The following is a 111,307-nucleotide window of genomic DNA, read 5'->3' as shown; positions in this document are numbered from 1 at the left end:
AGAGAGAGAGAATAGGAGATAGGATGAGAGGAATAGAATAGGATAAGGAGAGGGGGATGGAGAGAGAGTTAGAGACAAAGAGAGAAGGGGTTAAGGAGAAGGGGAGGGAGAAAGATTGGGAAAAGGAGAGGGAGATTGGAAAAAGGAGAGAGAGAGAGAGAGAGAGAGAGAGAATAGGATAAGGAGAGGGGGAGGAGAGGTAGAGTGAGGGCAGAGATGGGGAGAATAGGATAGAGAGAGAGAGGGGGGGGAGAGGGAGAGGGAGGGGGGGAGAAAGAGAGAGAAGGGGGAGAGGGTTAGAATAGGATAGGATAATGTGTGTGTGTGTGTGTGAGAGAGAGAGAGAGAGAATGGGACAGGAAGAGAGAGTAGGAGGAGGAGAGGGTGAGAGACATGAGGTAGAGAGAGAACGAGAAGGAGAAAAAGGTGAGAGAATCGAAAAAGAGAGAAGTGCGAGGGGGAGAGAGATGAGATAGAACTCAAGGAAGATAATTAGGGCTTAGAATAGACAAAGACAATGATGGGGGAAGGAAGACAAGAGAGAGGAAAATAAGAGATACATGCATGTATACAAACATATATACATATATCTATATAAATATATGTATATATAACTATAGATGTGCATATATACATACATAAACACATATTATATAGGTATGTCTAAAATATGTGTAGTAAATGCTAAGTTTACAAGCATACCTTCATAACCCGTACAGGTTTTGTGAAACCAAAAAAAAAAAGTTTTTAGTTTTACAAAACCAGTACGGGTTATGTGAAACACAAAATAATGGTTTTAGTTCTACATAACCCGTATGGGTTATTTAGAACTGCAAAAAGTACTTTTTTTTTCAAAACCCATGCAAGTTTTGGCTTGGTAAGAGGGTTGGAAAATGACCCTAAGGCTTGCAAGCTCATTTTCCCCCCTTTTTTGTTCCTTTACACATTTTTTCATCCTCCAACATGATTTCTCGACTTCATCGTCATCAGGTTTATAAATGATCAAGTGGGTATCTCTAAAATTACCACCATAAACTCAAACATCTTCTTAGTTTTCTGACCATATAAATTTTTCTATTTTTGGACAACATTAGCATAGTAAACTTTAATTTTCTTTATCAGTGCCTTGACAGTCCTCACAAACATATGTCTACTATTTTTTTAATAACTTTTGATATACTTTACCAAATTCAAAATAAATTACATATTATTGTTCTACGCTAGATTCTATACACTTTTTTAAAAAAAGTTTGCATTTTTTATTATTTTGATGCAAGTTATGCCCAGTGCACGAACAGGTACCAAATTTTTTAAGATGTGGTCACTTCAAAAAACATAAAAAAGAAAATACTCGAAGGAAAATTACAAAAAAATACACAACTTCTAGATCTCACTCTTACCTATCATCCTACCAAAGGGTTTTGCAAAATACTAAATCTAATTATATATTTTGTGCAGCGCACGAAAACAGCTATGTTATATTTTTTTTTTAAAATCATGAACAATTTTTCGTGCGTGAAAGGTTTGACCCTCTTAATCTTATCCAATTTTTTAAAAAATTAGTAATTTAGAAACTAGATTCAGAGTACTACAATTCTTATTATTTTCTCAACTCCTAGTTTTGAGTGCATGACCTTCAAATATCTCTTTGAAGTTCAATTTTATGGAAATGTGCTTTGATGGTTCATATACACAACATGGATCGGGTGCAGGCATTCTATTCATCACACCACAAGGTCATACAATTCCAAAGGCATACAAATTAAGCTTTCCATGCACCAATAACACAACATAATATGGAGCTTTGGTTACAAGTATCAAAATGGCTATAGAATGGAACATTACACAGCTATAGGTCTTTGGAGACTCTCGGCTCGTCATCAATCAAATCAATGACGATTATCAAACAAAGGATGAAAAGCTAATGCCTTACAAGAATATGGTTGATGATGTCAAGAAATACTTCATCGAAATAACTTTTCAGTAGATTATGAGGAATGACAACAAAGGAGTAGATGTCATGGAAACACTTGCTTCTCTCCTTCAGACACAGGAAAATCAAGAGCGTTACGAATTCTTGGTGGAAGAGTTGTTTAACCCTGTACATAATTGTCCTGATTCCCAAACTATCTGTCACCTTGTTGGGCATGATTCCTCCCACTATGGCCAAACTTATACATACCTGAAAGATAATATCCTCCCTCCTGACTTGTTGAAGAAACAAAAGAGAAACTTTATTCGCCAATCCTCCCATTATACTCTTGTCACAGATACCCTTTTTAAATGAAGTCTAGACGGTACTCTCTTAAGATGTCTCGCGCAAGAAGAATCTGAGAAGGCCTTAAATGAAGTCATAACGACAGTTGTGGAACTCATTCAAGTGGTCTTACCCTTTCGAAAAAACTCATACGATTGCGCTATTTTAGCTATATATGGAACGAGATTCTTTTCAGATAGCTAAAACATGCAAACAATGTAAGATCCATGGAAATTTGATTCATGCACCAGCACAAGAGCTTCATGCGTTGATAACCTCTTGGCCTTTCTACCAATGGGGTCTTGATCTAGTAGAAAAGATACATCCTCCTTCATCCAATGGTCACAAATTCATCCTTGTAACTTCAAAATGGATTGAGGCAATACCTCTCACAAATATCACAGGAAAACAAATTGTTGCATTTATATTGAACTACATCATATGTCGCTATGGCATACCCATGACCATTATCACTGATAATGGGCGACCGTTCAAGAATCAAGATGTACAAGAGCTATGTGAGAAATTCAAGATCCAACACAGATTCTCCACACCCTACTATCCACAAGGAAATGGACAAGAAGAAGCATCAAACAAAACTATTCTAAAAATCCTCAAAAAGACAATGAATGATGTTGGTAGAGATTGGCATATTCAATTGAACCCTTCTCTATGGGCCTACCATACTAGTATCCGCACACCAACATGTGCCACACCTTTCTCTCTTATCTATTGATCAGAAGCAATACTGCTAATAGAAGTAGAGATACCTTCTCTACGTGTATCATTAAAAGGTCTTATCCCAGATGAAGAACAACGACTATCTAGACTGCATGAGTTAGAATTGATCCATGAATGAAGACAAAATGCCTTTGATCATTTGAAGGTGTATCAGCAAAGAATGTGCCATAGTTACATTCACAAGGTCAAACCGAGAGCATTTCAAGTTGGAGAACTAGTACAAAAAGAAAATCCACGCAACCAGGTAGGTCGAGAAAAGAAAGGGAAGTTTGAACCAAACTGGTTAGGTCTGTTTGTGGCACAACAATATTTGGATCAAGAGCCTATCAGCTATCAACACGAGACGGGGATCAACTTGAGGAACCCATCAATAGCATGCATTTGAAGAAGTTTTATATCTGAAAAAGTAGAAAAATAAAAACAATGGAAAATCAAAAAATTCAAAAAATGCAAAAATAGCGACAACAGTGACAAATGAAAAAAAATTAAATATGAGAAAAAGTGCAATAAAAACATATGGTGAAAACCTAGCAACAGGCGCTATTTGTCAGGTAGCTCTTCCATCTATTAGTTCTTGAATCCTTCCGCTTGCATTCATTTCCATCAGCGTTGTCCATATCCACAAATAAGCCTGTGTACATACGCAGGCATCGCGGGTGATTTCTCACCATGGTTTGAATCATTGGGTATATCACAATAAGTTTGTTTCTAGGCTTGGGGCAAAATCATGCACCTAGCTGGGGGCAAAAAAATTTGATCGTTTTGAACTTCATCAAACAGGTAGACTAATAGTTAGGCAACTCTTGTCAAGCGAAACTGAGACACATCCAACGTTGAACACAAGATAAAATTATCAACCATCAAGCAATCACATGTCAGTATAAGCACGGCACACACTTTTCAATGGATGATATCTTTTTCCTAATGATTTTCTCACTTTAATCAATGATCGTTCAACTTTTATATCTTGATTTTTGCTATAATGATTTTTGAGTGACTCCGAGATGTCTTTGACTAGAGGAACAAGGAAGGAACATGATATTTTTCTTGTCTGTTGTCTGTAAATTAATCATTAATATGTGTAAATTTGTCTCAGGACATGATCATTGGAGTATCATCGAAGACATTTCCGATTTGCGTATAGAAATGGTTAATATTGCCTGTTTTACGCAAGCAACACTTGGGTCATCTTGGTTTAATTATACCTTGATGCTTTTGCTAACTTGCAATATCAAAATCCAGGAAAGTAGTGCTTGGGTCATCATGGTTAAATTATACCATCGATGTTTGCACTCATTTCACACATTTTAAAAAGCTCAATGATGACACAAAGTTATAACCCAGTGACTGGTCCGATCGCAGCATTGCTTTTCATTGGCATTTTGTATTTGCATTTAGCTTGCATTTCATTCTTGCATAGGATCCCAAAAGCTCATCTTATCCACGGCCAAATCTATCATAGGAATCATCCATGTATCATCATAGGTGTATACACAATCAGAATGATGACTCATCTCTCTCCATATGTTGTCGACCCAAAGCGAATCTTATGCTACTCCCTCGAATATGCCAACATCAACACATTTGAACTTTCCTGCAACATGATATCAACAAAATGTCAGTTTTTTATCCAATTAATCTTATCAATTCTATCAATCAATCTCATCTGATCTATTCTATCACGTCTTATATAGGATGTATCTTTCTTGGAACCAGCTGTTTTAATCAAGTCTTATACAAGATATTTCGTTCCTGAAACCAAATGCTTTGATCATCTTTGTCTTATACAGGAGGTGCCATTCCTGAAACCAGACTAGATCTTGATCTCATCAATCTAATCAATCTTATTGAATTCAATCAATCTTTATCAATCATCACATCAAGAACCGCATCATAGTGATCAAAGAACTCGCACTTTCATTAATCAATGTTGCAGAAATCAAATCATTTCTAATCGGGAAATCAATTTTGCACGAATCCAAACACTCCCCAGGTTAATTATCTCAATTGATCTCTCGAGGGGGCATCATCGTATCGCAATTTATCAATCAATGTCTGGGGCATCCTATTGAACCAATATCACATCAACATCATCAAAATGAGATTATTCTTTGAATTAACGCATCATCACACCTCGCTTCAAAGAAGGGCAAAATGTATACACCTAAAAATGGTCTGAAGATAATTAATTAAATAAGCAATTCTTTAATTAATCCCTTCCCAATTTAATTGAATTCATTAGCAATTTGATTAAATTCTCCTATTCATCTACTTATTAATAAATCTAAGGATTTATTTAATAGGTTCATTTAAATAATCCCCTTTGATTAATTAATCTTAATTAATTAATCCTCACCCATTTAATTCATTCTTTTAATCCCCTAATTAATTAAAACAAATTAATTTATGAGATGTTGAAAGTTAATTAGCCTTTTCCTATTATTTGAATTTTTAAATTCAAATTACCCACATGCCTCCTAACGTCTAACCACCTAACCCATTCCACCTAATCCTGGGTTTAACTAACGCTATCTTATCTTGCACAACCTAACCTCCTATGGTGTGGATATTCTCTCCTTGAGACACATGGCACTTAGGCCACATGTCTCCTCCCTTGGACACTTGCCCTCTTATGAGCAAGGCTCCTTGACACTTGTCACCATAAAGATGACAAGTGTCCCTCCCTCCAATCTCTTCTCCAACCTCTACCAATTTGACCCTTTATATCTTCAAACTCAATATTGACCATTGATTCCTACCACCTCACCCCTGGCCCTGGAAATCCTATAAATATCCCCCATTTTGGAGCACAAAGGATCCTGTCTCATATCATTTTAGGAATTGTTATTATAGGCACATCTCATCTCATTATCATTTAAGCATTGTTATTATAGGCAATTGCATCTTAGATCTAGCTTAATTTGATCATTTTCTAGCATAATTGTTCAGCATATGGCATAATCAATCTCTCATTGAGCTTAATCATGCATATCATTATCTTAATTAGCTTCTTGGATCAATCTAGCACAATCATACACTTGTCTAGCTTGCATATCATATCCTTTTAAATCCTCCATCTAGGTGTAGTCAAGTCACTGGGGTTGCTCGTCTAGCTCTGAGAGAAAATTCATACTCCCATTTCTTTGGAGGCGATAGGTCGCTTTGTCATGTTTTATCTTTCATTTGATTTCAATTTGCTAACCATGCTTGTAATGATCTATTGAGTGTTTGTGTTGCAGCTGCAGGTACCCTACTTCACACGCACGACAATATGTATGTATGTATGTGTATGTATATGTATGTATGTATTTATGTGTATGTACACACACACACACACACACACACACACACACACACACATATATATATATACATACATATATATATATATACACACACACACACATATATATACACACACACACACACAGATATATATATATATAGATGTATGTATACACATATATGTATATAGATACATATATGTGTATACATACATATACATATATATGTATATATACATATACATATATATGTATACACATATGTATGTGTGTGTGTGTGTGTGTGATATACATATATGTGTATACATGTATACATATGTGTGTGTATATATATGTGTGTGTGTATATGTATATACATATATATGTATATACATATATATGTATAGATATATCTGTGTGTGTATATATATATGTATATGTATATATATTATATTATTATATATATGTATATATACACATATATATACATGTATACATATATATGTATATGCATATGTATATGTATATGTATATATGTATGTGTGTGTGTATACACACACACACATGTGGTTGCAACAACAATTGTTTTCTCCTTCACAAGGTTGCAAAAAAACCCTATTTCCTTTTCACTGTTACAACCACTCCAAACTCCATGTGTTTTTTTCCAAAATGGCACCAACAGGTTCGTTGAAATCCCTAGTGTATTCCACTCGCCGCAAATGTCGGCGACTTAATTCCCTATTGTTTCTCATTTTGCATGAACTCCACTCGGTAAGGGATTCCTTCCATTGCCTGCTCTAGCTATTCTCCACACAAAAAATCAATTCCTGTGCATTGTGTGTGTTTTTATATATATATATATATATATATATATATTGTCCATTGTATGTGTATATATACACACAATAGATAAGAATTGTTTTTTTGTCTGGAAAATAGCTGCTTCCATTTTGAACGCATTTTGACATTGATAATGGACAAGAATTGGTTGGTGGTTTGAATGCGACTGTTTTGAATGTGAATGTCAAAATGTGTTAAAAACAATTACATTCAAGCTACCAATCAATTGCTCCATTGTTATTGTTTTGAATGATGAAAGGTTGTCTTCACAACATAGTGATGTAAGAGTATCTCATATCTCACTCCAAAGTGAAACCAAGGAAGCGTTAGCACAAATAGTTTAATAATCACATAAATAGTTTAATAACCACTCATAATGCTAACTAAGACAAGTCCATTGAAATTGTGTGTCACCATGTAGTGCATGAAGGAGAAGAAACAAAATATAAAAGTGCACAAGAGAGTACCAAAAACAAAAAAAAGGATGTGCACAAATAAGGTACACGTGCATAACAGGAAAATCATAGAGATCCATTGTTTATCATGGAGGGACACTTACTTGAAAAAGGTGTGATTGGAAAATAACAAAGGAGCTACACAACCCCCCCTCCCCCCACCCCGACCTCCTCCAAATGGAACTTTATAATACAATGGGAGTACAAAATACAACACAAAATTTGTATAAAATCTCCAAAAATGCATGTACAAGAGAGGCATTTTATCTCAGTGCATCTACAAAAGTGAAAGTGCTTATAAAATATGTTGAAAGACTCCACAAAGGATAAAATATTATATATGTTGAACACACTCCAAAACTGAGAAGGGGGGGTGTGTATCAGTCCAGACCTTAAAAACAATTTATCTTTAAGCCCTAAAAGTTCAAACCACAATTATCTTGTTTCTTCAATAATGAAACATGAAACCACAAAACACAATACATAAAAGAACACTAGATTTATGTGGGAAAACCTAAGCAAGGAAAAACCACGATGAGAATCACACTCACATTATGAATAATTGATTACAATGTTTTAGGCTTAAGGCCAAGGTAGCTCATTGTTACTGATTTGGAGTTGCAAGACTAACACACACAACCTTAGGTCAACATACAATGGACTTGCATTATTGAAGCTCACTACTCCAGGGCAAGATATAGATCTACACAAGGTACCAAAAGGACACGTTGTCTTTTGGTAGGCATAAGGAAAAGATGGATTGAAAGGAACAAGATCTACTGATCATGAAACTATTGTTAAACCAATATGTCAAGTGAACAATATCATGTAAAACACAACTCCCACATTCATTGTCTCAAAACTCTATCATATTGAAGGATATGATCATCAAAGTTCACTACAAACTGAAGTTTGCACTTCTACTACTCTACATGTGCTTGTATATCATTCACAAAAAATACACATCAATCCATACATCCATTCACACATCCACACATCTTTATATACTAGCTTATTTATTGAAACCGTCAACGAGGTGGACCACAAACAATGTATGCATAAATTACACAAAGTCAGCCATAAAGAGAAACTATACCAAATGTGGTCCACCCAAAGAGATAAAGAGGACCCAGATACATCACAACAAGTCCTCCAAAGTTGATTCCCACGAATCACACACACTAACACAACCCCTAACGTCGTCATCAAACGTAACATGTAGGAAACCAATAAAGCATGTTAACCAGTTAGCCCAAAAATATTGCCCAATACAAATTACTCAATGCAGATCTTCACACACCATGATAAGATCCATAGCAACACTCTAAACTCAACCTCCAATGTATATCAAACCGAAAGAGTATGATCCAAATAAGATAAACCAACTGATTCGGCCAGAGACCAACACAATTGACCACACTAAACAACTGAACAACATAACTTCACTTGTCAAGAGAACCAACACATGAAATTTGAACCGCGACACTACACAAACCATATGAACATGTCCTCCAATCCACAACACTTCAATCATTATAGTAGAGCAATGCGAAGCATTCTCCAAACCAATCCAGACAAACAACCTCATTGTCAACAAAATGCAGTAACTAACTTCAACACTTGAGTAACTGAGAACTTAAAAAAATGATAGTGCAACATCCACATAACATAGACATTAATTCCAAAACGTCAAGCCATCATCTTCAAAAATTGAAGGAATGTGGAGAATTCTTCCATAAGGACTTTTAATACTCTTTCCTACATATTATACTTCCAATATTGTCACCTTCCAGAAACACCTCATACTCACTCAATATCACCTCCAGACAACATAAGAACATCTAAACACTCATTTTTAGACCACACAACTAAACAACTGCAAATTCTTCTTCAGCTTTGTCACCACTACACACAATCACAGACAACACAAACTCCTCTTCACTTGTGATATCAATGACAACACAACCATATTTTCAACAATATATACATATGAAGAAGCCCAAATGAATCCATCCCAAGCAAACAAAACGGTTCCAAGTGCCAAAATAACCAAGTAATCAACCAAAGTGTAAAAACACAAAAAATTGTATTAATTATACATGGGACAAGACTAGGAAAAATTGCATGGATAAATGGAAAGATCATTGAAATACATTTCCAATGTTGCAAAAAACACAAAAAATGGAGGGAGCCAAAAGTTATGAGCTCAAGAGACAAAAATATACTTATGAATTTAATAGGCTATAAAACAAAACAACAAAAAAATACACCTCTAGATAATGCTTGGAACTAGCTTTGCAATGATATCACATTCACAAAAAATCAACACCGAAGGTAGAAGTTATGGTGATTTTCCCAATCTTGTCATGTTGATAAGAAAACCAAAAAAAAAACCTTATACTGGGTATTGATTCCCCATAGGATCAAGGGTAGGTGTTGGGTGCACTCAAGGGCACTAACAGAGTTTAGGTTGTGTAGGGTGGTGCCCACCAACAACACAATTGCAAAGATGGTGGAATTATTTGTAAGGAGGTAGGTCAGGGTATGTGGGAGCACTAAGTGTTAGGTCCACTATCAATTTTGATCAAGTAACAAATTGTCTTTTATATTTGTTCCTTCAAGATAATACTTCATAGTATTGGCGTAATTGATTTGTATGTCCTCATATGTCATACACTCCATGATGTAATATTATTATATTTTCATTGATCTTGATGTGCAAAGACAACAAACCATGTCAACCCATTGCTAGGGTGCTTTCCACCTCTATGTTTCACACCTAATACGGTGTGAGTTGGTTCTTAGTTGGGTTATTACCATTTCATATCTACCCCTATATAATGTTTTTTTTTCTCATAGTTACATGTGGGATTGAATTTTTTAACATAATATTCTTTTTTCTATTTGAGTTGTTTTATCCACATGACTACTTTGACTTTCTCTCTCACATGCTTTCTTGATTTCCACATTTGTGTTTGGACACCCTTGTGTGTTAATTCCACATTTATTCATCCACTTGGTATTTTTCTATATCCATGTGTTATTTCTTCTATTTAAGTAAAATCCATCCACTAATGTTTTGGGTTAGTTAATTCCTTTCATATTCTTTATTATCTTTAATCATCCTAAAAGGTGAATCATTTGTTTTGCTTCAAATAGAATGGCTCTAGCCTCGGCTAAGATAGTCTCGAATAGGATTGTGGCTTTGATTAAATGTCTTTGTATTATTTCTATATGCCTCCATTTCAAGATTGGCATCTACTACCCCAAGCCCTGGAACTATACAACACCATTGGTGTAACAAGAAGCCCAAATAATGTCTTATTTGTTTTACAACCCAATAACTATATTGCTCACATCGGTTTTGAAGTGGTACAAATCTTTCCATCCCCTTTGTATATTTTTTGTCTTGCAAGCGTCCCAATTGAGGTTACCATGAAAATCAAGGCCCAAGTATTGTATTCATTTACCACTTGCAAAACTCAAAATTTATTTGCTTATTTTTTCTTCTCAAAGTAAAGATCATGACCTTGGTTTTGTCAATATTTGCATGAATTCCCACCTCCTAACCAAATAGTTATAGGGCTCTTAGGTATTCTTGCACATAATGTGTCATTTTTCCATTAGGATGAGGTCATCTACATAGAGCATCAACTTTATCACAAATGTGGTCAGGTGAACACTCTCATTTCTTGACTTGTCTATTCACTCCTCTAATTTGTCTATGCATACCACAAAAAAGTGGGGGACAACAAACACCCTTGTTTGACTCTAATATCGCTCTCGAACATGTTGATAGGTCATCATTTGTTTTGATTTTGGCTTGAACATAATCATAAGTCTTATGGACTACTACCTTGTATTTTTCTACTATTCTTAGCTCTTCCATTCTATTTCAAATTTTTCTTCTAAGCACCATGTCAAACACCTTTTTAAAATCAACAAAAAAAAGGCCTCCTCTCCTTGTTCTCCTAAACCTTCTCAATCAAATGTCTAGTGATGTTGTCAATTATAGAGTGTCTTGGCCTCAAACTTGCGTGTCATTTCTACCTATAATCCTTTGGCCAAAGACTATTCCTACTCTCTATTATACTTCCAAATAGTTTTCCAAAGGGATTAATGATTACAGTAAGATAGTTTACCAAGTTACCAACGTCTCCACTTTTGAGGAGATGAATGATAACACTATTTGTCTAATTTCTCGAGAAAACATCTTGAATGACCCCATAAAATATATTCCAGTGGGGTTTTTATTTTGGTCTTCTTTTCATACAACATTTTGGTATAATCTAGCCTTTGGACATCTATGATATTATTATCTTCCTTTGCTCTAACCTATTGCATTTCCCCTTCGAAAAACTTCTAGGATTACTCTTCCTTGGAGAAATTACTTCCTTTCTCCTTACTTTCATGCACTATTCTTTTTTAGATCTTCTCACAAGTTTTTCATACACTTTTTTGTTTTTATCTCTCTTCAAAATTTCAACATTCTTTTTGTTGCCTTACACTCATCATCATAGCACATATTTGTTGGAAAACTATTTTTTATACTTCTAGCTTTGGTTATTTATCATGCCATAAGAACTTTATGGAGTATTATCATTAGGTTATCATTATTTATTAGTCTTTTGCTTTTGTTGGAGCTACTATTGTCTTATTTCCTATAGCTGTTTTTCCTTGGGAACCTGCTTTTTTACTTAACTAAAGACTAGCCCTATATTGGTCACCTTTTTGCATACCAATCTTTATGAATATCAAGATAATCAGATTTCATTTCTATAGGGAAACATCTTAGTTCAACCTTCATTATCTTTGGCATAACACATTGTGGAAAATGACATAGTCCACTACATTTTACCCATTATAGGTTTGGCGTATGCCATGGTGCTTGGTTATTTGTTGTTCTTGCATTAAAATCCCCTATAAGAATGGCCTTGCTTGTGGCACAATACTTTGTTATGTCCCTTTTTAATGCTTCATATGGATCTTCCATTTCTAGATTATTTTTCTTTTAGGTTTTAAAGCCATACAAGACAAAGTAGGCATGTTGCAAGTTAAATAGATTCCTTATATGTTATCCTCATCCATATGCATTGGTTACGAGTCCTTACTTTTCTACTTATATGGTTCTTTGTCATGTTTTTCTTACAAATACCATCACTCCTTGCCACTTTTCCTTAACTAATTCCTAAATGAAACCTTTTTATAACCTTCAAAATTTGGCACCTTGCAGCCCTCATGGTCGCGTGTTTCAAAGAGAACAATGGTGTCCTTGTCCTCTACTATTGGCTCTAAACCAAGACCCCTCCTCCAAGGGTAGTTTGTACAATTCCAACTTACCACTATAAAATGATCTTGCGAGATCTTCCTATGTATTATGAGTTGTGTTGTTGTTAATCTAAGCTTTCCTCCTAAATGACATCATGCCATTTCCAACATTTCTTATTACTATAACTTTCTCACATTCCTTCTTTCTTTCTTTGAACTATGTTGGGGTTAAATATTTGTCTATATAAAACTATGTGCCTTTGAGGGACCTTTTGTTTCTTAATGTTTTATTCTTAACTTCTACATTTTCAAGGTTACTCCTGTGTTTCAACTCATTTCTCCCCTTTCTATTCTTCTCATTTTGTTTGCTTGGAGGATGTGCCCTACCAATTGAAATTCATGTAATAAGAAATCTCTTACTAGCCTACTAGTAATTTCTCCTCCCCATGTTCTTTCATTCCTTTAATTATTATATTCGCCGCTTAATCTTCCAGGGCTTTTTCTGCCCACATTTACAATCTGATTTGTTTCTTTATGAGATTTCTTTGTGTCTTTGTTGACTCTTTTGCCACTCGTGTCCATGACTTGACCTCTTATAATTTCTTCATTATTTGAGTTTCTTTGACCTCCATGCTTACTAGACCAAATAGTAAGTGTCAACCAAAATCTATTTGATAAGTGAAAAAACATTTGAATATTCAAATATAAAAAAAAATTCAATACAATGGTAACAACCATGATCTACAAAGCAATACATTTAATCCTCCCCAAATTACTTCCAAGAATACTCAACAATGAAATCTCAAGCTCCTTTACTCTATTGATCAATAGAGCAATACATTTAATCCTCCCCAAATTACCTCCAAGGTGACCCAAAAATGGAATCTCAGGCGGCTCCACCCATTTTGTGGCGCAATCATCAACAAATTAAAAACAATCATAACAAGGTATGGACTTACCCTTCACAACCGAGAAAACTAGGTCATTGCAACCATACTCCAAAGATGACATAACTACTTGATAGACTCAAGTCTGCAATTTTTGAAATGGGCAATGAAACTAGGTAGAACATTTTATTGACCTGATCATCCGAACTAATCCCAGACGTGAGATTTCACAAACCATATGGGCATATTCTAGCAACGAGATACCTCAACGGATCATCCATTGAGATTTTAACGAGAGGTACTCCTAGTTGTTGGCTTTAAAACATAGTTTGGCAAGTATTTTGAAAGCATACAATGCTTAATTAAAGCAACGTGTACATATTTAATATCTAAATTAAGGATTGACGATTACTTTCCATTCTCAAGATTTTATTTGTATTTTATTTGTATTTGATCACCACAATTAGGTGCTTAACATGTCATTTTGTAGGATAGTTGGGAGAATCAGTAATGTAGAATTTACTATTGCACGAACACGAAGCTAAAACACCACTGCAACTCTCGCACGAGGCTAGACCCGCTTCAACAGTATGAATGCCATCAAGCAATCTATGGGATCCAATTTACCAAAATATTATCAAGATTTGAGAACTCAAACAATATTTGTGTCTTTCAACAACCTACCAATCAATCTACACCCTAAGAGCTTAGTGCTTCATATGTTTGGCATTAATAGTTATGTGAGTCTGATTGAAAAGAAAATAAATACACTACCGATTACAAAGATTTACATGTACATACAAGGTACCTGAATAATCAGTTTTTAAAGATCACATAATTTATTATATATATTTTTTCTCTGTATAAATTTTTAATATTTTTTAATTTTTTTAACTCTTAATATTTAAAGTGAGGGACAATGGGTACAACTTAAACTCCAATAATGGTCCATGTTCAACCATTGGTCCCTTTCTATGTAGTTTTAAGTGATTGTACTTTGTGTAGTTTTGATTGAACTCTCTTCTTATCTTTTTAAGCTACTATTACTATTATTTTTTAGAATTATTATGAATAATTAATTTCAACTCTTCTCAAATCTATTTGATATCACTGTTTTGATTTTACAAAGAAAAATAATAAAGAAAGCGGGGGAGTCCTATACAAAGTCATCATAAGATAGAGGAAAACAAGTCCAAGTTGGCTAGATACATCAAAGAAACAACAATAAGTGAACAAATGAGCTAGAACCACCAAAGATCTAATTAGACAATACTAGGCTTAGATCAAGTTGGCATCTCGCCCAACGCTCGAACGTGAATTTGGAAAAGTGCTATGGGAGGATCTTTCTTCCTCCTTACAACAGTTCAAAAGACATTAGCCTCCAAATCCTCAAAACAACGACGAGCAGGGGGGGATTCCCCTACTAAGCATAAAGAGAGTAAAAGAACAAGAAGAAAGGTGGCCCATCCACCACGAGTAGTTTGGAGCTGGTCCAAAGCCAAGAGCAAATCGATTGTGAGGTCAATGGAAGAGGATCTGCAAAAAGGGATTGAGGGACACGTTGGAGCCACACCAAAAGCAAGAGATTCATCATCATTCTAGGTGAAGTCATCCGACAAAAAATCAAGAATATGAATATTTAAGTTATCTTTGGCATCCTTCTAGCATTTAGCAAAGTCCTTACGATGCAAGAAGGACAATCATTGCCAGGAGAAGCATTCATGACATCCAAATAGGAGGTCAAGAGGTTGAGTCCAAGGCCTACCCAACCACCCAAATCACAAAATATCGAGGCCCAAAAATGTCAATATCCATGAAGATGCTAGCAAAAGTAGACTACCCCATGTAGTAAGTGGGAAGTGGAATTGTCAAATTTCATGAAGCACCCAATAGAGTTGCCTATCATTAAACTTTCCAAAACTAGAGGGAGGTTCAAAAACCTAACTCAAAACAAGAGGATTAAAGAAGGTTGACCAAGGCTTAATGAAGAGGGAGTGCTCCCTCCAAACTCACTACTGACCCAACATCGGAAGAGCCAAAGAAGGCAATAAACCTTTGACATGGGAAAGAGCTCAATCTTACCCCGCCACAAGAGGCCTCCAAGAAACTGGCACCCGTTTGTGAAGATCAAGAAGAGAAAACCAAAGATTGAAGAATCTACACACCAGACCCCGACATTGATACAGGAAATGATTTGGCACAACACCCTCTCAGCAAACTATTACAAGAAATGATTTGGCACAATGAAGTAGATGAGATTCCTCTCTCAAAGGGTGATTGGCACCAAAACCCCAACCGTCTGAGCAAAGCTACGTCATTCAATAGCAGAACTGGTGACCAGAAGGGGGGCAAAATAGACCTCCACGACACCAGGGACAAGGGACGAGTTGACCCCAGGCATTGTTGCAAGTGCATGAGTAGCAGAGCCACGAACATGACTAGCATAAGGATCCCACATCAAAGAATCAACCAACGGAGCTTGAGTACATGGATCTCCTATGCAAGCCAAGGGCACAACGACAGAAGGTGAGGAGATTAAACCTGCAACAGACGGGAGTGCGGATGGCAACGGACGGGAGGGCGGCCATTTGCTACTACTGTTATTTTGTTATTTTATTTATATCACGTTGATATCAAACATTATATGGTTTATCAAACAAGCACAGACTATTAACGGAAAATGTGCTCGCACCAAGGAATGTTGCGATAATTGAAGGGTTACATATCAAAGAGTTTGGCAGTAAGCGTAAGAAACGTGAGAGATATCTTACTTATATTTTCTGAAATACTGGTCTTGTATTTGCATCACCTAAAGTAGCCTTGAAAGAGACAAGCAGCAAGCAATAGAGCTTTTCACAAGGGTACAAACGCTTCAAAAGGATTAGTATTACAGAACACATAATTTAAATAAGGGATATACAGAAAGAAAAATATTAATTAGGAAGGTCAATTGACTTTACCCAGGTTTTATTGAGAAGATTTTAGAAGTATGCTCGTCAAAAGATAGAGTTACATCTTCCTTCACATGTAAAAAGGCAAAGGAATCACACGATTTCAGCTACCAGCCAATGTAAATACGTTAACTGTACATTAAATCGTCACTCGGATGTGAAAAGCTGAGATTCAAAGCTGGTCACTCTAGGTCCTTGAAAACTCCTTAATATTCATGTTCTAACTACTACTACTCTTTTCAGAAAGTTTAATACGTTCCAAACTGAGATGTATGGTTTACTGGCTGATCAGAAGATAAGCATCCTTACTGTTGAAGGATTCTTAGTTTAAGCAGTAAATATGGTATGTAATTCATGCAAATAAGATATAAGTGAAAATGACTGCGCATTTGTCAAGACTTCAACAATTTTGTCAAGAGAAAATATGCAGCAAATAATGGAGGATTAAAAACATATTGATATGATTGGCCAGAGTAATTTATCAGAATGAATGTGTCCCAAGTTAATTGGGACAACCTGAAGACAAGACAAGTGAATTTTTAAGCCATCTAAGAAAGTATTTCAAGCTTTCTGCTTCAAAATCCAAATTATAAAAAATAATAAAAAAATCAGTAACTTTTAAAATTTAAAAAATGAAATTGAATGTTAGCAATTGGATCACTCCACTATTGGAAATATAATTAGAATGCCACGGTCGAAAAATCCTGCTGACAAAATATTGTTGACTGTGAATTCAGCCTTACATTGAAATTAGCTGTTGTTCATTCCACATTCTTTTTTCTAGCTAGTTCTTGATCAATATTCTCAATTTGCACTATAATTTAAGGCCTCTTCTAACATAATGGCCTATCATTACTCACTTCAAATCATACATTGATGGTAGACTATCACCCATATTGCTTTCAGTAGAGCAAAATCCAGGTTTTGTCAAAACCTGTACACTTTACAGTTAAATCATCGACAGCTCCATTGAAAATATGATATAGCAATGCTTGAGGCATAAGCATCTAGAGAACCGGTGAAAAGTTTACAAGTCGAAGACGACACGATAGAGCCACTAGATGCATCTACTGGGATGGGCAATCCGCTGCTCTGTGACCAGCCTGACCACAAACATAGCAGGTCCCACGAAAACTCCTGCAAAGTCATTCAATTCAAAATCAATATAAATGTGGCAGCATGTACATAAAGAACCAATTTCTATCCTCGAAGCAATTGGCATTTAGTATTTGCAAAAGGACAAGGTTGAAAATGCCAATATATAATAATAAAACAGATGTAGCAGATATCAGATCCATCATAGAAAAAACTTATTGGCTTCTTTATTTATCTATTAGCCTTTATGAATTCTGCAAACATACAAGCAAAGTTATAACCTCATGAAAATTCACAGTTACAATACATTTGCTACATTTCTCAAGAAAATGGAATATAAATTATAAAATCTAATAGATATTAGTTTTCTATGTTTGCATATTATGAGATTGAGTCGCCTGAAATCAACATAGCCATAAGTTCTTATAAAATTGAGATTCATATTTCACTTTTCCAACTCTAATATCGATCTTTAAGAGAAATATGCATATTATAATATTAAGTCAGCTGATATCAACACAGATTTAAGTTCTTTTAAAATTAAGATTCATAGCAATAAGTTCTTCTAAAATTGAGATTCACATTTTACTTTTCCAACTATAATATTGATCTTCAAGAGAAATATGCATATTATAAGAGTACGTCTGCCAAAATCAACATAGATGTGAGTTCTTTCAAAAAAGAGATCCATATTTTATTTTTCTAAACTCCAATATCGATCTTGAAGAGAAATATGTACAAGGAGGTGCTTGAGGATTCTAATGAAACATATAACCATCCACTCAAATTACAAGTGAGCATAATCTAACATGAAAAAGAGCACACCTGTTACCATCTCCCATTGGGAATCCTCTGCTTGGGTTTCGACCTATTCTGGGCCATACACTGTCATCAGCAGAGCGTCGTTGAGATCTCCTATCTCCAGACCAATCATCAGCTTCATAACTTCTCTTAGGTTGAGATCTCCGATCTCCAGACCAATCTTCAGTTTCATAACTTCTCTTTCCCCAGCTATTAGAATTCCTGCTATCATTTCTGACTCTCCCATCTCTCTCTCTCCCACCTCTATAACCTCGACTGCTTGAACCCCTGCCTGAGTATCTGCCATATCGGTCACTTGGAGGTTCATCATCTATCAGCGAAGGCAACTACAAAACAAATCACAGAGAACAAATAAACATTATAAAATGTCACAGAGCCTCGTCATCCAAGAAATTGGCAGTAAACAGTACATGAATACAAACATATCTGAGAATATTCCATCTACCATTGCCTATTATTTGTCCAATATTTTAATCATCATACATAGCTAGCAAACAGTGAATAATGAATACAAACTTGTCCCTTCCTAATTATTGCTTTGCTTAGGATGAGTAAGATATAGAGGAATTCGTCAAAAATTATGCTTCTAATCAAAGTTTCAAACTTACAAAATCCCATTGCAAAAAATGTCAGCTGTATCTCTACCTATTATAATTAGAGAAATAACATACCATTAGGAAATGTAATAACATTTTTACGGCACATTAGATTGTAAGAGTTTCTGGCAAAAACTGTGATTTATGTATCACACAGTATTTTCCAGAAGCCCTTACTTCCATGTCATTAGATAGTGAAATAAAAGATGATAATACAGTGCAGTAAAGCAAAAATATCAATTCCAATAATATCTAATGTACTACTCAAGTGGCCACTTCTCGATGCTTTTAACAATAGGCATACAAACAACACCACTGGGAAGGGTATATCTAAAAAACTGTTGTCACGAAGGATTGCACCCGTGATGCTAAGTGTGAAACCAAGCAATCCTATGAAACTTGGAAACACCTTCGAGCCTGTGGGTTGCTCAAGTTGAAGGTGAATCTCCGGGTTATGGGCCGGCTTACCTTCTAAAAATTAAATTACTGATGTGGAAAAGAGTGAGATAATCTGAAAATACTGAAAAAACTGCAACTAAACTAGGAGGTGATACACCAAAATTATAATGATAATAGCCTAAAACTCACAAAAATATGACAAAACTTCCCCCACACAAAATAATTATACTCTTCAACCACATAAACATTTCCCAGGAAGGCTAAGAAAATCATAAACTTGAAAGGAAATAAAGTTTCACAACCATATTGACAATTATCTCTTTTACACAACCTAAAACCTGTGATTATATGAAAAGCAATGATAAATGCACATGAAAGAAACTGAAATTCAAAAGTTTCTTGGATCAAAACACAGTAAATCTCTGTCAAATCTGCAAAATGAACATGCACAATTGCCAAGGCAAACTCATGAAACTCTGTAATATCAAAGGAAATCTGCTATATAAAACTGAAAATAAACTGAAGCGCTGAAAACGCTAAATATCTGTCGACCATTGCACACATAAATCTGTATCTTGAAATTCAATTCAGAATGTCCAAATGGCTGTTCTTAGAAATCAATCAGGTGAACATTAACATCCACTCGCTGAAGAGCGAAATTGCTGACCTTGAAAAAGGTGATGATAAGTCCAGTTCGGAGGAATATGAGAAGAAAGTGCTGGCAATCCTGAAGAATGTGGTGAAGGATGTTAATATTTTTAAGTCTGATTATGAAGGTCGCATTGGTGAGCTCAAGGTGAAGATGAAGAAGATTAATGATAATCTCATCAACCTTGTTAACATGAATTACAGGATCATACATAGCAGTGCTGATAGTATCAAGTTTTTGGTGGATAAGTGCCAGAAGCTTCAGGCTTCTAAGTCTTCTTTATTGATCTTGAGAATACTGATAAAGGTAAGCAGGTGATGGATGATAAGGGTCCTTGTTTTCATACTTGGGGAAACCTTAAAAAATTCGTGGAGCAGGCTAATACTGACTTGAAGCATATGCAAAATCTGGCTCAGAACCTGGATCAACTTGAGGCTGAGGTTGCAGAGGATCTGAAAGGTATGAAAGGTCTTCATTAAAGCCCTGGCTGTTTGTTCCTTGTTTTGTCTTTGATCTGGTCTGGTGTAGTTTCTGCATGTGTATTTTTGTTTTTTTGCTGTTGGTAGGCTGCCGGTTGGCTGTGTGTATCCTTATGGCAGTATTTTGTATATAGGGTTTCAGGTCCCTTCAAAACCTGTTTTACCCTTGATCAAAAAAAATCTCTCTTGAAATGCTTGTGCATGCAAGTGAGATTGCAAACATATGTCTCCATATGCTTAATTACCCTTTCTTTACAAGCATTTGTGCATAAAGGCATATTAATTTTATCTGTTTGAGTTTCTTTGTTAGTGTGTTTGTCTACAAAAATTTTGAAAAGCGTCTGACGTAAAAAGCACCAAACATATGCTTGTCAAGATCCAGATAAGACTGACAGTATAGGAAGAATATTTCCTAGAACTTCTCATAACATTATCATAAAAAGGAAATGAAAAAAATGAAACTTTCCAAAAGATATTCCTGCTCATTATCAAAATAAATGCATAAATGTTACAAAAATTTTAATGAGAAATGACCGTGTTGCAAGATCCACCTTCATACAGGCCAGATCTAGGATCCGGTCCAATCTGGTTGTGGATTTAAACAGGATCCTCTCAAATGCCACTCGGTTTGGATGGGACGAACCCAAGTGAACCTGGGATGAACTTGAGGGAACCCATGCAAACCCGGTGATACCTGCTGCACTTTACTATTTTTTATTTTTATTTTTTAATTTGACTTTGACTTGGGCACCCTAGAACTGATTATTAACCCTAAAAGTCGCTTGTAAAACATATCAAACACCAAAACAAGTTCAATTTAAGCTCATTTCTATTGCTTAAAACAAATATCATTCCACGAGGTTGAACATTCATTTTTGCTTGTTATATCAACAAAGGGAGTTGACTATTGATCTTTAAAAGTTTTATAACAATTGCATTGTAGTTCCTACATATCAATAAGTGTCTGTTTGCTGGCAAGAAGATCATAGAAGGATATTTTAAAAGGTAAGTTTTTTTCTTTTTCCTCCATTTCTTTTTAACAAACATGGAACAGACTCTTTGCCTTTTTTTTTCTAAGTTTTTTTCATTCTTCTATGAATGTATCAAAAGAGATAGGTTGTATATATCTATTGTCCGTTATTAATTTTGAATGTATTGTTTATAAAATTTCTCGCAGTAGGATTCATAGTAACAGCTAGTTCCAGCTCCATAGCACAACCTAAATTCAAAACAGATCTGAGTTCCCTCTAGAAGTATGTTGATATGATACAACTGGTTCCAAGTGGTGAGATTTTATATTTGGATTTTCCAGGGATGTGATGTAAGATATTCAAATTCATATAGTCAAGTGAAAGCCCATTTATTTGAAATACTTGAGCAATGCATCAAAGCTTGCCCTAGAAAGCCCACTCCTAAAAGTGAAGAACCCACTAAAAACAAAAGATCAGTAGGACCTTTAGAAATTGCATTTTAAAATGAGACTCAAGACATTGCCAATTAGCACATAGCAAGATGCATTTATGCAAATGGGTTAGCTTTTAATGTTGTTTGCTCACCATGCTAGACAGAGATGGTGAAAAAAAATTAACAAGGCTCCAAATGGATACAAAGATCTGGGTCATGAGAATGTGTGTAGAACCTTGTTGGTAAAAGAGGTCAAGCTTGTAGAAGATTCATTTAAGCCCGTAAGGGAATCATAGGTACACACAATTATTGAGGAAAGATGAAAACAATGACCACACCACTATGTCTTCTTGCCTTTGCATTGAGTCCTAAATCTAGTGTTGCGATTTTTTCCCTGTCAACAAGGGTTTGCCTCATAAATATTTTGAAGTTGTTGAAAGGTACAAGACAGCATTTTGTAGACTCTTCCTTGATCCTTATTTGCAGGATCTAGTCATGAGTGAATTCGTTGATTTTGTACACACAAATGGTCAAAATATTGAGGCTCTTTTTTATAAGTTTAAGAAGAATGCTTACAATTAGTGGTACTTCCATGGCTAACAATTCCAACACCTACAACCCTTCACAATCTAAGTTTTATCACATGTTTAATAAATCTTGTTTCTTAGTCTTTAAAGTTTCAACTTTCACTTATAGTTTTTAATTTTATTTTATTTTTATAATGTATCTCTATCTCTTTATTTTGACTTAATTGGTTGCTAGTTAATCTGCATTTGAGAGAAATTGGAGCACATATTCTTTCATCCACTCAATAAAGCACAATAGGTTGCACTCAAAAAAAGTTGAGAGAAATTGGAGCACATATTCTTTCATCCACTCAATAAAGCAGAAGAGGTTGCACTCAAAAAAAGTGGAGAACTTAGTATATGTGCATTCCAACTTGCATTTTTGTAAAAACATGACAACAAGGGGACATAAAGTCATGGGATATCGAGCCAAAGCATACTGACTCAGATGCTTCCACTTCCCAACATATTGCACTTGAGGAGTCCAAAGGCCAGCACACTAATGGCACTAGCATTGTTTGTTGTTCACCTAATGTGAATGATGATGATGATATTGATGATTTAGAAAATCCATTTGATGATTGAACTTGATATTATTATTTTAATATTGAACTTGAAGTTTAAACGACGAATATTTTATAATATTTATCATTTATGTTTTAAATGACATTCAAGTTTATGGTGGTTTTGTTGTTTATAGGATGCTATCTGATATTATAATCTTAATTCATGCTTTTAGGATATACGATTTTAACATGTTTTTTGAATGGATGAACCCAAACCCAAAAAAAATTGTCAAATCCACAAACTCAAACCAGGATCTATATTAAAACCAACAACATAGACAAACAATAACAACCTTATAAATATGTTTAGTGAAACAAAACTGTTCTTGAGTTGAAATTTCCAGCGTCGTTTCAATTATTTCTTGCATTACCAGTCCAGCCCCTAAAGAGCCCGAGTTCCGGTCCAGCCCGGGTTCGAGGTCCAGATCTGGTCCCTTGCAAGTTCAATCAAAGTCCCGTTCATTGTCTATGGGTTCGTCACAGGCGAATTTGGGCCAACCCGAGGTGAGTTCTCCAATATTTTCCTCTGTTGCTGCAATAAACCCACAATTTTGCTCTAGAAATTGAGGAGTATTTTCTTTGCAGCTGTAACGAAGACTGGATAATGGATTCTATTGTGGTGAGTCTCAATATCCTACAAACCTACAAGAAATTGCTGTGGTTGAATCTATTTGCAGAAGTTGGTATCGCATAAGTTTTGATGTCGATCTTATAGGGCATTACATGAACATTAAATTTTAAAATATTGATATATTTAATTATTTTTATATATATAAATAATAAATATCAAAGCAGAAAAATTAATATTCATTATGTTAATTAATTTATTATTAATTTTAAATATGTATTTAAATAAAATATTGTATACGGTGAAAAATGATGATGAAAACTATTGCAAAACCACAAAGATTCAACCACAAACAATCTTAGTCCTACAATGAAAAATTCACCACACACCAATGAAGATACCTAAGAACATGCAAATCAACAAATCAAACAATAATACCATTCACATGCCAAGTAGGGTTCGATCTCCATCAATCTTGTTTGATATATTTGCTCTCAGATTTTGTATGTGCATAAGAGCTCAACAAAGAACGGATTGTGGTTGTGAAGTTGCTTGGTCGCAAGAAGGCTTAATAGGCGCATTAGTTAGAATTGTGAAAGGAGGAGAGTATCCTCTTATATAGAAGACACTTTAGAAAATGGAGGGATAAGATTAAGAGGTGAGAAGATAAATGGTCGGCTAGGATTAAAAGGTAGGTAAAAGAAATAATAAAATATGAAGAGGGTAGGTTGAGGAAAAATTAAGAGATGAATGACATGTGTCAAAGAGGAAAAAGCTAATGAATTAATTAAATAAATTAATAGAAGACTTAGGATAAAATAATTAAATAAAATAAAATATTTATTTAATTAAACAGGACAATTTTAGGTGTCTACAAATATTAATAGTACTATTAATTAAAAAAGATTAAGAGTTATGTAAATTATTTTTTAACATTACTTTTAATATTTTTACTATTTTAAATATTTTATAAAACAAATATTAATAAGATTTATTAAAAGATTAATAGTTATGTAAATTATTTTTTAATATTAACTTTAATATTTTACCATATTATATATTATAACTAACTTTATTAAATATTGTATAAAGCTTATAAATATTATTATACATTTTGAGGCTGTAAATATATATATATATTGTTTATTTTTATATGTTTTTGTATCAACAAACCCAGCCCCCCCAAAAATTGACTGAATTGAACCTGAACCCGAACCTGAACCAATACCAGGACCAGTAACTTGGATAATATCTAATACCTTTACAAGTTTGATCAGTTTTAACTTACGTAATTACAAATCAAGTATAAAGGTTATCAAATGAATGGCTTTGTTACTTGGCCATGAAGGACAGCATTGTAGAAGTGATTTATAGAATATAATAAAACAAAGTTAGAATCTACGATTAAAATGACAATTGCCACACGTTCAAGTCATCAACGGCATTGCTTCCTGCATGGTTGGCAGCAATCTAGCTCCGACATTCAGAGATATTAAAAGGTCTTCTTCAACCGATACTTCTAGCATGAATGGGAAAAGTTCTTCTTCAACTGATATTTCAGGCACGAATGGAATATTCAGTCCATACACGAGGTTTTTAATGGGTATAATGAAGATCAATATGATCGTGCTGTTGGTATGTTATTTTATTCATACAAGATATAATCAATGGAGCTAGTTATCCTCAATAATGAGAAGAAAAGAAAACATCTATGCAAATAGTGGTAAATGATGCAAGACTTTTTTAACGGGAGTAATTTTGCACAACCTATTTGGACAAGTAGAATACGAAATTTATATAAAAATATGTGGTTAGATACAAAATAGATGACTACGGAAAGGGTGATCTATTGGTGTGTGTTTAAGGTTGTACACAACTCTCTTTCTTTATTAAAAACTCGTCAGTAGCAAGTAAATTTTAAGATTAAGTATATTTTTGGATCGCAGCTTAGCCAGTGCACCATATTTTGGGCATTAGACCCCCCTTGCAGGTTCAAATCCATTGAAGAGGAGTCGACCAATCTGTCTAGGCGAGAAGCATTTCCACTAGATAAAAAATTTCATATCTTCTTAATATGCAATATTTTAACAATGCTAACAAACTATTTGTTTTAGACAAAAAAAATTAATTTGTAGAACAAAGTATTTCTAAATCCATTAATAGTTGTGTGATACTTGTGAGTCTATGACCATTTCTAAATGAAAGAAACGAAAGCTTATGATAAAATAGTAACACACAAGTACTCAAATGATAATAACACACCCTATTTTTTATATTGTGAAATTTGGCACTCATATTATTAATACATCATAAGGGTATAGACAAATGATGGATTGAAAAAAATCCTCATGGCACTTTATTTGTGACTACTTCAATGCTGTCATTATTTGCCTTCACCCTGATGATGCATCAGTATGAACCAAAATGTCAATGTAAACAATACATATCAGAAAAAATGATATCTCTTAGCACTTTATTTGTGATTGCTCTCCAACCCCGTTATAATTTGCTTCCACCCTGATGATGGATCAGGGAGTGTGATCTGAAATATCTTTGTAAACAAAACATAGACAGTGTTCACAGAAAATCTTCCTATCAATCTAATGGATGATAAAAATATCATGTATACTACTCATATTTGCTTGGTCAGAAATCCTTTGGTTGCACACACACACATATTGGTATGTCAAATGTCAATTGTCTATGATTATCTAGACTCTAGAGACTGGTACCAACTGATTTAATAGCCTTTGTGTTCCACAACTTTAATTATTCACTTGATAGGGTTATATATAATCACACCGCACATCTATGCATGCTTGTGTTTCATCGTGAGCATATATTAATAGATGCCCATCATTTTGTATGTGTGTTCTAGTGAAAAGGATGCAAATGTGTCCACATGCATTTTCTGTCTTCTCAGCCTTTAAGTTTTTAACATAATGTAGAATCATTCTTGGAACCAGTCTAGAAAGCTGAGACTCAGGAGACTAAGAATAATTCACAGTTCACTATTACATGACCCACTCAATTTAATTTAACAATTCTGTAAATATAAACCTACTAGCCATGTGGCCTGAGGCATTAACACATGAATTGAATCCTGTGGGAGAGAAAAAAATAGGAAATCCAAAATTACACAAGGCATATAGCATATCAATTAGTTACTTAAAAATCTCTGGGCTTGTTTCAGTGTAATTCACCCTTTGGCTGACAATTTATCATTCCAAAATATGCTGAAATTAGGTATGGCATGAGTGCAATTTTTTCTATAAGTTGCAGCTACCCACCCTTCAAACTGTTATGTTTGCTTTAAATTTTTTAAATGACTATGTTTGCTTTAAATTTTTAATTTGATATGTATCTACAAGAAAAATTCTAATAGTGCAAGTAGAAACTAATAGTACTGGCAGTGAAACTAATACAAAAAACTGTGCATCTCACAGAACTTCACTTTGAATTGCACCAAAACGTGATAATTTCCAGTTTATTACTTTGTAGCCTTATGCTTTTAGTGAAGTAATGTAATAAACTTGGCTCTATCAATATAAAACAGTAGCTTATATGTAATGCTATTGAAAATTTAAAATATCTCACGGTTCTTAAAATAGAATGTTAAAGTTATAGTGACAACCTTGGTGATTGCTGATATCGTATAACCTGGTTGTGTCTTCTTCAAAAGAAGCTCTTTTGCAACATCATCTGGCAAATCAAAGACTGCTCCTTCAACCTACAAAGATCATTATCAATAGATCAATATACAAAGATCAATACTAATAGTTTCAGCACTCCACTCTTGGACAGAAGCATAATATATAACTTAAAAAATATTCCCTTTAAAGAGACGGTAAGTGCTGAGTATAATTGCAAAAATGACAAAATACGATGCAACCGAGTTTCAATATAAAAAATATGTGATGTTGCTATATGATAGATACATATGAAGAAGAATCCCAACGAGTTAAATGATAAGAACTAGAAAACTAGATTTGTCTATGGACAATTTAAAAATAAAAAATAAAATGGACCATGTACGGTTGCAGTAATGAGAATTCACTGTAGAGGTAGACAAAAAAGAACACACAAAAAATGATACAAACAGAATATTCATTCACAGCATATACAGAAAACATTATAAATTCTATCCATTAAACTGATCTTGGGACATTATACTCACATCTCTATCACTGATCAATTTAATCTTCCCGACTTGACCGGCAGATGGAGGCCATATTTCAGATAAGATACCCATAACGGTTCTTGCAGACATCATTCGTCCTCCATTCAACATTGAAGATTCTTTAGTCATTTGCAAGGTTGTCCATCCCTGAACAGAAAGAATAAAAGTAAAAATACAAATAGAGGCACTGCCTTGTGACTTCCTAAACTGTAAAAGGCCATTTATTTATCAAAATAAATTGTTATCAATTGCATATTTATGATGTGCAGGAAATAACTGAATTTAGCTATGTTATCCCTAAGTGCCTTGTAATAAAGGATCTGGTAAAAATCATAATGTTTTTAATTCTCTCTCTTATAAATAAGATGAAGAGCTTCACTTCGTGTCTCCAAAAATACAGAATTACAAACCCACTTGAATTACTAATAATATAGGGATAAGAATGATATGTATTTGATTTCAAGCTTGGGAGAAATAAATGATCAAGCCAATTGATGGGGCTAAAATTTAGGTGTTACTTTGGTGAAGGAAATGGAGACCAAGAACCAAGAATGCACATTGTTGGATTTCCCAAAAAAGGCCTACTGTACCTTTTGTAATTGTGTAGGGCAATAAAATATACAGATCTTAATTTTAATTTGATACTATGTATCTTTGTGTAACTAAGCATCCTTTGTGCTGCAGCCTCTACCCATGCAAATTTGATATTCTATAAGGGTATTCTATCTTCTATTGATTCAAACTGTGCTCACAACTAAATAAATTGACTTTTTAAGTTAAAATCAATATGTAGCAGGAAAACATGCAACATATCTCCCTCGGTGACTTCAAACTTGGATTGATAAACAGTGAAGGCTTAAGTGAATGCTTTTGCCATATCCCAATTGTCATCTGTATTAATCCAGTATGTGCTAACTTATTAAACTCAATAGTGATTGATCCACCTTACTTCACCTCATACCCCATTTACCTCCAATGTCTTTATGAATCTTCAAATGGGATACTGTATGTTCAATCACTTCAACCCAACCTGATTACGAAAAAAAATTGGCTAATAATACAATAGAAGACTACTATGCACTCTGTAATTAGATAATAATTTCCAGATATTCATGGCACACATGTAGACCAAGTGAGATACCTCTTCATGACTGATGAGAGAGCGAGAAGCTGGAGGTTGACTAAAGCCACTTAAGCGGGCCAATGCAGCTGCAAGAGCGTTTATTCCTTTTTCTTCCATTAATTTGTTTGCAGTTGGAATGAAAATTTCTATCAATTGTGGATGTACTCTCCCAATATCATAGACAACCTGATGTGCTGATGATTCTAAAACATCTTGTACCAAGGGGGCTCCAATAAGCTCAAATTTGCAGCCAACATCATGTTCAAGAGATCGCAGAGTTCTTTTTTGGTTGCTTGTGTACATCAAAATTGCATTGCCTTCTTTTCCAGCACGCCCTGTACGACCAGAGCGATGCACAAAAGTTTCTGGGCCATTTGGGAGTTCATAGTGTATAATCTGAAATAAAACCAATTTAGCATAAATATCCACAATGCATTAGGTAATACACACATCAGTTTCAAAATGACTACAACCTAGGAACTACTAGACCTTTGTAGTTTCTGTAAAGAAATCACAGGACGTAAGCAATGTATTGTAACAACTCAAAATTTCTGACAGTTAATAATAATATCAGAATAGGCTAAATTAAGGAATAAATAAAAACCAAAAATACTAAAAGGCTGTTCCTGAAAAGAACAGTTTAGCTCTATAATTTTAGAGAAAGAAAATGATCCAAGTCCAACAAGCATATAATGAATATAATCATGTTTTTGTGATCAACTCTTACTACCACCCCTCTTCAATTACATGAACAAATACTACTGATTTCTGTTAAACTTGTGACATAATTTCAGTGATGTCATGTTACCCTTATTTAATGTTCATCTACAGACCTTAAAGTTAAATTTCAACTATTTTATAAGTAACCAATACTTATTATCTATCTAAATGTATATTACATATGTTTCCTTGTAGCCAAATGTCTCAGCTTCAAACAAAGTATGACAGATTTGTCAGAATGCTTAGCCATCTTAATGAAGCTTATGCCACGAAGGAGTAATAATGCAAGAATATAGAGGGATGAGGGAAAAATATACAAACCAAAACATCAGCCAACCTTGATGACACTTGAGTGTTCTGTGTACAATGATTAATAGCTCAATAATGTCAAAACACAAGAAACAGTAGAGGCATAGTGTTGATAGTAACACGCCCAATTTCTTCGAGGTCAGTGCAACTAGCTTTTCTTTGAATAATTTGTCTCTAAAATCTCTGTATTCTCAGGTCTCTATGGGTGTTATTTTTCCTGACTAAAGTCTTTGCTTTTAGCAAATTAAACCGGCTATTGTGCTTGGCAATGTTGTTATTTGAAATGTGCTCATTCCAAGAATATTTGTGTGAAATAGATTCTTTTTAACTCACAAGGTTTTCTAAATTCGGCATATTCTTTACCTTATCCAATCTTCTGAGTAAACAAGGTCTCTCCATGTGCATCACTCATTTACTCAGGCCTTGGATGTTTTACCTCTTAATCTTTCTTTGTCCCAATTGTCTTCTGAGTCCCAAGTTTGCAAAATTGTGACATGTTTACCTAACAATTAATTGGGTTTTGCTTTTATTTCTTTATCAGTTCCATCAATTGTGGTAAGCCTCAACTTATATATTTTATCTTGAGTGATAACCTTTAGTCTCTGTGCTTTTAAACTTCTTTACTCAGAATTTTCTTGTTTATGGATGAAAACGTGTTGTTTCACAATCCTCTAAAACTCTAATTAACCAAGGCTTCTCCATGTATCATCCTCTTGGTCCATTAGCCTCTCAAGGAGTTGTAATTCTTGGTTTGTTTTGATTACATGTCTTTCATATTTTTTTCTTGAGCCAACGAGACATTGCCAACTTTTGTAATATCATTGATTAGATTTGTAAAATTGTAATAAACTTATTTTGCAATAAAGACACACACCACCATCTTCTCTTCTCGGGTATTTCAAGTTTTGTGCCCAAGTAATATTAAGTTCTGATAATCGAGAGCCCAAGGTCTATACATGTCTCCTTTTCAAGATATATGAATGAGGTATCAAGTTTAATTTTGTTTTGGAAAGTAGTTTGCTTTTTCTTCCAAATCTCCAAGTCAACAAGGTGGATACAGATGTCCCAGTATTAAATGACTATAATAGATTATAACAGAACATGGATCTTTTAATGCTTTAAGCAATTCATTCAAACCTTGGAGTGATGAGGTATTCGATATGGCTAGCCCTGCATTTGAGAAAAATGCACGAATGAGGTCCTATTAAGAGCACTGGAGAAAAATGATTTCTTTGATTCAACATATGATTTTAACAATAGTCATTCAGAACTTGTGAAGCATTCAAAGAGTTGTTCCTAAGAAGTTTCTCAATCCTTCAAATCTCAAAAATTTGTAAGCTTGCAAGATTTGAAGTTTCTACTAACCAAGAATTCAAGAATACCACTTTCACACCAGTTCTCCTAGGAGTGTTTGAGGACTCTCCAAAACTCTCCAGACTCCCAAGTCCTATCTCTAACCGAGTCCACTTGCCATTGACTCTTGAGGCGAGTACAGAAGAGTTCTAGGGAGTACTCGTCCAAGTCTCCCCAAGACTCTCCAAGTCTGAGACTCGGACTCCCGAATCTTGGGCATGGACTCTCAGGTCCACTTGGGTGTTGCTAGGGAGGTAAAAAAAACACATTAAAAAGTGACTTTTCCTTCACTTTTTTGGTCCAATCTTGACCAAAAGAGGGCTGAACACCAAAATAGGAAAGGAGAGGAGAAGAGGAGCATTTGAGATCCAAAAAAACAATGTTGAAGAAACAATTCATCATCATTTTTATACTGTAGCACCTTTTAGTTCAACGCCTGACAAATTCAGTTACATTAGAAGGGGAAAGAGGAAGATGTAGATTATATTTGGTTGTTTTTCTCATTTTGACATATGATTATATGCAAACATTTATAGATTTATGATGCTGTTATACATTTAAGGTTTGAAACTATGAGTATGAATTATGACATTTCAAATATTGACTGTTTGAAAATCATATGACGTGTAATGTTTGAATTATGACAAATTCATAGTCAAATTGAGCTTTCATGTTCTCTAAATGAATTAGTTTCTTTTTTTATGGTAAAACTACTGTTTTCTTTTTTGCTGAGTCCTAGCCAAGTTTTTTTGCCGAGTTTGCGCCAAGTCCCAAGTCCGAGTCCTACTTTGGGCTGCTGAGCCCGTGCTGAGTCTGACTTTTCAAACTTTGAATTAATAACTTGTACGCTAGTTTCAAGATGCAATGACAACTCCAAATGATGTTAGGCAAGAGATAATAGAACAAGCAGTTCAAGCAGTAAATTCATAAAATCATTTTTGCATTGTATGGCCACTATACCAGAGGTATTTCCTTGCCCAAATAACATTAAGAATATGTGCAAAGCATGCGAAAAATAAGTAATTAGTTCTCCAAGCTGCATGATTAGTAATATCTAGTTCTAAAAATAAAACTATATTTTAATTATTAATGCATGATTAAGAACTCAGAAATAATTTCTACTTAATTAATTTTTATTTTTTTAAATTAAATTACAAATTTGTTAAAGATTTACTTTTTTTTTTTTTTAAATAATTAATTATTAGACCCTCGCATGTCGTCTATATTTTTAGTACATAAGTTTACTCAAACATTGTATTTTTGCATGCCTTGATCATTCATTTAAATTTATTAACTAATATTTTAATTAATTTCTTGAATTAATCTCATAATTTATTTAAATTAGTCCTCTAATTTTAGTATTTATAAGATATTATATCTTAAATAGCTTTTATATATTTTATAATTTAATTATCAAATATATTTTTAATTACTCAGATAATTAATTTATTTACTCTCTTTTAAATAATTATATTATAATTAATTTCTAGCTCGATTGTAATATTAAATACTTGTATATTTAATTATTTATCCTTAATATTATTTTCTTTTTATTTTAATTATTTTATTTTATTTTATCAATTTATATTAGACTCCCTAATTTAATTTACTAATTGCTTATCTAATTGGGTACTTTGCACAGGGTTCCAATACTTAGGTTGCTACTGGCGAGCTAGAAAAACCCCTCCTCAATCATATGATATTTAATGATGTTAATATTTTGCTAGATTTTTATGTAATGCAATCTGACGAATTATTTTGTCAAGTATAAGTTGCAGGGTAATGACAAGGTTGCCAAATCCCAATTTGAGATATAATGATCATGTTAAACAAAAACAAAATATAAAGAAAGGAAGGGCATTTATGAGGTTCTCATAAAATTTGGCATGAGTCTCAAAAACTTACAAAAATAAGCAAGATATTTATCATCATTCCATGAGAGCATTAATCCCAGTAATTAAGGGCACAATGATTCTGATGAATAGTTTGTACAAGGCTTCTAGTACTTGCTCATGTGAATAGAAACTGGATCTTCTTATTATCCATGATATCAATAGTAGTAGTGCTCAACAGATAAGAAATTGTTGCTTACAATCTTGAGAAACAATTTCATGATGCTAAATGGGGAAGCATTTTTTAGGAGTATTTGATTTGTTGTATAATCACATATACCAAAGTCACTATAATAAAAATTGCAGCAATTTTCTGCCAATTGTATATGAAGCTAAGCATGCAACACAAATGCCAAGAATTCCCCTAAAGCTTAAGGATGACATCAAAAAGATCGTGAGTTTGTTTCCTTAAAAATATTTTACTGTGATAAGAATTGAGAAGCAAAGAACTTGAATTTATCCCAAAGCTTCCTCTGGTTTTGGTTGATCACATTTTCTGCACTTTTCCAGCTCTTCAAGCAAAAGCAAAGAAATGTTGGCATATAATATTCCACAAGTTAAATGTAGGCAACGGCAAATTCAAGGGAGGATAAGAAATTGTTTGAAATCTTATGGGGAGTAAAATTAACATAATGGGCATTCATCAATCCCTATGGATACCTATAATGCTGTGTTACATAAGGTCATGTCCCCGGAACTCAAATGACATACTGGTCCCAATGGCATTTCGAGTAAAGCGGGATGGCAGGGGATGTCCCCTAGCCATCCCCATGAATCTTCAACTCTTCAAAATGTTTCCAAAATGTGTTGCAGAAATAGGAAATGTTACAGGGACATGTGGCCATCCCCAATACAGCCAGGACCAACTTAGACATCCCTCAACTGTCCTGGGAACTGGCAGATGCCCCCAACAGCAAAGCATTTTTTTATAATGTTTAAAAACAATTCATTCAGAACATTAAAAAAGACTATAGTAGGTATAAGTTTTCCACAGTCCATATTGTGAGAGTTGCTTCTGGATTAGCTGTGTATGTGTTCCTGATCAACATTTTGGATCACACTCAGTGATTAGAAAAGGCTTTTAAATATATCATGACAGCAATGACAGCAACAACAGTAATATAATGGCAATACATATATCATGATTCAGATTCTTAGGTTAGCTAACGATATAAATTATATAACAGTTAACACTAGCAGCAATAATTTGAATTTCTGTCCAGGGGGTTGTGTTCCATTGGTTAAAGCATTGAGTTCTCATTGTAGAGATCAAAGTTCAAATCCCAAAGGGACATCTAATATGGAATTCAAAGTTGCGACTCTTAGTCTTCCATAGTTGGCTTCTAAGTTGTTTTTAATTAGTGGATTCTAATTTGTGACTCTTGGTCTTCCATAGGTTGATTCTAGTGTGGTTGCTTCGAAATGAGCTAATGGTGGTTTCTAATAAGTGGATTCTAATTTGTGACTCTTGGTCTTGCATAGGTTGATTCTAGTGTGGTTGCTCGAAATGAGCTAATGGTGGTTTCTAATAAGTGGATTCTAATTTGTGACTCTTGGTCTTCCACAGGTTGATTCTAGTGTGGTTGCTCGAAATGAGCTTTAGTATTAGTGTCATGGTTGTGGTTGCTCGATATGAGAAAATATTAGTGTCATGTAATGGTCTCAAGTTGATGCTCCTATGAGCAAAATATTTGTAAACGATCTGAAATATAAAAAAAAGAATAATTTGAATTTCTGATTTCATTGTTAAAATGTCTCAAAAACCAAAATTCTTGATATCGTATAAGAGTCACTTATTTTTGTCAGTTGCTAAAGAGATTAGAAGGGCATTGGCCATGGTCTGGTACAGAGTGGTATTGTGTGAGAAGTGCAGACAAACAATTTATTTTTGGGAATGTGGTTGGCATGCAGGCTTCTGCAAACATCATCCAAAATCATTTTAACACTGTCATGTTATATTGCTGCTATTACACTGCTGTCCATTCTCTCATTCTCTGTGTATATATATAGGGAACGCTACGGAACATAGCTAATGCTGATAGTGATGACAAGGCAATTTCAGGATTGAGAGTAGCTGGTATTTGCCAGAAACCAGAAATCCCAGAGCACAACAACGAAGTATTGAGGAAGAAGCTGTACAGATTTTTTGCGAGTCCAATTCTCAAGGACAGTCTTAATCAAATGCTTACAGAAGAACTTGTGTTAAGACAGATAATTGGATTGGAGATGACCAGTTTGATACCTCCTACCTCTGCAGAGATATCAAGTCAAAAGATTTCCATATGTAAAACTTATTTCTTACCTGAGACTTTTTTAATTTCGGTTTAGTTCAGAATTTCGTTCAGATTCAAGACACCATGAGCTGTTACATCCTCAGAAACTCCCTGATTCTGTGGAAGCATCACATTTTATTTTTGCTTCATGGTTTGAACTTGTGCAATTAGAGATACAAATCCAAAGAAGCTGAATATGGTGTTATGTGAGAACCAGTGATGGAAATAAAGTACAATTAATAAGTTTAGAAAAATTACAATCCAAAAAGGGAGATGAGTGGCCACCGAGTGATTGTAAAAGCAGAGGAAGGGTGTTAGATGTCTTCCAAGAAGAAGCAGAGTTGAACTAGGTTCAGTGGTAAAATCAATGGGTAAGTATGCACAAAAATGATTTTGTGAGAAAGCCCAAGAAGAGAAAAGGTTGGAAGAAAAATTGAAGTAAATTCAAAAGCAGGTTTAAGTGATGAAACTATCCTGAGTTCAACTCCTATAGATGTACAAATGGGTCACAACAAATGTTTACTATTTTTTCTTCTTTTACATTTATTTATTTCTTATCAAGAAGTTGCTACCATGGGGGTAGCTCCTTTATAACATAGCAGGCAGAAAGAAAAGAAGCTTCAAAGTTCAAACCCAAGAGAACAAGAGCATAATGCAAAGATAGAACATAAGGATTTTGAAAAATAGAGAAAGGATCCCCAATGAATGGAAAGCCAAGAAGATCAAAGGAAAACTTCCCCACATATACCTAGGAGGAAACAAAAGGTTTTTTCACCCTGAGGCTAACGACCTTTCTTGTTTTATTTCCGTTTGCTCCTTGTTAGCAAAGCATCCATTGTCCATTGCTTGCCCTCTTCTAATGACTCCCAAGCTTCCATTCTTAGTTTTCCCACTTCAATTATTATGCCATGCCTTTTGCTAGAAGAGCCAATATTTGGTTCCAAAATCAAGCTAGCAGTCTAAGAAATAGTCTGAACATCAATAGTGCCCATCTCATTGTCATCCTTTTTGGCCTTTTCATCAAGCATCTACAGGATATTTTCCTCTTCTTCTATGGTTTGTTCCGATCCACACTGACAACTGATAGCATACTCCAATTATTCTTTTGCAGGGGATGAGTCAATCCCAATAGTTGCTCCCAATAAGAGGAGGGCTAGGGCTGAACCATGAGTTTCCCATGATTGTGCCATACGAATTCCATCTCAAGTCTTTCTACACCCATTTCTTTAGGTTTATAGATCTAAAAGCAGGGGTAAGTTTGGTTTTACATGCTAGAATTTTGTGTCCAAACTGATTACACCTGGAACAATGTTTCGGAAAGCCCTAAAAATTGACACAAACTGATTGCACCTGAAACAACATTTTGGAAGGTCCTCAAAATTCAAAGACTGTCCAAGTGCCCTAAGAAGAGTGAATTTTAATTGTGAGATGAATTTTGAGATATTGATCATAGTGCACGCTCTCGCATATCTTCTTGAAGAATCATGTTTATTTTAATGAACTCTCCCACATCACTGATCAAAGTTTGAATGAGTCCAAGGTCTCCCATCACCAATGTTAAATTATAATTACACAGCCAACAAGGAGAAATAGATACGATCTCCCAGATCAAATCAAAAAAGGGGCCCATTGAGTCATAAACATCCCCAATTTCCCATAAAACCACAGGCCATGATCCAAAACAAACCTGCAGTCACAGATGACCAAAAGGTGACAAGGAAAAAGCCATGGTCTAGCAGCTCCACATATGGAGTTTCCAAATTGCACCAATTCTTGTTAGTCCAAGATAAAAAATCAATCAAAGATGGTCACTTCCTTAAAGTCTGAAAACCAGAGATCTAGTTCCGATACTGTCACACATAGCATTGACACAATAGCCCAGGATGTGCTAGTCAATTGGTTCATCATTGAGGAGCACTGCTGTGTCCCCTAAATGAAGAACTAAGGATTTGGTATGCTGCATCAAAGGTTCAGCAAAGCTCTTCCCATTCAGATTGTTTGGAGGAAGGAAGATCAAACTACAAGCATGGGGAAAACACTAGGTTAAGATTTCAAAATGCTAGATTTGCAGAAGTCATTACAGTTGTGTGCAGTTGTGTTTGTTAGCCCCACAGAAATATCCAGCAAGTTGGGTGTTACATTATCCAATGTCATTTAGTAGCCTACCACTACCACATCCTACACATTTGTTGTTCCTAATCTCCCACTTTTTTCACCATTACATGCACTTCATGCCCTGATTGTCTTATCCCGCTCCTTTGCTACTACACTCCTGCTCCAGTCCTACTCACTGCTCCTTCACTCCATCTCTGATAGTAATAATCTATGACTAATTCCTTCTTTTGCATATTTGTTTGAGTTAAACTCAGGGTATTCAATCAAAATTTCAAGTTTTCTTCAAGAATCAATGCAATTGAAAAAACAGTACTCCATTAACAAAGGAATCTGTGAATGCAAATATTCCCCTGCTCTTCGAAGCTGAAGTGGAGGCAATCAAACTATCAATAAGAGGATATAAAAGTAAAATTGAGGTATCTAAGAAAATTCTGAATATGTGATTAAAGTGTTACAAAAAAAATTGATTAAGGTCAGAACATTGTTTACAGAAGTGGGATTCTCTGTCACAAAATGATCTAACAGAAATTGGTTATCAGAGGCAGAATTAACATTTTGGTTTGGGTGTTTATGGCATATTCAAGAAACATATGGTACACGTGCTGCAGAAAACCAGTAAGGCGATGCAAGAAATTCGTTATCATTTCAGCAAAAAGAGTTGCAAGGATTCAAGTTTTTTTTAGGTAATTACCAAAGTTATCCAAGAGAATCAACAAGATTTAATTGTTAAGGATATAGCTTCATTCGGATGGAAGCAAGTATTATATATATATATATATATATATATATATATATATATATATATATATATTAATTGACATGTTTAAGAATTACTAAAAGCGGAATAATTCTGATACTTATCGGGGTCGAAATAGTTAGTAAGCCGAGCATCATCGTTATTGTTAATAGCGGTGAACATTGTACGAAGGGTCATGTCCCCGTAGGGTCATGACTCTACGTGGCATAAGCCACGTAGAAGTCATGCCCCTACGTGGACATGACTCTCCATCATTTTATTTATAACCATCGACACTTGCTGTGAATTGATTCCAATAAGCGTGGCAGTTTCAAGAAGCAGCAAGCTGTCGATATCATCATAGAAGTTTAATAATTAGAGTTATATATATATACACATCGGAGGTAAAACATATTCATTGCAGTGATCTTATTAAAGTTTGTCCTCACTACATACTACCAGACTATTGTATTCTCTATCTCTGATTTAAATTCCTTAACATAGTATCAGAGCCAGGTTGCTAGAGAAATAATAAAATAGTGACACCTCTTTTCTAAAAAATTCAGACTTGCACTCAGAATCAAAGGAAAGACAATCATGGTGAACAGTGTTAGAGTGGAGGATAGACTCGAAGGCACATCCAACTTCGTCTCATGGAGAATTCGAATAACAGCAATTCTTCAAGAACTCAAACTAGATGCATACATAGAAGAAGATACTAAGATGCCCGAAGACGATCCAGAGAAAACAACTTGGAAAAGACCCAACAAGGCTAAGAAAATCAATCTTCCTCTATTTTTCTTAGCCTTATCAAGCGAACTAAACTCAAACAAACATATGTGGATAATCGACAGTGGAGCATCTCGACACATAACCAGATTTAGAGATCAATTCAAAACCTTTGAAGGCCACTCAACTGAAGAAGTTACAATAGGAGACAATTCTACCTATCCAATGAAAGGAATTGGGACCTGCTCAATTCAATTAAGAACAGGAGTTACATTACAATTGAAAGATGTTCTCTTTGTACCAGGTATCAAAAGGAATTTGGTCTCTATTTCAGGACTAGCTGATCAAGGATATCGTGTCACCTTCCATGAAGATAAAGTCTTACTCTGGCCTAAAAACTCTAACATAAAGAATGTTATTCCTATAGGCTCTAGAGATGGTAGTTTATACAAATTATGTAATACTCAAAAACAAGCACTAAATCATGAAGTATCAAACTCTAATGAAATTTGGCATAGAAGATTAGGACATCTTCGATTTAGTGCCCTACCTTCTATAGGAAAAATTACCACAGGATTACCCAATCTAAAATCTGATCATGTTGGAACTTGTAAAGGATGTGCTCTAGGGAAGAACTCAAAAGGGTCCTTTCCCTCAAGTGAACACAAATCAAAAGTTGTACTAGAACTTGTCCACACTGATTTGTGTGGTCCAATGTCATTACCATCACTAGGGGGATTCTTGTATTACGTGATATTTGTTGATGATTACTCTAGGAAAACTTGGATCTATTTCATAAAACTCAAAGAATCAAATGAAGTGTTATCGAAATTTAAAGAATTTAAGGCCCTAGTGGAAAATCAAACTGGGAAGAAAATAAAAACTCTAAGATCAAAAAATGGGGGTGAATATATCTCCGAAAATTTTAAAGAATTTTGCATTTTTGTTGGGATTAAGAGGGATTGTACCTTATAATCCTCAATAAAATGGAGTTGCAAAAAGAAAAAACAGAACCATCATTGAAGCTACTAAAGCCATGATGCACGATCAAAATCTACATATCTCATTTTGGGTTGAAGCCTCAAATACAGCTGTGTACATTCGAAACAAATGCCCTCATTCAATCCTAGAGAATATAACACCTGAAGAAGCCTTTACAGGAAATAAACTAGATTTAAGCCATCTAAGAATCTTTGGTTGTCACGTGTATATTCACGTTCCTAAAGAAAAGAGAACCAATCTAGAACCCTCCGGGAAGACAGGCATATTTGTTGGCTACAGTAAAACCACTAAAGGATACATAGTCTACATTCCAGGACGAAGATCTATTGAAATCAGTAGAGATGTCAAATTTGAAGAAGATGTTGCTTATAAACTATCTCTAAGTGCAGAAGATGATCTAACCACAGAATCAGATAAAAATCCTACAACTGAAAATCAGAGGGAGAATAGCATAGAAAATCATGAGCTTCAATCACCTAATTTCGAGAATGCTGAAAATCCTAACAAGAAGAAAAGACCACTATGGGCAAGAAAGATGATTGAAGAAAATAATGTGGAACCCAATGAAATCTTCAAAGAGAATAAGAAAACAAGAAGTCAATCATGCTATGTTGCACTCATGACGGAAACTTACAAAATTTGAACCATCAAATGTTGAAGAGGCCTTAACATGTCAAGCTTGGAAAGATGCAATGATTGAGGAATATCAATCTATCTTAAAAAATGATGTCTGTGACATTGTACCTGGACCAAAAGACAAATCAGTTGTCTCATCAAAGTGGTTGTTCAAAATCAAATATGCACCAGATGGTAGTGTTGAAAAACACAAAGCCAGATTAGTTGCCAGGGGGTTCTCTCAAAAGGCTGGAATTGATTACGAAGAGACATTTGCTCCAATTGCCCGATATACTTCTATAAGAACCATCATTGCCATTGCAGCTTCCAAAGGGTGGAAGATACACCAAATGGACGTGAAGACCGCATTTTTGAATGGTGTTATTGAGGAAGAAGTACATATAGAACAACCTGAAGGATTTGCTACACATGATAGAAATCTCTATGTGCGTAGACTAAAAAAAGCTCTCTACGGCCTTAAGCAAGCTCCCAGGGCATGGTACGGAAAGATAGATAGTTATCTCTCCAAACTAGGATATTCCAAAAATGAAGCAGACTCCAACATATACTTCAAAATATCGAATGGTGACATGTTAATACTTGTTCTCTATGTTGATGACTTGTTGATAACAGGAGAAGATCATCTCATTGCAAAATACAAACAAGATCTTGTGGCTGAATTCGATATGAAGGATCTAGGTCTACTGCACTATTTTCTGGGCCTAGAAGTATGGCAAAAAGAGAATTACATTTTCCTAAATCAAGGAAAATACACCACTGATATCCTGACCAGATTTGGTATGATAGATTGTAAGCCTCTATCCATCCCAATGGAAACAAATCTTCATAAGCTCAAAAGTGAAGCAGTAGATTCAGAACCTACAGATCCTACATACTATAGACAAATTATTGGATCTCTTATGTACCTGGTAAACACTCGCCCTGATATTTGTTACGCTACCAATGTGTTAAGTCATTTCACGTGCGAACCTAAGAAGATTCACCTAATGGCTGCTAAGCATATTCTGAGATACTTGCGTGGCACTATTGGACTTGGCCTGAAGTATAAAAACGTTGAGATACAACTCCAAGGGTGTTTTGATTCCGACTGGGCAGGAAGTTCCATTGATCGTAAAAGTACAACGGGGTGTTGCTTTAGTCTTGGATCAGCTATGATATCCTGGTTTAGCAGAAAACAGTCAGCAGTTGCTCAGAGTTCCACTGAAGCCGAATATATGGCTGCCTCCATGGGAGCACGCGAGGCAGTATGGTTAAGGAAATTACTAGTTGGACTATTTGGGAAGCCTCTAAACCCCACTGTGATTCACTATGATAATCAAAGCTGCATCAAAATTTCTATAAATCCATTTTTTCACAATCGATCCAAGCATATAGAAATCCCATGCCATTACATAAGAGATATGGTAGACAGATATGTCATCAAATTGACCTACATCAGCATTGAAGAGCAAAGTGTCGACATATTAACCAAACCTCTCGCAAAGTTGAAAGTGGAGTACTTTAGAGGTAAACTTGGTATGACTAAATTATAATTGAAATTTCTGATATTAATCTTAATCATATGTAATTGATATATTCATGAATATCTTGAATGCAATATTGCATGTATGTGTTATGTCATGGAAGGTGACGATCTTTCATGTGATGTAAGTGTAAGATCGCTATTGTAAGGTGACGACTTTCACAATAGCCTGATTTGTTATCAAGATTGACTACATTAAGTTGCTGTCCCGGAATGTGCCAGAAATCTTGATACTAAAATTGCTATGATGAGTTATTGAATTGTTATCATTAAATGATTGTTCCGAAATATGTCGGAAATTATGATAACAATCATATCATGATTGACTACATTAATTTGTTGTCCCAAAATGTGTCGGATATCATGATACTGAAATTATTTCACCTGTGATAATGACAATGTTACAATTGTCACTAGAATCAAGGTCGTAATCTAATAAGACTTCAAGTAGTTGTTGTCCCAGTGTGCTGGATATCAGATAACCCATATCTCTCTGAGATATGAAGTATTTCACTAGTAAGTGTTACTGAGTGAATGATCATGTCAAATGAATGTGTATATCTAGAATTTTGCTCCTTAAGACTTAATTATAAAATTCAATCCTCTTTTGCTAAGAGGGAGTGTTAAGGATATAGCTTCATTCGGATTGAAGCAAGTATTATATACATACATACATACATACATTATATATATATATATATATATATATATATAGATTCATTATTTTATATATTAATTGACATGTTTAAGAATTTCTGAAAGTGGAATAATTCCAATACTTATCGGTGTCGAAATAGTTAGTAAGCCGAGCATCATCGTTATTGTTAATAGCGGTGAACATTGGACGAAGGGTCATGTCCCCGTAGGGTCATGACTCTACGTGGCATAAGCCACGTAGAAGTCATGCCCCTACGTGGACATGACTCTCCATCATTTTATTTATAACCATCAACACTTGTTGTGAATTGATACCAATAACCGTGGCAGTTTCAAGAACCAGCAAGCTGTCGATATCATCATAGAAGTTTAATAGTTAGAGTTATATATATATACGCATCGGATGTAAAACATATTCATTGCAGTGATCTTATTAAAGTCTGACCTCACTACATACTACCAGACTATTGTATTCTCTATCTCTGATTTAAATTCCTTAACATTAATACCTAAGGGGTAGAATCTAAAGATGCAATCAATTATCAATATTTCCAGGAGAATTAGGATTTCCAAGTGTTCAAGGTAGTTTTTGTTAAATTTTAGTGATCAGATTAGATAGAAATAATTCAAACACAAATGCACAAAATTTACCCTAGGAAAACCCTCCAACATGAGGGAGAAAAACCCAGCTATAAAATCTCTTATATATAATTGATTACAATATGGCCAACACGCATCTAGTTATAAGGCCACTAACAAGGCCAATCTGCAACTATAAAAAATAATTTCGACTATGTATCTACTGCCTTGATGAAGATATAGAACTCGCTTAAGTCTGAATGCAAAGTGGAGGACAGCGATCTGATTTGTGTTTACTCGATGTGCTGTGTATATTCTTCTTTGAACTGTTGTAGATGTGTATTCGATCTGCAGAAGGTATACATAAACTGCTGTAGATATTTTTTGATGATCATGGAGAGAGGGAACCGATCTATGTATATATCCATACGTGGGTGACTCTTCACCAAGGGTCCATTCTATTCCAAGCAACACGTCTTCCACCAAGGGTCGGCTATACTCCAATCAACATGTCTTCCACCAAGAGTCGGCTATACTCCAATCAACGTGACTTTCACCAAGGGTGGCGGGCTAAAAAAGATTGATATAGCCATGAAGGAGATGACCATGTCGGCCATGAAGGAGACGACCGACGATATTACATTAATACTCCCTCTTAGCTAGGGAGGAATCCTGCTTAATTCACATAGCGACGACCACTTTGGCTACTCCCAGAGAGTGGGTCCATCAAGGCTACACCCATGAATGGAAATACAAATGAACACAACCACCATGGCTACTCCCAGGAGGTGAATACACACAAATGCCAAGTCATGGAGTGTCTCACATGACATCCACCATACCTACTCACAGAGGGTGGAACAAGGGTTGGAACCTCAAACTTCTTTCACAGAGAAGAATGCACATCAAGGGTTGATACCTCAAACTTCTCTCACAAAGAAGAATGCATAACAAGGGCTGAAACCTCAAACTTCTCTCACAGAGAAGAATGCATAACAAGGGCTGAAACCTCAAAATTCTCTCACAGAGAAGAATGCATAACAAGGGCTGAAACCTCAAACTTCTCTCACAGAGAAGAATGCATAACAATACATATCAAGTAATTACTGATGCCGATACTCCCTTTCAGCAAGGGCTTCATTCTCCACAACTCCAAGCTTATCTCGAAAATGCACTAACTTCACTTTCGCAAGAGGCTTGGTGAGAATGTCAGTCGTTTGTTCCTCAGTACAAATGTATCTCAACTAAACAGCATTCCTCTGTACCATATCTCTGATATAGTGGTACTGAATCTCAACATGCTTTGTTCTGTCATGGAACACTGGATTGATAGAAAGCTTTACACAACTTTGATTATCACAATGAATGGTAGTAGGCTCCAATGATTGTCCAAACAATCTTGCAAGGAGCTTACCAAGCTACACTGCTTCGCGAGTTGCCACACATGCTGCAATGTATTCTGCCTCTGCAGTGCTCAGAGCTACTGAGGACTGCTTCCTACTACACCAGGAAATCATAGCAGATCTCAAGTTGAAGCAACAACCAGAAGTGCTCTTCCGATCAGTAACACTCCCTGCCCAATCAGAATCAGAATATCCTTCAAGTATCAGGTCCACACTGGAAGAGTATTTCAAGCCATTTCCAACTGTGCCACGCAAGTATCTCACGATATGCTTGACTGCAACTAGATGTATCTGTCTAGGTTCACTCATAAACTGGCTAAGTGCACTTACTGCATAGCAAATATCTAGTCTAGTGTTAACTAGATACATCAAGGACCCAATCAATTGCCTGTACATAGTAGGGTCCACAAGAACCAAACTAGCTGCAGCTTCCCTCAATTTCTTCAAATTAGTTTCCATTGGTGTGGACATAGATTTACAATCTGTCATTCCAAATCTCTTCAAGATATCGATGGTGTATTTTCCTTGACTTAGGATAATCCCATTGGACCTATGCCAAACTTCCAACCCTAGAAAGAAGTGCATGAGTCCTAAGTCCTTCATCTCGACTTCGGAAGTCAACTCCTTCTTACATCTATCAATGAGATGATCTTCTCCGGTAACAAATAGGTCATCAACATAAAGTACCAAGATCAAGATATCACCATTGAATACCTTGAAGTAAAGGTTTGGATCAGCATCATTCTTGCAAAAATCCAAACCCACTAAGTATCTGTCAATTCTTTCATACCAAGCCCGAGGAACCTGTTTAAGACCATATAGGGCTTTCTTCAATCTACACACATGAGACTCTTTCCCATGAATCACGAACCCCTTAGGTTGCTCGATGTAGACTTCTTCAATCACACCATTGAGAAAGTAGTCTTCACATCCATCTAATGCAACTTCCATCCCTTAGCTGCTGCAATGGCAATGATGGTTCCAATGGAAATGTAGTGAGCAACAGGAGCAAATGTTTCTTCGTAGTGTATTCCCTCTTGTTGAGAGAAGCCACGAGCCACAAATCTAGCCTTGTACTTTTCAATGCTGCCATCAACTGCATGTTTTATCTTGTACAACCACTTGGAAGATACAAAAGACTTCCCACTTGGTCTAGGCACAATATCCCACACATTGTTCTTGAGAATGGATTGATACTCCTCATCCATTGCATCTTTCCAAACTTCTTGTTTTGAGACTTCCTCTACGCTAGAAGGTTCAGACTCAATAAGATTACACATTAATGCAACATAACTAGAAAATCTATGTGGTCTTTTGCTTTCTTTGAATGTGCCTTTAGGAGCGGCAAATTGTTCTGCTTCCTGCATAGTGTTTCTCGCTCAAAGAGGTCTCTTTTGAGACAACAATATCTCTAGGCCCATCAATGGGATCCAAAGGTTCAATTGGATCGTTACTCATATCAGGTTCTGTAGTCTCCCTCTGAATCTCAGGATCATGATCAACATCCATGTCTTGAGGAGTCTCATCATCTATCTCCATGCATGAGCCCTTTGATTTCCTAAATGCAACATCTTCCTCAAATGTGACATCCCTGCTAACTTCTATTTGCTTTTGACCAGGAATGCAAATACGGTAGGCTTTGGAGGTTTCACTATAGCCCACAAATATTCCTCTCTTGCCAGAAGGTTCCAACTTGGTTCTCTTGTCCTTGGGAATATGAACATACACAGGACAACCAAATATTCTCAAGTGGCTGATATCAGGCTTGATACCTAAAAAGGCTTCTTCAGGAGTCATATTTTGTAATATCCGATGAGGACATCTATTCTGAACATACACTGATGTTCTAGAGGCTTTTGCCCATAGATAAGTCTGAAGGTCTTGATCATGAATCATAGCTTTTGCAGCTTCAACAATAGATCTGTTTTTCCTTTCAGCAACCCCATTTTGTTGAGGCTTGTAAGGAACACAAAACTCCCTCTTGATCCCTGCCTCAATACAGAAATCATGAAAACTAGCCGAGGTGTACTCACCTCCATTATCAGACCTTAAAATTTTAATTTTTTTTCTAGATAAATTTTCTACAAGAGCTTTAAACTCTTTAAACCTACCTAGGACTTCATCAGACTCTTTAGACCTTAAGAAATAAATCCAAGTCTTCCTAGAGTAGTCATCTATAAAAGTTACATAATACCAACATCCACTTAGGGATGGAACTGACATTGGACCACATAAATCTAAATGTACAAGATCTAGTATTTCTTTAGACCTACTTTCACTGCTATGAAAAGGACTTTTAATATTTTTGCCCATAGCACAACCTTTACAAGTACCATCATGAATAAGTTTAGGAATACCTTTTACCATCTTCTCCAATGATGGAAGAGCCCTGAAGTGAAGATGTCCAAGTCTTTTGTGCCAGAGTTCGCTGGAATTGGAGGAATTATGAATAAGAGCTTGAACAGGGAGGGTGGAGAGTTTGTATAAACTCTCATGTTGATTTCCAATCATACGAGAAATCTTGATGTTGGAGTTCTTACACCAAACAAGAACTCTTCCTTCAGAAAATGCAATTTGATAGCCCTTATCCTCCAAGGCTGAAATAGACACAAGGTTTCTCTTGATCCCTGGTACGAACAATACATCACTTAGGTGTAAAGAAACTCCAAATTCAAGGTTTAGAGATGTAGCACCAACTCCTTTTACAGCATAGCGTGCATCATCCCCAATAATGACTTGGAGATGTGATTCTTTCTCCACTGGATTAGAAAGGTGCTTTCGATAACCTTGATATGTCAAGAGGCTCCACTATCAATTAACCATGTATCACTGCCCGTAGGAACATTGCTTGATAATGCTGATATGAAAAGAAAACCAATGGAGTTATCTTCAACCTCCTTCTGAGATGAGACTTCATTGATGTTTGCTCCTTGATGATTAGGTCTTGTCAAACAATCATTTGCAAAGTGACCAAACTTGTCACACCTAAAACACTGGGTGCAAGAGAGATCTTTCTTCCTCTTCCTAGAATCAGGTGCAGAATCTGATTTGAAATCTCTATTCTTTTTGAAGTTACCCTTCTTCCAATACTTACGTTTCTTGGCAGATTGAGTGGCAAGAACATGAGTATCTTCATTTTGAGAACTCTTGATAATTCCTCTAGCGGTCAATCTTGATTCTTCTTGAATACAATTTGCATAGAGTCGGTCGAACTTAGGTAATTTGGACCTTCCACTTATGCTTTGGATAAATGGCTCCCAAGAATGAGGTAGGCCATTCAAGGCTAGCATGACAAGGTCTTTATCAATCATTTGATCTCCAATTGCGCTTAGTTGATATCTCAATTCTAAAATTTTCATGAAGTAGGTGATGATTGAATCTCTCTTTGCCATCTTTACTTGGATGGAGTTGTTGCCTCAAGGCAAGAGCCCTACTTACATTGTTAATCTCATATAAACCCTCCAAGGTCTTGAACATATCTCTTGCAGTTGTCATCTTGGAGATGAGAGGCACCAAGTGATCCCTCACGGAGTCGATTAATATCTTCTTTGCTTTAATGGCATTTTTCTTAAATTGAAGTTTCTCCTCATGATCTTCAGGTTCGGATAAATCCTTTTCCTCCACGAATTGAAGAAGATCATTTTCTTCAAGTGCAATGAGCACTCTAAACTTCCATGAGGTGAAATTGGATGAGCCTTCAAGCCTATCTTCGACTTTAAGACCGTTCACCATTTTCAAGACTTAGAGATACCACTCGAAGGAAAGAGAGAGGAGAGAATGCTTAGAAGTTGTAGAGAATTTGATCACGATCTTCTTTTACAGTGGCTCTGATACCATGTTAAATTTTGGTGATCAGATTAGATAGAAATAATTCAAACACAAATGCACAAAATTTACCCTGGGAAAACCCTTCAACATGAGGGAGAAAAACCCAGCTATAAAATCTCTTATATATAATTGATTACAATATGGCCAACACACATCCAGTTATAAGGCCACTAACAAGGCCGATCTGCAACTATAAAAAATAATGTCGACTATGTATCTACTGCCTTGATGAAGATATAGAACTCGCTTAAGTCTGAATGCAAAGTGGAGGGGGGCTATCCGATTTGTGTTTACTCGATGTGCTGTGTATATTCTTCTTCGAACTGCTGTAGATATGTATTCGATCTGCAGAAGGTATATATAAACTGCTGTAGATATTTTTCGATGATCATGGAGAGAGGGAACCGAACTATGTATATATCCATACGTGGGTGACTCTTCACCAAGGGTCGGTTCTATTCCAAGCAACACGTCTTCCACCAAGGGTCGGCTATACTCCAATCAACATGTCTTCCACCAAGAATCAGCTATACTCCAATCAACGTGACTTTCACCAAGGGTGGCAGACTAAAAACAAATCGATATAGCCATGAAGGAGATGACCATGTCGGCCATGAAGGAGACGACCGACACTATTACATTAATAGTTTTCAAGGGGAAAGCTCCAACTTTTAATTAAATTCATGATTCTCATTTAATTTTGTACGGTAAAAAAGTGGATTTTATTGTAACTGTTTTTGGTGAGGTTAGGATCCACCTTCAAATAACCTCCTGAGAAGGGGTTCAAAGTTCTTGCAGGTTTGTTCCTTTGGAATCGTTTTTCTTTGTGTGAAGCCAATGATAATAGTGGATGGAGATTGTAGATTGTGTTATGGAGCTTAAAGCTTTTATCTGATATTATCAATGTTTAAAATTGTCCTAGTTAGTTAATTATATGTGAATGTGTTGCACTATTATTTTATGAGATTAAAACCTGATAAACATTTCTTGGGTAAACAAGAAGTTATTTGGAAAATATAGTAACTCTAGAATACTTAATAATTGATCTCTTTGCACTGTCTTACAGATTTGGGCTTATGTTCTTTCTGTCCGACATGATTAATATCTAGAATTAAGTGGTTATCAATATAATTAATCTGTATCGGCACTGTGTCTCAGATGAAAGAATTTCCTCCTACTTTTCCTTCCCTTTTCCTTTTAGAGCTATCCTTTAAATGGATGAACAATGTATATCATGTGTACAACTGAAATTTCAATTTAACTTGACTTAATATTAACAACTAGCATAAACCCTGCGAGGGTGACTGGCAACTGGTGTGTTGGTTACCAAGGTTGGTCCTAAACAAGAAGAATGTATTTCCCTGACCATTGTGTGTCAAAAACATCAAAACATAGCCTTGGAATTTTATCTACCACTGCCCCGATTCCCTCATGAAAAATGATAAAGGCACAATTCCTATGAAATCAAGGTCTTGTATAACCATCTTCATAAAGTTCATTATATTTCAAGATCAAACTATGCATTGCCTTTCTCTCATATATCTAAGGCAATTTCCATAACCTTATGGACTAGAGTCTGGAACACGAACGTCTCAGCTTTGGAATCTCTAATCAAAGCTATGCACAAACATTTCTTTTTTTCATATTTAGGACACTTCCAAGCTTACCCCACAGACTCAAAGCCCTATGTGGCTATCTATAAGTGAGTGAAGTCTTTCCCAGGTATTCCTACTGCTGAAGGTTTCTGAACAAGCTATATAGTTAATTTTGGTCCTAACCACGGAGATCATCTACAAACTAGAGCAATGGCTATCCATATCGAAAACACTTGCAAACTGTGAATAGCATTATTGCACATCCCGGCAATCTTCGACATCGTGTGGCCTTTGGTATCCCCCTTGGCCAGCTACGTTATCTTCTCAACAATTAGAAGTTAGAGACATATTACCATATTTTATGAGGTAAAGGCGGGTACAACTCCTACAAAAGTAAGTGGTGACCTTCAGAATTCAAATTTCATGGAGCTCATCAAGATTCATAGAATGCCTTCTATTTTCAAATCTATTGAGTTCATCCTCCATTGCCTTACGAACTCATGTCTCTGAAACACAAGTATCTTGGCTTTAGAATCTCCAATTAAAAATAACCTAATAGGTTAAACTGTAAAAGTACTTCTTGAAAGTAATGTTTTCCATTTAGATCAATTCTATCTTCCCCACTGCAGCCTCTTAGCCCTAAGATGGCTATCTAGAAGCAAATGAAAAGTTTGTATCACTCGTGGTTTTTGGACTGTGTGCCACCAAGCCCCCTTTTGGAAAGGGTGATCAGGAAACACAGGAAAGGGGTGCCAAAAAGCAACCATCAAAATCCTAGAAAAGATATTTGAAAAGGAATTTAGAATGGAGACAGTCAGATCAGAAACCAAGGTGGGGATATGCAATTGCAAAACATATCTCTGAATGACTTAAGTAGTTATTTGGTCCACACAATTTCATACTGCTCATAGTCTCTCGTTGGGAAAACTACTTATGACATCAGAAACTATGAGCAAAGATTATCAATGCTGAGTAGTCTTGTAGTTCAGGATGACCTGCGTAGTTATTTTTAGTCCAAACAGACTGATAGTGCCATCTACAAACTATGGACAAAGGTTATCAATGCTGAGCATTCTTGCAGATTACAATGGCAGAATTGCATATCCCAACTATCTTCAACATTATTTGTACCGTCCCATTCCTGGTAGTATATGCCATTGCCATATAACCAATCCGAGTCAAATTTTAGGCTTGGAAATGATTTTGGAATTTTAGCATGAATAATATAAAACGAAATGTTAAATAAGATTGATAACTTGATGTAATTTTCTGATGGCAGTGTCATCATGAATTCGACTGGAATGGTTTCAAACGAATTTAATAGAAAGGTGTACATATTGGTCCATTAGCCTTCTCACTATGGTAAAGATGAACTGCTTTACAAAATGTATTATATTGGTGTATCCTAAAAGAAGGTGGCATTGTCTTATTTATTTTAATATTCATGTAACTCCAGCTCCGCGTCCTAACATTGCATACAGACAATGAGCAGGAAGAAACAATATTTGATCTGCTTGCTGGAGGATCTGATCATAATCTAGACTAGGATGGTATGAGTGAATACAGAAAATTGAAAATTGGAACAACTATGAACCATGGACTACAATATGGTGGAACGCCCTCTGATTGAGTTGAGCAGAGAACAAAATAAAACAAGAGCAGAGCTGGTTACAAGAGGCACTAAATAACACAAAAAGTAGAGAAAACAGAGATGACAAAGTTATATTCCAACTGTTATTTTGCACCCTGCTGCAATGTAATTTCCATTTACAGTCAGGATGTACTTACCCATTTTTGCATCCAAATTACATCACCCGTGATGCACATGATGAGATTGCCAAAATACAAAAATTAGCAATGCTCATGCAACTAAATGTTAATCTACATACCAAATTAATTCATTATATTTTAGCACGTTTCATACTCACTAGATCTACATTAGGAATGTCAAGTCCACGAGCTGCAACATCTGTAGCAACCAATACCGTAAATTTCCCTTCACGAAACCCATTCAATGTCTTTTCTCGTTGATATTGAGAAATATCACCATGTAAGGCCTCGCAAGGAATTCTACCACCCAAAGCTACTGAAACATCATCAGCATCTCGCTTTGTTTGTGTGAACACTATAGTCTTACCACCTTTTGCATAAACCTGTATACAAATGTAAACGAAGCACAGTTAAAGACTTTATCAAAACACATACTAGATGATAGCCATTTAGCCCTTTCTTTATATCCTGAATGTGTTATTTCTTCATGCATTGGATCTATTAAAAGTTATAGTGAAAGAGCTTCTAAATGAAAGTGAAGTACAAAGTATTATAACCAAGCAATCTAAGTTCCTAGACACATAATATGTTTCTTTAATGGCATCTTGTTTCGCAAAGTTACTTTGTGCCAGAAAAAATGTTTGTACATGTCTGATACATTCCAGGAGGGTCAAAATGTAAATGAAATGTTTTCCAAATAAAACGAATGAAGCATCTAAACTCATTTCTTCATTCCTTATTAACAAAGCTTATTTAGTAATTTACCCATCTTCACAAAATGAAGCCCTTCGTATATGGTTTCTTGAGATGAGGAGCCATGAGAAGATACACTGGTTTTCAGACACTCAAGATAAAGTAATAAGTGATATACAGAGTTAATGGAGCACAGATATATATATGAGTAATAACATATAATAATACTTTTATATATGTGTGTGCACTATTACTTATATATATGAAAAAGTATCTTCAAAACAATGTAAATAAAATAAAAATAACTTTCAAGTAAATATACCTATCTATCTATACATTACTTATATAGATATGGATGTAATGTATAGATATTCAAGCAATATTACTTTTTATGTATTATATATATTTAACTGAAATTACTCTTTTGTATAAATGAGTCTCATAGTAATGAGGTGGATGTTTACTCTGGTCAAGGACACAGGAGATGATGCTGGCAATGAAGCTACAGACATGGGTGGTACTGAGGCGAAGGTAAGACATGGGCAATAAGGATAGATAGATTCTGGGTATATTAAATTTTGTTATGATGTAATGTCCAATATATGGTATTAGTGGGTAGTATAGGAAGCTATTAGGAGTAGTTGGCAATATGAATAGGATCCTCTGATGCTGTAACTGGCAGAATACAATGCCCATTTCAGGACTGAAGATGAAACACTTTTTTGGTTTTGATATATATGGGTGTGGCCCTGCAGAGCCACATTAATCGATAAAAAAAAAAGGATACATACTTATATTACTAAGTAATATTACTTATATATCTCTCGGTGTACTTCACATAAATTTTTCAATAGAGAGGTATGCTACTTATTTTATATTTATTTAACTTTTAATAGTTTTAATTCATTTATTAAACTTTAATATTTAGATTTTTAAAATCATTAAATATTTTAATAATCCTATTTTCAGGCAAAAATATGTACAATTATATATTTCCAAATTTTTTTGGTATCTGTATGGAAGTACCCAAATATACACAACCTTTTTAAACCATACCATTGTACCCAACCTGGTAACTTAGTTTCAAACATACTAGGATAAAGCTCATACAGGTAAAGAAGCTAGAATTTAAAACATGAAATATACCATGATGAGGTCCCCTAGAATGGACCGCTTAGAGGTGGCAGTTGTTGCTACTGCATAAAGTTTGATTCCTTCTGCCAACTTTTCATCACTATCACCCACCTGCAAGAAAATTATTCCATTTAATATTAAAACATTTGCACCAACCTAAGAAAAACATTGAAGAGTGAAGCTCTTTAAATTAATCTAAAAAGTTTCCAGAACTAATCCCATTGCTTTCCACAGGTCACTTTAATTTTAGAGCTTACCAACGGCTCAAGGATGCCAATTAAACTTAAAGAAAAGAAAAATATAATTAAGAAAAAACAAAGACTCATAATTGCTTAAATACCTTGGACCACTCCATTCTGGTGATAATCACTTGTTGATATAAATTGCTGTGAGTGGACATGTATAACAAGCCAATGAACTCTTACTGGTACCAGACAAGCTATGTTATACAATACCTTAGAGAGCTTACCAAGAGAGAAAAAGAATGCTAGAAAATATTAGGTTCTTCTAACAAACATCAAGTCGAAAACAATCAACACAAGGTCAGTAGATTGAGTTTCTGGCAAAGGCAATAAAACTAGAATTGTAAAGGTTCAAAGAACAATTCCAACATAACTGTCAAAATAGAATCACAGGATGTGATATCAAAATCCTATTTCTGTGAGAAGCGATGAAACTATGATTGCAAAGGTTTAGATAACATTTCCAAAAAGAATTTCAAAATAAAATCAAGAGATGTGATATTGATATTGATATTGAATTTCTGAGACAGGTAATGAAATTGTAAACACAATGGTTCAAGGAGTACATTAAACTGTTAATTCATGTATCTGATAACTTCTAAGCTAAAAAGGAATATAATACTGGCTTCAACTTCATTTAATGGTGAAACATTTTCAGAGATGATGATGAATCAGCAGACTATCTAGTAAATTGTGGGGCTGATCCCTGAGTCATTGGTTACCCAGAAGTAAACTTCTTGGAGAAATTTAGAAGCTATCAATTTAGTTTAGATCCTTGTAGGCTACCTATATATTAAGAGGTGGCTTCTAGTCTCAATGGACTATTATACACTTTACACATCTACCTACCTTCTCATCCATTCATGCACTTACGTGGTTGGATGTTCAAGAGCTCTTATCACTTACGTCTTCCACTGAAAGAAGCTTCGCCTTATTTATGATGCAAACATGACTACTCGCACCAGGATACCTCGACTTCCTGTGATTATTTATATGGACAATTTTTTGCAACTTATTATTTCTTTACCCTCTACAACTGTTGTTTATGCAAACCACATTCAAGTATCAAAAAAGTGGGGCCTTCGTGAATTTCCAACCCACAACCTGCATCGAGCTTTCAATGAGGAAAGCCTCTGCTATTCTTTTCTAGGCAAAGAGGTGTTTGGTCAATAGCACATGGAAAATTTAGGGGACCATCTTGAGCTCCATCCAAATAGATGAATGAAAGACTAGGAAGTGCAAACTTCTGTTACATGTTCTATTCTTTGGTGTGGATGCAGCATTTAGGACTGGTGCCCTATCCTCGATGACAGAACCGCAGTTTTAAAGAGCAAGATTTTAGCATTGAATGCAGAATCAGGCATGGGAAAAAAGACAGCGGTTGATTTTGTTGAGTATGTTCAGCATGTTGATCCTTGGGAATGCATAATGAAAGACACACAGCCAATTCTGAGAGGGGGGGTGGGGGTGAATCAGTATTGGAGAATTTGCTAACTTAAAAACTCATGGAAATACTTAAAACAGATGTATAGCAATGGAAGCAAAACATAAGAATCAGAACACAAAATTTTCTCGTGGAAAACACTTTCGGGTAAAAAACCACAGCACAATGAGCTCTTATTGATCTCAAACAAATGGGCACCAAACCAAGGATACAAAAGTGAGCTTCAACTCACAAAGGGCACCAACCCTTTCAATGTATAGAGTATAAACCTCTCAAAAGTGAAGCACCAACTTCAACCTAACAAGGCACCAACCTTAGACAGAGCACCAACTCAGAAAATACACTTAAACTCAATAAACCTTTGGAGCACACACAACACTACAAATACCATGCAAGAATTATACAGCACTCTTAATCTGATATATACAGTATCAACACACCAGTCTAGAGCCAAACATCACACCATATTTTTTAAAACCCAACACCTGTGATACACTACACCTCTACAACACCACCCATCGATTTCATATAATCTACTCAGTTATCCTCAGAAATAGTTAATACTATCTAATCCCACTCCATGATATGCATAACTCCATTAAAAAAATGCTACACGAAAAGCATGCATATCTCCAAAAACAAAAAGGACACATCAATAATCTGCCCAATCATCGCAGTGAAAAAAACAAACGCACCATCCAAAATAAGAAAACCAATTCAATAAGAATTGACTTTCCATAGTCTACCAAGACGTTACACCATTTTTAAGCTGTCGCACCAATATATAAACCAAGTAAATGATTTAATTTCAAATAAGATTGTCAATCTAAAGCTGTCAGAAAACATTGTCTTTTTCTAAAAAATATCAGCATCAACTTGAACCTTTAACAAAAGACAGAGTATATGCATATAAATTTAGCCATCTCCCAAAGCACTATAAGTTCACATGGCAACCTCCAACGTAAGAATAGAGAGAAATGCCACACATGAATTAATTGAACCATCCCACTCAACACCGACATATACGTAAAGTTACCACAACCGCCAAAAATAGAATAGGTAAATAAAGAGTTTATGCCGCGTAGCTTTAATCTCTTTAACACACCATGACCAAAAAAATATATATTGAAGTCAAAGCCAATTTTGGACTCACTAATTGTAACGGCATCCTCCTTTAAAGGCTTTTGACAAGTCAATAATGACATGGCAACAATTCTGATGTAACAGCTGACATAATGATGAGTATGCACACAACTAGCTGAAGCTGACAGCCAGACACCTCAAGCAGCCAACTAGGCACCTCAACCAACCAAGCAGGCAAGGAGCTGAAGCAGGTCCCTCAAGCACCTCAAGTGCGTCAAGCAGCTCAACCAAAATTGAGAAAAACTAATGAATAAACAGTAGCTCGAAAAACACTTCAAACTCAGTCCAATATTACTTTGAGTAATCCTCTAGCTTGAACAGCACAAGCTTGACAAAAATACTTGACATCAATGACAAAATGTCTAACACATAACACCACCTAGCCAGCATTTGGTCTGTGTAATCAGCAGCTTCTATTTCACTGCCTGCTAAGTGTGAACGTGGATACCCAACTAAGGAATCGGCTTCCTTGTTGAAGACTCAAACCAAGTCCTGATTGATGAGGAGATAACTCCCTGTTTCTGCTAAGGAATAGAATGAACTGCATACAAAAGACAAAGGCCCTCACTGCTGACCCACAGGAATACTGACCTTTCGAGGCAATCATGGTCCTGGTCTATTGGAAGTCTGGGAGGTTTTAGCTTGGTCAGTCTGCCTAAAAAAGTTAACTTTGTGAATTATGTAACTATGCATTTGTATATAGTTTCAGCAGAATATCATCATCGACTTTACTATGTAATCAAAACTGTATGAATCTGGTAGATTTAAAGTTATAAATTTGGCTTTGGTTCAATGTGAAGTTGGGTGATTATTGTCTTTGGCCTCAATCTGCAGATTGCAAAGCTCTTTGAAGCTAAATAAAGAAAGCTTTTGGCAATTTTCAGTGTCAGAAGGGCTCCATCTCAAACCTAATTTATTATAACGAAAAATACAAATTTGCATTAACTATAGAGAAACCAAATAAAAGGCTCATGTATTAGAGAGGGTACATATTTTGATTAGAAGGGATTTTATGGACTGTTGAACTTTTAGTTCAGTAGTACTACAGATCTGTTAATACTTCCATTTATGCAATTAGGTCATTCATTAAGAAAAATTCAAGCCTTTTAAAAACAATAAAAAATAAAAAGCATTGAATTTTAGCTAATATTTTTATTCATACCTAGGATTCCCAACTTTCTGCCCAAGGACTTACAACAGTTATAGCAAATTTCAGTTGGAATCAAAACATGTAAGCTATAATATTGGGTGTATTTATAAATCAACTAAGGTTTTTAAGTCAATACCTTTATATTATTCATTCACAAACCAAGAAAGGGCACTTGGCTAGGTGCATCGTTTGGAAAAGCATACAACTAGCCCTTGGAATATTGGCATTGCAAGCAATAAAATCAATCTGACATTTACAGCAGCAAGGCCCATTCACTATTCAGTAAAAACATAGAGGCAAATAATTATTGAGTACTCACCAGTCACCAAAGCACAAAAGGCATACAGAGCTGGAGCGTGTAATACACACAGAATCATGCTGCTCAGTTGACACAAATCTGTGTCTCCTTTCAAATTTAACCTTTTTGTGAGTGTAATATAAATCATAGTTTCAAAGATTAGGAGAAAGAAGGAAAAGTAGATAAGGAAAAATGCCAGACTTGTTGACATTAATTTCGATTAACCTAATCTTGACAGAGTTTCTAACATATAAATTATACTTTATATAATTATATTGATTGCCTTTGTATAAAGAAGGAAAAGTAGATAAGGAAAAATGCCAGACTTGTTGACATTAATTTCGATTAACCTAATCTTGACAGAGCTTCTAACAAATAAATTATACTTTATATAATTATATCTATTGCCTTTGTATAAAATTCAATTTGTTCGAGATCTTTACTCACAAAGAGAACTTCCCAAGAATAAAGGTTTGGTTAGGGGCCCCTAGGCATGCTAACATGTTTATGTAAACAGAGAAGTGTGCAGTGAAAATAAAAGATACAAAAACGAGAATTCTAGGAGTGTTATAAGGTCATAGTTTCAGAGGTCAGGAAAAACAGAGAAAATTAGATAATGAAATATACTGGATGCATTTCAAATGCAATGTTTGAAATAAAGAGTAAATGAACTAAAAGAAGTAGATTTACTGAAACAAAGATGAGTGAAATTTTAAGCTACATAGTGTACGCTGTATTAGGTAATAGTAGAACATAAGAGTTTGAAGGATGACATTAATTAAGACTAACCAAGACTTTGCTTGAGTTTATTTAATATAATTTACTTCTTTATTTAATTTTTATAAAACGTAACCTGCCAGAGAATTTTATTCATAAAGAAAAGTCATCTAGGTGTCTATCATGCATACTAACATGTTTATGTAAGCAGAGACATATGGAGTGAGAATAAAAGTGTGGTATCTACCAAGTCGATTGTCATTGGCTTATCAAGGTGTTTCCTTGCCAGTTTCTGCACCCATGCTGGCATTGTTGCAGAGAAGAGCATACTTTGTCGTTCATCTGGAATTTTATCCAATATGACTTCTACATCCTCTTCAAATCCAACAGCAAGCATCTGATCAGCTTCGTCCAAAACTAAAAACTGAATTTCATCAAGCTTCAGTGTTCCATTATTGACCAGATCTATTATCCTTCCAGGTGTTCCCACCACAATGTCAACACCACGGAAAAGCGCATTTTGTTGAGCATTATATGAAACACCACCATATATGCAAATAGTTGAGAGGAAAGGTGCCGACTCCTTGAATTCTTTCTCAACCTGGTTTGCCAATTCTCTTGTGGGTGCTAGAACCAAAGCTCGAGGAAGTTTCCCTCTTCTCCTGCAGGATCAGTTGCAAGAAATTAGTTTGCCAAGCAAGTAGGTTAGAATATAGCTTAATAAAAAGTAAAAGTCTTACGATACCATTAAGAATTTAGAGGACTAACCTAAACTGTTTATTTTCTTCATTGTCCTCAGCTAGGCGTTTTATTATTGGAATTCCAAATGCCAATGTCTTCCCAGTTCCAGTCTTTGCTCGGCCTATGATATCACGCCCATCCAATGCAGGAACCAACACAGCTCTCTAAATGGCAGAATACACAACCTACATTAGCAATCTCATCTAAATGGGGCTTTAATCTGCAATAAAGTATATAATGAAAGATTGAAAGCAATAAAACCAAAAAAGAGAAGAATAGGAGTGAACACGAACAAGGTTGCCTGCCTCAACACAAGGCCAACAGTAATTGTGGTTCTCATGGAAACGTGCAAATGTAGTACCGTTTGCCTTCAACCTCATCTAAATTCCTACTTTAACTTAAGGCTACAGCTAAGCTGACAGCATACAGTGTGAATATGAGGATTTATGCAAGATTAATGTGCTAATCTTAAGGACCGAAAGGAGCCGTAACAACCATAAATAAAATATCTAAAAACTAAACGAGATAACTAAACAAGCCCAAAATTGGTGAAACGAGAGGTGCAAGTCTTTGGGTCTTTATGTAAGCATTAGCCATCAACTAACTACTCACCTTTTTTGTATAAGAAAAGTAAGAGTAAGGTCATAGCCTAGCCACTAAATCTAATTGGACTTCGTAGCCTCATTTTAGGAATAGAGAATTTCTCAATTTTATATCGTAGTAGCCATGTTCACTAAGTAGGTCTAGCAGGTGTGACTAGTGGTAAAGGTTGAGCATTACGACAAATACAACCCGTAATGAAATCACAATGGAAACTACCAGACACAAATTTGCATGGCACGTGAATCTGTTATAACCTAGGCCCTAATACACATGGGCAGAAGTATAAAAACCAAAACATTGGGACCGCGCCCCTGTTTGTGTTCCAAGGCTGTTAGATAAAGTGGTTAAAAAGGGAAATACAGAGGTTCAAAATATAACGTACAATAGGAGTGAGCAAAAAAATTGGGAAAAAACAACCTATAGGATTTTTTCAAGCAGGTATGCCAAAGCATGTAGAGCTTCCTCAAATCTTAGCCTACGGTTACTTAACTTAAACTAAAGATAGAGTGGATCTACTTGACCCATCACTCTGTAAAAACAAAGCATGTTCTAAGTAATGTCGAGAAAAACGAAGTTATTATCAATTTGGCTGATTTTGGGCATTTGCTTCTATGAATTGTACATGCATACGTGATAATAGCCATGTTTGTTAAGAAAATGAATTACGACACTTCAATCAAAACTATAAGATATGTCTGCGCGAAAAAAATTAGGAAAAAAGAGCAAAAATAAAATGCTTATAGCAAAGATTCCAAAGAATAACATATATAAATATGTAACCATGTTCAATTAAAAAAAGAACAAAAAAAAAAGTTAACATACTCTTATAGGTAATAAAGACAGTTTTTCCATTGAATTAAGTCTAATTTTGCATCACAATTAAGTATTGATGTAATGACTACACTCCAGAGTAAACAAAACCTTACGAAATCCAAAATACAACATTAATCTACGGCATATTTGAAAAATATGAAACCAACCTGAATAGGAAAAAGGTGTGTAATCCCTCGCTCGTTGAGGGCTTTCACAAGGCTCTCAGGCAAGCCTAGTCGCGAAATTGCTAGATTCTGGTCCTCGTCATCACTCTCAAACTCGCTTATATCCTCTTCTTCGTGACCATCGTCAAGATTCAAACCTCCTCCTGTTGATAACCCCAACCTGCCCAGGGCCTCCTCACTAATAACAGAAGTAGGGGAAGCAACTGCAGAGGGTCTACGAGTTGACGAAGATTGTGAACAAAGTATTCTAAAGACATGACCATGAAGCGAAGAGTCAATTGTTCTTCTTGAATGGATTTTCAAGACTGGAAAGCCGAGCAATTGCGCTCTGTCTCCTAAATTAATAGAAGAAGACGAAGAAATTGCTAATGGTGTATGAAGTCTTCTAGACACGTCTAGTGACAAAGCTTGCAGGTGTGACGAGACACTAAATACGGAAGCCATGGTTTTTTAAGGGGCTTAGAGGGTTTTAGAAAGGGTTTAAAGGTCTTTGAAGTTTTTGCAAGAGTTTCGAATGGTTTTCAAAAGGTTTTAAACGTTGTCCACGAATTTCGAGGGTTTGACGTCCTGCTGGAAACTTTCAGCTGCTAAGTTTCTTCTGAATGAGTGAAAACATAACAATGAATATATTACCTGCATAAAATTAAATGAATAGCTGAATAATTTCGTCTGCGCCATTTAAAGCCGGCATTGTATAAAAAATCAAACCAAATGCCAATGTTCTTCAATATGAAAATGCAGAAAAGTTTTTAAAAAAGAACTTCCTCTGCATTGAACATTGCACTTGAGAGTCGGCAAGAATTTCTTCTAGGCACAATTTTTTTTAAAAAAATCTAGTCGAATTTACTGTAAATACTGACCTCAATAAGAGTGCTAAGGGCGCTCTTGAAGATATAAAAATTAAAAATGCAGAGACCACTGTGGATTCAAGGCTGAGTGAAGAGGAACTACCATGTTCCCTTCACGCTTGAATGGAAGAAAACGAGCTCAAAAAGATAAGATAAAGCGGGGATTTTCACAAGATGGATGTGATGAATGGTATATGGCATTGCCGACATCCACGTCTAAACAACCGAAGTTGAGCGGTCGGAAAATTAAGTGACCTAAATGGGTTTAGAGGATACGACAGAGGTCATGGGGGATTAGGCCGGTAGGGATTAGCCTGATATTATTATATTTTTTGGTTTTTTTTTCCCTTAAAAATCTGTTTTCATTCATCTTTCAGTTGTGGACTGCATTCAACTGCTAATGTGGGGTGATTCACTAGCCCCCAAGTGTAAGTGGGTAGATTTTTTTGGTTTTATATATATAATTTATGTAGTTTATAAATTTATGAAGATCAATGGTTGTTTTTGTTTTTTGGATTGAATTGTGTATAGATTTTTCTAATGTTTCAATCATTCTACATGATTCAATATCTGAATGAAATGCAATTTGATCTGAATGAATCATTGATGAAAAAAATCTATACACAGTTCAATCTAGAAAACTATTATTGAATTTATTGCTTAATCTTTTAATTATTTTTATTATGCATATTCTCATACAATCTATTGTATCTTATTTATTTATCAATACTTCTTTAAATAAATCATATTTATTATATTTGTTACGCACAATTATTCATGTATCTATCGGAAACAATTTATTTTTATGTTGACCAATAATGTGATAGAATAAAAATTGATGTGCAGTTCTATAGTTTTAATATTAGTGCATATTTTAATGATTTAAAAATTTGCTTACTTCTTTTTGTATTGGTTTATTTTCATGAGTCATTGCATAATTCATTATTTCCTTTCTTTGAAGGAAATTAATATTTTCAATGTCTTCACATTTATTCTATTCTATTAGTTGTGTCTACCATATTTATAGTGATTTCAATGCATTCCATATTTATTTTTATTATGCATATTCTCATACAATCTATTGTATCTTATTTATTTATCAATACTTCTTTAAATAAATCATATTTATTATATTTGGTAAGCACAATTATTCATGTATCTATCGGAAACAATTTATTTTTATGTTGACCAATAATGTGATAGAATAAAAATTGATTTAAAAAATTTGCTTACTTCTTTTTATATTGGTTTATTTTTATGAGTCATTGCATAATTCATTATTTCCTTTCTTTGAAGGAAATTAATATTTTCAATGTCTTCACGTTTATTCTATTCTATTAGTTGTGTCTACCATATTTATAGTGATTTCAATGCATTCCAATTTGTCAATTTTAAAAAAAAATTGAAAATCTTCAAACATAAATAAAATCTGTAAAAATCTAAGATCTTCATTAATCTTATCTTCTTGGATGCAATGAAGTATTGAGTCTTAAAAAATCTCATCTTATTCAATGCAAGCAAGTATAAGGGCAGACATACCCAATCAATTGCACACATTTGTTTCACCAATGTCAAAAAATGTGGACAATTCTAATCTTGTTCCTTGCATATTGAATAAGTGTAAGTAAATAATAAAGATCATGTCTCTTATTCGAATATTTGGATTCTCAATTCATACAAGTACTTTAATGAATTTGTTAGCAAGCAACAAATTTAATATCAATCCACAACCTATGCATCTATAAGAAAAACATGTGACCATTGGGCATGTTGATCTTAATAGATTGTGAGTTATATCTTTCTTGTAGCCTTTCATTTAAGATATGTCTTTCTACATCAACTGTGTATAGTTTATTGCTTTCTGAATCCACTCTTTGTTTCTCATGAATTAATTTGTCATTAGTCAATGCCTCTTCTCTAGCTTCAACAGTCTCCTCTGATAAGATGTTGTCAGTAGCCTCCCTTCTATACATCAGATTTCCACTCAAATTCTTCTCGACGTGTAGAGATTTCGTAGATTTTTTCTTTGATGATGATTTAGGAAAACTTTTGTCAGATTTGATACCAATAACTTTACCCACTACAAGGTCTTTCAAGGGAGATTCATTGTTTGACTTGTCTTCTTTTCTTGACACATAACTAGCTTCATCAAGAGTCGCATGTTCTATAAGTAAGAGGGATCAAGTAAATGTATGGATTTTAAAAAAAAAATTGCCAAATATTGGTGGAATTTGTTAGTTTAGAAAAAAAATGATTGAAATCCTTTTGTTTATGAAATATTTTAACATAGTCAGCACACAATCCTAGTATAAGACTAAGGATTATTTCTTATCAAATTTAGTATTTGTGTTCAAAATTTGTTATGAGATCAATGATAAAGGTGAATAGTATAATTACTTATCACAATCTACTAAAATTGTTATTTAGGTAATTATTTCTACAAACTCTCATTGATTACTAAAGCTTTTTAATCTATGACTATATTTTTTATTTTATTTTTATCGGTAATTGGCTAAAGCCTGAATAGCTTTTGACTGGAGCCATGAACCAGTGGGGACACAATAGGGGGCCCCATCCCCATTACATATCTTTGAATTATTATTATTATTATTATTATTATTATTATTATTATTATTATTATTATTATTATTATTATTATGTTTGATTAGATTGACCCCAAGACCTTCCCCATCCTATGGAAGGCCAAGAGTCACAGCTTAGAATTCCACTTCAGATGTCCCTATTGGGAATTGAACTTGGGTCTCCACAGTGAGAACCCAGTGTTTTAACCAGTTAAGCTCAACCCCTTGGACATCTATGACTATATTTTTATTTTCAAGAACATTTCTATAATTAATCTACTACAATGAATAAATGTCTTCTATGAAAAATGAAATTATGCACTTTGGTACTTATTGAAAAAAAAAATCAGTGCTCATTATTAATTGTTTATAGATTCATATTTTATGTTGTTTTAATATATGTTTTCAACTTGAACATTTAATTGCATTTAATAAGATGCATATTTCCATAAAAAATTAATAATTTATTTTTCTATACATTATTGAACAATCAATTTTGTTTTATCTCTATTTCATTAAACTAAATGTTTTTGCTACTAAATTTTTAAACTAGTCCAAATCATCACACCTTCCACAAGAACTTGATGAAATGTGTCTCTTGTTATAGTTAGATATTCAATTTGTATACAAACTTTATTGTTTTGTCATCCTAAGTCATTGTATAGGTGCAGAAGTAATCTTATGTCTACAAAATTTTAACATCAAATGTATATAATTTATTTTCAAATTTTCATCATCTTCTAATCATTTCACTAGTTGTTGTGAGTCAAACAAACACATGTTTGCATGATTTATTGTTATGTATATGTAATTTAAAGACATTCATTTATCATCCTCACATATTGTAAAGACATAAATCGTGCTAACTTCAATAATAGCCGAAATACTCTTTATTCTTAAATAAACTCATAAATCAATTAATAAATCTATTTCATTCCACTTTTCCATCCATAGCTTCATTTGATCATTCCATTTAAATCGTAATAAACACAAAATTTCTATAAAAGATAAAGATTCTTCATTCAATAACTCGATAAAAGCAGTATCTCAATCATACAATACTTAGGCATTTCAAGTTGTCGTAAGTTCAATAACAAAATAATACAAAGTAAAGGGTGAGATGCGTCCGTTGATCTGCAACCCAAGCTATCGTCAATGCAATCTTTAATGTGAAGACGAGAACAAGATTTAGGCACTTTTTCCGCCCAACCTTGAAGTTTACACTTCCCCGGAATTCTTAGTCAATCAAGAATACCTGACCCTGCATGAATTGCTTAGCAAAATAATTTGAAAGGCAAGATGGAATCTGGTGCGTGCCTAGATTATACATGCAATTCATTTTTCTAATTCCATTAAGAAACATGCAAGATCAATCAAGGATGTGGTAGAGTGGATAAATAAAAGAATTCCATCTATTTCAATGGTTATTCAATTGATTACTCGACCGAGTATAATGCCATGCATAGCAAATAATATAGTTTGGAAAAAGCAAACTCTCTTTCTATAATCCACATTCGGCACCCGTCCTGGAAGGTAACTTTCCACAAACACAAGCGTATCTAGCTTTGTTCACATAAATCTTAGAATAAATATATATAGAAGACAATCTTTCTCCTTTCAATTCTGGCTTCCTATTTCTTGCAAGATAAAAATACAATGCTAAAGAAGACAATCTTTCATTGAATAGAAATTGAAAGAATCAATCTTTTATTACAACCAATCCTATCTGACAGGAAGCAATCTTTCATGGTTAAACAAATATACATGTGAAAGAAAACAATCTTTCGCTTCTATCTTTCAAGCAATTTAAAGACAAAAATTAAATATTAAGAAGGTATAACACATGTATGTATCTTTACATAAAAATTGAATAAAATGAGCACACGTTCTTTTATTCAATTATCAAAACATTTAAATAACGTACTCATTAACATGCATTCCATTTCTATGGTTTAGAATTCTAAGTTTATCTCGTCTAAACTCTCTATCTTTCCATGTGTCTTGGTTCATTTACCTCTTTTCTCAAAACATCATATTTAGTTTAATACTAATATGTGACTTTTCATGATTTAAAACTTAACTCACTGATTTCACTAATTTACCATAACAACAATCTAACATGATGAAAATTCATAAAACGCCTATTTATATGGCTTTTTAAATGAGACGCCTGATAATCATCTTTTTACTTCATGCAAGGATCTAATTTGAAAGTGTAAGTCTTTTCTTTATGAAATCAAAATAAACTTCACTATTTAATAAGTCATAATCCTAATATTTCATCTTCTTCGCAGTTCAATTTCAGAGTCTCTCTCTCTAACCTCTTACTCTGTTCCTAGAGGATTTGGTGGTCTAATTTCTATGAATTTCACTTATGTTCATCAACAAATTTTAAGAACATATTTCATTATTGCATCTATATTTACGTGATTGTATTTTAAAACAATTAAAAATGGTTCATATCGCAATTCTAACCCTTCCACTTGAATATTGCATAAATCTAAAACTAGATCATTATTTATCTCTTAAATCTTTACAACAAAACATGCTAGATGTGAGCCTACCTCAAGAAACGTGATCCATGTCTATTATGATCCCTGATAACTTCAAATTGTTTGCAATACGTCTGGATTCCAATGATTTCCACCTCGGTGCTCTTATATCTCATGAGCTCTCTATTCCTTGTTCTTTTCCTTTCTATATTATAAGAATTTATCTAATAATAATAAAGCAACTAACACTCATTCAAGAGCCTAACCCCTAAGTTCGACGCTAAATCGGAGATGATCATCATTGATCTTTTACGACTCGGTCGTAAACACATCAAAATCTCCACTATTCCATTCTCTCTAATCTCATGTCGCTCTTCTACGTTCTTACTCTCCTCTATCTTTCTCTCCTCTAACTTGCTCATTTCCTATCTTCTCCCTTCTAACTTGCTTTCCTCTAACTTCCTATCTTCTCCTTTCTTCCAACTCAATGGTCTATATATAGTGTTGTCATCTACCCTCTTTCCTACTTTCGAGCTATCTCTCCTAGTGGTGGATTGATTCTAAATGACACCACTCATGGTTTTATTGCAACGCAACATTCCTAATCGGATTCGAACACCTATTTGTTCACCATGCAAAGTTATTCATTATCCATTTCATGACACCAAACCATTAAAGTTGTTGAGTTCATAATTATCTTTTACTAAGTCGATTTTACTATAAATGATTTCCTTAAAACATGCAAAGTTAAATTTAACTAACTTATACATGTCGTTCAAGGTGTTTGTGTGGGTTGATAACCCATGTCTCTTATTAATTCATGCCACATTAGATGGCGGTACCAACGTGGTTTATCATATTTAAAACGGAGGAGGGGTTTCTTGCAATGTGGTGCAGATTTATATTAAAAGGGAGGAGGGGTGGTCGGTGGTAATACTGATCCCTCCCTTTAATCAAGGGGGGTGGTCAATATTACTATTGACCACCCTCGTCATTGTTTAATTCTTTTCTTTTAAAACTTAACCCGCCACTAATAACTCCTTTGTTATTATTATTTTTTATTTTTTATTATATATATATATATATATATATATATATATATATATATATATATATATATATATATATATATATATATATATATATATATATATATATATATATATATATATATATATATATATATATATATATATATAATGACTTCATTTATATATATATAATTAAATATTAAAAACGTTAACAAATTCTTTAATAAACTGTTTTCTATAATTAAATATATATAAATATATATATTGGATTTTTTATTAAATAATTTAATTTCGTAAATCCATTTACATATACAATAATTACATACATATTTACAAGTTTATGATCGAATTATTATTAGATCTCATATATATATATATATATATAATACGTATATATATTTATTTTAATCTCAAATTATTACGTAGGTATAAACAAAATTCATGACGTAATTAAATTTCACGATAATTGGATATATATAATAACTATATAGATATATATGTATATGATTGAATCAATTTCTCATATACTTATATATATTATACTATTATCCAATTTACAAAAGTAAACTAATAAGTATGATTTTTCATACATTTATACATTTCTAAACAAAAAGAACATATAAACCTAGGGTTAATATTCATTTTTGAATCATTTACACATTTCATCTCTTTCAACAATAAAGCATAATATTTCACCATCACTCATGCAACTTAGATTTAACTCAATCATCATTCAAATCATGCAATCAATGCACATGTATAAACATTTAAATCAATCTACTACTCATTTCAAATTCATCATTCCAATTTAAACAAACATTCAAATATAGTCATTTTAATCATCCATCATTACAAGATGCAAATTATAAATCCTAATGTGGTTTGTGAGAGATTCCATCTATTCTAACGAAATACAAGAGCTAAGACAACTCTACCTGAACCATGTTCTCGCCCTCATCTGCGTTCACCAGTTCCTGCATTCACTTGCGCTCAGTTGCTCATTAGCAATGACGATCCCAATTTTGTAATAAAAATTATTACTGATCATTCAATTGTATATAAATCACTTCAGTACATTCGATCTCCTATCTTATTTTATTGACAATTCCAATTTCATTTCATTTGGGAAAAATAAACATTATTTTCCTAATTAAATAATTATGGAAAAATAGGGTTCGTGACACATATCTAAATAACTTAAGACCATTTGAAGAGCAATTATTAAAAGAACACTTTGATTTGGTGAACTAAAATGAATTAAAAATTTGAAAAGAATACTTTGGTTAGATGATTGTAATTTTAGAGTTTTTTGGGGGGTTGACCTAGGAGAATTTATCCCATAAAGATTATGGAAAGCCTTTAATTATTTTTAAATGCCTTTAAAGTAGACAACAACAAACCTAGTTAATCAAGAAGCAAAATTGCACGTCTAGCAAGATTAAATCTTAATATGGTTACTTCTGGATTTGATTGTGTTGCTTTTTTTATCATCAACGTTTCGGATCAACGTTTCAAATCACACTCTATGATCCATCATCAGGATGCTAAGAGAATGTTAGGATATGAAAGATTAGATCTGTGCATCAAAGGTTGGATTTATAATGCCTCCCTGTTTGCAACTTAGAGATATATGGATCTCAACATTATTTTTGGTTGTCGTAGGATGCATAGGCCATCTTCGTGTTTAAGTTTCTTGATGTGTTTGGGTCAACTTCACCTCTTTCTTTATGATTTATGTTCTTACCCTGCTTTGCGTGTGTGAATTCCCCACATGTTCGAGATGAGGATTCCTCAACGTTTGTCGTTAGTGTTATTTGTATTGAGATGTGTGTAAGTTATTATCCCAAGTTCCTTGCAAGAGCTTAATGTATATTTTTTATGATATTTCCTATGATGCATGTGAATGGTAGCATAATTGATCACTACTATGCCTCAATTCAATGATGTGAAAGAATTATCTAAATATGGATTAAATGCAATTACAAACTTCATGATGTTTTGAGGCATTAATATTTATGTTAAAATTAAATGATCACATGATTTATATCAATTAAATGCGATTATTATTATGTTGAACCTTGTTGGGTTATTTTGTAATGCTTCAACTATTATGTGCTTCAAAAGTCTAAGTTATAACCCAATGGTTATTATATGGGAGATGTCACATTGGTCATAAATGTTTACTTTTATCCGTCGTACTCAGTACAAGTACGATTTTCTATTATGTTATTTAAGTAATTTGCCTCAAACACTATGATTGTTATCATTCAATAAACCCTAATTTCTTTGTTGACATCCAATAATGAGTTTGAAACTTTTATATGATTTGATAGTTTTGTAAACTTATATTGAAAACACTATGATTTTAAAAGTATCATTTCATGTTGAAATGGAAATATGACTATTAATGCATGTTTATCATGTGTTTTGCATGAGGGTAAATGAAATTAGTTAGAAATTAAAAAAGATTATTTTAACTATTATTTTAAATTGTGAAAAGTTCTTTGGAGTAAAAGGAGCAAAAAAGAGAATTATTTAAGTACACTTTGACATAATTTTGGAGAGAAAAACCCTCATTGTGAAGAAAATTGATTTGTTAATTGGGAAGGTATTTGGAAACCGAATTTCATGGGATCAAGAATTGGGATTTGAATTGCTCATGCATTTGTTGCCTTTCATCAAAGTGCTTTTCGTTTGAAATGCGAAATTATTGCATGAATTGAGGTATTTTTCTTTGTTCTTTCTCTATGCTCAATTTTAGATTTTGAAAAACATTGGCTTGCTTAAGTAGGGCAATTATATTCCTTATTTCATTCCTTTTGATCATGTAGAATTAATTTGGAGAAAAATTTGTAAATTTTCAGGTAATGGGGTTATTATGTATAATTTTTAAGAATTAATCAAAATGTGTATTTTGCATAAAAACGAGGGGTTGGGCACTTTTAAATTTGAAGCTATTTTAATGGAGTTTCATGGAATTTTGAGAAATAGAAAAAATAAGAAATTGTAATAAATAATGATAAATTAGTATGTGGGAACAAAGGTGTTCTTCATAGAATGTGAGAATGAATCCATTTGGATCATGTTGCAAGAAAGTGTGAGAAATTCCAAAAATGATACATTGTAGTGTTTTGAGTAACTTGTGCATTGTTTGGTCTAATCAAATTGCATTATTTTGAGTAAATTGCAAATTCAAAAGCTCTCCTGATCTTCTCTTTAAGAAGCACCATATTATCAAGCGTATGACTCCACCTACCTCATAAGTAAAATACTAAAAACAGGAGCCCACGGCCATTGCTGCTGCTCAAGGTTTCTTATCTCCTTCAGACTATGCAGAAGCTTCAGGCAGCCCAATTTGTCCCCAGCAGACTTCATGCAAATCAATTGAAAGGCCGTCTAACTTGGTGTTTACTACAACAGTTTTAACCCTGTTAAATGTAGCGTGTTTCTATCTCGTTTCAGTATACAAGCATTTTTATGGCATTTTTTAGGAGATGCAACAAGGACAGCAAAAATACCAGCTTTTGCTATGTTTTTAGGGTATTTTTTACCATTTTTTGGGCATTTTGGCAAGTCACGAGTTCACCCTAGAAAAACTCAGCATGAGAAATTTTCTGCAAGTACTTGCAATCTATGATTCCAACAAAATGAGAATAAAATGCATATTTCAGCAAATCTAAGATTATAAAACTAAAACCAAGTCATAATTCCTAACGGTAAAGAGCAAGTCAACTCTGAAGAATATGCCAGTGAAAATTATCATATTTAAAAAATAGAAAACAAAGAAATTAAACATCTTCCCTATGAGAAACCTTGAGCATTGCAGCAGGTACAAGCAACATCAACATAGCTCTGCAAACACAGTAATAATCAGTAGTAACCCATAATCAATTGTCACGATCTTTAGAAATAAACTGTATTTAATCTAATTATAGTTAACTTGTCCAACAACCAAAAACAAGAAATTAGTGTGTACATGTAACATATAATATGAGTAAAATTTATTTCCAGGTGTAATCACACACCAGCTCAATCTTCTCTTTAATAACAATCCTCCACACCGAGACAAAACCGTGAAAGTTGCCTTCTAATTATAAATTTATAGTCTCGATAGTTTTTACCAAAAAATGGTAAAGCCACAACAAATTAAACAGCTTAAATGAATGCTCAAAATTCATCCTCAAAACTTTCAAGGAAAATAACCTTTTTGATAAAGAGCACCACCTGCAGCTACGGATAACACTAAAGCACCCACCTATTTTCCTTGCCTATGCCTTCAATTTACCAAAAATCTTAGCTTTTTCTACTGATGTCTGGAACCTTCCATGTCCAAACTTAGAGGATGTGTCAATAAATTTCAGCTTGACTTCTTCCAAGGCTGTCCGGGAAGTCTGTTTCAGAAGCGACTGACGCAAAGTAACAACTCGCTTTTTGGGACCAACGCAACATCCTTTGATCATGATGTAATCATCCTTTACAATACCATAATGAGGAAATCCGCCCATTGGAGTGATATCCTTTTCAGTCCGGTCAAATTCAGTGATTGCAGTATGGGATTCCTCACTCACCTTGCCAATCTTGTAGATCTTCTTATTTAATTCAGTACGATGATGGTATCCATTCTGACCAGCCCTAGCAACTGTGAAGGAAACTCTAGCTGGATGCCAAGCACCAATACAGGCAACCTTTCTCAAACCTCTATGAGTTTTACGTGGCAGTCTTGTGACACCCCATCTGGTAACCACACCTTCATACCCTTTGCCCTTTGTGACACCAATCACATCAATCATTTCATCCTTCTGGAAAATAGCATCAATAGGTACCTGTTTCTCAAAAAAACTGTATGCATAATCTACTTTTTGGGAAATTGTTCCACCATTCACTTGGATTTCCATCAAGTGAGCCTTCTTCTGCTTCAAACCTTTCATCTTTTTCACCTGAAAAATATAATATGTGCATGTACTTATTCGATGACATTTAAGAAGAGCCATAAATTGAACAAAATTCAATGAAAACACCTAGCTAGCATAAAAGGCAAAGGTCTCTTTTCCAATTGTGTTCTCTTGGATTCGATCTCACAAACAAGCTCAGAATAACACCTATGCCCTGCTTGCCAATTCATCTACACCAGAAGTTGAGTTTCCACAAACCCATCACTGTAAGGGACTGCTAATATTATTCTATATCCACAATCTGGTAGAAATAGAGAAACAAAACCTTCAAGTTACATGGGCAGTAGTTAAAAAACAAACTATTGTAAATGTCATTTTAAGTAATGCGCATTTGCCTTCAACTTCAGCTTTTTAAATATTAAACACCATGTTACAGGAACGGTAGGTAAAACACAAACTGTTATAAATGTTATTTTAAATATTTTAAATAACGGGTATTTGCTTTTGGACTAAGATTTTAAGACTAAAATTACCTACCAGTCAGCCCCATATATCATCTAGTACTCTTTAGCTTTATTAACTTACAGCATTTTAGATGTCTCATACATTTAAACACAAACAATTAAAGATCAAATTAAAAATCCATTGCTTATTTGACTGACATTTCTGGAACTCTAAAATCAATACCATATGATGTTATATTACATTTTAAAGTTCTGTTTGTACAATAAACAAATTCATTAATCTTTTGATTTACACTTCTTTAAGTCAAATAAATATATATTGCATATTGCAATTTAATGATCATTGGTTTTGTTTTAAGTTTTTTAATTCATTAAATTTGGGTCCGTCATATCCTACAACTAAGTTCTCTTTTTTTATGACTTTCTATTCAATGTGCAGGACACCGTGCTTTGAACTTGCAGGAGACTTCAAAAATCAACTAATCAGCTTATTAGACGAAACTACTGGAGCCTTTATCATCAGAAGGTTATGATGACTATTGCTTTTCATTTCAGAAATATGTTCAAATTTAAGTTGGTCGAAGTATATGTGCAGAGATAATTACCAAGAAGTTCCAGTAGGGTGGACAACCATCCACATATCCATATTTTCTTCTCACTATATCCACATAGAATATGGTTGTACCTTTGTTCGTTTACTCCCATTAACTTAATTTGCAATGTCATTTTCATCCCTGCCACTATGCTACATCTCCAGGTGACAATCATATAAATCCATAACCTAGATAGGAACCATTCAATGCCATAAGGGCATAAAATAATATAAATACATAATGATACAGATTAAAAAAATTTAAAACTGTATCGCAATGGACATTTTCAATTATCTTGTTTCATGTTTAGAAATCATATACTTCAAAATATATATTCAAAAAATTACAAGGGAGCTAAAATTAGGATTCTATTTCTGAAAGTGAGCTACGTGATAGATTTAATTTCTTTCTTCAGGCCTGCCAGGGCAGTGACCATGCACCATGTACATTCACTCCAAAAGAGCAAGGTCTACTTATAAGAACTTGTTGTGAGACCTAAAAATTAATTCTTAAGAAGGCCGTGGTTGTGATCCCAGTACAAGAGACTTAACTAATCTGGACTCCACTTCAAACAGACAAAATCTTGTTGGTGTTTGCAACTGTTATAATGGCTATTCGATGGATCATATTTCTACCTTAGGCCTTCTAAGACTGTCAATATTCTATGGATCTTTTGAAATTTTCTATTGTATTAAGTTACCTTAACCTGAGAAGCTTACGTGCATTGTATTATGATGGACCAGCTATTGAATAGATACTGCTGCCTAACAGCTTGGCTTCTGATGTTGCTTACAGCTTTCGTTACTGATTTAAAAAGAAAATAAATCCTACTTGAACGGGTCTAACATGCAGGCAAGAAATATTTTTCCTCAGTTTGGTGAATTATCCAAATTTTTAGCCAGCCATTCGTGTGCAAAAGTTCTCGTACACAGACATAATGGCTAGACTAAGACCTAAAATAACACATTTACCTTCTACCATCGAATATGCATAAAAATCAATACTGATACTTACAAAAAATAAACAATGTTCGGCGTTTCTTGGTCTTAAAACCCTAAAGCATGTCAATTATAATTTCGTACTACACTGAATTAGAAAATGGGCAATGGTCTTGTTTTTTTTCAGTACAAGTAAATCTATGTACACAATAAACCTCGAAAAACACGGATACTCATACCTGGGTGTGAGCGAGAACCCTAATAACAGAAGCATACTTCTTCATCTTCTCAAGCTCCGCCTCGATGCTTTTTTTACCATCTCCTGTATCATATTTCTTTGCATACTTGGTAAACGCCTTCTTCTTAGCCTTGTACCAATTCTTGTAAAAGCGCCTCTTTACCTCCTCGCTGAGATGCTGAGCCCAAACGGTATTAAGTGTGCGGAGACCTCGAGGTGTCTTGATGTACGCGACTACACCCACAATCACCATGGGCGGAGTCTCCAAAATAGTCACTGTCTCGCAAGTCTCCTTCTTGTGAAGCTCTGCAAAACACGCATTAGATTATAAGCTAGAAAGGGAGGATAACAAACTATGGGTGTAGAATACAAACGAAAGAAGAAAGTAGACTTACTGGATCCCGGCTTTTCGACCTCTCTGACGATGTGGGTCATACCGGCCTTGTATCCCATGAACGCCGTCAGCTTGCAGGGCTTTGTTGGGTCGTCCCTCGGAAATGACTTCACTGTAATTCAATACCATCAAGTCAAGATTAAACATTATCTTCCTGCATACTGAAGCACTTTGGCATTCATGCATTCACACTTTTTCTATAGATTAAACAATTGATGAGATTTTTTTCCTTTTTGCTTACCTTTTCCTCTGTGACGACGAGCTCTCTTGCGAGGAAGGAATCCGAGGGATCCATGCCTGGGGTGCTCAAACTTCCTGTGACTCATACTGATTCCTTCTGCTCCTTCAAACGCCGCCCCTGCACAAAAAAGATAAAACCCTAGACGTAGCTAAATCTTAATGTATATTTTTTATATTCACTATCGTGGAATCTGGAGGTGTCCTTGCGGAAGCAAGACTAATCCCCCAGTGTGTACAACCCACTCACAAGGTAGCAACACACACAGAGTTAACACAGCCGGGGACTCGAACTCAAGACCATGGGGAGCATACCCACGCCTTAAGTTGCGATCCATGACCGGGTGAGCTAGGACCGAAGCCCTATCTTAATGTATATTAGTGTTTCTTGGGAGAGAAATATCTATTATAATTATCATAAGCCGAGAGGCTTCTATTTGGGCTTTTTTAAAGCCCGGAAAACTCTCACTCTCGCCGTCATTTTTCGTTGGCGGCTATCTTCCGGCAAGTTTGGAGGTTACATGGCGGATGTGTCTATTCTGGTTTCAAAATGGATTTTTCGTATCAGTGACATGCATCGACATACATGTCCAAGACATGTATACCATGTCAACTTGTCGCAGCGGTCGGACTTGCGATATGTGATGTGGAGTTGTAGTCAACTCGCCGATTTCAATCCTCGGAGCCCACATGAAATTACATGGACATGCCGGAGGACGGTCGCAGCTCGCTTCATGGTTAATGGCAATTTTTTTAAGCTACAAAATAAAGAGATCGTCAGCGAATGAAGAAACCGCGTTCGGACGAGATACCTAGCGGGAAAAAGAGAGCGGCCCACGCGAAATTATGTGGACATGTCGAAGGACGGTCGTGGCTCGCTTCGTGGTTACATGTGGTTTTTTGTGCATAACACGCACATTAAAAGCTACAAAATAAAGAAACCGCCAGCAAATGAAGATACCGCGTTCAGATGGCATACCTAGGGAGAAAAAGAGGGCGTGGGCTCCAAAAATTGTACATTCATCAGACAATATACTAACATGGCGCATTTTTTATGGGCCTAACGTGGAAAAAGGCAGACTAACACGTGAACTAAAACATTGTTGTTTGACTGCAGAGCAAGTTTATTGTTCAAGGGCAGATTTGAGCACTGTTTGAGGGCGGACTTCTACAGTTTTGTGTGTCGTGTTGCGGCTTGGGCTGGAGGCATAACGTGGGAAAAGGCACATGTTATTGTTAAAGCACAAAGCAAGTTTATTGTTCAAGGGCGGATTTCACCACGGTTCAGGGCAGATTTCTGCAGTTTTCTATGTCGTGTTGCGGCTTGGGCTAGACAAGTGTTTCGTGGGAGCGGCAACAAGGTGTGAGGTATGTTGAAATTTGCCTATATAACTCGAATATTTCCTGTTTCGCAGAGGTTAGGTTATCATTTACGAGCTATGCTTTGGATTTTGTGTTTAAAATCAACACGGTTTGCATTTTTTGTTTGCATAAAAAACTGTCTCATCGCTTGTATAACTCAAATATTTGCTTGTTTTGGAGCCAAAATAGACGTGTCTCATCGCGTTAGGGTTAGAGACGACATGGGACGCATCTATTTTGGCTCCAAAAAACCTTACGACACGACTAACAAGCGATGTTAGTCCCCTCTTTTGAACCATAGGTTTTTGATTGGATGGTTGAGATTGTGCTAGGGTTAGAAGTCGTTAGAAGTCGCGCTAGTGCTAGAGTAGACACAACCATGTTTGAAGTCGCATTGATTGGTCACGTTAGGGTTAGAACAGATCGCGTTATCGTCGTTTTGTTGGTTAACATGTTGGGCTTAATCTGCGAAATAGTGAACTAGCTAGGTCTATTAACACAAAACTGCGAAAGCACTTAAAACTACATGAGTCACAATGGTGAACAGGTGGGACTAACATGTCCCATCTTTGTAACCGTAGATTTTCGATTGGACAGTTGGGATTGGGTTAGAAGTTGCGTTGGGTTTAGAAGTCGCATTAAGTTTTCTATTGGTCGTGTTAGGGTTAGAAGTTACGAACACAGGTTGTGTTAGTTATAATCGCGGTTTCGCGGGTTAGCAGTTTGGGCTTAACCCAGGAAGTAGCGAAACGGCGAAAGTCGCAAGCGGCTATGTTGATTCACACGAAACTGCGAAAAGCACTTAAAACTGTGTGTTAGTCGCAATCGTCGTCCAACGGGTGGTTAGATGGTTTGACCCGGGAAGTCGTGAAAGCCCGTAGCAAGTCGTGTTAGTCGCAATCGTTGTTTTGCGGTGGTAGAGATTGTGTTTAACAGGTCATGCACGAAAGTGCGAAATCACCTAACACGGTGTGTTAGTCACAATCGTTGTCTCACAAGTAAAAAGATGGCATTGACTCGTGAAGTCGCGAAATTGCGAAAGCGTATCACACGCGGTGTTAGTCTTCATCGCTGCTTCATGATAGTAGAGAATGCATTGAAGAGGTCATGCGTGAAATTGCGAATGAGGACAACACGGCGTGTTAGTCACCATCGCCCTCTTGTGGGTCAACAAATACTATTGACCCGTGAAGTAGCGAAATTTCGAAAGCGTACTCACACTGTGTTAGTTGAAATCGCTGCTTTGCACTAATAGAGAATGCGTTTAATAGGTCGTTCATGCACGAAATTAATAGGTCGTTCATGCAGTAGTATAGAATGCATTGAAGGGGTCATGCACGAAATTGCGAAAGCGCATAATGAGCTTTGTTAGTCAATATCGGAATGAAATTTTCTATTAGTTGTGTGCATATGATGAATCCAAGGTCTTCGTAGGAGAAGATTATATGGGGGGAAGGTATAGGGGACATGGATAGGTGTAAGTGTACAAACACCCTAACAGACTATGGTGCAGAATATGTGACAAGTACTTAGATTCTATAAGGGAAATAGCATGGAACTTGTGGTAGATTAATTTAGTTATTAGAAAGCACTAAAAAATTAACACATAGCTTGATAAAAATTAAAATAATTTATAGACATCGTTGTTAGTCTGACAGATTCGCCTGTTCGTTTTGGAATTATAGGTATCTCGAATTGAAATATGGAGGCCAACTTTTCTTTACAAACAAGCAAAACACAGGTCGCATTTTGGGGAGGAATAACCGATGATAGGTTGAACATGTTCATCTATGAAGACAACGCATTCCTTTCTGCGTTGAAGTTAATCCTTGGACCTGAGTATCTAGATGGTGGACGGAGGTACAAAACGAATTTGGACATAGTGTCTCTGTTTATGGCATGGTGTTTGGAGCTCCGACCTATTGTGAAAGTCAGAGAAATCATGAACAGGTGTGTCAAGAATGAATGACTAGGGGGAATGGAAGGTTTATTGGGTTTGGCACGAGACATGGACGACTTTGATATTGTGGATGGAGCATGGATTCATGTGAGTGAATTCACTCCTCCCTTGCGACCATTCTTGCTCTGGAGCGCCACATTCGATAAAGAGGTGAGAAGAAGTGTAGCACAAGCTAGAATGCATACTATTGTGGAATACCTTGAGACGGTCGATGTCTGGCAAGTCCGTGTGGACATGGCAAAATGGGAACCTTGGTCGAAAGATAGAGCACTTGTGTAATGAACGGTTCATGCACACACAAAATGACGGGGTCGACCGGTTGGACGAGGAAGAGCTAAGCAGGGTCATGTGTTGTAGTTCAGTGAAGGCTCCAATAGGGAGACGAAAATGAACCAAGTGAGGAACATGGAAGTGACGGACGTGGAAGAGGGCACGGTGATTGTTCACATGGAGTAGCAAGATGGAACATACAGCCTTTTTTGAACCAAGGACTTTTTTTTTTAAAATGTTTTTCAATGCGTTATGTATAGACCATTATGTATACCGGCTTCGATAGTTTAGTCGGCTAGTCGTGGAGGTTTTTCTTTTAGAATGTAAACATTTTCAGAATTAATATAAAATATAGTTTTACCGAACCCAAAAAAAAATTTGTTGACAACAACTTATACTCTTATCGTCCCTATTTTGAAATTGTTCGATAAGAAATTTGAGCATTTCATTATATACGGTGAAAAAAATATGTTTTGATTGCATGTGCATGAAATTGTTCTATAACATCAATTTCAAGCATTTCAATATATATGACTGCAAATAAAATTAATTTTTTCTATAAAATTAAATTGTTATATAACAAATTTGTGCCCAAATTTGAGCGTATATTCTAGCTCCAAAACTAGACAACGCAAAACAGACCGAGTAACACACAGGTTAGTCGCACGTTTGACACCGTAGATCTTGCACTGAACGGTTGGGATTGACTAACAGGATATTGGAAACTTGCGATTAACCTGGGTGTTAGCAATTTTTATGACTAACGTACTTAGCTATTTAATTCATAGAGCGTGTTATTGAGAACAATTCGCAGCCACGGTGTATAACATGTGACTAATCTGTGTGTTATGCAAACCACAAACGCATCTATTCTAGCTCCAAAATGACAATATGACCTGACTAACACGCGTGTTAGTAGCGCGTTTTATATCGTCGATTTTGCAATTAACGACTGCGATTGACTAACCTGTCTCTAACACGTTGTATGATTCAGTTGCTTTGGAGACAGAATAGACACAACCCACTAAACTTTATCAGGATTGTTGTATGTCTATGATGTTTGGACACCTCAAACACTTTGCATGCACAACTCGTTCATGAATGGTTTGGTTTTCATCACGAATACAGCGATTTCAACATCAAAGTATAATATGATTTTGAGATGAATTGATTTTGATTGTTTGTGCATGAACAACTCATTTCAATGTGATTATAAGCTGCGATTGACTGATTGTGGTTGTTTACTATTGATAATGTCTCTATCTTTGTCCAATATGTACAGGACTAGGATGGGAAAACACCCAAAATGGCAGGACATTATGGTATTGGAAGTTCAAGATGTTAGTGAAGGTTTGCGTCATTTCTCTTCAAGGGATGTTCAGTGGACGCCAATTTGTGTTGAAAATTATTCAACGACAGACCTCTGCGCAGCAATTCCACTCAGTAGTTTGGATGCATTCATTACAGGGGAATCGTTGCATGAAGGTGCTGAAACCAAATTTATCCGAAAGTGACACACTGAGCACGATAGTGTTGTGCACAACACGCATACAACAAAGATGTACAACCGATTAGTACACACAGTCTTTCCTATTCTTTGTCTACGTTTGATGACATTACGACTCTTACTGATAATAGGACAGTTGTTTTTGAAGGTATTGGTGTTCATATGGACCATAAGACAATAGGAAAAGGTCGTCGAATAAGAAGCGCAATCGGACATATCTGGAAAAAAAAAAAAAGAGGTTGTACATGCCACTTCATTGTTAAGGTGTTATATGGTAGGCCAGATGTGGCCATCTTGACATTGAAGCAACTGTTGCATGTAGACAAGAATGGTGAATCTTGTCATGGCGTGGATGATACTAGCAATGACCTGTGCTCTTAATTTGGACCAAACCTTTCAAATGAATGCAAAGCGTATATAGAGAGGTTGTTGCTGGTGGATGTTAGCATTGATGCTATTATGGATAGACATCTTGATGATCATGTTTTTCGTGACATGTTGAAGAAGAGAGATTCATTCATCACATGCAAGGATGTTATCAACGCGGCAACGAGGGTGCGTTCTATTATGTCAGGAAAGCATGTGCACGATGCCACTAGCACCTTAGAATGGAAAAAACAAGATGAGGCTAATTTCTATTTTTCCAGAAGCCAGAAGGTCCCAACACACCTTTCATTATGGGAATACAAATGTCTTGGATGCTTGACATGATGGTTCAATTCTCGCATAACTCAATCATCTCAATGGATTTGACATTTGCAACAAACAAATATGGGGTAAGTCTCCTAGAACTTAACCTATTTTCAAGCAGCCCTTTTGATTTGTGGATGCTCATGATCTTCGTGTTTGTTTTTTAAAACAGTATCAATTATATTTGTGTCTCGTTTTCGACGAGCAGCAAGCAAGGGTGCCTAATTGGAGGATCAATGCATTTATCACAGATGATGCAAAGGCAGAGATTCGTGTGATAGAGTAAGTGCAAGAGTGAAATGTTTGTCTACGTCAAATCAAACATTATGATGCGCTGGTCTATGTTTTATTTGAAATGACTAGGCTCAATTAAAGGTTTTGTTCGTAACAAGAGTGTTTTTCAATGTTGTGTTGTACTTTGTATTTGGCACATGCGTCGAGCATGGTTGAAGAATGTGTATAAGTATGCAACGAAGGAAAGAGAAATGGACATTTTTCACCATCTAGGGCAGATAATGATGGTAATGCATGAAAGTGAAGAGAGCATTATGCAGGAGTTGCACACTTTCTTTGTTGAATTTAGTGATCAACCACATTTTCTAGAGTACTTCTACAACACATGGTGTCAAGCAGAAGGCCGTATTGGTGAGTTTGGCATTACCTTGGATTTGGCTTTATGACTTGTTAACCCTTTTGGTTGTTGTTTGGTAGTTGACATCCTACTACTATTTTTAATTTCTTTTTTTCTTTTTTTTTTTTGCTAGCTATGTGGGTGAAAAACTTCAGGAATTTCCCTCATGCTAACCAGGACACAAATAATGCCATCGAATCATACCATGGAAAATTGAAGTCGTTGCACCTAAGAGATGATAAAAAGACATGCTCGAGGAGGATGGACAATCTATATTTTATACTTGTGTATGAAGTGGAACCATTCTACAAGCATAAGTGATAATTGCAGCATTTTGGATTTATCAAAAACTACAGGTTGACACATTTGCAAACTAGTATGGAGAGGGCAAAGGCAACTCCTGATTTTGATTGTGTTCCAGATGACACTACTTCTGGTTGGAACTGGGTGAAAAGTCAGTCCTCATGCAACTGGTATGTGGTTAAGAAATTTGGGGATCACTTCTACATCTGTGAATGTTTGTGGAGTTTGCGAGGAAACATGTGCAAGCATGCGTTGAAGGTTGTTGTAATGATGAACAATTCATTTGACGATTCACGCGTTCTAGGTAAGTGGATGTTAAATGTAAGTGGATGTTCATGAATGTTGATCTTTGCTAACTTAAAATATGTGTAGTTCACTCTAAGATTTTGTTTCATACAGATCCTATTCCTATGTTGACTAATGCTAATGAAAACCCAACACCTCAACCTGTCGTTGATAGCATTTCAAATGCAGATACAAATTTAGTGGATGTCGACACTGTAATGTGGAACGAAGCAAGCACAAAGTTAAAGATGTTGTCGCAAACAATGCCACGTTCAGGCGATAAACTAATGGCATTTGTAGGTTGTCTGGATAGGTTCATGGTTGATCTTGAGAATGTCGGTGCCATGGCATTTGATTTTAGTCCCTCAAGCAATCCAGCCAATACAACCACCGTTCGTATGCAACCTTGGTTCAGTGCAAGTAGGTTTCGTCATCGCATTCGGCAGCAACATAGGCAGACTACTACGAATGAGATCTCTCATGATGTTTAGCAGTCTGTCACCTTTGAGATCCCCTTTGAGACTTCTAGGAGGAGAAAGGGAAAGAGGTAATTGGACCAAGCATCAAAATCACATGTCCTTACCATTGCATCGGTCGTGTCTAATATAGGTTGGTACTCTAGTGTCACCTTTAAGTGGTTTCTAAACATGTGAATGATGCACACGGTTATTTAGTCGTCATGTCTTGTAGTTGGTGAAAGTGATCCACACATATGTGTGACGGTGTTGGACACACCCTCAACACCTAGCCATAGGAGTCCTCATCGGCGATTGGCTTTTGATGATCTTTTACATGGACAAGGATCACAGAATGATACTCACTGATATAAATTTTGGTATTAATTGTTTAGCTTAAGCTAGTTGTTTGTAAGTAAGTCATATATGTGCTTCATGTTTAGCCATTCTTCATTCAACATGTTGTGTAATATGGAACAACTTTGTTTATTGTAATTTCGTTGTAATGTTGACTATTATTGTCCCTGCCATATTTTATAATGTATCTTTGTACGAAGGTCCCATTTGTCGTCGTGTTCGTCCGATAATGGCATTCACATACACATCAGGTGACAGACGCAGGTTTTCTGTGACTTAATTTTTCAGTATTATGCTTTTATGACTTAAATTTATTGAATGCTCTAGTTAAATAATTAATACTCTTATGGTATGATTATGCCTTACATTTTTTAGTGCTTAACACTCTTATGTCTTACATTTATTGAATGTTATAGTTATATTACTAACACTCTTATCGTATTTATCTGCAGATTGCTATAGACGTTGGCAAAGAACCACAAAGACTCTGCGTTATTTTAGCGCCTCCCCGATATCATTACTGTAGATATTATCAAAATGATAACTCCCAAACAGGCCGGTGAGTGGGAAGTTCGCATGGGAAGATATTATACTAGGGATTATATGTACATTGTTTATATAGATGAGGTGTACTTGTTCACTCGAATCATGATTCGAAGGACGATCAATTTGTATAGGCGACTATGGCCAGTATATTTCGCCCTTACGTACTGGCTAGTGACTCTCCCTCGGTTTCGCATCATGTGTGTTGTGAGACCCCATTGGAGACGTGGACAGGCCCTCGTGCCACGCCCCGATGACAGTATCATCGATGTCATGACCTTCTTTCCATGGAACCTCGTTATTTTGGACTACACCCCCTTTTCAATGGTTATGATAGTCCTCAGCTAACATCGAGGTTTGTCAGGATACATAGTAGATTCCCAACGCAGAGGAGGTCCTCTCATTAAAATTGTATAACTGTTCCTGTATGACTATGCTCTTTTTATAAAACAGTTCATTTCTATGGTTACATAGCCGATCTTCGTACGTTTGTCTCGATTATGTTTACAATTTATATGTTTGTCTCCATACACTTTATATGTCTACAAACCAATAAACTTTGTATGTTATTTTAAATCTAATAAATATAATCCTTTCTCTAAACATGTCATATTATTAAGTCTACTCTAAAAGAAAGTATTGATTTCTATAATAATGCAATTTTGATATGCAATGAAATTGAGTGAGATGTGAGATATGGAATGCAGATGTGTAAATTGTGAAGACTTAGATTGAAGACAATTTTCTCTCCTTCATGATGATGCAAGTATGTCAATGATTCATTTAAGATAGATCAACAAGATTAATTAAGGAGGTTAGGTTTTAGAAATGCATTATTATTACAATATGAATAATCCATTACATGTCATCAAAGGGAATAGGGCAAGATAATTGAAGAGAGAAGTAGACTCTGTGTATAATACTAGCAGATAGTATAAAATAATTTCATAAGTGATCAACAAGGAAACTTAAAAATTGAACATAAATTACATATACTAGAAATTATTGACAAAGTTCTCAAACATGCTAAAGAAGATGTTGTCCATGCAGTTCGTGAAACAGCGAAGGCGCATAACACGCAATGTTAGTTGCATTCGCGGTTTCGTGAGGCTAAAGGAAATGTCGGACACGCAGTCTGCGAAACAATGAAGGCGCATAACATGCTATGTTAGTCGCATTCGCGGTTTCACGAGACTGAAGAAAATGTTGGCCACACAGTCCATGAAACAGCGAAAGTGCATAACATGTTATGTTTGTCACATTCACGGTTTCGTGAGACTAAAGAAAATGTCAGCCACGCAGTCTGTGAAACAACAAAGGCACATAACACGCTATGTTAGTCGCATTTGTGAGGCTAAAGAAAATGTTGGCCATGCAATTCACGAAATAGCGAAGGCGCATAACATGCTATGTTAGTCACATTCGTGGTTTCGAGAGACTAAAGAAAATGTCGGCCTTGCAATCAGCGAAATAGCAAAGGCGCATAACACGCTATGTTAGTCGCATTCACGGTTTCGTGAGACTAAAGAAAATGTCGGCCACGCAGTACGCAAAACAATGAAGGTGCATAACATGCTATGTTAGTTGTATACGCGGTTTCACGAGGTTAAAGAAAATGTCGGCCACACAATCCGCGAAACATCGAAGGCACATAACACGCTATGTTATTCGCATTCGTCGTTTTGTGAAGCTAAAGAAAATGTCAACCACGCAGTCCGCGAAACAACGAAGGCGCATAACGCACAATGTTAGGCACACAGTCTGCGAAACAACGAAGGCGCATAACACGCAATGTTAGTTGCATTTGTGGTTTCGCGAGGCTAAAGGAAATGTCAAGCATGTAGTCCTCGAAATAGTGAAGGTGCATAACATGCAATGCTAGTTTGATTCGTCATATCATGAGGATAACAAAGATGTAGGCCACGCAGTCCACGAAACAACGAAAGCACATGACACGCAATGTCTAAAGAAGGTGGTGGCTAAATGAGATATAGCCATATGGCAAGGAGAACACCGGACATGCCAAAAAAGGAAAGATTATATTGCCTTATAGCAACAAGTTTGGCGGTCATGTTTGAGGACCATTTATAACCCATTTTCAGCTCCAAATTCTCATTCGAGGACGGACAATTCGCGAGTCAGGGTCGGCGATAGAATTCGGGAGAAAAATTCGATGGTGACTTGCGAGTAAGTATTCAGTCTCTCCCTCAAGCTGATATCTGCAGAGGCATGTTTGGAAGTAAGAAATACGCAAAAAGAATGCCTAAAAGAAAAGGGGACACTGGGGACGGACAAAGCTCAAAACGGGAGGTCAACCCAGAAAAAAAAACCTAGGATGGTAAACTCGGCCAAGAGGCCTATGCAAAAATCAGTGTTAGATGCATTGCCTGGCTCTGCAGATACATCAACTAAGTGTGTTTTTAAAGACAGTTTAGAGGGTTGCAGAGATGCTTTAATCCCACTTTTCGAAAAAGACCTCTTTTGGGTTTTCTATAAAAACAGAAATGAAAAATTTCCAATATCAAAGGCTTGGATGTACGATGTAGCCAAATTAATTGTGCCAAATGTGTTTATATACCATGAGTTGATTCAGGTATTGGCTGATAATTATGACCCTATCACTAAGTTGTGAGGATACCAAGTGGGAAACCTTTGGTGGTAATTACTAGGTCTGTCATTATTGATTATTTCACATTGTCCAAAGAAGCCCTCACTAAGGTAGACCTACAACAATTTAAAATGGACTATGATAGGTTATTCAAGACATACAAGAATTATGAGCTCTCATATCATAGGAGAAGGGGTGTGAACAACTAATGGTTGATGGTTACAAGGAGCGAGCCATTCCCCGTTGATGATTTCCTTGGGTATTTCCAGAAAACCTACTTTGCCTTGTTGCAGATTCTGTGGGGGACACTAGTCCCAAGATGCCTGTGAGTTTTATGTTCATGGCTATGAGAATTCAAAACCCAGATGTCAATCTGGAGTTTGATTTTTCTTCGGAAATTGAGAGGAGAATACGAGGGCAGTTGGTGGTGTGGAAGGAGAAGAAGAGCAATAATTTCCACCACTATTACTTATTATGTCATCTTATCTTGTTTCAAAAAAGGCAGGCATTTGCAGAAAGATGGAAATTAGGAATAGTGGACGAAAATGGATACAGGCTCCCAATTTAGCTTTGGTGTTACCTATGGGATAAGAGATGTAGGGATTCAGATTACAAGGTCTTCCGTGATTCCTTTGTTGCCAGTATGTTGTTGTTTTCCATGGAGGGGTTGATAGATTGTCTCCTAGAATAAGGAAAGTATTGAGACCTTTGGCCAATGACCCTAAGAAGGGTCACACTCACAATTTTGCAGATTGGTTTTACATGGGGAATATACAATTATTAGGGTCTATGGTTGTCCCCAAATTTCCCATTTACTGCCCATGTTTGTACAAGATAGGCTTGCATTTTTGGAATATACATGGTAGATGTTATGGTTGGAAAGAGAGTTGATTGCTCCAAGGAAGAAAGGGAAATTTATGCCTAATCATGTGACATTTGGTGGATTCTCAATTGGATCCAACATGTTGGAAAAATTACAATATTACTTAAACATTAATTTCAAGTTGAAACATGGTAAGCAAAGAATGTGTGATCCTGAAAACCACATCGACTCTGTTATTAAGTCAATTTCACATGAGTTACTGATAGAAGAGGACCTGATCAATAATCTCAAATTAAATGGAGAAATTATGGATAGAAGGAAGAAGTGAGAAATCATAGCAAGAGTTGAAGAGGAAAAGAAACAAAAGGATCCATCTTTCCCTGGGTTCTATGCTATTGTGACTGATGGGTTGGAGAAAATAGAATTGTGTTTCTAAAATTTTGAAAAGATATATGGCAAATCATCAGGTGTGGAAGAATCATCACAAAAGGTCGAGGGTCCACCAAAGAAACCCATAGGGGTTGTGATTCAAGAGGTTACAGATAATAAATCCATGGGAGAAGTGCATGAAGAGCAGGACGATACACTTGAAGTTGCCGCTGCATTGAGGGTCGTAGGGAGAGAGGAGCCATCTGATCAATCAAATATGGTTCCACCCAGGTACCAGGAAGAGCTACATGGCTATGAGGCCCAAGGTAACAAAAGAGGCAAAGCCTATCAATACTAGTGATGAAAGACTGGCCATATCAACGAGGTTCCTTGATGATGACAATTTCATCCATAGTTAGGAATTTAAAGATTTCTGGTTAAAGACAAAAATGAAGGAATTTGAAGACAGGAAACAAGTGAACCTCACAAGAGTAGAGGAAACGGAACATGAAGAGGTGATTGTTCAAACTTTGAAAGAAATGAGATTGGATGAAACAAACTTGACCCTTGCAGAAGCAAGAGAAATGGTTTTAAATAGTAGCATGCTCATAATTATGGGAATGACCATGAAACAAACGTCCTTGTTGGATCAGGTCAGGCAACAGGATGATCCCATGCTAATTGTTGAATTTGATTCAAATGAAGGGGTGAGTTGAACAAGGTATAATCCCAAAATTGAGATATTAGCCTTATGGGCGAGCTCAAAAAGTACTTGTAAGCCAAAGTTGGTTGGTTTGGTAAAGGAAACTCAAGGGGAAACACTTTCAAATCCATAAAAGAAACATCTCCATTAGAGGCGGCTACAATGACCATGCACTATGCAATGTTTACAAGGGATGCATTAAAGCAAATGTAAGGAAAGTTACATGAACTAGAGGTTGAGCAAAATGATATGAATAATGAAATAAATAGGTTATATATTGAGAATGCTACATTGAGAGGAAAGTTGAAAGGTCAGCCTAACAATCAAAATAAGGCAATCATTTTGCATACGCATGCCCCTTCAAAGCAAATTGATAAAACATGTGACAACAAAGAGTGGACTAAAGAAAAGAAGAAATACGAGAAAGAGATACAGGATATGAGGGAGGTCAATGACGAGATCCTGCAAAAAATGGCACAAGAAACTCTGCGAGATTTTGAACAAATTATCCTACACAGGGTCAACTTTATAGTTGATAAATTGAAAGAGATATATGGAAGTTATCAGACTTTGTTGAAGATGTTAGAAGTGTTCAAATAGAATAGGCCTAAATTGGAAAACCTGTCAAACGGGTGGCAACTTGCATGTGTGACATTGGACACGCTACACAAGGTGACTCAGAGAAACCCTGATGCTAAACAAAAAATAAAAGAAACTTGGCAAATGGTGTAAACAATCGAAAGAGGACTCAATGATGTCAGAAGTATGGAGAAAAAGGTGAGAGCAAAAATTGATTATTTCCACACATTTCAGCATTGGAGTATCCCTCGTATCACGAACAATGAGAAGCATATCCAGGACTTCGATGATTGGAAGAACGAGTTCACCCAGATTGTAGCAAAGATCATTGCACATTTGAAGGAGGAAGGAGATATCAATGTTGAGAGCTTTCATGTGTTTCAAGATGGGATTATAAATGTGGATTTTGGTTACGCCAGGTTTGTTGTAGAGGTCAGGAATTTAATAGACAAGAAGTGGAAAGATCATTTGATGAACATGCCCATCACTTTGAACTTTCAGTGGCCCGGTGATTATGAAGTTTACCAATGGGAAGTGACTCATCTGGATGTGCTTGCAATTCGATAACAGAGATTGCCAGGCACAGAATCTGAGAGTTGCAATCATCTTCAAGTTTGTTTATGTTTTGAATTATGTTTACGCAAATTTGTTCTCTTATTTCTCCATTATGTCATTTAGTTATGAAGAGGTGTCTTGTAATGGTCTGAAGCTTGTTGATTCTCCCGATTTTGTAAAATAGGGAGAGACCAAGACCAATAGAAACATAGTAGATATTTTGAGAATACCGTAACAATATGTTGTACCTCATTTCAGTGGCGAAATCAATAGAAGAATCTAAAAACTTCTCTGCTCATTTGAAGTGTTAGTTTCAATTTCAGTTTCTTCGTTTCAAGAATATGAAGGGGACGTCACAAAATATACTCGATTCTAGTGAAATCAATTGAAGTAAGTTTAGAACACATTCCCAACATATATATGAAAGCAAAGACATTTGAGAAAGACACATATAACTATTCTTCATATGCAAACATATATAACCCTATAACCAATTGAAGAGGCACATATCACCTTGTTCAACCATTCATCATACAAGACGTGTAGAAAAGCCACATATAACCATTCAGAAAGCAAGAAAAATTGTACAAGAAACCAGTCAATAACCATTCAAGCTGTTTAAGTGAAGTGATTCACATTTATTGAAAATAACCATTCATGAAGCATTGAAAGTGTTTTCTTAAATGAAACAATTGGATAAAATTCCAATATGTCTGATTGCAAACAATTTGCACCATTGCTGATGTTTTATTCAACAGAGGTCAGCAATATACGTCTAGAAAACTTTTGTAACAGTACAAGCTTGTTATGGAGGCAGAGGTTGAGTATTTAAATCAATTTTATTTCCCCCAGTGCTCAGAGTAAGGGGAGGCACATCCTTCCCATCATCTTCATTGGTTACCAAGGTAGACACCTCCTCGAGCCTCTATTTCCAGTACTCAGCGCATTGCGCACAAACATCTAGCATGCCATGCCTCTGGTCACTTATGACTTTGCTACTTTTAACGCACACCTCACGCACTACCTCTTGTCTCTCATTCGCCATCTGTAGTCTACGCACTTCTAGCTCAAGGTTTGTATTCTTATCGTCGAGGTCCATGACCTTGTTATTGAGTTCCATGCATTTCTTACTCAGTTCAATGCATCTCCTTTTCAATTCAAGGCATCTCCATTCAAGGTTAGAAACAATCCCCTTCAGCCTTTCATTTTCAGTGTGGGCCATTTCAACCTTCTATGTTAGTAGTTCTGCATGCATGCCCTCAAACTTCATTATGTCCATCCCATCGTTCCAGTCTAGAAAGGGTGGTAGTGATTGTCATGCAGACTTCCCTAAACCGTCATTGGAGGTGAGAACATCGGGCATCCCATGCCCCTGTGAAGTCCTAGTAGGAGTTCCGTTCCCTGGAACAAATGTTTCAACACCCTTTCTTTTTCCTGTCCCTGCTTTTCCCATTGCCATCCCTGCAAAAAATGCCCAAAAAGAAGTATTAGTAGACAGAAAGGCAAGACAACATGAAAAATGCAAGAAACAATAGATTATGCCAACATGAAACGAACAAGTTTTTGTTGCATTTTTGCATTAATAACATTATGTTGAATACAAAAGTTAACGTGTTCACTAGACTGACAAGTGGGAGGGCACTTGGGTGGCACGTTACCTGCCAATTGGGAATCCACGTTTTGGGAAGATAACTCCATCACTCACCACTCGTTGTCCTGCATCCAACTTATTACACATCTGCCATGGAACTATAAAACAAGTCTGATTTTTTTAATTGATTTTTATTGAATTTTTTTTGTTATTAATTCATTTTAGATTCAGTGTTAAAAAATAAACAATAACAATGGTATATTGAATTGTCGTAAGTTACAGTGGAAAGAGCACATGGTTCACAATTTTAATCAAACATTCGACTTGATCTGTATACATAAAAGAGTTGCAGGAACCCTATTGATACACAATAACAAAACCTATGCATATGCAATAAGTAAGAGAGCTTGAACAAAACTTGAACAATAATTGACTATCATCGACTTTATTCTACCATCCACTATCATTATTAAAAATTTTGTGCACCAAAGACAGGTTTATGAAGTTATTAAAGGATAGTATTTGGTGTAGGATCACCATGAAACAGTCCAACAAATCAAGCCTTTACAGTTAGGATCCTTAAAATAGCATGAAAGGTTGAAAATAAAGTACAGTTCATTTAAAACAAAAACAATAATTGAGAGGCTTTAAACTATGGTAAGGTAAAATCCATCTCAATATAAGATATCTAAATCCCATCCAAATAGTCTATCAAGACTGATCTTCCACCACAGTATCTCGCTGTAAATATTAGTTCAGTTGAAGCTTCTGTTTTAAGGGCAAAAAGAGGAACAACAACGCAGATCAAAAAATATTATAGCCTCTGTTGTCTGGTTTGCGCAATGGAGTTGACAGCATCGTAAAATGCTTTATGCTTCTTATCATTCTTATGCAACTTGAGAGGGGTGATGCCAAGTGATCATAGCCTCTGACTTGTCGGTCTGATCATAAGGTCGCGTTTAACATCCTCTTTTAGTGGGTTGACAGTTTTGCCAACTTTATCTCACCACATACAAACGACATCATATGAGTGCTACCTATTTCATTGCATTGGAATAAGATAAACGATGGAATGAGAAGACGAAGGAAGGGATCTTGTCATCTTCAAAACTTACCGCAGGTGGGGAACATACCAGGTCTTCAATAGGCCACACCGCCCACAAGTTTAGGGAATCTGACAAGACATCAATGAAAGGACCTGGGCAAGGCAGCTGGGCATTTGCATCAAAGACTTTCATAATGCAAACTTTAGCACAATATCATGGGAGTGGAATACTATGACACATTACACCCTTCCCTAGCCCATCAACAACACCTTCCCCAATCACTGCCCCATCCACTAGTAGCTAGACTTCAACTCCAACAGCAACAACGTGAGCATCTTCATTGGCGTACTCTTCTTTGTCTTCCACAGTTGCCTGCATCAGTAACGAGTGGACACGGTCGCTTAAATATAATTATTTATAGCTAACCATCAAACATAGGCAAATAAATTCATGTCAATGTAATACAACAGTATCGAAATAGTTGTTTGTCCTGATGCATTACCCCCATTGCAATCACGGTCTGCATTTGTACATCCATCATCATTTCCCCCAGACTCTTTCTCAATGCTTTTTTCAATCACATTATGCTATAAAATATGACACATTGTACAGGAGTGTAAGTACATATTAAACCCATATGCCTGCGAACACTACTAGACCAAGGTCGATGAATTTTACACGACTAAGGCAATAACATGAACACAAATAACGGACACAAACTATAACAACATAAAAAATGCTTTGCAGTATAACACTGCCTCTCGCCGCCTGTTATGCACAATAACAACACAATACCTGTTCATCTATGCTCCTATCCTCCAATGTCTGCCCCAATTCAGTAGACTCCTTTGCAATCTTCTCGCCACTACATGCACTCAAATTTCCATTCAACGTCTCCTTCAGCTTCTCCCTCCAAATAGACTTATGAGGTTTTCGCCTTGATTTTTTTGCAGACTATAATTGGTCTCGTCCAATACCACGACCGACTGCATACAAAAAAGAGTTACTCTATAGTTTGACACAACACAAGATGATATAGTACTACATGTCATGCACAATGCCACCGCATTACCTGTTCACCTTTGCACCTATCCTCCAACCTCTGGCCCAGTTCAAGAGATTGCTCTGCATCGTCTCGCCATTGCATGCACTCGATTTTTCAATCGTCATCTCCTTCACCTTCTTCCTCCTAATAGACGTCCGAGATTTTGGACATGGTTTTGGGGAACACTACACATGGTGTCATCAGGCAACTACATTGACTGTTCTTTGCTCCTATCGTCCAGTGTCTGCCCCAATTGAGGAGACTGCTCCGCAATCTTCTCGCCACTGCATGCACCCAATTTTTCATTCTTCTTTTTTTGCTTCCTCAACAAAATAGATGCAACCTCATTTGTTTCAGGATCTGAAGTCGGCCTTGTTTTTTCTGCAACATTCTTCTTTTTTTGCTTCCCCAACGAAACAAATGCAACCTCATTGACTGACATGTTTGTTTCACAATTAGCCTTCAATACCAAAACCTCCTCGCTATGGCCTACGCTGTCACATAAACTCTGGGCAGCAGGATATGATAGCTCAATAAGACATTCTTCAGATATTTCAAATAATTTAGTAAATTATAAAACAATATGATCAGTAAAAATTACCTCTATTCCAATATTCTTTCTTTTTAGTAACTCTAAAACCTTCTTCCTTCTCTCCTCCCTAACCGGACTATTGTTGTACACTCGCATTGCTTCCTTTATCTCTTCCTTCCATTTGGTAGGAAGCTCATCACATGTTTTCTTGCCATATTTTATGCGCACTCGTTCATTGACACATTTTTTTTGCATATTATACCGTACACTCATTTGGTATTCGATATTAGACTCCCTCTTTTTCAAGTACGTCTGCACTTTCTTTGTATGATCCGCGCTGCGTTCTCCACTACCACGCGGTTCACGTCTGCGTCGTACACCCCTGAATAATGGAAGCTGATGCACTCTGGCTCTATGCATATTAAGCCTCCCCAGATCCCAAAACTTATAACCTCCATTGTAGGAAAACTGACGGAAGAGACAAAAGTAGTGCAATCTGCCATTAATATGTTCTTTTTTGTGATCAGGTTGTTGCTGCGCACAAGCAACAAAGACAAAGTGTCACATTCAATTTTGCACTAATCAAACATTATAAAGATAATACAAAATATAATGACTAATAATGGACCTCCTCGTTACTCGCCCCTCCTCCTTGTTCCTATTCCTGAGCGCTGACAGAATCACCTTGCCCTTTAGTCTCCTTCTCTATGCTCACCTCGTGCTCACTACGAACATCCCCTTTTTCACTCTCACCATCTGGAGCATCAGTATAATAGCCCTCATCTACATTGCTAATGGCCTCATCTTCCTCACCAACAAAGCCACTATCATAATGTTGTTAAATAAAATAGCACACATCATCGATGCTTTTTATGCCCATATATATATATATCTACATTTCCACTTATAAGTCCCAACTTCCAGTAACCATGCCATGTAATGATGAAAAAAATAATAATACAATGATGATAAATAATTACCAGTGTGGTTGTGCAGTCACTCAGAAGTCGACTTGACAATGGGTTCAAAATTGGAGACCCGACTCGTGACTCATTCAAATTTGAATCCCCAACTAGTCTTTGACCTGAAAGCCCATCTCCTGACTCTTTCAAATTTGGATCCCCAACTAGTCTTGCATTCGAAAGCCTAACTCCCTACTCTTTCAGATTTGAATCCTCAACTAGTCCTAGATGTGAAATCCCAACTCCTAAATCTTTCAGATTTGAATCCCCAACTAATCCTGCATCTGAAGGCCCAACTCTTTCCTGGGTATACAAATTGGATCTCCAGTCACAAGCATTAAATAGTGACAAAACCAAGGAATACTACATGTTGCATAATCCATTAAATCTACTTATCTTACAGGCAGGCCGATGTCACATGTCACTTGGAAGCAAACGTGGCCAATTCCCAGGAGATCATCTACCTTTAGCTCCAGTAAACCATAATCAAGATCAGTAGTTTCCTTCAACCTTTTTCTCAATGCACTTGACATGATCGAACTGAAAAAACAAAAAAGATGCAATTGATATTCTTCACACTATCAGTAACACCACACATTCACCACAAATGACACAGTCAACACATGACCGATTATTCATACATTGCAATATAAAGTCAACATGTCATTGTGTTATGTACAACCCAGCTAACGGACGTGTCTATTCTGGCTCCAAAATGATAGTACGGGTTGACTAACACGGGTGTTAGTCACGCGTTTTACACCGTTGATTTTGTAATTAACGGTTGTAATTGACTAACTTGTTGCTAACACGTTGTACGAAAGGTCTATTTTGGAGCTAGAATAGACGTGGGTTGTGTCTATTCTGGCTCCAAACGGACCCATTGTACCAATGACATGCATCAACATACATGTCTAAGAATAAATATATATGCAAATACATGTGCTAGGCACCTAATAGCTACATGAAAGAGAAATTCATGTAAAATATTCTGTTTCAAATTGAGCTTGTTTTACGTGGGCTTGACCTCATTTACATGTTATGGTTTGCATTTTATGTTTAAAATCATTATGGTTTTCCTTTTGATGCAAACAAACTCCTAAAAATTAGGTTGTTGACTAGTTGATGCAACCATTCCTTGACTGTGCGTGACTTGCTCTTATTTAGGAGCTAATCTATTGTTTGCTCACAATTAGGAGTTGATCTGTTGTTTGTTTATAATCTCTGTAGGAATTAATTTAGATGTGATTGATCTGTTATGGACTGATGTTACTTTACAGTCTTTGCAGGAACTGATAAGGGTTTTAGACTATTGTTACGTGGTAGTAAATTATATGAGTTGATTAGGGGATTTTGTGGAATAAAGAGGAATGTTGTTAATGAGGAGAGTAGAGGTTTTCTTTTTTTGATGTAATGATCAACCAAGAATAATGGAAACAAAGCATAATATTTTCATAGTTTCTTTTGTCTTTGTTTTATTGTGTCTTTTTCCTCTGTATTACAGAGGACATGTTTGTTGAATTGCAGGGTTAGAGGATCATCTGCATCACCTTCTCTCTCTCTCTCTATATATATATATGTGTGTGTGTGTGTGTGTGTGTGTGTGTGTGTGTGTGTGTGTGTGTGTGTGTGTGTGTGTGTGTGTGTGTGTGTGTGTGTTTATTGCTTCATATTCACAACCTTTCAACAAATCAAACAACAAAAATGTGTTTGGTTGGAGCAACAAAACAGTGGACACTTCCAAACCATTCTAATTTTTTCTACAAACAAGACAAAGAATGAGCATTTCATTTTTAACAACTCTGCTCACTATGGAAAACTAACACATATAATTATGAAAATATATATACCTTTAAAATCTTCTAGATCTTCTTCACCCAACCAATCCACAAACAACGAACCTTGGTACCCTGACACGACCATGCTGCAAAATGATTAATATTTTTTACAGATAGAACAAAAAATGACATAGGAAATAAAAAAAATTGGCATCTTGTCTTAGGGTTTCAAATTACCGTAGCTGCCTAAGCCTCCACCCAAATCGTTGTCCTCTTGACACCTCCCAATGACTCCCCTCACAACCACCTCTACGATACAAAAATGATAAAAAAATTGCAATGGAAAACACAGGGTTGAGGAAGGAATCATTAAACTATCGTGTTATCTGTTAGGGTTTGAATTTACCGATGCCACCATACCCCTACACAACAATCTTCAAACGTCCCACCCACCTGTGCGCTACGATACCTCCTCCTTGGACATGAAAAAACCTACATGTTAATAGACGATAACAATATACCCATACAACTCGTGTTATGCATGCGGTCGACTTTGTCCTCCCCTTCGGAGCCACATATATTTTGATAATGCATACCTATAACTCCAATGGAAGTGCAACTCCCTTGCTTAGTGATTCAACCAAGGACATTCAAACGCAAAGATCTCAATGGATTTTTTTGAATTATTTCCCCTCCTCTGCGAGAAGAGTTTGACATGTAGCTCCCGTACGAAATATATCCAAAAATTTCAAAATCGTGTTTTTATTCAATTTTTTTTAAAAACTGTGCACATAACACGTGATCGACAATGTTAGTCACCTCATGGACGCCAAAAATGTTAACCGCGTGGACACCAAAATGTTAACTGCGTGTAACCTTTAATGTTAGTTGCGTCGCCTGATGTAGCCATCCCATCGCCATGACATTGACTAGTAAAATGTTAACTGCGAACAAGCTTTTCTGTCAAACACAAAAAGGCAACATCATCCATGTCATCGGACCCACAAATACCTCCATGTCATATGTGGGTCCCAGGAACGTTGGTCTCATGACATTTCGTACTTGAATGGTATGTCTTCGACATCATGTAGGGGCATGTCGTTTTGGAGCCAAAATAGCTATAGCCTTACGCGATAGGGTTTTTGTGGGTGGTGTTTTGTACCCGCAAAAATTTCCCGGCAGTTATCTTTCAGCAAGTTTTAAGGATGTGGTGCGGGCTTTAGCAGGGTTCTTCTGACAAGGGCAATGGAGTATCGTCTAGGTATGTTAGCGAAGTTATTTCGTCTCGAGCAAGCATTAATCCCTGTGCGGACATCAGAAATTTGCTTTTATTTGATGAGTCTTCAGAAAATGGAAGCATTTGGTGGGTTAAGCTTAGCGATAAGCGCAGGGTGTGCAATTGGTTTTCTTGTGTTGAGGGCTTTGTGCAGAGTTTTGGCTTTTAGGTGGTGGTGTTATCTCGTCGTTCATTTTTTAGGGAGGAAGAGAGTATTCAAAGGATTTGTTTTCGAAGAATAAAAGGGTATTTGGCTTCCCTGGGTAAGAGGACATAATGGTTGGCTATAATTTTCTTGCATTTTCTATGTATTGGTTTAATGGTTAATCTTTTGGTGTTTTTGGGTGTGCTGGCAGGGTTATAGGTTAGTTTTCAGAATTGCATAGGAGGGAAATCTATTTGTTGGAAAACGAAGTGGAGAGAGAAAAGAGATCAAACTCTAGAAATCGAGTGTGTATGAGTGAATCCTATTTTAGTGTTGTGCTTTTTGGGTTTTTCGGGAGACCAATTATTTGGGGGGTCTGCATTTTATTTTTGGACTGGTCATATATTTAAGCCATTTGCATCTCATGTATTCCCCTATAATATGTGTCGTCAAAATTGTATCCAGCGGCTTAAAGGGTTTACAATGCTGGGTTACATTGAAAATTATAATTCTAAGTGGGATTTCTCATGGTGTTGTGGTTTTGGTATTTGGAGAGGTCAATTATTTGGAGGATTTGCATTTGCTATTATTAAACTTTAAGTGGGATTTTCTCAATTGTTGATTTAATTTCTTCCTCTATAATATGTGCCTTGGAAATTGTATTCAGTCGTGTAAAGGGTTTCAATTATTTGGGGGGTTTGTATTTTATTTTTGGACTGGTCATATATTTCGAGGGTTTTCATCTCATGCATTCCCTTGTAATATGTGTCGTTGAAATTGTATCCAGTGGCTTAAAGGGTTTATAATGTTGGGTTACGTTGAAAGTTATAATTCTAAGTGGGATTTCTCGTGGTGTTGTGCTTTTGGTATTTGGAGAGACCAATTATTTGGGGGGTTTGCATTTGCCCTTTGGACATGTCATATATTTAGAGGGTTTGCATTCCATGTAATGGTTTCTTGAAAAATGTGAAAGGTTTGAACATGGGATTAAGATTAGAAAAAATTGGGATGGCCACAATGCAATGAAAAATAAAATTGCAACATCCTATAGATGCAAGATCATATATTTACATCCATATGTGTGGTTTTGCTTTTAGGACAGGCCGTTTATTTGGGGGGTTTGCATTTCATGTATTGGTCTGTTAAAAGTTTAAAAAGGTTTGCACATGCAATTAAGATTACAGAAAATGCAATTGAGACAATGTTGTGTAAATCACAGTTGTAACATGCTATACATGCATTATCATATGTGTGTGTGCGTGCGTGTGTGTGTGTGCATATATATATAAGACATCTTATAAATTAATGCAAACATAGACATACATATATATATACATATATACATACATATATATATATATATATATATATATATATATATATGTATATATATATATATACATATATATATATACATATATACATATATATATATACATATATACATATATATATATGTATATATGTATATGTATATATATATGTATGTATCTATATATATATATATACATATATGTATATATACATGTATGTATATATGTATATATATATGTATATATATATGTATGTATATATGTATACATATATGTATATATACATATATATACATATATACATACATGTATATATACATATATATATATATACATATATATATATATACATATATGTATATATACATATATATATATATACATATATGTATATATACATATATGTATATATACATATATATATATATACATATATATATATATACATATGTATATACATATATATATATATGTATATATACATGTATGTATATATGTATATATACATGTATGTATATATGTATATATACATGTATGTATATATGTATATATACATGTATGTATATATGTATATATGTATGTATATATGTATATATGTATGTATATATGTATATATATATATGTATATATATATATGTATATATATATGTATGTATATATATATATATATACATATATATATATATATACATATATATATATATATATATATATATATATATGGTCATGTTATAAATGAATGCAGGCATAGGCATACGATCCTAATTGGATGTTATATGCACATAGTCTCGTGTTTGGCTGTATTTGCATATGTTTACAGTATGTATGTATATCTGCATCATATATGACATCTCATTAATTAATGCAAACATATACATACATATATATAGATGGTCATGTTGTAAATGAATGTAGGCATAGGCATATGATCCTAATTGATGTTCTATGCATATAGTCTCGTGTCTACCTGTATTTGCTTATGTTTACAATATGTATGTATATCTATGTGTGTGTGTATGTATACACACACACACACACACACACACACCTAAACCTGCACACTTAATTAAATGAATTTTATTTGTTTAATTATCATTTATCCACCTATTAATTAAATTAAGGTTTTATTAATATCCCATTTTCTTCTATCCAACCATTAATCAAATTTAACATTTGATTAATTAACCTTTCTTCTGTTAATTGAATAAATCCTATTTATTTGATTAAATCCTCTTTCCACATTTAATTAAATTCATCTTATGATATAAATAAATCAATATTTATTTATAAATTACCCTCCCACTTGTGTTTCCCTACAAGTGCAAGTTGCATCCATTAACCGAAATAAATCATTTTATTTTAATTAAAAATCCTAATTTTCTCCCACTTGCATTCTCCTACAAGATCTACTTGCATCCTAATCATTCTTCTAGAACCTCCTAAATCCCACTTAATTAAATCTAATCCTATCCTAAACATTGTCACATTCCTAAGCAAAAACAAGTCACTTCTCAAATCCCCAAAGTCTTCATAAACCATTAAAGCTTTTGTGTCTCCAACAAGTTAACCTCCAAAGTCTTCAATAACCATTAATGACTCAACCTCAACCCTTGGTTAGAGACTTTCTCTCTAACTTAACCCTTATCTAACCCATGAGTCTCTTCAAGCATTCATTGCTTTGACCATGGTTATCCATTAACTCTTGCACAAGAGTTTATCCTTTGGGTAAAAGGATTATCCAATAACTCAACCCTAACCTTAACTCCCATGGTAACCACCATGTCTTCTCAGGCATTTAATGCCTCTTACATCTCCTCTCAAGCCTCCTCATGGTGACACTTGTTAGCCTAGGATTGGGTTGAAAAACTCACAAGGATTGAAGATCATTCAATCCTAACCCTTGTTAAGATTAGTCAATCTTAACCCTTCATTTCCCCATTTCTTCTATAAATAGGCTCCATTTCCTTCATTATCAATCAATCCAAGTCTTCATGCATCTAAGTTATAGTCTCATTTCATCAAGCATTTTAGCCTTGTAGACACCTAAAAATGTCCCATTAATTCTACACTAATTATTCGTCTATTTAATTAAGTAATTCTTTAATTATTTGATTAAACTAACTATTTCTTCCAATCATCGCCCTTCAACACTTCTAATTGTTCTATTTCTATTCTCAAATAATTTCAGTCAGTTAACCATATCTCAATTATTAATTAAATATCAATTATTTAATTAATTGCGACATTTTCCTTAGTTAAATAATTTTTATTATTTAATTAATTCTATTTCCTAAGTTTAAATAATTTCATTTAAATTAATTAATTAAATTCCTCCAATTCCCCAAATTATAATTCCAATGAATTCCATCTAATTTCATTTCATAGTTCCCCAAATTCGGATTTCAATTAATTTCATCTAATTCCAAATCACCAAATTCACATTTTCCCCAAATCTGAATTTCAGTTAATTTCATGTGCATTTCAGCATTCGAATGACCAAATTCAAATTCAAATTGAAAATGAAAATCAAATTCAATTTCAAATTCCTACAGCACATGCTAAAATCAGAACTGATTGATCAAATCAGTTGTCTAATCAGTTAACTCATTTAACTCATCAATCATCCTTTTTAACTCAAAATCAACTTTTTATGACCAATCCATCAATTCAGTCATCTCCCTAGTCTATTCAGTTCACTAATCAATCAAAGAAGTTTACTAATCCATCTATTCAGTTCACTCTCCAATCAATCTAGTTGACTACTCAATGAAATGAGTTAACAAATTAACCAACTGTTAACTGATCAATCTAAATCAGTTGTCTCCCAATCTACACTTGAGTTCAAATCCTCACCTCCTTTGTGTTAAAAATTATAAATTCAACCTCTTTTCTCATTTCAATCTAGAATTAGAAAATCAAAGAATCACAGTCTTCAATATTGTTGTCTATTTTATGCAAGAAATCAAGTGCAATACCCGAGAGCCACCTACATCAACAACAATGGAGAAGAACAATGGAAGCACAAGTGGAGAATAGGGAGTTATAATCAGCTTAATCTTCTTATTTCTTTCATTTATTTCATTGAATTGTGTTTAGAATCGGTTTAATTAGTTAAGGATTCTTGTGATTCATCCTTTTAGTCTAATTAGCCTCAGATTTCTGATGATTTCAAACATGAGAACAAGCCTCTCTTTGATAATAGTAATTAGATCATTTTAATAGCATCGTAGCATAGATTTATCATGTTTTGCATATCATGTTATATTCATTTCCATGCTAGTTTAATATCATCTTAATCTCATTTTCACACTAATTTAGCTTCATATCAATATCATCATCTTGCACCATATCATAGCTAATCCAATATCAATATCATGCTAAGATCTTAGTTGCCTTGCATTTAGATCTTTGATCATATATCCCTCATTCTTTAGGTAGTCGTCCTAGAGATCAAGTGCTCATCCAAGCTGAGAGCCACCTTGATTTGAATAATCCAATGTAAATGAATGCAGGCATAGACATACACATATAACAATACGTGGATAAAGTCTTGAGAAATTACAAATCTTAATTGGACATTCTAACCTTTGAGAGCTATGCTCAAACCAATACATGGATATAATCTTCTGCAAATGTATAGTGTATAAAAATTAACGAGGGAAAAACTAAACGTGGTCCCAAAAGTGAATGAAAGTAAATTGAAGTTGATGCAGATACCAATTCAAAACCACCAGACTTGCCAAAGTATGTAGTTGTCGAATTCCAAAATTATAATGGTCCACCATGGGACATTGCAAATCCAAAACATGTGCCCATCCCTCCCATTACTCAAGGTAACCGCACACAGATTCCATTGACAATGACCTAGGCTATCATGATATACAAACCTCGAGGCCTGACATTAAACAAAGCTACAATAGACATAGGGAAAAGTGAAAAACAAGGACTTACTTTTACAACAATTTCAAGGGTGAGGTCATTTGATGATTTACAGATTGAGCCGCCCTTTACATTTGAAAGATTTTTTAAAATGTAGAACATTGCCTATACTATAATCAGAAAAAAAGAAGAGGCTTGGTTGCTGGTCTTGTCCAATCAAACTAGCACCTATCAAATCTGAAGTAGCAATGGGTCCACTAACTTCTATACTTTATTTTTATTCAGATCACCTTTGCTATCTCCATCTTAGGCCAGCTCAACTTACCCCTCATTGGATTTTGCACATTGTCTTGCTACCCATCAACATGATGAATAATTAGGTTTGTAGCTTTCTAATTTATATTATATTTTGAGATTTAAGTGTGTATATTCTTCAGCTCAAATCATTTTACATAGATATTCACTCAATTGCTCCAAGATTCTTCACTTATTAATTCAATATTCCATATTGTATCTGCTCTCCCACAGATGCAAACTTCTCATGCTGGAAGTGATGTTTCTATCTTCTGTTGCTACCATGTATGTATATCTAATCTAGAATTTCTTTTCCTATTTCCTTGTTGCAAATTCAATTCTTGCATTCACATATATGTTATTGGCATATTTTTTGGACCCTTATGCCTTACAAATTCTTTCCCCTATAAATATGACTCTCACTCAAGTAGATATTTAATCAAACAATTCTTATGCACTTTACTAATTTTGTTTGTTTGTCATTTGCATTTGCCATAAATTAACCTTTTCATATCACATATATAAACAATGACATGAACAGGTACCCATTTTTCATTTTTACGTTTATGTTTTGCAGTTTGTAGATATTATTCCGTGTAACTTCAATTGAGTTTCCCCCTCCTATTGTTGGTATCCAATCTTCCTCTCCAAACATTATTTCCAAACAATTGCTTTAAAATGAGAAATGTGGTACTTGTTCTTGTCAAAAAATTTCTCCATGTGGTTGCTACTCATTTTTCCAGCCAACATATTTTGTTTGCTACTTTACATTAATAAGTCCATTCATTAATTTTGATCCACCTTCTTCATATATTTATATGCATGTCCTTTTCCCCATCCATTATAAACTGAGTATATTCACTACAAACTTTCCATTGTACAAAATGTTACTTTACTTTGACATTTATTGACTGCACATTTTTAATAATTGTCGTTTTAACATTAACCGCTGCAAGTCCATAATACTATTATATTTGCATTTTAAATACCTTCCTTGTCTATGTACGTTCCGTATAATATCGATCGGTCTCTTAGGTATGCTTTTTTGTTCAATTTTCCATTGACGCTCATTCATTTTTCCCACTGTAATTGTTCTAATCTAACGATCTTCTTTGACTTTCAGATCGCTAGAACTTTGATAGCTCTCTACCAAGATAGCTCGTTTATTGTCTATCTATTTACTTTACATACCAAGATACTCATGTGAGAGTTGTAGTCCACTATGTTACTTGATTTTATTCATTTATATTTACCTTCCCTGGCTATGTACGTTCCGTATAATATCGATCAATCTCCCAGGTATGCTGTTTTGTTCAATTTTCCATTGGCGCTCATTCATTTGACTTTTAGATCTCTAAATCTAAGGAATGGCCCAAATGTTTTGAAGGCTTTAAAGCCCTAGGGGACAACTTTGAATCAACCCCCCAATGATGAAAACCATTTCATGGAACATCAGGGGATTAGAGGCCCCTGAAAGGAAATGTGTGGTCAAGAGATTCTTAAATATGCACAAGGAAATTGACTATCTTATGCTCCAAGAATTAAAATCAGTAGGATTCTCTCTAGAAATTGGGCTAAAATCCATTTGGAGGTAAGCCACCCCCTTCTTTACCAAACACCCTAAGGGCAAGGGTGGAGCTGCAATATTGCTAAGTCCGAAATGGAAGAACAAGATTCTCAAATGGGGACAATCCCCCTGTGATGGGGCAGTATGGGTAATAATACAGAATGAAAATAAGACATTTGGTCTTTGCTCAATCTATGCCTCTAATGACTACCGAGAAAGGGGGGAGATGTGGGAATGGATTGCAAAATTAGAAGACATCCCCTGGCTCTTGGGAGGAGACTTTAATATGGTACTCAATGCACAAGATAAGCAAGGAGGGAATAAGGTGGAATGGAAAGGAGCGGAGAGGATACACTGGGAGAGGATGGTCAATAAAATGAGGTTGCTTGACCCAATAGCAGGTAAAAAAGGAGAACACAACTCAATATGGTACACCTGGTGTAACCACCTGCAATACAATAAGAGAGTGTACTGCAGGCTAGACAGATTTTACTTCAACAGGGATTATTTTGAAATTATTAAAAATGAGGAAGGTGTTCAGTATGCTGTCATACCATATACATTATCTGACCATCATCCCATCATGATTGGGCTTAAGATAAATAATACTAAAATGGCCCATCCATACCCGAACTTGAATTTTAGAATGAACACTAACTTGCTAAAGGATGGTGATCTTAAATGTGCACTATACTTGGTCAAAATGTATAACAAATGTGGAAACAACAAGTTGTCAAACATAGAAAGGTGGAACCAAAATATTGCAACCTGGACCTCACTTTGTCAAGTGGTAGGTAAAAATAAAGCTAAGGATGCTAGAGCAACTGAGATGCAATTGAACAATGCACTACAAGTGGCAGAATCTGATCTACAAGGGGACCCGAAAAATGCAACACTCAACTATCAACTAATCAGAGCCAAAAATGATCTTAGAAGGCTACAAAACCAAAAAATTAAAGGATGGAGAGGAAGAGCTAAGCTTAACTGGTTAGATTCAGGAGACCGGGGGTCCAAGTTCTTCTTCCAGATGCTCAAAATGAAACAAGCAAGAGAGAATATAGATTCTATATGGGAAAACAATAAAAACCTCTCTGAACCAAAAGAAATTCTAGAATGTTTTGCTCAATGTTACAAGCAATTATTTTTTGCAAAACCGGTTAGGGAGGAACAGGAAAATGCAAGGAAAGTAATTATGTCTTTAGTTCCCAAACTCCTTTATAAAGAAGATAGCAGGATCCTTCGAGGAGATATCTCCAAAGTAGAAATCAAAGAGGCTATAGATGCCCTCAGTAATGACAAATCCCCTGGCCCTGATGGGTTCCCAGTAGAATTTTACAAGGATAATGTTGACTGGATTGTAGATGATCTCCATGAGCTATACTCTGAGGCTATTCACAAGGGATCCCTAGGTGAAAACATAAACCAAGGACTGATTAAACTCATTCCCAAAGAGGGAGATAGAACCCTTGTTAAAAATTGGAGACCCATTACACTGTTAAATGTATCATATAAGATATTAGCAAAATTGACAGCAAGCAGATTGGAAAATATTCTCCCTAAGATCATCAATAATACACAAACAGGGTTTGTCAAAGGATGATATATATTAGAGAACTTAATCACATGTTGGGAATCACTTCATTGGGCAAGAGAAACAAGACAGAAGGGAGCTATGTTACTCATCGACTTCGAGAAAGCTTATGACAGAATTGAATGGGAGTATATTATGCAGATGCTTCAGACTCTGGGATTTCCCCCTAGGTTCTGTAAATTGGTCAAAACACTATTAAGTGATGCTAATGCCTCAGTTGAAGTGAATGGAATGAGATCCCCCAAATTTGCACTATCCAGGTCAATAAGGCAATGTTGCCCTCTAGCCCCTGCACTATTTGTTATAGCTGCTGATGCAATGTTCTATTTACTCAAAGACTCCTCTGTCACTCCTCCTGTTAAGGGCATATCCTTACCTAATAAAAAGAAAATATGTAATATTCAATTTGCTGATGATACTGCAATGTTAATTAAACTTGATGAAGAAAACCTCACTACCCTGCTGGAAAATATAAATGTTTTTTGCCTTGGCTCTGGAAGTAAGATAGCTATGCATAAATCTAACCTACTTGGCTGGGATGACAGCCCTCTGGATTGGCTCTCAAAATTCTCTCTCAATTGGTTGGGTCCTTCCCATATGGTTAAATATCTAGGTATCCCCTTCTCTGTCCTCCCAAATCTAAAAGAAATGTGGGAATGGGTAAGGAATAAGATAGAGAAGAAACTCTCTAAATGGAATAGGAACTATCTATCTCTGGCTGGAAGATTTCAGGTCTGTCAAAAGATCTTGACATCATATAATATCTATTTCTCCGCTGCCTGGCTCTTCAAGAACTATCAATTTAACTATATCCAAAAACAGATAAGAGAATTTCTTTGGTTAGATGGGAAAGGTACCAGGAAACAACATGCAGTGAAAAGGGAATGGTGTACTATGCACAAGCTATATGGTGGGATGGGGCTAAAAGATCTTAGAACACAAGGGATTGCACTCACCTCTAAATGGACCCTTAAAGCCATGGATGGTGAGGAGCCATGGAAAGTCCTAATAAGAAACAATATATCATCCTCAATCCCAAAAAAGCCAAGAAGTGGAAAGACCTTCCCATGAGTGACCTTCTTCTTGGATAGATAGATATAGCCCCAGCTGGATTGGGAGTCTTCAAGTCCCTATGGAAGGCCTGGGAGCAGGTGAAACACTTGGTACAGTACAATCTAAAAGGAAATAGACAGAATCAGGTCACTAGTGATAGATCTATCTAGTGGAATCTAATATATAATGGAAAACCATTGGCATCTCTTCAAGGCTGCTCTGCACTTAAATGGCACAATATGGGAATCAAGTATTTTGAACACATTCTAGTGAATGGCCAATTAAGATCATGGGAGGATCTGCAACTTTTATTCTGTTATCCCAAAGCAGAACCTATAACATCCTCAAGACGGCCTTAGCCAAAGCTCTCCCCCCCCTCACCTTTCTCCCCACCTCTTCTCCTTCTCTGGGCTTAGTTGGGTTGATGGCACACCTCTTTCCACTCTTAAAGCCAAAAACATTTATGAATCCCTCACTGAGGCAGATACCATTTTTCTTCACCTTAATAAATGTTGGGAGCTAAATTGGGAGCCTGGGGTTTGGAAAGATAGATTAGGTAAATTTTGGATGACTCCAAATGAACCAATAAAATAGTTCTTTGGATGGAGATTGCTGCTAAATAAAATCCCTCTTAAGGACAAGGAGGGAAACTACCTAAATTGCAAGATTTGTAGGATTCCAGAGACTGCGAAACATATTTTTTTTACTGTCATTTTGCAAAGGAAATCAGGAATTTGTTCGGTCTAAATCTGGATGCTAATTATGTTGAAATCATAAATATTGTTTTAGGCTACATTAAGGGCTATAGGATAACTGCAAATATCTTTTGGTCTTGTTTATCTTTAGAAATTGTTTGGCTCATTTGGAAATATCATAATGATGATGTCTTTAATAACAGCACCAGGCACCTCACTGAGTCTCTTAGGAGACTCATCTTTCATACTGTCTCAATGCAGGTCACTGTGGTTATAAAGCTAGATTTAGATATGTTTGATAAATGGATAAAGGTGGGTGCAACCATTGTCTACATCAGAGAGCTATCCCACAGATTCACATGGGAAAGAGATGAACCAGGAAAGGCGACCTTTGTGCAGGCACTGATGGCCTTCATGAAATAGATGGACCGTAGACATCTGCATATGGAGATTTCTCGGGAGGAAGCTGACCCGATACACTAGAACACCTCACACCCTCACAAGCAGGACATTCTTGATGGCCATATGGAAGTATGGCAAGATGGAGATATGGCTTGGGTGACTTGGATCCTACTAGTGGGAGCCAACTCTTCTCCAAACTGTGAAATTTCTTACACATAATCTGTTATGTCTCTTTATTTGATATTTTTGCTCATATATTATGATGTAACTATTGTAACCATCTCCCCTTATGTGATGATACTCTGGAACTATAACTCTCAGTCAATACTGGTGGTATGTCTCTTTTTGTTGGCTGCACCCTCCTATGGTGCCTTGATGTAGATTTTCTTAGTCAGTTCTGGTGATATGTAATGACCTTATGATATTTAATCCAAATATATATGTGTGTGTGTGTGTGTGTGTGTGCATATATATATCTATACATGTGTATCTATACATGTGTATATGTATATGTATAAATATATATCTATATATGTGTATATGTATATGTATATTTGTGTATATATATATCTATATATGTGTATATGTATATGCATATATATGTGTGTATATATATATATATCTATATATGTGTATATGTATATGTATATATATGTGTATATATATATATCTATATATGTGTATCTATATGTGTGTATATATATGTGTATATGTATATGTATATATACACATATGTAGATATACATATATGTATATATGTATATATATGCATGTATATATATATATATATACATACATGTATATATATACATACATGTATATCTATATATGTATATACATGTATGTATGTATATACATGTATGTATGTATATACATGTATGTATATATATACATATATAGATATACATGTATGTATATATATACATGCATATATATATACATGTATGTATATATATACATACATGTGTACATGTATATATATATGCATGTATATATATACATACATGTATATCTATATATGTATATATATACATACATGTATATACATATATAGATATACATGTATGTATATATATACATGTATGCATATATATATATATATACATGTATGCATATATATATATATATACATGTATGCATATATATATATATACATGTATGCATATATATATATACATGTATATATATACATACATGTATGTATATATGTATATATATACACATATGTATATATGTATATACATCTACATATACATATACATATACACATATATAGATATATATAGATTGTGGGGGTGGGAAAAGCGAGATCGGATGACTAGGACCTAATCCTACTTTTGCCAACACATTGGGAATACGAAAGAGCCTAGGGAGATAGATCACTTTGGTTACTTTTTGTGGGAAAGAGAGAGCCAAGGATTATCTCTTACGATTTCTATTCCTCTTGTTGCAAATGATGAGAAAAAAACTAGGGTTTGAATGATCAACTAGATTAGGAGATAAAGAATGAAACATAAATGAACTCAGAATTGCACAAACTTGCAGATCTGAAACTGAGATACTGAAAGCATGAAAGGGGGATGATTTTGGATGTGTACTCAATGCTACAATTTGAACAAAACTGACCTGGACTAGGGTGCCACGCCACTGTCCTATTTCTGCAAACAAGAGGCTGCAACTGAGACACTGCAAACTGGAGGTCCTGAGTCTGCAACCTATCAAATTTGATTGCAAAATGGAGGGACTAGGGCACCATGCCCCTATCCTAGGCAGGATTAGGATGCATGCCCCTATCCTTGACATATTTTTGCACTTCTGAGACTTCTGGGTGGTTCTGATGCCTTTTCCAAATCTGAAACTGCCTCCAGATGCTTGTTTATGCACCTGCAATTGAAAAAGGAAGGTTTAGGTGGATATATAGGGTTTTGCCTTAGTCAAACCCATGTGTTGGTGATTTCCACCTCCACAAATAGTCGATAATATATTGAAAATGTGTGTGATAGAACCTTGTGTGTATGCAAGATCCTAAATGATAAGA

General features: G+C 35.4%; 2 protein-coding genes across 3 annotated transcripts; both read right to left on the bottom strand.

Annotated features, from left to right (window-relative positions):
* Positions 1 to 17,370: 17,370 nt before the first annotated feature.
* On the bottom strand, positions 17,371 to 62,452 carry LOC131044027 (DEAD-box ATP-dependent RNA helicase 3, chloroplastic). Of its 2 annotated transcripts, XM_057977291.2 has the most exons (11): positions 62,252 to 62,452; positions 61,374 to 62,024; positions 59,818 to 59,954; positions 59,297 to 59,711; positions 54,068 to 54,166; positions 52,387 to 52,611; positions 29,128 to 29,505; positions 27,984 to 28,133; positions 27,441 to 27,536; positions 18,583 to 18,905; positions 17,371 to 17,799 (listed from the first exon to the last, which is right to left on the bottom strand). In XM_057977291.2, the coding sequence occupies exons 2-11, from the start codon at positions 61,833 to 61,835 to the stop codon at positions 17,730 to 17,732; spliced, it is 2,355 nt and encodes a 784-aa protein (XP_057833274.2). In that variant the 5' UTR covers positions 61,836 to 62,024; positions 62,252 to 62,452; the 3' UTR covers positions 17,371 to 17,729. The 2 variants fall into 2 exon arrangements, with proteins under 2 accessions (XP_057833274.2, XP_057833275.2); XM_057977292.2 differs by lacking the exon at positions 29,128 to 29,505.
* A 9,960-nt stretch (positions 62,453 to 72,412) lies between these two features.
* On the bottom strand, positions 72,413 to 76,271 carry LOC131044026 (large ribosomal subunit protein uL3z). Its single transcript, XM_057977290.2, has 4 exons — positions 76,105 to 76,271; positions 75,865 to 75,975; positions 75,471 to 75,775; positions 72,413 to 73,281 (listed from the first exon to the last, which is right to left on the bottom strand). The coding sequence occupies exons 1-4, from the start codon at positions 76,187 to 76,189 to the stop codon at positions 72,613 to 72,615; spliced, it is 1,170 nt and encodes a 389-aa protein (XP_057833273.2). The 5' UTR covers positions 76,190 to 76,271; the 3' UTR covers positions 72,413 to 72,612.
* Positions 76,272 to 111,307: the final 35,036 nt, after the last annotated feature.

This window comes from Cryptomeria japonica, chromosome 3 (genome assembly GCF_030272615.1).
Source record: "Cryptomeria japonica chromosome 3, Sugi_1.0, whole genome shotgun sequence".
NCBI lineage: Eukaryota > Viridiplantae > Streptophyta > Pinopsida > Cupressales > Cupressaceae > Cryptomeria > Cryptomeria japonica.
The sequence above is the reverse complement of the archived record's forward strand: the minus strand, read 5'-3'. Positions and strand labels throughout refer to the sequence as shown.

What these genes read in the sequence shown, in the direction of transcription:
- LOC131044027 (XM_057977291.2), bottom strand. Translation starts at nt 61,835, where the DNA reads ATGGCTTCCGTATTTAGTGTCTCGTCACACCTGCAAGCTTTGTCACTA. An exon ending in ACATTCCTAATGTAGATCTA is followed by an intron (nt 29,506 to 52,386) that starts GTGAGTATGAAA and finishes GTTTTATTTCAG; the next exon opens with ATTATACACTATGAACTCCC. An exon ending in CCAATGGGAGATGGTAACAG is followed by an intron (nt 17,800 to 18,582) that starts GTGTGCTCTTTT and finishes ATGACTTTGCAG; the next exon opens with GAGTTTTCGTGGGACCTGCT.
- LOC131044026 (XM_057977290.2), bottom strand. Translation starts at nt 76,189, where the DNA reads ATGAGTCACAGGAAGTTTGAGCACCCCAGGCATGGATCCCTCGGATTC. An exon ending in GGTCGAAAAGCCGGGATCCA is followed by an intron (nt 75,776 to 75,864) that starts GTAAGTCTACTT and finishes CGTGTTTTGCAG; the next exon opens with AGCTTCACAAGAAGGAGACT. An exon ending in GGGTTCTCGCTCACACCCAG is followed by an intron (nt 73,282 to 75,470) that starts GTATGAGTATCC and finishes TATATTTTTCAG; the next exon opens with GTGAAAAAGATGAAAGGTTT.